The sequence below is a fragment of the Triticum aestivum genome, chromosome 4D (assembly GCF_018294505.1).
Source record: "Triticum aestivum cultivar Chinese Spring chromosome 4D, IWGSC CS RefSeq v2.1, whole genome shotgun sequence".
NCBI classification, from domain to species: domain Eukaryota; kingdom Viridiplantae; phylum Streptophyta; class Magnoliopsida; order Poales; family Poaceae; genus Triticum; species Triticum aestivum.
Genome location: NC_057805.1, coordinates 212793676 through 212937854, shown reverse-complemented (window position 1 = coordinate 212937854; position 144179 = coordinate 212793676).

Sequence of the window (144179 nt, the reverse complement as noted above, 5' to 3'; positions counted from 1 at the left end):
GACATATCCAACATTTGCTTCTCCTCTTCTCTACTTACTCTGCCTAGCATCAAAAGCTCTGGCCGCAGCAACCATGTCCGCTGGCTGCTCGTCCACCTGCTCTTCAGCAGGCAACAACCAAATATGCGCCAAGTCGCCACCCATACCATCGCATGTGGGTCTCACCACACCCCCGCCAGCACGCGCACCGCAGCCGGTTGCTCATCGCAACCCGCTGCCATTGGTGTGGTGCCACTGATGCAAATCACGCAGAGTCATCCGTCGCGTCTCAACCACAATCCTCAACCCTGGCCGAGTCTTCTACAAATGCCCGAATCATGGGGTAATAATATGTTTAAGTGTTGTTCTGCTGCTTCCAGTTGCTGATTTTTTTAATAGTTTGGTTGATGATCTTCCAATTTGATTCGTGCAGAAAAGGGAAGATTCGTGTGATTTGTATTTCTGGGAAGTTGCTGATGTGGGGCGGGGTGCAACTACGCTGATTATTTGGTTAGCCGAGGAATCCCAATACCAGCAGGTTGGGGTGTTGGACAAGTAACTGAAGGAATGTCAGAAGAGGAAGATGCAGAGCAGAATGTTAAAGATGCAGTTCCTCTGATCATGGCCAAGCAACAGCTGCTGAACGGCCTTGTGCAATGAGGAGATGAAAGAGCTTGTGAAGATAATGGGCAAAATCGATGTGCTCTGTAGGATGATTGTCTCTTTATTTGCAGTGTATGTAGCACTCGTGATGTATTCAGTGCCTATGACATGAGCACTTTGCTGAAACTAGTAATGAATGAAACCTATGTAGCAGGTTGGGCGTAGTGTTGTGAACATCTAATGATTTCTATTAAGGGAAATCAGGGGGTATCCCCTTTTGCTCATAAATAAATAAATAGCAGAGGCCCTTTTGGTAATAAATAAATAAATTAGCAGAGGACCTGTCGGGTCAGCTTTGTTCTCATTTGAAGACGTCGAGCAAATTGCAGTCCAACAGCAAACTATGTCTTCAGATTCAAGTTTCACAGCCAAATATGAGTACAACTAAACAACAATGTCATCATGTTTTAGTCGTCATACAATCACCAAACACAAATCAGCATACATAACAAGTGATGTACTCACAGGAAAATACTAAACAACATGTTCATCAGGTTTCAGTTGTCATAGCAAACACAATTTCACATAGTAGATAAAAAAATATCTTCTGACAGGCAAATACGACAAAAGCAATGTAATCATCATCCGCCGCAGCAGCGTCAACATCTTCGCCATGTGTATCAGTCTGAATCGTAATTCCCCATGGTGTCCTCTTCTTCTTCGTCCTCAACGTCCTTCAACGTTGGCTTCTTCTTGATCAACTCTTGTATGTCCACAGCACGACAGGCAATCTTTTCGCCAGCGTCATTGACGTGATGGTTCTCAAAGATATTAGGAACATCTGTGTTATCTTGTACATCAGGAGCAGTGTAAGCATCATCTTGTTGTGCAACTTCATTAAACGAATTCCTCTGCTCAAACCTTTGCACTACTCTCCAGTCATCGCTACGTGCAAATGTGTCTTCCAAGAAAAATAGCTGTGTTGCTTGATTTGCCAAAATAAAGGGCTCGTTGGTCTGGTACGCCGCCTTGACATTGATGGATTTGAAATAATCATCAGCTCTGGGTTTTGCGATCCTGGAAAACAGGTTATACCAACGACAGCACAATAGAACCACACACCGATGATCCTCGAAACTGGAGATATACTGCAACTGAACAATGTCTGTTATGTTAGCATACATTTTAGTTGTCTCTTTGTCATACGTATCCGTGGTCATGATGGCACTATTTTGTGTCTTCCTGCCTTCGTCTCGTGCAAGGGTGTTGTAGCGCACATCTCCAACAACGCAAGATTCATAATGTCTTACCCGAGTATCAGGACCTATTGCTAGTGAGTAAAGGGCATCATCAACTGCCTGCCCATCCTCCCGCATCTTCTTAACCTATGGTTAGAAAATAGACAAGCTGATCATCTTATGTAGTCAATATATTAAAAAACTGACAGTGCAATTCAAAAGCTTACATGGCTCTTGAACCATTTCGCAAATCCTGCCATAACCAGTTTGTCAATGTTTCTTGGATTTTGCGGCAGTAACTCCTTTTTGTAGATGCTGCACAACATAGTGATCGCGTCAAACATCTAAATATATAAGAATGTGATGCAAGTTTAGTAGATTACGATGTATAAGCTGCAGTACTTAGCACTTACTTGATATAAGGTAGTATCTTAGGACAGTTATTCAACACATACCAAACCATTTTGTCCAAATCTTTAGGTTTGTCCTCTTGTCGACTCTTCCCTGTAACTCGAACAAAATAATCGAAAACATTGAGCCCAGGATTGTCTTCATCCACGTCTTTGCTAAGCTAATCAGCTATTTCAATGTATTTTGAGCAGAATGCCAATGCTTCTGTAGCAATGTAGGCCTCTGCAATGGAACCCTCGGGTCTAGCTCTATTCCTAACATAGCCCTTGAAAGTGCCTAGCCGCCTTTCAATAGGGTACATCCAGCCATACTGTAGTAGACCTCTAAGTAGTGCCTCATCAGGTAGATGAACAGCCAAATGCACCATCACATCAAAGAAGGCTGGAGGATATCTTCTCAAGGTCGCATAGGATAGTTGGTATCTTGTCTCCAAGATGCTCCAAAGCATCTATCCTGATATTTCTACTTTAGAGTTCCCTGAAGAATTGTCCCAACTCTGCAACTGCTCTGTATAAGTTAGGGCAGCCCAATCCTCTAAGGATAACAGGTAAAACCCTTTGAAGTAGGACATGGCAGTCATGAGTTTTCAACCCTTGTACCTTGTCTCCATCTGCACTGACTCTCCTTTCAGGGTTGGAAGCAAATCCATGTGGGAATCTCACACGTGACAGGACCTTGCAGAATTCTTTTCTTTTTACCTTGTCCAAGACGTACACAGCTAGTGCCATATCCCGTGGTTTACCTTCATCTTGCACTTGCCAATCCTTTCTGATACCCAGGTGTGTCAAATCAATCCTAGATTTTAAGGTATCTTTCCTCTTGCCTTCAATATTAAGAAGTGTGCCGATAATGCTGTCACATATATTTTTCTTGATGTGCATCACATCAAGATTATGTCGCAAATCCAAATCTTTCCAATACTCCAAGTCCCACAAAGTGGACCTGCGGGTAAACAATAATCTCTCTTCTACCCTGCCACGCTTCCTTTTCCCGCTACCATTATCAGGATGGTTTTCTGGTGTAATATGCCTGGCCTTCTCTAATTCCACTTGCAACTCATCGGCGGTGAGCCTCTTTGGCGCATCACGGTTTTCATGCTTTGCATTGAACACATGTCTTCGGTATTTTCTAGGATGCGACTTGTCCTTGGCAAGGAAACGGCGGTGTCCAATGTAACAGATCTTGCTAAGTATTGCGTATGACAGCGGATTCCTATCACAGCGAACACATGCATTGTAACCATGTGTCATTTGCCCTGACATAGTGCCCAAAGCCGGATAATCATGGATGCACCAAATTATAACAGCACGCAGAAAGAAATCAGCTGGTGGGCTGCTATATAGGTCTTGAGTGAGAACACCCCTCCATAGCTATTGAAGTTCCTCCACAAGAGGCTCCATGAACAAATCAAAATCCTTCCCAGGACTTTTTGGACCTGGGATGAGCAAGGCCATCATGTAGTTTGATTCTTTGGTGTAGACATTTGGAGGCATGTTGTATGCGATAACAAGCACTGGCCACATGCTATATGTGGCGCTCTGGTGGCCAAATGGGTTAAATCCATCTGAAGCTAAGCCAAGTCTAATGTTTCTCAGGTCAGCAGCAAACATTTCGTGCTTCTGATTAAAGCTTTTCCACTCACTACCATGAGATGGATGGCTCATTACATTCTGATCTCTGAAATCCTGGTTCCTAGAATGCCACAGTACATCCTCTCTTGTTTCAGCATCATGAAACAACCTCTGCAATCTTGGTGTAATTGGAAAATGTCTCAGAACATTATGAGGAATCCTCTTCACAGCATCACCATCTTTCCATCTTGATGATTTGCATTTCGGGCATTCACTTAAGTTGGCATAATCCTTCCGGAACAAAACACAATTATTCTTACAAACATGGATCATATCATATCCAATTCCAACTGCACGAAGGAAATTCTTCATTTTACTGTAGGTGTGTGGCAGCTCAGACGCATCTGGAAAAGCTTTGCGGAAAGCAGCCAACATCGCATCGAATGATTTGTAGGTCATCTGCTCAGATGTCTTAACCTGAAGAAAGGTGACCATAGCTGAGAATACTGATAGCTTATTTCTTGGGGTGACAGCCACGTTGCATTGTTCCAACATGCGGGCCCACCGTTTTTCTTCTGCAGGTGAAAGTTCACGGAATGCACGAGCATTTCGTAGCATTGTTCAATGTTGGTCAAACTCACTGGCTCCGCCACCACCTCCTCCTCCTCCTCTTCCACCTGAGCATCAGGCAGATCAAGATGGTGATCTGCTGCTTCCACGTAGTCAATAACATTAACGTTCACAGCTTCACCATGATGAACCCACCTAGTATATGTGACCGACATCCCATACAAGTGTAGATGATTTTGCACAGTTGACTGGGGTCTTGTAACTGAATTCATACAACTGCTACACGGGCAGAGCACATCTGAGTTCGGACCACCGTACTCAGCTCTGATAAAGTTCATGAAGTTTTCAACCCCCTCGACATATGCAGCGGAGAATCTTCGAGCAGAAGTTATGTAACGCCCACGATGCGGCTATATCTCCCACGTGTCGGGGCACGACTTAGAGGCATAACCGCATAGTGGTTTTGTCGCAAGAAGGGTCATCTTCACACAATCCCATGTAATGAACAAGAATGGGATAAAGAGTTGGCTTACAATCGCCACTTCACACAATACATAAATATCATTCATACATCATCCAAAATACAATCATATAGACCGAGTACGGTCAAAATCCAGATGAAAATAAGACAACCCCAAATGCTAGATCCCCGATCGTCCCAACTGGGCTCCACTACTGATCATCAGGAAAAGACACATAATAACGACCACGTTCCTCGTCGAACTCCCACTTGAGATCGACGCCATCGTCTGCACTGGCATCGTCGGCACCTGCAACTGTTGTTGGAAGTATCTGTGAGTCACGGGGACTCAGCAATCTCACACCCGCGAGATCAAGACTATTTAAGCTTATAGGACAAGAGGTGCAAAGAGGTGGAGCTGCAGCGGCAAAACATATATGGTGGCTAACTTGCGCAAATGAGAGCGAGAAGAGAAGCAAAGGAACGGACGTCATCTAGCAATGACCAAGAAGAGGTCCTGAACACCTACTTACGTCAAACATAACACAGACCGTGTTCACTTCCCGGATTCCGCCGAGAAGAGACCATCACGGCTACACACGCACTTGGTGTATTTTAATTGGGTCAAGTGACAAGTTATCTAAAACCGGACATTAACAAATTCCCATCTGCCTCATAACCGCGGGCACGGCTTTCGAAAGATATTACCCTGCAGGGGTGTCCCAACTTAGCCCATCATAAGTTCTCACGGTCAACGAAGGATAAACCTTCTCCCGGAAAGACCCGATCAGTCTCGGAATCCCGGTTTACAAGACATCTCGACAATGGTAAAACAAGACCAGCAAAGCCGCCCGAATGTGCCGAAAAATCCCGATAGGAGCTGCACATATCTCGTTCTCAGGGCACACCGGATGAGACATCCTACGAGTAAAACCAGACCTCGAGTTTCCAGGAGGGGGCCCCGCAGTCTGCTCAGTTCGGACCAACACTCGAAGGAGCACTGGCCCGGGGGGTTAAAATAAGATGACCCTCGGGCTCGCGAAAACCCGGGGGAAAAGGCTTAGGCGGCAAATAGTAAAACCAAAGTTGGGCCATGCTGGAGGAGTTTTATTCAAGGCGAACTGTCAAGGGGGTCCCATAAATCACCCGACCGTGTAAGGAACGCGAACTCAAGGAACATAATCCCGGTATAACAGTACTAGGGCGGCAAGAGTGGAACAAATCACCAGGCATAAGGCCGAGCCTTCCACCCTTTACCAAAATATATAGATGCATTAATAAAATAAGAGATATTGTGATATCCCATCATATCCATGTTCCGACATGGAACAAACTTCAACTTCACCTGCAACTAGCAACGCTATAAGAGGGGCTGAGCAAAAGCGGTAACATAGCAAACAACGGTTTGCTAGGAAAGGATGGTTAGGGCTGACATGGCTGAAATAGGAGGCATGATATAGCAAGTGATAGGTAGCGGAGCATGGCAATAGAGCGAAACAACTAGCATAGCAAAGATAGAAGTGATTTCGAGGGGTGGTCATCTTGCGTGCAAGGTTCTCAGAGTTGTCGAAAGCTTGATCCTCGTAAGCATACTCGACAGGTTCCTCGTTCACGAACTCGTCTCCCGGCTCTACCCAAGACAAGAACACAAACAAACGGAAACACAATCAACAACGAGGAATGCGCAAGCAACATGATGCAAAACATGTATGATATGCAAGATATGATATGCGATGCCTATGCGTGCTCCGGAAGGAAAATGATGAACATGGCAGTAACTTGGCAAACCAAGCATGCCACTGGAAATATGAGATGATTTCGGTCGAAATCGATATAAAGATCACCGGAATCGGATGCACGGTTTGCAAATGGCAAGCAAAACAAGAATGACACTAATCTGCGATAAACAGCAAGATAGCACTTAAAATACAACAAGTAACAATACTACAGCATCCCAACATAGCAACAAAGCACATGGCAGTAATCTACAGGAGATGCTTGACAAAATATGAACACTGAGCTACTGCTAGTTCACAACATATCAAGCTCAAACAAGCATGGCAAAAGTGCAAAAGATTACAGGTTCACAGACTTGGTGAAAAACTGGGCATGGCAGAAATCATCATCAGGTAGCAATGTTTAGAGCATGATATCAACATGCTACAGGAACTTAACATAGCAAGACAAGGCATGGTAGTGTTATACTAAGTGCACATGACAAAATTCCCTTACTGACCATAAGCCAAAAAGGACCAGAAGAAATGATGGCAAGCATGTAAACATAGCAAGTTTCGTTATCAGGTTTCAGACTTAGCAGAAAACAGAGCATGGCAGAAATATTAATATGTAGGCCTCTTTGTGAGCTTGATGCACTCACTACAGAGCAACGCATGAACAACCAAGCATACCTACAGCAATATGGCATGTTTATGAAGCTATCCATGGCAAGAACAAATGCATAGCATGTGTGGATCAACTACAATAAGCTTGGCAAAAATGCATATCATGTTAAGAATCTGCCAGAAATATTTTATAGCAAAAGTAGAGCAAGATTGAGTCATGCTATGGTGCTCTAAAATTGCAAACAATTGCAGGAATGGATCAATTACAACTATAGCTACAAAACATCCTTACTGAACATCTCCAAAATATGCATGGATCTCTCTCTAGCATCAAGTTTACATGGCAACAAAATTAAAGCAGACAATGACTTGGAGAATTCACCAAGTCCCTGAAATCAGAAATATTACGGGGCCTACTTTGCATGCTTGTGCTAGTCACCACAAAGACCACAAAAATACATGGACTATATCACTGGAAAGATGGCATGGCATACTTCAAAACACATGTAGAGCTCATGCTCAAAAGATGCACAGATTAAATGATACAAAAATGACAAATCTCCAAGTTCTGATAAGAACCAGAGATTAACAGCAACTAGCCCTCTTCCAACTAAGATTTGGGCATCAAGATGACCTCTAATGAAAATGGTGCAATTGAACAAAATGAAGAGCATCACGAGACGAACAATTTGACATATTATATGCGCGAATCGGAGCTACATGCACAAAGTTATGGCATCTCGAATAGGAGCACTTAATGTAAAATAAAATGACTTGGAGCCTTCTACATGATGGTGCTGTACGATTGAGCCCGTGTGGGCCCCACCACGAAAACTTCGGACGAAATATCTATCATATGTTTGTTCCGGCTTATTCTGCAAGCCAATACTTGGTTTTATTTTGTATTGTGGTATTCGAGTTCCCTTCGAATTCATATGTTCATTCCATATCTTTTTCAAGTGGCTTCTCAACTTATGGAAGTGTGATGATTTACTACGGAAGTCATTCGTTCATCTTCGTTCGAATGTTTATTGTGAAGACTATATGTTGCAATTTCTGTCCGTTGATTCTACTTATCTTTTGTCTATCAAGAGGCTAACGGATGTCACCCTCTTCAGGATGGCTCCGCCAACGCGTCAGAATCCGGATCGCAACGAAGGGAGTCAAGCGAACCCTCCGCCACCACCTCCACCTCCGGAGGCATGGCAAGCAATCATGGCAGCCACCAACGCCAATGCTCAGATGATTCTGCAACTCTTGCAAGAACGTACTCAAGGGCAAGGCAATCAAGGCAATCAAGGTCAAGGCAACAATCAGTTTCACTTTGCCACTCTCAACCAGTTTCTCGCAAATCAGCCCAAGTCTTTCAGCTACTGTGCCGAGGCCACGGATGCCGATGATTGGCTCGTGGACATCAACAAGCATTTTGAATGTAGCAATGTCAGGCCTGAGGACTTTGTCAAGTTCGCTTCTTTCCAGCTCAAGGACCAAGCTGCTGATTGGTTTCAGCAATACAAAGATTCCAGAGGAGGTCGTGCCTGTCGAGTACGCTTACGAGGATCAAGCTTTCGACAACTCTGAGAACCTAGCAGGCAAGATGACCACCCCTCGAAATCACTTCTATCTTTGCTATGCTAGTTGTTTCGCTCTATTGCCATGCTCCGCTACCTATCACTTGCTATATCATGCCTCCTATTTCAGCCATGTCAGCCCTAACCATCCTTTCCTAGCAAAACCGTTGTTTGGCTATGTTACCGCTTTTGCTCAGCCCCTCTTATAGCGTTGCTAGTTGCAGGTGAAGTTGAAGTTTGTTCCATGTCGGAACATGGATATGATGGGATTCACAATATCTCTTATTTTATTAATGCATCTATATATTTTGGTAAAGGGTGGAAGGCTCGGCCTTATGCCTGGTGATTTGTTCCACTCTTGCCGCCCTAGTACTGTTATACCGGGATTATGTTCCTTGAGTTCGCGTTCCTTACACGGTCGGGTGATTTATGGGACCCCCTTGACAGTTCGCCTTGAATAAAACTCCTCCAGCATGGCCCAACTTTGGTTTTACTATTTGCCGCCTAAGCCTTTTCCCCCGGGTTTTCGCGAGCCCGAGGGTCATCTTATTTTAACCCCCCGGGCCAGTGCTCCTTCGAGTGTTGGTCCGAACTGAGCAGACTGCGGGGCCCCCTCCTAGAAACTCGAGGTCTGGTTTTACTCGTAGGATGTCTCATCCGGTGTGCCCTGAGAACGAGATATGTGCAGCTCCTATCGGGATTTGTCGGCACATTCGGGCGGCTTTGCTGGTCTTGTTTTACCATTGTCGAGATGTCTTGTAAACCGGGATTCCGAGACTAATCGGGTCTTTCTGGGAGAAGGTTTATCCTTCGTTGACCGTGAGAGCTTATGATGGGCTAAGTTGGGACACCCCTGCAGGGTAATATCTTTCGAAGCCGTGCCCGCGGTTATGAGGCAGATGGGAATTTGTTAATGTCCGGTTTTAGATAACTTGTCACTTGACCCAATTAAAATACACCAAGTGCGTGTGTAGCCGTGATGGTCTCTTCTCGGCGGAATCCGGGAAGTGAACACGGTCTGTGTTATGTTTGACGTAAGTAGGTGTTCAGGACCTCTTCTTGGTCATTGCTAGATGATGTCCGTTCCTTTGCTTCTCTTCTCGCTCTCATTTGCGCAAGTTAGCCACCATATATGTTTGGCCGCTGCAGCTCCACCTCTTTGCACCTCTTGTCCTATAAGCTTAAATAGTCTTGATCTCGCGGGTGTGAGATTGCTGAGTCCCCGTGACTCACAGATACTTCCAACAACAGTTGCAGGTGCCGACGATGCCAGTGCAGACGATGGCGTCGATCTCAAGTGGGAGTTCGACGAGGAACGTGGTCGTTATTATGTGTCTTTTCCTGATGATCAGTAGTGGAGCCCAGTTGGGACGATCGGGGATCTAGCATTTGGGGTTGTCTTATTTTCATCTGGATTTTGACCGTACTCGGTCTATATGATTGTATTTTGGATGATGTATGAATGATATTTATGTATTGTGTGAAGTGGCGATTGTAAGCCAACTCTTTATCCCATTCTTGTTCATTACATTGGATTGTGTGAAGATGACCCTTCTTGCGACAAAACCACTATGCGGTTATGCCTCTAAGTCGTGCCCCGACACGTGGGAGATATAGCCGCATCGTGGGCGTTACAAGTTATCCAAGTCATGTCCATCTGTTAGACATACAAATTAGTTCTTCTACTAGATATTACAGGAAAAACATATATGCTTTTTTATGAAGTCCAGAAGAAAATACCCAAGTCGATGTCTAAAGCTATGGCAAGATATTTGGACGAGCAGATCTAAGTAATGAAATAAATGTAAAGCTAATTCAACAAACAGATTTGAGTGCTAAATTGTGGCAGGCTGTTTCAGCAGTCAATGAGGCCAAGCACACAGCCATCGAACTATCGAAGGCCATCGCAGCAACAAAGATCGAGTATAAAATGGTGTAGAGCTATTTCACCTAACAGATTGGCTACTAGACCATGGCAATCTACGTTACAATAAATATATGGCAGGATATTTTAGCAACTAATCGGCCTTGGCATGCCATCTCAGCTAAGCAGATTAAGTGCATAACAGGGCAAGGAAGCTTCTTAAGCAGAGCATATTGTCTGTAAACTACTTCAGCAAACAATGAGATTAACAGCGTCTATCAGCTAACATTCAGCGGTACACCGACATGCACGGGGCCTCAGTCTATAATGCGCGTACCGTGGGAGAAGCTGACCGTCGTGCGTCTCCACACGAACGTCGCCAGCGATGGCGGCGCTGACAGCCGTGCGCCTCCACAAGAACGTCACCAGTGGTGGCGGCGCGGCTAGAGGACGGCAGTCTACGATAGCGTATAGTGGGAACGAGAGGATCGCCGTGCGTCCCCTCGACGAACTGCGGCGCCACCGTATCGGCATGGCGGGGAGGGTGGCTTTGGCGGAGCGAATGGAGTGGAGGGGGACGGGGGGGAGGTGGGTTTGGGGAATATTATTGGCTAGTTGGCCGAAGGGCGGTTGAATCTAGGATTTGGGCGGAATTTTTGGGTGGGGGGAGGATTTTCGCGCGGTGGGCGGGGGGAATTTGGCGCATGGTCGGTTTCTCCAAGTGCAGTCCCACGTGTCAGTGAAGAGGCAAGCCGAAGCGCGTTCCGTTTGCGTGAGCCGTGTGCAGGACCGAATGTGTGTGGGGTGCAATGCGACCGCGACAGGGGTGCTGTGAGTACCGCCTTTTTTCCTTTTAAACTAGGTGATTCGCCCCCTAAAATAAACTTGTTGCTTCGCGCGATCCATCGATACTACTACTAGTAATCCAGTAATCCCGACTAAAACGGCGCGGCCGGATCTTTTCCCGCGCGATATGCTGGGAGGTTGGCTTAGTTGGGTTTTTTAGGATGAGTAATGCTACACCTACATAGTCCAGTTATGTAATTAACATAATGTGAAACGTGTGAGCTGTTGATTATAGATTGGGGGGAGGGAGGGGCCCACCACCATGAAAATCAGGGGAGGAGAGAGAGAGGCAATTTACGTTAACCCTTTTGTAGGTTCCCGTAGATGTAGAAAAATGTGAACTACGTGAATGTGCATTTGTAGATAAGGTCTTCCCTCGTTCATCCTTTTCTCCCACAAGATCTTGATCTTCCGTGCAATGCACGGGCATCTTGCTAGTACTCATACAATATGCTATATTATTGTGAAAGTTCATATACACCGGCCGAGATTAATGCAAACACGGAAGATTTTCATTACATTTCGAACTTTTATAGGACAGAAAAATAAAAGAAACCCGACCCTAAACCTATTCTACGGCGGCGACCGACGTCCTCCATCTGCGATCTCCATGTACGGGGGCGGGGTTCAAGACCCGTGAAGTGAAGGTGCGGTCTTCGGCGAGGAAAAGTAGAACACGGGAGACGGACCGGCCAGTTGGCACACCATGCCCTGCCGCCTCCCATGCCCTACACATCCTCGGAGGAGTCCCCGACCTCGGCGGTGCCGGACGTTGGACGGGGGCAAGTAGGATGCGTGGCTAACAGTGCTCCCGTCATCGGCCGCCAGCGTGGCCACCGCTTGTCCGGCGACTTGAGCGAGGGCGGCGACCTCGAGCTCCATCCCCGAAGACAAGCTCCCCCGCAGAGCGTTCGCGCTTGCGGTCATGGCGGATGTGGTGCCAGGTAGGAGGACGATGTGCTATGGTGTGGAGGTTAGCTGGGCGTTGCCGCTTTAAGTAGCGCATTCCGGTGAGGCCAAGCGTCCTGGTGCGTCATTAAGTCGTCGGAGTTGGTTCCTCGGGCACCGAGCCTCTTAACGACGGCATATAGACGGACGGCATGAATGCGGGCAGCTGGCACTGGCTGGGAACGCACCGCACGACGGTGCGAGGGACGAGTGTTTCTGGTGTGCCAGGGTAGTCAGCTATGGTCGTGGCAACGTTGGAGATGCCCTTTGCTCACATGCGATCGACGCATGTCATTGAAAAAGCAAGACAACCCGGCATGGTCTCAGGTCCTGAGGATGCAGTTGGCCGCGCTACACCACTCCACAGACGCGTCCCGGCGCCCTGTGCATCCTCGACGAGCCGGGTGTTGGGGTGTGTTTGGATTGTGGCCAAAGTGCACCTTACCAAAATTTTGGTCATGACCCAAAGATTGGTCTTTGTTTGGATGGTTGCCATTTTTTTGAGGTTTTGGTCATGACCCAAAAATGGATGGTTGCCTTTTTTTGGCATGCCAATGAACTCTAGCCAACTCTAGTTCATTTTCTTGCCGATGTCGGCCAAATCATGGGCAACCAAAACCTCAACCAAAATTTTGGCTACCCAATGCTTTGATGGGGCAACCTTGGGCACAAACCAAACATACTAGCTGTTGGTCGTGCCACAGCACTAACGCCACCCTCGGCACACTGAAACCGACCGTGTCTAGCGACGATGAGCATGTCGCTCACCGCGGTCTCCATGTCCAGAGGCGGTGCTGGAGCTGCGCCACATTGTTGGCCCCCACGACCCACATGAACGGTTGCTGGTGGCGAGGAGGTCGTGGGCCAGCTCCTCCATTGGACTAGTTTGCGCTATTCCCGATAGGTGTGCCCCACATGTCGGTATCCCTATTTTCCAGGCCATATTCGAGCGTCAGTGCTCCGCGTTGCGCATTAGGCCTTTCACTATGTAGGCCAAGCAAGACAACTTATTGTTTATTTGAGCCGGTCAAGTATAATCATGTGGCGTTTACTTATTTCTCATTCATCTCCAACCCTCTTCTCTATCGATCATGTCGCCCTCCGGTCGAGTCCATCCTCCCGCATGGCTCATTTGAACATTCTGTCGAGTATCATTCGCATGTGGGCCTAGACCATGCTTGTATTTCCAATGTTTATTTGTAATTTGTCTGACATGCATACAAACAAACGGTTCGTTTGAAGTTTCACTTTGCCTCCACTACGTGTCGCTTCGCGTCTTAGTTTTGGCATCCCATTCGGTTCATGCATGCCCCGACACATGTTGACGAGATCGATTGATGTTCAGAGATCAATTGCGTGTTGTGCAAGGAGATAAAGGTTTGGTCTGTTTTTATGATAGAAATGACCCGCGGGGGGGGGTCTGTGTGGATCAGTGGGAGTATATTGTATGTTCATAAGCGAAACGAACGTATTGTACCCACCCTAGTCCTCTTTCAATAGATCTCCGGACCCCGATATGAAATTGAGAGAGAACGAGTGGGGGCATGTGTGATACCTAAGGCGGATTCAAAATTTTGAACCGGTGATCATATCATCCGAAAATCATATATAAAGGGTATTCAATGTTCGTTTCATTTTTGAACGTACAATATACTCCCTCCTATCCTTTCTAGTTTACATATAAGTTTTATGTGTAGTCAAAGTAACTCTACTTTGATAAAAAAAGTATCAACATTCAACAACGCCCAATCAATATTGTTAGATTCGTACGTACTCCTAGATTTGTACTCGAGATGGTTTCCAATTTGTTTTCAACCACGTGAATGTGCTTGTTCTCGCGCATGCTCTTCCTACTAGGATTTCGCCACGTATAGCCAGTCCAATAGTAACTTTTTTTAAGCTCCCTGTCCAATAGTACTAGTGGAGTACTGACAACATCTGTACTAGAGTATGCAGTGCTCATAGTTGTACTCCCTCCTTCCATTTATATAGGGCCTATGTGGAGGAGAGAGATGTGAAAAGTAAGGGGAGTGAGCTCTCATGCAAGAGCCTAGCTATATACGCATTCCTAGTTAAATACGTACAATAAATATGAAGAAAGAGATGGAGAGGAGATGGAAAAAAGTACTAATACAATAGCCAACCTTATATTTTTTTGCGGGAAATAGCCAACCTTATAGCCCACACTACTGTATGAGTGCATATAATAGATGATGGCTATAGATGACATGGCAGTTCCTTATAGCCATCGACTGGCTATATTATTAACCATGCTCTAATGCGTTTTTCAAAACCGCATTTGACTATTGACAAGATTAATAGTACATGAGATGTATAATGTGAAAATTATATCATTGGAAGCTCCTTTCACATACGTATCCCTACCTTACCCTCCCTTTCGGTCACTTACTAGCGGACCCCATGCTTGCTAGGCCCCGCATGTCAGTTACTCAATGGGTTCGGCCACGTCAGGGGATCCTCATCCGTAGTATACTCCCTCTGTTTTTATTTACTCCGCATAAAATGACGCGGGTGGGGGTGGGGGAAGGACGTCGATTTGCTCTCAACTGCGGTCCCACAAGCGAGCGAAAACGCAATACGAAGCGCGTTCCATTCGGTGAGCAACATGGAGGGTCCAGCGTGCCGGGCTGCGACATGAAGGCGACAAGAGCGATGCACAGTCAAAACCAATTGACCGGTCGTCACCGGAACCACTATTCACACCAGAACCTTCGCTCCTCGGCCTACGCCAGCCACTGCCCTAAAACAACACCTAATCTCCAGCCCCTTCCCCCACCTTTCGATCCCCTAGCCCGCATCAAGCGTCCCCTAGTTCATCGAAAAGCCATGGTGCACCGCAAGATCACGTACTACAAGATGCTGACGCCGGAGCGCCGGGCAGAAATCGCGGCGGCGGTCGGCGCCAGGGACCTCCGTTCCCAAGCTCACTTTGCGGCGGGCCAATCGCCGAGTTCTCTGGAGCCAAGCTACGAGGAAGAGGAAGCCGATCCAATGTTCATGGCGGAGGTCGCGGCGCAGAAGGCCCCCGGTGGGTATGAGACGATGGACATCGACTTCGTGCCGGCGTCCGAGTCCCCCATGGTGCAGGCGGACCAGCGGTTCAACCTGGCGATACTAAAGGAGGACTGGGAGGCAGAGGCTCAACTCAACACGGAGCGCGTGCATGCCGCTGCCATCGAGGCTCTCCTGCAGGCGGAACCGGATGTCGTGGATGTGAACCGGGCGGCGGAGGCTCAACTTGATACGGAGCGCGCGGATGCCGCTGCCATCGAGGCCCTCCTGCAGGCGGAACCGGACGTCCTGGACTTGAACCAGGCGGCAGCGGCTCAACTCGACGCGGAGCGCGCGGATGCCACTCTCATCGAGGTCCTCCTGCAGGCGGAACCAGACGTCCTGGACTTGAACCAGACGGCGGAGGCTCGACTCGACGCAGAGCGCGCGGATGCCGCTGCCATCGAGGCCCTCCCGCAGGCGGAACCGGACGTCCTCTACTTGAACCGGGCGGTGGTCTCGTCCGTGTAGAGCGCCCGCACGCTCCGCGTGAACGAGTAGCTGGAGGCCGAGGACAACGACGGTGCGGAGACACACGTCGGCAGCTACGGCTGGTTCACGCCGGCAGCCAAAGACGACGAGGCCGTCTCGTTCCGCGAGCAGTGATAGTTTTTCTTTATGTTGTTGTTTTTATGGATCTTTTGCTGTGTAAAAACATATATTGTTATGCAAGTCGCCTGACTTGGGTCAGTCTACCATTTCAGGCGGTTGGATGAATATCCTACGTCTCCTAACCCTTCTTCCTCACCTCTTCTTCTTCCCCCACAGACCACCACACGGGCCGTACGGATACTCCCCAACATGCGGTTGGATAAACATAATCTATAAACGAAAATTATCTGCCAGCGGTAGGATGGCTGAGTTTGGTTTGTTCACATGTGACAGCACGTGTCAGTGAGGGTGCATTCCCTTGGTTGGGTTTGCGGCGTGCAGGAGCGACTGTGCATGTGAGGGTGTGGTGCGACCGCGGCGTGCAGGAGCGACCGTGTGAGGGTGCGGTGCGACCGTGACAGCCGTGCGCAAGTGTACCTCCTTTTCCTTTTGAAAACTTTAGGCAAGCTTGGCAAAAATGTGTGCCGAAGTATGGCAATGCAAGGCCTAGGCCCAAACAGGATAAGTACGTAGTACTACGTACTAGGAGTACTAGTGTTAAAAAAGAAAGGCGGGGTTTTCCTTCACGGGATTAATTGATACAAATCCTCGTTTCACGTGTCAATTAAGCGTATTTTTTTCTCCAAAGCCCAAAGAGCTAACCATCTCACTCCTCATCGCTTGATTAATACAGCGCCATGCAAACCAACCTTCTCACTTCCGCATGCATGCAGGGGATATTAATGTCCTTGGTTGCTAGTACGAGGCAAACCCCATCAATTTTGCCTCGATTAGTGTTAGTGGCCTTTTGCAAATTGTAATTTTGATATACTGGCCTTGTGTACAAAAAAGTGGAGGTAGTAACTATATTTGACTTCCTTCCCCATTGCGGTGACGTCGACGATATCTCGAACGTTGTGGTTTGGCGAAGTGCGTTCGACGGAGAACACCATTGAGGGAGACCACGGTAAGTCGTTCGCAAGTGCCGCCTTATTTGCATCCAGGAAGTCCGTTGAACCAAAGGACGCGTATATGTACTAGTACTACTCGTACACAATAGCGTCGTCCGTCCAGCTTAGTGCGGTGAGATAGTTTCCCGAAGAAGACGATGGAGAAGCGGAGTCAGCGAAGAGTGAAATGATGGTTGCTTCGTCCGTGCTTTGTGATTTGATGCCTCACTGCTTTGTGATTTGTGATAGAAGGGACAGGGGAGTAGACTCTGTCCTCTATACTGTACATGTGTCCAAGCACGGGAGAAAGAGGAGAGACGTTGCATTTTTCTATTCCTTCAATCAATCAATCAGGGAGCTTCGGTTCCATCCTTTTGGCTTTGGCAACACCGTCCACAATGGTTCCCACGATGCCAAAAGCTATTTTCACATTTGGCTACACATTGTGGATGCCCTTAACCGTACCACTTGGTTTTGCTCCTGTGTGCTATCTATACAAATCTCAATTATATTGATCTAAAAAATTATAGAATCAAGATTAGTAAAAAGGAGGTGATTTTGCCGCGCGGATGGCGGGGGAGGTTTCTTATTTTTAGAGGACGTTGTCCTGGCGGTTTGCTAACATGCGGTCCCACATGTCAGTGCTTTACCAAGCAGATCCGCTTCCCACATGAGGCAGAACAACGGGAGAAGCAACACGTGGTTAACTTGAAGAAGATGAGGGAGAAGCGGATTTAGCAACGAGTGAAATGATGGTTGCTTCGTCCCTCCAACTTCTTTTTTTAGCATTATTACTTCGTCCCTCCAACTTAACTGCGGGAAAGGTGCAGCTTTGTGATTTGACGCCTCATTGCTCATTACTACGCGGGCGCCATGACTGGGTGCTTCACCCCGGCTGCTCTGCACTGTATTCCGGTATGGCACGTGGACCCGGTAGCTTGATGCCCCACATGTCGGCGAAAGGGACTAGAAGATTTATGAAAGCGAGCGCTCCACTCTTATGACGGAGGAGTACACGACACGACGGCCCAGTGAACTGTCACTTGTACTGTATATAGTACTATAGTTTTGCTGTTTCGCACGATCCATCGATACAACCCCGATTAAACAGGAAAGGGCAGGATTTTTTCCGCGCGGTATATGATACTGGCCATACATTTCAAAGGCAATTTTAATGTATGCAAACTGAATAATTAAGTAACAATATGATATCTAGTAAAACTAAAAACACATATGGTTTATTGTGTTAGAGTGTAGTAGTAGTGCTGTATTGCATAGTTGTTAGATGTAACATGCGAGAACGTGTAGAGATGTAGTTTTGGAGGGCCTACAGAGAGAAAAGCGTAATACGTTCACCGAACATCAGAATAAGCTGATTACGGTCACTATATACGTTTTGCGGTGATTATACGGTCACTTGCTCACGGTTCAACATCGGATTGCACTCTGTTGACCGGCCAAATAGTCTGCGTGGCACCATGTTGACTAGTTAAATTGACGATGTTCCTTGTGGGTCCCACCTGTCAGTTCTCATAGGGAAAAGGTCAGATAAACACAAATTTACGCAGGCGCGACAAGACTCCAACCCGTGCGCGGGAATCACCTGGTTGTGTATGTGTCTGTCAGGGCCTGATGTGTGCGCACGCATCTGTAGGTTGAGCACTTGAGCGTGAGAGTGTGTGTTGGTCGTGTGGTGTACTGGTGTGTGCATGCATGCGTGCGTGTGTACGTGTGAGTGTTGCGTGCGTGCGTGGCTGCGTGTGTACGTGTGAGTGTTGCGTGCGTGCGTGGGTGCATGTGTTCGTGTGAGTGTTGCGTGCATGCAGTTCGTGTGCATGCGTGCGTGTGTGTATAATCACCACACCAGCTCCTGTGTGTTAAAACAGACGGCTCAGCATACCAATACAAGGCCACCTTGTCCGCTGTGCCCGCGGTCATGACTTCGAACCACCGTCCAATATTTTTTTGTCATTTTTTTCATTCTTACTAGCAAGATGCCCGTGCGTTGCACGTAACATCAAGATGCATTTGTATGACTAGTTTATCTTGTGAGAGAAAAGGATGAACGAGGGAAGGCCTTATTTGCAAATGTGGAGAGGTGTGTGGGTACATCTTAGGCAAAATTGTCATAGTTTCTTTCCTATCCGTCAGATATAAATCGGACGACCTATATTGCAGGATGGCAGGCACACCAGCATCACCAACTCTGTTTTTTATAAGAGTGTATTTTATCCCTACTCTTATAAAAAGCATAGTCGGTGATGATCGTGTGCCTGCCATCCTGCAATATAGGCCGTCCGATCTATATCTGACGGATAGGAAGGAAACTATGGCAATTTTGCAAAAAGATACCCACACCCCTCTCCACACTTGCAAATCAGGCCTTCCCTTGTTCATCCTTTTCTCCCACAAGATAAACTACTCATACAAATGCATCTTGATGTTCCGTGCAACGCATGGGCATCTTGCTAGTATTTTATAAGAGTGTAGATGTAGAGTATATACAAGCCGACAGGTGGGCCCGATGGTAGTGAGATAATGTGATGCAACACTAGAGGTGCCACGTGGAGCGTTTAACTGGTCAACTAGTCGTGTCTTGAGCAAATACAGAGTTGTACGGTGAGCCCGTGACTGTATAATAACCACAAAACATAAATGGTGACCGTAATGAGTGGATTCTGAAGTCCAATGTACGTATCGTGCTTTCGCTTCAAATACAATGATCTTCATTGTATATATCGTGAGAGAAAGATGAAAGATGCGTGAATGTGCTGGGGGCTTACTTTTAGAGGAACTGGAGATAGTTTGTGTGCGTACCTGAAAGGGGCATAGAGGGGGGGTATGCGATGGAGAGAGAGATGCTCTTCATTTCTCTTTATTATGACTACCTTTATATATAGTATAAAAATATACAAATTCACAGTCCGGAATAAATATCATTGTGGGCACCATGCAATGCAAGCGTTCATACTCCTCCATATAACTTTGTAATGTTGTATATATGTAGAAATTCTAAAATATTTTTTTGGACACACTTTATTCAAAAGGAATGTTGTATGCGAAATAAACGTGAAGAGAGGGCTTTTTAGATCAATGGGGTACATGATGTAACATGTGTGAATGTGTAGTTGATGCATTTGGCAGGGCCTAGAGAGGTATGTGTGTGTATTACATATTCGAGAGAGGCATGGATAGAGGGGCCGACAGGGGGGGCATGGGAGAGATAGCACGAGAAATGAGAGTGGTCTAGAGAGAGAGACGAATATGACTTCGTGGCGAGAGATTCCCTTGAGTGTGTGTATGCAAGGGGGGAGTCGATAGAGGCACTAGGAGAATATTTTTTTTTTGTGTGGTGTCTGTATTGGTATGTGTGGGTGTGAGAAGATAACGAGACATGGGGGCAGAGGGTGTGTCACCGCGTGAGGTCAGGTGGGTCGAGGTGAGGCCCTTTGTTCGGTTCCGTCCCGCACCACATTGGTCAGCCCGTGACGCATTTAGGGAGACCCATGGATGACTAGTCGTACAAGACAAAGATAGCATAATTGTGAAGGACTCTATGTCCACTGACAAAGCCGGCTAGGATTTGTAACCCTGGGTTCTCGGACTAAGTTAACCCCTTTATCTCTGATATTACTATTCATCCAACCTAACTTTAAGGGGCATCCTACAGAATGCTCTGCTAGAATCATACTCGTCGATTAGGAAAAGAGGTGTGAGACAATGCGTGAGAGACATGCCTAAAGATAATGTGCGTATAGGAGACATGTAGGCAGGTCTATGTATATAGAAAGGGTCGATGGGGATTGTGCGTGTGTATGCTTGCGAGAGGAAGAGTGCTTGTGATAAAGGTTAGTCAAAACAGTCGTAAATGGTTACGAGAGGGAGGGAGGGTTTATCGAGAGCATGCGTGCGAGAAAGACACCTCGGGAGAGAGTGTGTGAGCATGTGTGAGAGACCACCGATGGAGAGTGAAACTACACGTACAAGACTGTTGTACACATTGATTAAAGATATAAATTGTATCCAAATATTAGGATGGGATCATGATATTTGCAATTCGCGTAAGGAACGGTCATTGATCCATCAGACATCTAGATTCTATCGAATTTGAGCATGTCTATGTTATTATTCGACACAATTGATCCACATAGTTAGTATTTTGAACTCCAGACAATGCATCGCTTTAGCAATCGAATATAAACGTGAGTATAGTTCATGTTGTGTGTGTAAAGCACATTATACATACGAAAGATACACAATGAACATTATAAATAGCTACCTATGAACTAGCATACATTTGCATTCAACTTAAGGTGGTTTTAAAAAATCGAATTCAACATGAAGTCCGTTCAATTATTTGAATTTGATATCATGGCGTTTTTAAATCATACCTAAATTATGGGGGCACCAATCTTTGCTCTGATTTTGTACATAATAGCATATGTAGTCGTGTACAAAATATATTCTAATTTAGCTCCTCCATTAAAAAATAATCGTAGTTATAGGATTTTCAAGTGTCAAAATTTCAAAAAGAAGCGGATAATTTAATGAGGTTTTCAAACATACAAGGTCAAATTTAACATTGTATATTTAGGTCAATCCTCAAAGTTCAAGAGTACTCTAAACGTGAATGCTTGTGTTTCAAAATTTCGAACGAAGCGCCAAAAGAGCCTCTACTCGCCCGAAACCATGTGAGACCAATGTTTGGTAGTACAAGGAAATTACTTTTCTAATAACCCCGACCCGTGAAACCTACCGGCCCGACATCCAAAGGTCTAAATCGGGGTAGGTTTGTAGCTTCATCTAGATGCCACGCAACCGCCCCCGAAAAACATTCATACACAATGGCCGCCTAAGCACACATGCGCGCGGCCAAAATCGCTCCCACCCACTATTTGGGACACCTAGGATTACCATCCTACCCCCGACCCGCAGTAGGTCCGAAATTTAACAGGGGCAGAGTTTGTACTTTCCCCAAATTTCAAACAAGCGCGTCCCATCTTCTGTTCAAAAAAGCCAAAAACAAGCGCGTCCCAGACCGAAACATGGTTCTCCCCCCCCTCCCGCCCACCCATCTGATTCCCCATTCGTACTTCGTGGGCGCAAAAACTACCACTCCACCAGCCGCGAAACCCCGGCGTCCTCCGTCCGGCACCCCATTCCACCCATCAACCGCCGCCCTCCTCCATCACGCCGGAGCCGATACCCCGACGTCGTCATCCACCATAACCTCAACCGCAACGCTCTCCACGGCTAGTAGTTGAAGCCGAGGCCGAGCCATCCGTACCCGAGCTAGTTCAACCACGCCGCCCTACGCCTCACCGTTGCCGCTCCAACTTCGCCACCCTCCACCGTACCGGAGCTATTCCTGCTACGCCGTCCTTCGCCACCTCGGATCTGCTTCCCCTCCGCCGACATACGTCCACGGCAACACAGTCAACAATTTGGCCATGGGTTCGTCCAAGCCTGCACCCTCCAGAACATCGGTTTCCCCGGCAAAAAGAAGAAGATCGGCGCGACATGTGGAGGCGACCACACCGGCAACCGAAAATGGTACTCCTCTTCCCTTATTCGTGCAAATCTTACATGTCTGCTTGCACGGTATTCATCCCACAGAAGACACTAGTTGACCACTTCTTCTTGATACTAGATGTTCCTAGTAACTCGCGATGCACAAGGTTTCTACTCATATACTATTTCACCTTAGCTAGAGGTCCGTCGCCCCCCTGAATTTCAATTCCTGGTCAGTTGATTCCCAATTAACGGAACCATTCCCCAGCGTAACAAGCGCTAGTCCGCCTATTACGCCGGGGAAGCAGCGCCTCGGTGTTTATCTTAGGGGCGTGTGGGGCCTAGAGCTACTAGCGCCCAATCTGGAGGTCGGCTGGGATTAAAGGGATGGCCTGGGGGCACTGCCAAGCATGACGGTGGTGTGAGGTCGAGGGGAGGGTGGGGCGGCAGAGGCAGGGGTCTGGGCCGGTGGTCACTGGCGGTTCGAGAAAGATTGTCAACAGTGACCGGAGGGAGGTAGATGAAGGCCATCTTCCCGTTCCTTATAGATCGGACAGTTCATTAAAAAAATTAACTGACCTATTTATTTTTAGTCGACTGTTATCTTGATATGACCACACGTGGTGGTGTGCTGGAGGAGTACCTGCATTTCCTGTGCTCATATATTACAAAATCATACGGAGTAGAATCTAATTTTGTTTGCCATGCAATGTTGTAGAGCTATCATATGTCTCCTGTCATTTATTTTTCAGCCACCTGCTATCTGCTACTTTTACAGTGCACTAGTTCTGCACAGACTTCACACATACTCTCACTATTGTGTTTTTATGCAAGGGTATTTCAGACTCTACTGCTATGAGAGAAGCAAAAAAGAAAAGAGAGAAGTCGCTCCAGCGTCGTACGCGGATAGGCCAGACAGGTTTCAGCCTTATAATAGGTGCAGTGTTAGCAGATCGAGACGGTAAACGTAGCTCTGGAGTTGATGGCCTCGCTCGCAATGAACCACCTTCCCAGGTGCTTGCTTTAACTTCGCGGTGTCATATGTGGTTGCATGTTCCATATGGTGTCTAGCTTGTATTCGAAAGGCCGAAGTCGGTCTTTATTAAGATAAGGAAAGATATTTTTTACATGAACCACCATCCCGTGAGCACCATAAGACAAATAGCTAGTCAGGGCACTGGCCGAGCCAGTGAAAAGCCCAGCAAAGAGAGGCATCACTTGGAAGCCAACTAAAAAGCCGCGATGGTGGCGCAGCAGCCCGCCTCCCACCAGGCTCTCATGTCCTAGATGATCATGCTCACCACTCCAGCCGGATGTCTAGCTTGCTTCCAATTTGGTTAAATTGCATCTGCTTAGCTTACACATTATACCTTTGAATATGACATGCCTTTCTGTTTTTGGTACATACTAGTACATCTGTGTATTAACCATGTTCTTACATCAAACTAATGTTCTTGTGTATCCCTCATTAATCACTTACGATGAGGTAGTCAGGCAAGTGGATTACTCCTCATTTAAAGAATGCAGCCTCAGCCTCCCGACGTAGATCTGTAGTTGATTACCGCATTTCCCCTACACTAGCATCGCAGGTGCTTGCTCTAACTTGGCAGCGTGATATGTGGTTGCATGTTGCATATGGTGTCTAGATTGTAATTCTTCCAATCTGGTTAAACTACATGTGCTATTCTGCTTAGCTTATACATTATACCTGTTAATGTGACATGCCTTCCTGTATTTAGTACATAGTACATCTGTCTATTAAGCATGTCCTCACATAAAACTATTTTTTTTGTATCCCGCATAAATCAATATGACGAGACACCTTCAGTATATGCAGTGTGATATTAGTTGCATCTTTGATATGATTTATAGCATGCGCTGCTTCTAATTTGTTGAAATGCCATTTATGATGGGACACTTTTAACTTGGCACAGTCATATTGGTTGCATCTTTCACGTGGTGTCTAGCTTGCATTGCTTCTTATTTGGTGAAATGGTTCCTGCTTAGTTTACGCAAACAGTTGTCAATATGCCATGTTGTCCTGTTTTTTGTATTATTCCATCCTGGAATCATGTGTTTGCCTTACATCAAAGTAGTGATCGTCAGTATCATGCACGAATGAGTTCTGAAGAGTGAATTTTATTGCTTTTTCTTGTCGGTTTTACTTGACAATTCAAAATCAATAAAGCGGAAGGAAGTTAGCAAGGCAGCGGATGAAGGTGCTCCTTCCAAATGGAGGGCCTCTACAGATTCTACTCCTCCATCCCCCAAGATGATTTCCAAGACAACACATGCATAGACACTCAACGTAGCTGTGTTGGTGATGAGCACGTCTCCCCTAGTGCACCATCACAGGTGCTCCCTTTAACTTGGCACTGTTATATGTGGTTGCATGTTATGTATGATGTCTAGCTTGTATTGCTTCTAATTTTGTTGAATTTCATCTGCTTACTTTACACATTATACTTGTAACTAAGACACGTGTTCCTGTTTCTAGAACATACAATATCTGTCTATCACACCATGTTCTTACATCAAAGTACATTTGTTCTGAAGAACTAAATTGTTATTCATTTTTCTTGTCGGCTTGACTTAACTTGGCACAGAGAAAGAGGAAGCAAGACAGAATGACAGGGAAAGGGAAGCGGAACAATCCTGCAGATTCTGCTAGTACTGATGGTGCAATAGAAGGTCAAAGTCCAGAGGAAAATTGTACCGATAGGGTATCCCATGCTACACGAGCTGCAAAACAAGCCAAACAGAAACAAATAGCTGCCACCAAACAAGCAGAGACAACCCTAGTTGTTGCAACACCTTCCACAGTACCACCAGCTGCACGATTTACTCGTTCGTCAACTCAGCTAGCAGCACGTTCCCAAGCTCCCTTGCCACCTGACACTACTTCCGAAGCACTCTTGACACAAGATGAGTTGGCAAGATCAGATGAACATTGTGAGCTTCAACAGCAAGAAGGTAGTTGCTTGAGTCAAGTTACAGTTGCATGCTGCTTTATATGTAGTCTCACAGTTTGATGTACAGTAACACTTCCTATGTTTGTTGTTGGACTAGCACCTAGGCGCAAGAGGAAACAAACATCAGGGATAATGCTCGATAGGTTAACTAAATCTAGAGGAGGGAGAATGGAGATCCATTTTGAGGCAGGTTTAAAAAGGCCACGTGATGCTACAGAGTCAGCCAAGTTAGTATTAGAGGCAGCGGTTGCTGTTAGGTGTCATGTACGTATCCTCCCAACATGGATTCAGTACAGGAATGACAAAGACGAAACCCAGTTCAACACCTTCCTCGACCATTTATCTGTAAGTATGGTTATGTATGGAAACTAGTAATATCGTCTTGCTCTGTCCAATACTTTATAGGTTGCTGATAATGAGACTCCCATAATTTTCAACAGATGAGGTTCAAGTTGGATAGCCAAGATGATGCAACCAGACAAGCTTGCACCCATGTTTTCAAGTCTGCTCTGTGACAGTATTGGTATAACTTGAGGAAAACTCACTTTGAAGGCAATGCTAATAGTGAACTTGCCCAAACATCTCCAGTGGAAAATATATCTGATGAAGATTGGAGAGGCCTCGTTAAACACTGGTCTGATCCGAAGTATCAGGTACATTATATATATGTGGTCAGATCACATGTTGAAGTCCTATTTACGCATGTGCCACACAAATCTATCTTCTTGTAGGTGAACTGTTCAAAGAACAAGGCCAACCGTACGAAAGTGAAATTCCAACAGACGACATGATCTCGTAGCTATATTGCACACTGCGAGGCTCTTGTAATTAGTTGTTGTTTCACTCTTTTCGCTGTACCATATTATCAGATCTATATTGACTTGTTCCAAATGCAGAGGAAAGCCCGCAAGGACCAAAAAGTACCTGAACCAAATGCTGTGGAAATCTTCAAGGACTGTCACACTAGCAAGAAGAAGGGCATGACTACACCAGTCAAAGTCACTGTTGTAAGTCCTTAATCCTCATGCCTTTTAACTACTACTTACTATGACTTGTGCCTTGAACTGCATGGTTTGCAGCCAATGTCTATTACTCTTTTCAATTTTATACACAATTGTCTTAGCATATCATTACACCTTACAAGGTTTAAAAGAGAGGAGTGATGTTCCTTTGATCTTGACTTGTAATCTAGTTCCGTGCTGGACTTGCCCACACAACATTACAATTGCCTGTTTGTCTGTTCTCAGTTGTTTTGTGATATGAATGATGTCATACTATGCTTACTGTATTATAACTTCGTCTCTTTATCCTTAGCCCTCAATACAATGTGAAGAAATAGACAATACATTAGCGATGGTACATGGTCATATGTTTGGAACCTGGTTTTATTATGTACTTTGCAATAAAATACAACTATTATTTTACATGGGTTCACCAGAATAAGTTCTGTATATAGACCAAAGCTATTTTGTTTGGTTTTGCTGCCTCCTTAATATCTTCTGTTTTGGTACTACTAATGTAAAACCACAACTTTTCAGCGTGCTATGGAAAAAATGGTGGAACGGCCACCTTCTGAAGGTGGCGAGGCAACTATAACCGCAATGTCAGCTCTTGCTGCAGTGGGTCAGTACCTGTCCACTAACAGTGCCAAAAGCACGTTCCTGCGTAATACTGGGTTGGTTATTAAGGCAATCTCGTCCAAACTACCTCATGATCAAGATATGCAAGCTCAAAACAATGTTGTATCTGCGCTCCAGACACAAGTCCATTCCCTAACAGAGACCCTTTGTGAAACAAGGAGAGACATTGTTCGATGTTGTCAAGATATGCATGGTTTTGAAACCAGACTATCAGACATTTGCTATGTTGTTCAGGAGTCTAGGAGAACTGAAGGCCAAGGTTATGGTGCTCCATCGGACAATACAGCATGAAAACGTAACAGTCATGTCAAATGAACTGAGCTTCTGAACTTCTGGTGGTGCATTTATCGGCTAGACTGTTAACTTTTATGCCAACCTTCCTTTTGTTTTATAGTTGTAATTTGTTTTGGTGCGATACAAAATTTGTTCTTAATGTGCAGCCACCGGCTTAAGAAAACAGCAAGCCATTTTTGTATAGTGTAGGGTGTTCCCTATATTTGCACTGGTGGCGAAATTTGATGCCCACCGGCTGTAGTTTACATGGGCGTCCTATGGGCCGTAGAAACAATGGGCCTTCTAAGGGCCGTAGAAACAATGGGCCTTCTACGTGGCATAGAAACAATGGGCCTTATACGGGCCGTAGACACAATGGGCCTTCTATGGGTCGTATCATCAATGGGCCTTCTACGGGCTTATGATCGGTTGGCCAAACATGGGCCAATAACGGACCACATTATGGCCGTAAATGGGCTAGAGTTGAAATCGCCCGTTCATGGGACGACCATAACGGGCCGTTGTTAATCGGCCGTATTTTGATGACACTATCAAAACAGCCCAACGTATTAACGGGCCACAAACGGGCCGACTGTAATGACGGGCTGAATTTAGCCCACAAGCAAAAAATGACAGTAACGGGCCGTAAGTAAACGAATGTGGAAATGAGCCCAAGAATAAATGGGCCCCGAGAAGGCCGAAAGATAACATGGGCTGGAAACGGCCCAACTGAATAATGGGCCGTTAATGGGTATAAAGTGATACACTGTTCATTACGAGCCAGTTTCACCACGGGCCGTTAATGGGTATAAAGTGATACACTGTTCATTACGGGCCAGTTTTACCACGGGCCGTTAATGGGCCGAGAGTAATAAGGGCCTCATACGGGCCAAAAGACGTCATGGGCCATACATGGGCCGGAAGTTAAAACGGGCTGGAATTATATTGGACGGCCCAGATGACGCTACTGGGCCTAATTCGGTTAGGCCGTAAACGGGCCCTGGGTTAGCGGGCTGTAAATGGGCTGCGAACATGCCATTAACAGGCTTGCCGTGGGCCGGCCCGCCACCTTTTGACCAAGTCAAACGGGCCGGCCTTTTCTCAAGAATGGGCCTCTGTTGGGCCGTGCCACGTGTCGACGTGTCATAGGCGCTTTGTGTCCAATGAGTGGATGACATCTGTCCCAACGGTGAGCTGACATGTGTTTCCTCCAGCCAATGGTGATTTTACACGTGGAAAATCCCCATTGGTCGGGGCTGTTAACGGGTTATCGGATCCAAAACCGGACCCGATAGCTTAACAGCGTTCCGTTACGGTGGATGCCACGTCTCGGTCACCCTTGACAAAAGCACTTCTGTGATGCGCGATTTATCGTCATGGAAGTGGACACTTCCGTGATGATAATTTTGGTAATGTCATGGAACACTTCTACGACAGCACATGTATGACTATCTTGATTCTGTCATAAAATTGTCATGGATGTACATGCATGACAAAAAATGTGGCCTACTGTGACAAACATGTATCGTCACGGAAGTGTATTTATTTTGTAGTGAGCTCACGATGGCTTACTGAACTTATCATTGTGTTTCATTATGTTCAACGCCCTATTTAAAGTGGTGTCCCAAGGGGAGCTCTGAGACGACCCCGCGCTACTGCTTTCAGTTTCCTGCGGAAGGAACGTGAACCATTTAGAAATTTGGCTTCATTAATTAGAATGCAACCATATGGAGCAAAATTACGCGGGGGTGTATTCCTTACTAGAACAAGCTCAAGCGCCTTGGTCTTCGGATCCGTTGTAAGCTCCTTTGTTACCGGGTCCACCTTGTACCGGGCCCTGACATAGTTCCTGGTCTGCTTGTCACGGTATTTATCGAAGAGGGGCGGTAGGCCTTGCTCGGCAAGCTCCGCGTCCTCCTTGTCCCATATAGGTTCCGCCACTCTCTAACTGCCGGGACAAAGTTTGTGGACCCCTAAGTTCAAGTCCCACATATCTTTCCCCCACTGACTTGATTCCGCGGATGCGTTGCTCTCGCACTTTATCTTGAACTCCAGGTAGTCAGCTTCGCTGATCGAAGGATTTGTCTCCTTGATCTTCTCATAATTATCACCTCTTAGAATCCTTCTCTTCACCGCGGCTCTCCAAGTAGCCAGGGCCGTGCTCATCTTCGTGAGGGCGGCACTGTTCACTTTATTCCCTGAGAGGCATGTGTTTGCGAAGTCACCGGGGAACTTGTATCGTTCGTGCAGCTTCGTGAAGAGGAGGTTGCGCAAATTCCCTCGGTCACGATGCCTTAGGTTCTCGGTGTTGATCGAGACGGTGTTTCGGAGAATGCACCCGAGTTGTCCCGCGTACCCACTGACTAATTCTTTGGGCGCCGTTGGATGCCCACTAGAGGACACTTCAGTAAATTCCTCCTTGACGGTGCCGAGCACGTTCGGGCGGCGGTCCTTCCGTTGCCTCTTCGGTTCGCTGCCATCTGTGCGTGCGCTGCCATCATCAGTGGTGGCATCCCCGGCGGCACCATCAGTGGTGCCATCCGTGACGCCACTAGGGGTTGTGTAGTCGGGATCGGTGTCTTCCGCGGCGTCCTCATAGCGGTGAGGTTCTTCCTCCATCTCCTGGGACAGCTCCCAGAATTGCTTGCCCGAACCGCCGGCCTCATCGTTGTCGGCCATGTTCGCTCTAAATAAGAAAAAAGGCTACTAGAGTTATTGGATGAGATCAGGGTAGTATCTATTCTTCTATCCTATATATTTTCACATTATAGGTTATAAACACCCCTTTACCCAAAAGATTGTTCCAAGTGCATTATTGCTATCCTACTAAGTGCACTATTGCAGGTTATATATTTTCTATCCTACTAAGTGCACTATTGCTAAAGCTGGAGGGTCACACATTCATACTAGCTTTAGCAAGTAGCAGTGGAATAATGCAACAGTGTTGCTGTGTTCTTAAGCTGAATGTGTGTGAGGGCACTACAGTAGTCTCCTTAGGTCTTTCACTGGAATATACTGTATCGATCACTCTAACCTGAAAGCTGAGTAGGTGAGTGGGGTTCATGCTAGGTTCCATAAAGTTCCTGCTTTTATTTGACAACTAATTTGGGGTTCGTACTTTTTCTCGCTTAAACCTCCATGAAAACAATGTGCTTGCCATAGATTGTGGTATTTCACTAATGGAAGGTGCCATGCTTGCATTTGCATACATGTGTGGTGTACACCTTTGTGGTAGTCGGGCGTTTAAAATAGATTGCACATTGAAAGAAGCCTTTGAAATGGTTGGGTGATCATTAGGCACCCCACTAGTACCTTTAGTTCAACATTTCTTTCTTATTTTACTTGAACAACCTCAAGTGCCAAAAGCAAAGGGAAATGCTAGCTGCTTGCTTAGCTGTAAGTTGTGGAAATCATGCATGCCTAGTGTTGAAGTTCAGCCAAGTACTTGCATTTGGTTGAGGATTGCAAGCCTCGGTTACTTATTTTCTTTAATTTATAACAACTGTCAAAGTTTACAGGTGATTACACATAACAGACAAAGCTGTGATCCTTTACTCCTATTTGACTACAAACAAGCACCAAACTGCCATCATCAGAAAAAAACATGGTGATGTAGTAATAACAAATAGACCATATGCGCAAATATAAGCAATGCTGAACAATGCTCCCAGGTAAAAGCCATTCATGCTGATTATTTTTTGTTTCGGTTGAGAATCTGGCACCTTCCAGGTCAAGAAAATTGGGCATGACCTTTGCTAATTTTCTTGACCTAGGAGTGCCCCATTCTCAACCGAAACAGAAATTAATCAACATTTCAGGAGAAAGGGATCATTTGACATGAGAAGCTGCCAGATTTCAATGAAGCAGAAGCTGCCAGAATTAGTATATGTTGATCAATAAGAGAGTTACAACTATATACAAATGAAGGACTACATCCTTTATAAGATAACAAAGAAACAGTAGCGCTTATACATACGAACAAATAGAACCAGCAGCCAACTAATAAAGAAACTAGCATGTGCTATATAACAGGAACAATAACATCTATAAGACCAAGATAATTGCAATGCTAGACCAACAGTAGCATTGAATGTGACAGTACAAGACAAGGCAAAGTGGAATGTGACAGCAGGTAGCTATGAATGGATAATGGGGGTTAGAAGAAGCTCTCTCTCTCCCTCCCCTCCATGTTCCTGATTAAACAAGAATGGCAGCTGTAGAAAGTGTATAAAAGCAGCTGCTAATGAGTACCCATCATCCTTGCCTGACACTACTTCCCGACAGAAGAGAAACACAATGATGTGCAGCAAAGTGCACATGTATGGGCCTTTCCAGACAAACGAACCAAGCAAAGAACCTGCAAAAAAGGAGGTGGCAGCACAGCAGAACCTCATCACTGATTTTGGGTAAAAAGGAGGTGGCAGCACAGCATAGCAGAAACTGAATAAGATTCGTCTCATGAATTTTTCTCCCGCGGGAACCAACCAGGGAGCAGGGGAAACAAAAATCCTTCCTTTTCAACCAGGGGGAGGGGATGGGGATGAAATCCTACCTACGGCAGTCTCTAATCGGCCCGAACAAGAAAGATGTGAGATTGGGTTCCATGAAATCCCTATCCTAAACTGATAACATTACAAGTCGAGAAGGAAGAGGGGAGAGGAGGCAGAGCTCATCGGGGAGGCGCAAGGAGGCCCTGCGAGAGCTTAGTAGCAGCAGAGGCGGCCGGAGTTGAGGAAGACGGCGGCGACCTAAGGAAGAAGACGAGGTGGATCCGGTGCTATGCGGCTCCTCGGGTTCGCGCTCCTGCAAGGACGAGGGAGGGGCGTGAGTAGCGGGCGAGAGGGAGGGAGAGCGCGGCGGGGGAGAGGAGGAGAGGGGAGGACGATCGGCTCGCGTGCGCACCTCGCAATGCCGGCGGCGGTGGAGCGGGCACGGACGGACGACGGCGTGCTCTCGCGAGGGTCGTCGAGTTAGGTGGGGCGCGCGCACCTCGCAATGCCGGCGGCGGTGGAGCGGGTGCGGGCGGACGGCGGCGTGCTCCTGCGGGCGTCGTCGGGTTAGGTGGGGCGTGCGTCGACGTAGGGCGCGTGGATCTGGCGAGGGAGGGAGAGAGGCCAGAGGGAGAGGGGAGCAAGTGGGAGTGGGGGGAAGGTTAGCAATGGCGCACCTTTTAGGGGTGCGCCAAAAAAGTTGGTATAGCAATGGCGCACCTTCTAGGGGTGCGCCATAAACACCGTGATAGCAATGGCACACCTTCTCCTGGTGCGCCATTACTAACTTTTTTTTGGATTTTTAGCTGCATGTAATAATTTTTTAGAAAATGACCATAAATTTTAAAATGTTACAATATAAGTAGTTATTACTAATTTTCAAATACTTGCGTTGCAAAACATTTGTGAATTGGTAAAACATTTGTGAATATGAAAAAATATCATCAAATTTGAAAAAATATTCCTGAATTCAAAAAGTGCCCAAGAAATTTAAAAATATTCATGAGCTCAAAAAATATTAACAAATTCAATACTTTTTGTGAGTTAGAAAAATGTTTGCATTTTCAAAAAATGTTTGCAAATTTAGGTAGGAAAAGGAACACTGAAAAATAAAATACCAGAATAAACATAAATAAATATGGTATATCAATGGCGCACCTTCTAGGGGTGCGCCATAAACACCGTGATAGCAATGGCGCACCTTTTCCTGGTGCGCCATTACTAACTTTTTTTATTTTACCAGAATAAACATAAATAAAACAATTAAAATACCAGAAGAAAACACAAAGAAGCACAAGGTGCCTGTAAATGATGATTTGCAACAAAACAAGAGGGAGAAGAACAAAAATTCCAAATCCAAGAAGAAAGTGGTCGATACTTCAACTTGGTGATGGAGAAGTTACAAAAGGAAGGTAAGTACAGACAACATTAATCCCCACTGTTTTGAACAAAAGAGGTTACTAGATAGAGGACTAGAACAGAAGAAATTCCATTTCCATATGTCGAACTACAATCGAGAAATGAAGACTACAATTTAAATACAATCGATCTTAGCTATCTTTTCACAATCTTCTTGCCCTTCTTTTTCGCAAATGGAGTTCTTCTCTTGAACGGACGTCCTTTAGGTAGGGTGGTCCTGCTTCTTCTTGTGGTGTATGGTACTTCATCGTCGTCGTCATCTTCCATCTTCGGGTCGCCGTACTTGTCGAAGTCTTGCTCATTGGCGACTCCATCCATTCCGATGATCTTCCTTTTGCCTCTCCTCACGACAACACGACTGGGCTTTGACGGGTCGGTAATGAAGAAGCATTGGTCCACTTGGGAAGCCAATACCCATGGCTCATTTTTCACGGTGACGTTTGCGCCCCCGGTCATAGATTTGGCTTCGGGTATAACCATGGTGGTGAAATACCGGTCTTCTTTTAGGATGCTCTTGGCCCATCTGACACGGAACATCGGGACCTTCTCTCCAGCGTAGCTCAGCTCCCAGATCTCCTTGATCCTTCTGTAGTATCTATTCTTGTCGTTACCGGTGTAGGATTCCATCGTTACCCCGGAGTTCTGATAATCATCGCTCTTCATGTCCTTTTCCTCGGTGTAGAATGTGTAGCCGTTGATATCGTACGCCTCATAGGTCATCAGGTTGTGCTCGACGCCCTGTGACAAGGCGAATATGAGTTTTTCTTCCGCGGAAGAATCCTCATGGAAAGGGTACGATAGAAGCTTCTCCTTGAACCAACGCGTGAAACATGAGTTGTGCTCTTTGAGTATATCTCTGTCCGTCCTCTGTTGGCCTCGGTCATTGTACGTCTTCTCAATAAAGGTTCTGTGCTCTACCAACCAAGGATCAACCACGTCTATGTGTTGTAGCGCGACTAGGTTTGCTCTTTCAAAGTCGGCGAGTCGACCCTTGAAGTCGACATGCATTTCGCGGCGACCCTCACGGTGACCCCATCCAGCGAGCCTGCCGAGGTGCCTGTTGACGGGCAGACCAACGGGGTTCTCGATGCCTAGATAATTCATGCAATAGGAGATGCACACTTCGGTCAGAAAGCCCTTGGCTATGCTTCCATATGGACGTGCCATGTTGCGAACGTATCCTTTGATGACACCATTCATCCTTTCGAACAGCATCATGCTGTGCAGGAACGTCGGCCCGAGTTGGATGATATCCTCCACGATATGGACCAGCAGATGCACCATAACGTCGAAGAATGCGGGCGGGAAGTACATCTCAAGCTCGCATAGTATTACCACGATCTCTTCCTGTAGCCTTCTGAGTTGCCTCACGCCAACCGACTTCCGAGAGATGATGTCGAAAAAGTTGCATAGGCCAAATAGCGTTTCACGGACGTGCGCGTCCATGATCCCACGGATTGTAACTGGAAGTATCTGCGTCATCAGCACGTGACAGTCATGAGACTTCATCCCGCTGAACTTCTGCTTCGCTGAGTCTAGGTATCTGCTTATCTTCCCCGCGTAACCGTAAGGAAGTTTTACTCCTATGAGGCAGGTGAAAAACTGCTCGATCTCCTCCTGACTTAGAGTGAAGCACGCGGGAGGGCTGTCATTTCCGGTCTTCTTGGCCTTTTTGCCTTTGCAACGACTTTCCGTGTCCTTCGCCTCATCATCGTCATCATCACCATTAGCGTGAAGCTCCTCCCTGATGCCCATTGATTTCAAGTCTTCCCTTGCTTTCGGCCCATCTTTGGTCCTCTCTGGCATGTTGAGCAGGGTACCCAGCAGACTCTCGCACACGTTCTTCGTGATATGCATGACATCAAGGCTGTGAGGCACACGGAGGATCTTCCAGTACGGCAAGTCCCAGAAAACAGACCTCGTTTTCCATACCTTCAGCAGCGGCTCTGGCGCCTTTCGCTTCTTTCCCGGCGGTGGGCACTCTTTCCATTTTTTCAACAGCTCGTCTATTTCCTCGCCGCTCCTCGTACGCGGGCGTCTTCGGGGTTCGGTTTCACCATCGAACGGATCCTTGCGTTTTCTCCATGAGTCATCATCGCGAAGCCACCTTCGATGTACCTCTATCTAGCTGGCGATATGTTGTGTCATCCATGCACCTGAAGCATGCACAAAATCCGTGGACCACCTGCCCCGCGACATATCCGTAACCGAGATAGTCGTGCACCGTCGTGAGCAGTGCGGCTCTCATAGGGAAATATTCTTTCTCCGCGGCGTCCTACGTATTGGCTGGCGTTTTCCACAGCGTGTCTAGATCCTCTTTCAGCAGCCCCAGATACAGATTGATGTCATTCTCTGGTTGTTTCGGCCCTTCAATTATCATAGTCATGTGAATGTACTTCCTCTTCATGCACAACCAGGGGGAAGGTTGTACATCCACACAAACACAGGCCAGGTGCTATCTGTGCTTCTCTGGCTGCCAAACGGATTGACTCCATCGGTGCTCGCGCCTAGCACGATGTTCCTTGGATCGTCCCCAAATTCTGGGTGTTCGAAGTTCAACGCTTGCCACTGGCTCGCATCCTTAGGGTGACTCAGCATCTTGTCTTTTTTATTTATCTCCGGATCATTTCCGTCATCTTCTCGCTTCTTCTCCTCCCTATCCGCGTGCCAACGCAGGAGCTTTGCTAGCTTAGGGTCCGCGAAATACCGCTGTAGACGAGGAGTGATCGGAAAGTACCACACCACTTTTCGAGGAGCTTTCTTCCTCTTCTTGTATCGAGTGACGCCGCACACCGGACATATGGTAGACTCCGCGTGCTCGTCCCGATAAATGATGCAATCGTTCATGCACACATGGTATTTCACGTGCGGTAAATCCAGAGGACACACGATTTTCTTCGCCTCCTCGAAACTGGTCGGGCACTTGTTCCCCTTGGGAAGACGTTCGTGCCAGAATGACATGTTCTCGTCGAACCATGCGTCGGTCATTTTGTGTTTTACCTTCATCTCCAGAGCCATGAGCGTTATTTTCAGGCGGGTATCTTCGGGCCTGCATCCTTTAGACAATGGAGTAACCGCGTCTATCTCCAGTTGATCCAGCTTGGCTTTCTCTCGGTCGGCGGCTCTTGCGTTACCCGTCTGCTTGAGAAGCAGCTCTTGAATATGAGGGTCCTGCACCCATCCCAACGATGGTGCATTGTCGTCTGCTCTGGCATCTTCATCTTCATGATCATACCCTTCGTCCTGATCTTCCTCATCATCATGTCCTGCATCTTCTACATGATGACAGTGTCCTGCATCTACTTCGTGATCATGTCCTAGAGATTCTTCGTCTTCTCGCCCGCCCTTGTCGCGGTTGTCTTGCTGCCCTTCTGTTGGGGATATTACTACTAGGTGTAAACTAGCCAAGGAAGCTGGGTTATCCCCATAATGGGTTGTTTATACTTAAAGCCCATGAAGACAAGGAATAAAGCGGTTCACTACAGAGACTTGAAGGCCCAAGGCCAAAGGTAGATTAAGGCCTGTAGCTATAAACCGCCATGTAATACATGACTTGTATTGTAAGGTATGACAATGTAGAGACCGAGCCGGTATGTGTATAAACCGGCATCGGGACTCTGTAAGCCGGCGGGCGTCGACCTGTGTATATAAAGGCACGACCTGGCGGTGGTTCAAGAACAACAAACAACAACTCGAGACTCAGGCAAAGCGTATTCGCTCCCTGGTCATCGAAACCCCATCAATTCCATCAGAACTAGACGTAGGCTTTTACCTTCATCGTAAGGGGCCGAACTAGTATAAAACTCTCTTGCGTCCCTTATCCGCTTTAACCCCTTTAAGCTAACCCATAGCGATGGCTCCATGACTAAGTCCTTTCTCTAGGACATCTGCCGTGACAAAACCATGACAGTTGGCGCCCACCGTGGGGCTATCGCACGATGGTTTCAAGTTCTTGGAGGGCAGCTTCGAAGGACTCAAGGGTTACGCTGTGGGCCGAATGACCAAGAGTCGTCAAGCTCTACATCGACGATGCAGGCTGGGGCCCCGAGGCCGGCTCAATCGAGTACGGGTACCGGGTCCCCTTTGGTGGCATACACGTTTTCATTGGCAAGATCGGTGAACCGGGCCCTGAGCCGGACATCTACGCCGAGCTCGTCGAAATGGCTCAGCGTGCGAGATCTGCCCGGGTCAAGCCTGTCATGAAGCGTGCCTTCGTGGGAGTTATCCATGGAGGTAAATCTGAGGATAGATCGGAATCTGGTGGTGAGACCGTCGTTTATTCCGGCGACGAGTCATTGACTGGAGAGACCGAGTCGTTATATCAGTTACAAGATGGCCGGATTGGGGGCTGTTCCGAGGGCGACAGTATTCCGGACACCTTCCATCTGCCAAACCGGGTGGCGATCTTCATGGTCGGCACGCAACCAGCGCTCCACTCTTCAAACGCAGCAGCGATGATTTCCGGGTCAGCAGCGGCGGCAACAGCTGGGGCAGGAGGCCCTGTGCGACCGCCAGCTCAGGTTCTATATGATTTGTTTGATGTATTGGCAACGCTGATGGCGGAGGTTAACCCGGCGGATCAGGGTGCACACAATGCGGAAGTTGCGAAAGTGAAAGATCAGATCACCCAGGCAAAAGCCGACTTAGCAGCTGAGGATACCAGGATAGCCGCAGAGCGAGCCTCTTTGGATGCACAAGCTTACCGGATTATGCTGGATCAGAGTGCGTCGAACAAAGTCCTGAAGAGGAGGCACCGATCTCGCCTGCCACCGGTTTACGACGCTAGAAATCTCTTTAACACCCAAGGGGCAGGAACCAGTAATTCGCCGGTGGTAAACCGGGCAGAGGCACCCGGAGCAGGGGCGCCAGTTTAGCCACGTTTGGTGGATCCACCTCGTCAGAACAACGTTGTGGTACCTCATGTCCCCACACCACCGGGTCATTATTCTAACCCAATGGACAACATTGTCGCGGTCGCTTCACGGTTGGTAGCCATCCCGATCGAAGGCGATTCTCCAGCAGCGGTCGAGACATGTCGGGTTAAGGAGCTTCTTCAGACAGCCCTGATTCAACAGGAGGCTTATTCGTATAGTCGCGATTGGATTCATTCCACTCCCCGTCCAAGCCGGAGTTACAGCAGGCGTATGGATGAACCGGCAGTGTCAAGCAATGCGCGGAACCATGATCCGCCCCGTGGCCATAACCCGGCGGGTGATGCCGGTGATGCTCAGGATGTGGTGAACCGGGCTCGGGCACGCAGAGAGGCCGAATTAGCAATGCAGCACGAGGCCCATCAACTCACTCCGGTTCGTCCAACCACATCGGTGGAACCAGGAGTTACCTCTAGTTCCTTGGGAGTCCCATGTCTTGTCCCGGCGTTGCGCAATGTGCGCCTGCCCAAAGATTTCAAGGGCCCGCGCAAGGTGCCGAATTACATCGCTGATTTATCCCCTAAAACATGGGTTGAAAGCTATGAGATGGCCATGGAGATGCTAGACGTGGATGATGCGGCATGTGCGAAGTACTTCACCATGATGTTAGAAGGAACGGCCCGCACTTGGCTAAAGAGTTTACCGGCTAATTCTATCAGGTCATGGGCCGAGTTGAGAGCCTGGTTTGTTCAGAATTTCAAGGATACGTGCAAGCAGCCCATGTCAATTGTGGACTTAGCTGCCTGTGTCCAGGAGGAAGGAGAGTCAACAACCCATTGGGTGCGCCGGGTTTCGGAGATTTTGCATTCATCAGACCGCATCAACGCTGACACCGCAGTTTTAACATTGGAAGGCAATTGCCGATTTCAGCCCTTGAAGTTGAAGTTGGGACGGCTCAAACGTCATTGTAATGACATGGGAACCCTTATGGCTGCGCTGGTGAAGTATGCCGACTCTGATAGTAGCAAGGATCCCGAGTCTGATGATGACAAGACAGGGAAGGGAAAGAAGAGCGGCAACACCACAACCCGGCAGGTCATGGAAACAGCGGCAAGTGTAAAGCGGTCCACGGTTTAGATTTTGTGGCTAACACTAATACGCACGACAAGGGCCAGCGGCGTAAGGGTAAACCGCCCCGGCGGAATGGAATGCTGAGTCCTAATCCGGACCGATTGTCATATCTATTGAACCAGCCCTGTCCAAAGCATGGGACGAAGGAGGAACCATCTACACACCTCTGGAAAGATTGTTATATCATGCAATAGTTCAAAAATTCTGACTCTTTTCGGTATGATCATGGATCAGGAGGCGGTTCAGGCGGAGGAAATTCCGGTTCAGGATTCCATGGCAATCAGGGTGGACGTAACAATCAAAGTAATCAGGGTAATCAGAGTGGCTATAATCATCAGGGCAGTCAGCAGCAGCAGCAGTCGGGTTACCAGAGCAACTCGAAGCAGTTGAATAGCGTACAGTATCATGTCTTCACCACTAGCTTGGACAAGCGCGATCAGAAGCTTCATAAAAGGATGGTGAATGCCATTGAACCGGCGGTGCCCTGTTATTTGCGCTGGTCCGAGCAGCCCATTGTGTGGAGTAGAGACGATCATCCACCCCGGGTTGACAATCCGGGTCATCTGGCTCTGGTGGTGGCACCTCAGGTGGGAGGTTATAAGTTCACTAAGGTACTCATGGATGGAGGGAGTAGTATCAACATCCTTTATTATGAAACTTTCCGTCGCATGGGGCTAACAGATAAAAATCTTAAACCATCCGATACGGTGTTCCATGGTGTGGTGCCTGGTAAGTCGGCATATCCTGTTGGTAAGATAGCCCTGGAGGTGGCTTTTGGAGATGAGCATGACTCGAGATCAGAAACCTTGACCTTTGAAGTGGTGAAAATCAGAAGCCCGTATCATGCCCTATTTGGACGGCCAGCTTATGCCAAGTTTATGGCACGGCCTTGTTATGTCTATCTACAGCTCAAGATGCCGGGTCACAAGGGAACTATAACCGTGCATGGAAGCCGCAAGATTGCTCTGGAGTGTGAGGAAGGTGATGTAGCTTATGCTGAGTCGGTTTGTGCAACAGAGGAGTTGAAGTTTTACAAAGACAATGTTGATCCGGCAGATATGACTTTGTTGAAGAAACCGACTACGGAGCATGATCCAGCCCTGAAGTTTAAATCGGCCGATGAGACTAAACTTGTTGACTTCGTGCCGGGCGATTCGTCCAAGCAGTTTAGCATCAGCGCTAACTTGGATCCGAAATAGGAAAGCGCGCTCATCGAGTTCATCCATGAGAATCGGGACATCTTTGCGTGGAAGCCTTCTGACATGCCTGGTGTACCGAGAGAACTCGCTGAGCACACCCTCAATGTTGATCCTAAGTATAAACCGGTCAAGCAGTTTCTCCGCCGGTTCAATGAAGAAAGACGCAAAGCTATTGGAGAAGAAGTAGCCAGGCTCTTGGCGGTTGGATTTATCGTTGAAGTATTCCATCCTGAGTGGTTGGCTAATCCGGTGCTGGTCCTCAAGAAGAATGGCACTTGGCGTATGTGTGTGGATTACACAGATCTCAACAAAGCTTGCCCGGCAGATCCTTTTGCCCTCCCCCGTATTGATCAGATTATTTATGCTACGGCGGGTCGTGAGCGGTTAAGTTTTTTGGACGCATATTCTGGTTATCATCAGATCAAGATGGCAGTTAAGGACCAGGAGAAGACGGCCTTCATAACTCCCTTTGGAGCCTTCTGCTATGTGTCCATGCCCTTTGGGCTCAAGAGTGCACAGGCAACTTATCAACGGTGTGTGCAGAATTGTCTTCATAAACAGATCGACCGCAATGTTCATGCCTATGTGGATGATATTGTGGTAAAATCAAGGAAAAAGGAGACATTGGTCGACGACTTGAAGGAAACCTTTGATAACCTGCGGATTTATAAAATGATGCTTAATCCGGCCAAGTGCGTCTTTGGTGTACCTGCAAGTAAGCTCTTGGGTTTTTTGGTGTCTAACAGGGGCATTGAAGCTAATCCGGAAGAGATCAAGGCCATCACCTCCTTGGCTAAACCGAAGTGTATCAATGATGTTCAACGACTGGCAGGCCGGATTGCCGCATTGAGCCGGTTTGTCAGTCGCCTTGGCGAGAAGGCCATCCCTTTGTATCAGATGCTGAAGAAAATGGATAACTTCGTCTGGAGTACGCCGCTAATGAAGCATTTGAGGACTTAAAGCGGCAGCTGGCTAATCCACTGATTCTTGCTGCTCCAGTGGACAAAGAACCATTGTTGCTATATGTGGCAGCTAATGCTCGGGCTGTTAGTGTGGCTATTGTGGTGGAGCGCAAGGAGGCAGGAAAGGAATATCCGGGGGCCGGTTTACTATATCAGTGAGGTACTTATTGAGTCCAAGCAGAGGTACCCACATTGGCAAAAATTGGTGTATGGGGTTTTCATGGCAAGCCGGAAGCTTAAGCCGTATTTCCAAGGTCATCCCATCACGGTGGTCAGTTCTGCTCCTTTGGGGGATATAATCCAGAACAGGGAAGCAACTGGTCGGATTTCTAAGTGGGCTATCGAGCTCGGGCCTCACGGGTTGAAATACATACCCCGAACGGCAATCAAATCTCAGGCACTTGTGGATTTCATCAATGATTGGACAGAATTACAAGCGCCGGAAGAGAAGCCAGATCACACTTATTGGACTATTCATTTTGATGGGTCCAGGCAATTGGAGGGCTCGGGGGCTGGAGTCGTATTAACTTCCCCACGAGGTGATAAGTTTTGTTATGTTCTCCGTTTGATGTTCCCTTGCACTAATAATGCAGCTGAATATGAGGCCTTACTCCATGGTCTATGGATGGCTAAGGAGATGAATCTCAGCCGAGTTAAATGTTTCGGTGACTCGGATTTGGTGGCTCAACAAGTGTCTGGCACTTGGGATTCCAAGGACCCACTGATGGCAGCATATCGTCATGAGGTGGATATTGTTGCAGGTCATTTCAGAGGTTATCAGGTGGATCATGTGGACCGGCGGAAGAATGAAGCGGCAGACGCTTTAAGCCGCCTGGGTTCCCAACGTAAACCGGTTCCACCTAATGTTTTCCTGGACGTTTTGCATAATCCGTCCGTCAAGCTCCATGGCGAAGAGGATTTGGATGTTCCTGATCCGGAGGCTCAATTGGTGGCAGCCCTACGTATTATCCCGGATTGGATGGTTCCGTATCTGGCGTATATAAACCGGGGCGAGTTACCAGAGGATGAAACTTTGGCCAGACAGATAACCCGGCGGTCCAAGTCCATGACTATTATCAATGGAGAGTTACATCATTGCAGTGTGACAGGGGTGTTTCAACACTGTGTATCTCCTGAGGAAGGCCGTGAAATTTTGCGTGAGATCCACGAAGGAGATTGTGGGCACCACGCCGATTCAAAATCTTTGGTGGCCAAGGCGTTTCGTCACGGTTTTTATTGGTTGACAGCTCATGCTGATGCCGAGGACTTGGTTAAAAGATGTGATGGCTGTCAAAAATTCTCACGGCGTGTTCATGTACCAGCTCAAGAATTGAGGATGATTCCAATCACCTGGCCGTTTGCAACTTGGGGGCTGGATATGGTTGGGCCTTTCAAGAGGTCCAAGGACAAGAAGACCCATCTTTTGGTGGCAGTTGATAAGTTCACAAAATGGGTGGAGGCAGAGCCAGTTGGTAAGTGTGATGCAGCCATGGCAGTTCAATTCATCAAAAAGGTGATATTCCGGTTTGGCTTTCCACACAGCATTATAACAGACAATGGTACCAATCTGTCAAAGGGTGCCATGAAGGAGTTCTGTCGACGAGAGCACATCCAGCTTGACGTGTCATCAGTGGCTTACCCCCAGTCCAATGGTCAAGCGGAGAGGGCCAATCAAGAGATCTTGAGAGGCATCAAACCCCGGCTTATGGTTCCTTTGCAACGGACGCCGGGTTGTTGGGTTGAGGAGTTACCTTCAGTATTATGGAGCATTAATACCACACCCAACAGATCAACAGGCTACACACCGTTCTTCATGGTTTATGGAGCGGAAGCAGTACTTCCTAGTGACATCCGTCATGACTTGCCTCGTGTAGCGGCATATGTTGAAGCGGATAACGAGAAGGCACGGCAGGAAGCTCTTGACCTGTTAGATGAGGAGCGTGACATGGCGGCGGCCCGTTCGGCGATTTATCAGCAAGATCTGCGTCGTTATCATAGCCGCCGGGTTAGAACCAGAACCTTTCAAGAAGGAGATTTGGTGCTTCGACTCATCCAGGATCAGACGGACATGCACAAGCTATCCCCCCCTTGGGAAGGGCCTTTTGTGGTCAGCAAGGATTTGCACAATGGGTCGTACTATCTAATCGATGTTCGAGAGCGCAAAGACTCACGTAAATCGGAGGAGGAGACCAACCGGCCGTGGAATATTGCTCATCTTTGGCCCTACTATACTTGAGCTACAGGCTCTGCTTATGTACATATTATGACATTGTATATATTATGATCAATATAATACACCGGAACCTCGGCTAAAGCGTGGTATCTGTTGTTTTCTTACATCACGTGTGGTTACATGGAGCTTACAAAGCGGCGTCCGGTTTACCCCTTGATTTAGCTTCTTAAAGCTTGATATCAGATCATTTGGGGGCTTGGTCGTATCCGAACCATAGCCACGCCTCTTGATCGACGCAATGCCACAACATCACTTGGGAGCATGGTCGAACCCGAACCATGACTACGCCTCTTGATCGGCGTAAAGCCACAAAATCACTTGGGGGCTTGGTCGTATCTGAACCATAGCCACGCCTCTTGATCGGCGTAATGCCACAGCATCACTTGGGAGCATGGTCGAACCAGAACCATGACTACGCCTCTTGATCGGCGTAAAGCCACAGAATCACTTGGGGGCTTGGTCGAACCCGAACCATAGCAATGCCTTTTGATCGGCGTAATGCCACAGCATCATTTGGGGGCTTGGTCGAACCCGAACCATAGCAACACCTCTTGATCAAATTTGGGGCCTGGCAGCCCGTGAAAAGCCTCGATTATAACGGTTTTATTTGCCTTTTGCTAAGTTTATTTTTTCTTGCTAAGATTTGTGATGTTTTCAAACCAGTGTTTATGAACCCGGTTGGGCTGTCAACTACAAGTTGTCAGTACATGACCAGGTTATAATCCGGAGACTATCAGCCCGATCTGGTTTTGACTCATAGTCACCAGTATGGAATAATCCGGAGTTTTTTTTTGTAAACCGGCATTATATAGCAGGAGATATTTTTACTCTGGATTAAGGTTATTACCTTCATTACAAGGTTGGTCAGCCAACACTCTGCCTAAAGGTCGCAGGTATCATATATTTACATACTTGATTATCTTTTGCAACCTTGGCTCTATATCGGGCATTATGACCCGTCCGGCGGTAAACCGCCAGGACAGTTTTCACCTTATTTTATGCAGAAACAGGGCTGTGTAAAACCGATAAAAATCATAAGCAAATATAGCATGACGGATTAACAATATTGTGTGCAACAAGTATGCATGATGGCATATCAGATCAGCTGTTCAAGCAAGCCTATTACAAGGCATTTCGACTGCCCAAAAGAATGATTGTTTTTCACAAGGATGACAATAGGCACAAGTTGAACCGGCTTCCGAATTATGATTCTTCCTCAGGTTGATGTGAAGGTTGCGGATCTTCCTGCGCCGGTACATCCTCCTTCTCTCCACCCAGTGGCTGGAAGTCAGTAGTTGTCCAATCAATTCCTGTTAAGGCTTGAAAGACAGCTTCGTCGTGTATAAGATCAGACGGTTCAACATCAGGAGCGTAAGTGTGCTTATGGATCGGCGGGATCAGATTTTCCACGTCATAAGTTGGAGCACTTATTCGCTTGCCGCTAGCGTCATATACATTCTGGTAAATTGACAAGTTAGTATCTTCAGCCAACTTACTTGCCAGTGGTCGCATCTCTCTTGTGATAGCCCGGAGATCGTCATCGTTAAATTCTGAGCCGTCCTCTTTTTGCCTTGGGTAACCATTTCCAACATCTTCCGGATCAAGGTCAGATATCCAGGCCTTGGCGCGCGTCAGTGCAGTAAGGGCACCGGACCTAGCAGCGGATTTCTTCAATTCCACAATCCGGGTAGGCATCATAGACAATTTTTCCAGTGTTTCCTTGATTAGCGACGGGGGCGGATGGTTATTGGAAGCTGTGCAGATGGCTCGTTGTGTGCCGGTATAAAGCTGCTCTACCAAAGTATAGACGGCCTTTACTTTTTTGCGCATATCTGCGCCAAGATGAGTAACACGGCTACCTGCAAAAGGATCAAATTATTATTAAAACGGAAGTTTTTATAATTGGTGTTGTTACATATTGGTGAAGAGGTTGTTACCAAAGATGGCAGAGGTCATGGCATCAGTCTGCCGCTTCAGGCTGCTCAGCTCTTCCGTGGCCGGTTTAAGGGCATTTTCCGCATCTTCTGCCCGCTTTAACAAGGTGGCTTTTTCAGTTTCCCAATCTGCCCGTTCGCCGTTGAAGAATTCCTTCAGCTGCTCCATGGTTGTTAAAGCGGTGGTCAGCTCGCTCTTAACTTTGCAAGATTCGTCTTGCTGAGACTTGATGTTTCCTTGGAGATCAGTGATTTGGGAGTCTTTTTTGGACAACTCAGCCTGCAAAATACAGATAATAAGTTAGCATTACAACATTGAAGTCCCAACCACATAACAAGTTATCTACTTGACACTTGGGGCTAATGCGGATTGCTTCTTATCAGCTATTAATTTAAAGTCTCAAGCACATAACAAGTTATCTACTTGACACTTGGGGGCTAATGCGTATTCGTTCAGATTCAGATGGATTGTCATCATTATAAGTGGCAAGATTAATAGGATGTACCGGTTCATTCTAAAAAGATATAAGCCGGTTCATGGGGGCTACACCAGCAAAATGCAAATATCGATTCAAGACCCGGTTCAAACCAATGTTACGAACCGGCCCTTGGGGGCTACTGGAGTTGATACGTTAGACCAGTTCTAACAAAAGGACTATTGGAATATATGCAAAGGGAAAGTGACATTTACCTCATACCGCTCCTTCATCAGGCCTACTAAACCGGCTTCAAAGTCGCGGCTGGTATACAGGCGGTTTAAAAAACCAGAATGAAGGTCTTGAGCGCTGAGGTTGGTATAGTTGGATAACTCGGATTTCCATTTCCCTTTATCCATGGCAGAAATTTCTTCTTTGGCGCTATGCTTTGATAAAGCGACAGGACGACCAGGGGAGCTGAAACCAAGGCCAGTTACGACAACATCGTCATCCGTAGTCTTGGCAGGGCTTGGCGGTTTATCAGATGCTTTAGCCGGACTCGGTGGATCAATAGTTGGACTTGGTAGATCAGCTGACTGGCTTGTTGGATTACTTTCTACCGGTTCAGCAAGTGTGTCGGTTGCTTGAGGTTCCGGATTATCAATAACAGTGTTAGCCTCCGGGTCAATAGCCTCTGGGGTTTTCTCCGGCTCAGTAGCCGGTTCATGGTCAGTTGGCCTATTCAATCTAGCCTTTTTTGCTTGGTCTGGCTTTAGCATTGAAAAAGAGCAGACACGAAGATCACTATGACAATATAATACAGGACCAAAAAGTTAAAAGTATGTTATGCTTACCCAGGGATGGTTTTCAGAGGAGGAAGTTGTGTCGCTGACGACTCGCCGGAAGATGAATGGGAAGTTCCCTGATAATGTGAGTCAGACGGATTAAGAGGATATCGGATGTAACCCACCTTATGGTAAAGGGTGTCAGGAGTATAAGCAACCTGTTGGCGGCGTTTGCGAACCGGCGAATTTGGTAAACCAGAGGAGGTCACCACTTGGCCGCTATGCCGAGTTGTGCGGCGAGCTTCATGCTACTGCGTCTTTAAAAGAAAGTGCGGGTCCAAATAAGAAAGAGGGCATGGAAATTTTACTTTCCGAATAGCTCGACGGAATCTTGGTACTAGCACAGGATCAGAATCAGAAGAAAGAATAGTTACCTCATCAGCATGGCTGGCTTCTGCTTCATCCTGATAATGATCATTGTCAATAAGGTGTATAAAAAATGAACCGAGAGAGTCAAGTTCTACCTCTGAATCCGAATACTCCAGATCATCATCAATAATGGGCTCGGACGGTTCAACATTCCTTCTTTTCGCAGGCTTTTTTGAAGCCTTGGTCTTAAGCCGAGGATTCTTTACCGGTTTATCTTGCGATTTTTTCTTCCAGAATGGATCATCAGCCTGCATAGACAAATAGTAAGTCATCAAAGGAGAAATTTAACAAAGGATGGATAAAGGCAGAAATACGGTAGATTATACCTTTGGCGGTTTATTGGCCGCATAGAAAGGACTGAGCCCGGTTTTGCTGCATACATCTATTGGCTCATTAAGCATCTTTTTAACAGCTTCGGTGACTTCTTCATCAGTCAGATGGATGTCAATATGGCATTGCGGGTCTTTTAGATCCCCTGTGTATTCACACATTAAACCGGGCCGCCGGCTTAAAGGTAAAACACTCCATGAAACCCAACATCGGACAAAATCCACGCCTGTCAGCCCATTCGCAACAAAGGCTCTGAGCTTTGCCAGTTGAGGGGCATATTTTGCTCGCTCTTGGGCGGTCAACCGTTGAGGAAAAGGATGAGTTTGGGTAAGCCGGTGTGGACGGTAACCCGGCAAAGGATTTTCATTGGCTGGGGTTGTGTTGCGGCAGTAGAACCAAGTCTGATTCTAGTCCTTAGGATGACTATGAAGCTTGGCATGAGGGAAATCAACATCTCTCCTCTTCTGAATTGAAACCCCGCCTAGTTCAGTATTGGGGCCATCCGTAAACTCAGTATGGTGGTTTAGATAAAAGAAATCCCGGAACAGGTCAACAGTACGTTCCTCTTGCAGGTACACTTCACAGAATACTTGCCAGTCACAAATATTGGATATGGAGTTTGGACCGATATCTTGGGGATGGATTTGAAAGTCGGTGAGCACGTCACGGAAAAATTTTGATCCGGGAGGAGTGAAGCCTCGGCTCAGGTGATCAGCAAATACAATAACTTCTCCGTCTTGAGGTTCGGGAGGAAATTCTGGACCAGGGACTCGCCAATGGATAGTGTCCTTATTTGCTAAAGCGCCCGTTGCAACACAACCAGCCAGCTGCGCTTCCGTAACCCGGGAAGGAACCCAATTACAGGAACAGAATTGTTTGGCCATTTCTGGTGACAAGCTGGAAAAAAGCACGATATCCGGTTTAAAGTTCATGGTTACAACTTACAAACCGGTGCAATATGGAAGACGATGATATTTCAAGCATTTGGGTGTGCTAAACCGGATATTCAGCATTTAAAGCAGGTTGGCGGTTTAATAGAGGGCTAATGGTATATGATGAGTTATCAAAGTTTAAAGGATAAACCGCCCACAATGGTATAGAGGCTACAGATTTACAAAAATTTCTAAGTATGGCGCAAATAGATTTCACAGATCGGTGGTATAAATTTGGATCTGCCACAGTTCTAAAAAGAGGAAATAAATTTAACCTAAAATGGTGGCAGTGGAAGAACACGTTTGTTTGATTGGATCTCAGGCAGTAAAAGGTGTTTTTTGAGGTTGGGAAAGGACGTTGGACTATCATCGCCTACTTCTACTATCAGTTGCAAATCAAGTTATGAGATCTAAGAACAGAAAGAAGACGAACAGGGAAGAACACCGATGAACGGCGGAACCCTAATGCAGATCTGAGGTGGAAAAGGAAATGAACTCACCGGTGCTGCGGAACAGCGGAGGAGCGCCGCGTTGCTCTGGTTCGATCAAGTTGATGCAGCGGCCTTGGTTGATGCAGATACGAAGGTCGACGGCGGCGGCAGAGCTCGGGTTCTGAGACGTCGCGAGGAAGAAGAAGGAGACGAAGAGAAGGGTGAAAAAGGAAAGGACCCTCGACCGTATTTATAAAGACGAAAGGACAAGGGTCAAGCGCAAGAATCGGGGAGCCTAACAAATGGATATGTGACAGATTTGTCGCCTCGATTGTCGGAGGCTCATTAATGAAGGTGAGGAATATACCATTTAAAATAACATGTGACGTCATGGCGGTTTATTATGATTCTGGATGATGACATCATGGCGGTTTACAAGATTTATGCGAAGATATGGAAGAAGAAATTTTCTCAAGGTTTTGGAGATTGACATGAACCAGTTCAAATCAATCTGGGGCCTAATGTTGGGGATATTACTACTAGGTGTAAACCGGCCAAGGAAGCCAGGTTATCCCCATAATGGATTGTTTATACTTAAAGCCCATGAAGACAAGGAATAAAGCGGTTCACTACAGAAACTCGAAGGCCCAAGGCCCAAAGGTAGATTAAGGCATGTAGCTATAAACCGCCATGTAATACATGACTTGTATTGTAAGGTATGACAAAGTAGAGACCGAGCCGGTATGTGTATAAACCGGCATCGAGACTCTGTAAGCCGGCGGGCGTCGACCTGTGTATATAAAGGCACGACCCGGCAGCGGTTCAAGAACAACAAACAACAACTCGAGACTCAGGCAAAGCGTATTCGCTCCCTGGTCATCAAAACCCCATCAATTCCATCACAACTAGACGTAGGCTTTTACCTTCATCGTAAGGGGCCGAACTAGTATAAAACTCTCTTGTGTCGCTTGTCCGCTTTAACCCCTTTAAGCTAACACGTAGCGATGGCTCCACGACTAAGTCCTTTCTCTAGGACATCTGCCGTGACAAAACCACGACACCATCCTTATTTCTTGCCCGGCCCCCATGGACGACTTCATAATCATCTTCATCACCTTGCCACCGATAGCCATCCATGAAACCACGCAAGAGCAGGTGGTCTCGCACCTGTCCGGAATCCAGGTCCATAAGGCTCTTTAGCTTGCATCTTCGACACGGACATCTTATCTCTGTCTCGTTCTTTTGAAGCATCTCGGCCTTCGCGGAGCTCAAAAACCTATTCACGATGCCTTCGGTCATCGTGCGGACCATGGTTTGCTGCGGGGTAGAGCAAAACGATATTTTAGAACCAAAAAAAATTTGGCATGACTTTGCCTAAAAATAGGACCAAAAAGAATGCATAGTGCCAAATTCTCGCCGAAACGGAAATGAATCAACATTCCGGCAAAATATTGGCAACTATCACATTTCAAATACCGGTACCTGCAAACACAAACATATGCAACACCACAAACATACGTAGATGTAGGCCATAAAAAGTGTGTACGTTGTTGGAGGGAGAAAAAAGTAGATCTAGAACATAAAGAAAGCTTTCCCCTTACTTACCTATCAAAAAAAAGAAATTTAACCACTTAATTTGGGTGAATCTATGGTGCAAATGAGGTGAGGAGGAGGAGGCAGCCGAGGCCAAGCTTGGTAGAGGTGGAGAGAATGAAGTGGGGAAAGTGAGTGTGGTAGGTGGCTGTCAAAAATATCTAGCTGCTCCCAGGTTACCAATGGCGCACCTCCTAAGAATACGCCATTGGTAACCAGGGTTACTAATGGCGCACCTGGTGTGTGGTGCGCCATTACTAGTTTTGAAAAAAAATGTTAGTAGTGGCGCACCAGGGGATAGTGCGCCACTGCTAACAATTTTTTTTATTTTTTTTCAAACTAGTAATGGCGCACCACACACCAGGTGCGCCATTAGTGATATGGCCAATAATGGCTTACCTATATCTGGTGCGCCACTGTGGCGCACCACATACATGGTGCGCCATAAATGTCCATATTAGCTATAGCCGTTTTTCTAGTAGTGACCATTGGGGGCGCCCGGAAACCAAGACGACGCCAAGGGGCAAAGGGGTCGCCAGCGGCGCCCTCGGCGACCACGGGTCCTCTGCCGGGGGAAGGCTCACCAGCGCCTCCCCGTTAGAGGGCCTACCTCCGGGGGCGCCCTGCTCCGTGCGGCGCGGGGAGGGGCCTTGCTCCCGGCCCCTCCCCTACAGCCCCCAGTGTGCTCCTCCTGGCGGGAGGGAGCCGTCGAGCTGGAGCCGCCATCCGCCGTTGTAACTTGATCCTCCTGCGACCCATGGTTAGCGTAAGCTAGCTCCTAAGAGGTTAGCGGTACCCTGTAGTTGTTGTCGCCGGTGCAGTCGGTGAGGCTCCTGGAAGGACTCAGCTTCTAGCGCCTCCTCCTCCCAGCCTGGCTCGAGGAACGAGCCAGGGTCGGCTTCCATCGTGTACTCCTGGTCCACCATACGGGGCAAGTAGGCCTCCGAGGCCGTCGCCTCGAAGACCTCGCCGAAGTGCCCCACGCTCCACGTTGCCCGGCCCAGCGGACCGCCCTGAGGATGGTAGGGCGGCATCCCACCGGGGCCGTAGGTGGCCATGCTCGTGCCCGCGCCCATCGGAGGTGGCGCGGGTGCGATTGGGCGTCCGGTGCTGCTGGTCGCGCCGGTGTCGATGAAGCCTCTTGGTGCGCCCTGGGTCACGCGGGCGTGGCGAGGCCCGCCATGCGATCTGGCCGCGGCCTGAGGCGTAAGTAGGAGCAGAAGGGCGGTGCTCCCGAGGCCGCGGCATCCAGGAGCTCGGCGACGCGCTCCAGCAACACATCCAGACCGCTCTCCATTAACCGGCAACGCAGCAGCTCACGATCCACCGTGAGCGCGGCCCTGATGTTTGCTTGTTCCCATCGGGTGTGCGGCGCCGTGGCCGCAGCGTGGCTTGAGGCCCTTGCGGATGCCCGCGCTTGGCGTGGAGTAAGGGAGGACGGCGTGTGACCGCACCGCCCGCGCCCCACAGCGTTTAGTGGTACGCGTGCTGGTTGGGGCGCATGGTCGATGTCTTCTTGGGCAGACGGCGCCGCTCGGGCTGGCCAAGCTGCCCAGCGGTCGGCGTTGGCCCTCGGGTCGCCGGACATCGAAACCGCGGAGTGTTGGCGGATCAACTGGCGGAAGGAAAGCTCCGGCGCACCCCTACCTTGCGCGCCAAATGTCGGATTTCAGGTTCCAACAAAACTCTTGAGGTTCGAACACTGGGGTGCGCATGAAGATCTCTCCCTACCTAATCACGCCCTCAGCCTCACAGCGATCTCAAGGCCTAGGTCAACGAACCCGCAACACAAGAGACACGAGATTTATACTTGTTCGGGCCACCGTTGTGGTGTAATACCCTACTCCAGTGTGGTGTGGTGGGTTGCCTCGTGGGCTGAGGATGAATAGTTACCAGGGAAGAACAGCCTCCTGAGGAGAGGTGTTCTTCTGCTTGGTGAGTGTGATGATGGTCTAAATCAGTTCGTCCCCTCCTACTGTGGTGGCTAGTCCTATTTATAGAGGCCCTGGTCCTCTCCCCAAATATTGAGCGGGAAGGGAGCCAACAACGGCCAAATTCGAAGGGAGACAACTAGTACAGGTTATCCTGACTTCTTCGCCTGTCAAAGGCTCTGGGGGTGACGCCGTCTTGGGCTCCACGGTGACCTTCGTCCTGCCGTCCTGCTGGTCTTGGTCTCGTTGCACGGATATAGAAACCTTTGCCTAATGCCTCGGGACTCCTTGCCTGTGCTTGCCCCTTTAGCACCAAAGAGGAAACGAGGACACTGCGCGCTGGCGCCCGCCTGGCTCCAGTCGTCAGGGCTTGCCTCACAGGAACCTCGCGAGGTGTCCCTTGCCTTGATCTCTCCGCCCCTCGCGAGCCAGCCCTGTGAGGCCGCTCCCGGGGAGGTCTTTTGTCGTCTGCCTCGCAAGGCTTGGCCCCTCGCGAGGGTCTTGAGTGTTTCCTGGTGAAGATGGGCCATACAGGGCTACTGGTGGAGCCACGCCGTGGGCCGCAGGCAGGCAAGTTTGGGGACCTCCGTTCCCAGGACGCCGACACACACCACTCGCCTCCCCTCACTCCCAGGACCCCAGCCCACTTCTTCCCAGAGCCGGAGCTGCTCTCCTCGCCTCCCTTTGCCACCATGGCCGCCGCCCCCTCCAGCCTAAATTCGGCCGAAGCCGAGCCCTCCTCCACCTCTAGCCACCACCATTGCCTTCCCCACACTCCGTCGACTCTCCCCGTGCCCTTGCCCCCTCGCCGAAGCCCCTTTGGTCGCCATCCCCAAGACCGGCTGCCGCCTCCCCTGCTTTCTGTTGCCGCGCGATGCCGCAGCCCTGGCCTTCCCCGGCGTCCGCATATGGCCGGGATGGATGCGGTGCTCGGCGCTGAGGCCGCCGGTGCCAGCGCTGAGGCCGGAGATGACCCGAGTCGCCCGGGCCATCGCTGGAGCGCTCTACCTCGCCTCGTTCTGTTCTCGATCGGTAGGAAGGAGGAGCCAGGCGAGAGGAGAGAGAGAGGATAAGGCGGGCTCCACTCGTCAGCTGCACAGCACCACGGGACCCCACTGCCACGCTGGATAAGTGGAAACATACTTCCCGAAAGTACGTTCTCGTCTTTAGAAGGCGTGTTCCTCTTCTGCTCCAGCCATAAGTGCACTTTCCTAGTTTGAAAACGTATTCTCTCCTTAGGCGTTTCCTGTTTTCTCATTTGGGCCTGTTTGTAGAAATCTTTTTACAGATTGGTCCGTGGACTTCGTCGGGCTATAACTTTTTGCTCGAGACTCCATTTGAGGTGAATCCAAAGCCCACGTCTTCGTTTCGTCGAGCCCGTTCTTTTGGTTTCATTTTCACTATGGTTTGACACTGTGAAAATGACCATTTTGTCGTTGCACTATATCAGCCCACTCCGAGAGAGAATGTTTTCCGGCGATTCTTCCCACGAGCTTCTCGTACTTTCTCCCGGTGATTTCTTCCACCCCAGGCAAGCCACAACCACCATTTGCATGATAGCCATGCAGTAGCATTGGTTTTCAACTTGAATCTTTAATAACTGTCTGTTTGTTTTGCTACTGTTGTCAGTATTTCGGTTATGCTTATGGATCGGTGATTACCGTCATGCTATGTTTTCTTGCACTCTGTTATCTTGTTCTATCTACCAGTATTACTTTCATATTGGTCATTCTTGTTAGCAGTACATGTTGGGTTAGTCATGTTCTTCGGTGCATGACTAACCGCGGTTACCAAGTATCGTTAATATGTATTGTTCCTTGTGGTTAGTTGGTTAAGTGTTTACTCGGTAATGTTATTGATGTGTTCTTGCATGATACTTATTGTTGATGATATTGGTCATGTTATGCTATGAGTAGTGTTGTACTGGTAATATTCATGCTCATCATTATGCCATGTTCAGTTGGATATGATTCATTGTTGATATGGTGGATAGTTATGTTGTACCCTCATGCTTATGTTGAGATCATGCTCATGCATTGTAATTGCATCATGTTATTTTCTCATAGCTCGGCATATTTGCATTCAAGTTTAACCTGATTAAATTGAACTTGAAGAACTGTTGGCTGAGTCATGGTGCCACCATATTGAGCTGACCAGTGCAATCACATTTACCTTTTATGGGGAGGTCCTAACTGGGTCTATTGTCATGCCTCTCGCCGGTGCCTCCAACGAGGGAAGGTTATGCGTGGGCGCTACCTTGGCCAGGTAGGACGTCATAAGCCTTGTGTGCCCGTAGTTGTTGTAGCCGGCTTGTCCCCATTTGGGACCGTTTTTGTTTTGCCACGACGGTGGCCATTGGTGCCTTTGGTAGGCACGGGGCCACCCAGGAATTATCCCAGAGGGGAGTTTGTCAGAGTGGCCGATAGGGTGTCATGGCAGTAGGACGGTTTTGTCGGAACGCCGTTGGTCCACCCGAATGGGAGTGCAAGGCCATGGGTTCCGTGGTGTGGGTACAGTGCGCTACCCCTGCAGAGTGTATACTAAATCTATCGGTAGCCGCGCGCACGGATAAGGGCCCAGTTCGTAGTTGGTCACACTATGGGTCAACAGTAATAATAATAATAATAATGTGCTTAATAACAACCCTGGTTCGATGATGAGATAAGTTGGTTATGTGATCCGTGAATGATCATCGTTTGGTTACGAGGTAACCCGTTGAGCCAAGAGTGGTTCGGTTTGTGATCCGTGAATGATCACCGTGGTATCGAGGATACCGAGCTTTTGGATATTCGTGATGTTGTGCAAGAATCTTGGGTAAAGATCAAGCTCCTTGTGCATTTAATGATTACTACGGTATTGTTTATACCAAGCTTGATTTGATCCTGAGATGATCGTGTGATGTCCGAGGTTGGTAAGTGATGCATGTGATGGTTACGAGGTAACCGAGCAGAATAAGTGGTGCATATAGTGTCATCATGTTGCATGCTAGTATTGTCAGATTTATATGTTCATGCCATGCTCATATTGTTCTAGCTGTATCATGTTCATTTTGTTCATGCCATGTTATTCTGATGATCTCATGATAATTCCTGCTTAACCTGTAATTGCCATGTTGTTGTTTGTCTTGAATGCTTCTGGTTATTGTGAGCTTGCAAGTACATTCAATGTACTGACCTGGCGTGTCATGCCAATTTGCAGGTCCTTCCGTATTTGATTGCTTGTTTGTCATGGTTTCCTTTCGTGCGAGCTAGGATAAGCGCTCCAGCCAGAGTCCCTGCGGAGTTGACTTCATCATTGTCGTCGCTGTTCCACTGCTAGAGTTATTCCGCTGCTTCGAGTTGTTCTGCTGCTTGCATGGAGCAACTGCGGCAGGCATAGTGTCGCCATGCCGATGTAACCCTTGTACCCAAATAGATGGTAATAAAGAGCTGATTTGTTCTATGCTAAGCAGTGTTGTATTCCAGAAGACTTCTCCTCGATCTCTGGGCTGGAATACGGGGCGTTCCGGTTTCTCTGAGCTGGGGTTCCACATATGGAGTGCGAAGACAAAGTTGTTTCATAGTTTCCTTTTCTTCTTTGTTGACTCATAGGAACCACCGTACTGTTAAGTGGGGTCCATGTGAACAATGTCAGAGTGATTGATGTGATGCTCAACCAAATCCTATGTCTTCGAGCGAAGACAATGAGAGCAAATCTTATCCAGAGCTGGATGAGTCAGCTTTACTTATAGCCCATGTCAAGCTGCCAGTTGGACACATGTCAGTTCCTTAGTGACCCAGGGTCATTTCAGAAAAATCAGGTCGGGTTGCCTCCTGGCTATAAATAGCCCACCCCCAACACCATAAATTGGCGGCTGCTCAGAGTTAGTGCACGGTTTTTGTCGTTTGAGAGCAACCCACCTCCTAAGAATTTGAGAGAGAGATCCTTGCGAGGACAAAGCCCAAAACACCCAGAGCCAAAGAGTGTTAGGCATCACTGATGTCTTTCTGTCCGCGTGATCTGAAGACTTGTTACACTTGAGGATTGTGAATCCTCCTGCCGGTTAGGCATCGCGTTCTGACCATCCAAGTGCCATTATGGATTGCTAGTGAACGAAGTCTGTGAAGGTTTGGAAGTCTACCTTGAAGACTTACCTGAGTGATTGGGCGAGGACTGTGTGTTCTTAGCTCAAGGGGAATAAGGTGAAGACGCGGTCTTCTGAGTTAAATCTTAGCCTCCCTAACCAGACGTACAGTTGTCACAACAACTGGAACTGGCCTACCAAATCCTTGTCCTCACCGAGCAACTGGCTCTATCCTTCCCATCTCTTTACTTTATAGTTTGTCTTCATGAAGTCATTGCCTACTTGCATGATCTGATTGTCTTCATTGTGTGAAGACTATTGATGTCTGGCTTCAGACTATCTTCCACCCTGATCCATACTACCTAGCTGCTGATAGTCTTCGTGCATTCACTTCATTGCTTACTTGAATATGGCTTGCCTAGTGTAGTCTACCTTCCGCTACATATCAATAGGTTCATTTCTACTGTTTGTCTTCAAAGCCCCCGTGTTTTGAAGACTTCCATAAAAATCGCCTATTCACCCCCCTCTAGTCGATAACCAGCACTTTCACAAGCAAACAAAGAACAAGCAAGAAACTGACATTGTAATCTGGATATTGCGAATATAAGAGGAAAGCTCTATTGATCAAGGTGTGGTTTTGTGATGTCTTTGTCTGGTCGTTTGAACACAAACGAAGTACACGAAGTTGCAGCTATGGAAAACTTTTAATCTAAACAAAACCCAAAGTCTAAACAACGCCCAAAGGGCTGTATATATGGAGGAGTTGGGGGAATTTCGTGGCCCCTTGTAGGAGGGACCCGAAACCGACCCTAACTTTGTTTCCCCACACATACAGACTTTAAAAACAGCCTATACTTAAGTATTTCGAAATTACATGGGCTGGCCCAAACATAAGGTGGCACAACACCTAAAATAAGCTATGGACGAAAGTTATGAAGGGGCATCTTGTACATTTCGTCCATGTTCTTGTAGGTCATCACAGAGGCTTCAAAGTACTCAAAGCACTAGGAATGCCATTTTGGATCCCTTCGCGCACCCCTTCATCTCCATGCTTGATCCTGCTCGAGTGTTCATCCCTCTTGTCCATGCTAGGCCCTTCATTAGTAATCAACACAAATGTATCCAATTTAGGCAGCATCATATTCTCATGCACATTAGAATTGTCACCAAAAAACCAAAGTACCTTGTAATTCAATAGGCGTGTGCGAGCTCTAGTAATTGTCTAGTGTGTATAGCAGCAACGGCTCTGGGTGTAACAATGGTATTGATGTCCTCATCATCCTCCCCTTCTTGAAAATAAAGTCGTCCTCGATGGAAGCTCATCTTCCTCACCCAAATAAGGCTTCAAATCTGCAATGTTAAAAGTGGGACTAACCCCAAAATCTGCAGTCAGCTCAAGTTTATATGCATTATCGTTTATTTTCTCTAACACCTTAAAAGGACCATCAGCATGTGGCTTAGCTTTGATTTGCGCAAATCAGGAAATCTATCCTTACGCAAATGTAACCAAACAAGATCTCCTGGTGCAAACACAACACGTTTTCTACCCTTATCTCCAACAAGTTTATATTTAGCATTCATACGCTCAATGTTGTCCTTATAGTTAACTCATGCATTTTTAAGATCAATTCAGTACGTTGTTTAGCATCAAAATTAACCTTCTCCGTAGATGGAAGAGGCAACAGGTAAATAGGTGCACGAGGTAGGAAACTATACACAATTTCAAAAGGGCACATCTTAGTAGTCGAAGGCAGCGAATGATTATAAGCAAATTCAATATGAGCCAAGCATTCTTCCCATATTTTCTTGTTATTCTTCAAAACAACCCTAAGCATAGTAGACAATGTCTTATTAACTACTTCAGTTTGTCCATCAGTTTGGGGTGACAAGTAGTACTAAAAAGCAGTCTAGTCCCCAACTTTGCCCATAAACATCTCCAAAAGTGGCTAAGGAATTTAGTATCACGATCTAAAACAATAGTATGCGGCACACCATGCATGTGAATAATTTCACGAAAGAACAAATCAGCAACATTAGCAGCATCATCGCTTTTATGACATGGTATGAAGTGTGCCATTTTCAAAAATCTATCCACGACAACAAATATGCTATCCCTCCCCTTCTTTGTTCGAGGTAATCCTAAAACAAAATCCATAGATATATCTTCCCAAGGAACACTAGGTACAGGAAAAGGCATATATAAATCATGAGGATTGAGTCGTGAATTAGCTTTTTGACATGTAGTGTAGCGAGCAACAAAACGCTCAACATCCCGTCTCATCTTTGGCCAAAAGAAATGTGTAGCAAATATATCCTCCGTCTTCTTCACGCCAAAGTGTGCGATTAATCCTCCTCCATGCGCCAACTACAATAACAAAAGACGAAGGGAGCTAGCTGGAATGCATAACTTGTTAGCACGAAACCCAAATCCATCATTAACGACGAAATTGTTCCATGTTCTCCCTTCTTTACAATTTTGCAATACATCTTTAAACTCAGCATCATGCACATATTGATCTTTGATGGTCTCCAAACCAAATATTTTAAAGTCAAGTTGTGAAATCATAGTATAACAACGAGACAATGCATCAGCAATAACATTTTCGTTACCCTTCTTGTGTTTAATGACATAAGGGAAAGTCTCAATGAATTCAACCCATTTAGCATGTCTACGGCTCGATTTTTCTTGACTTCTAATGTGTTTCAAAGATTCATGATCAGAATGTATAACAAATTCTTTGGGCCATAAATAATGTTGCCATATTTCTAAGGTCCGAACAAGAGCATATAATTCCTTATCATAAGTAGAATAGTTCAGACTAGGCCCACTCAATTTTTTAGAAAAGTATGGAACAGGTTTGCCATCTTGTAATAACACACCTCCTAATCCAATTCCACTAGCATCACATTCAAGCTCAAAAGTCTTATTAGAATGAGGAAGTTGGAGTAAAGGAGCATGTGTCAACTTATCTTTCAATACCGTGAAGGCTTCTTCCTGTGCGGTAGCCCAAACAAAAGGCACATCCTTCTTTGTAAGCTCATTAAGAGGTGCAACAATGGTGCTAAAATCTCTCACAAAACACCTATACAATCCTGTGAGTCCAAGAAAACTCCTCACTTGTGTGACCGTTTTGGGCTGCGGCCAACTCTCAATAGCTTAAATCTTGGCTTTATCTACTTTAATTCCCTATGAAGTAACAACATAGCCAGGAAAAGATACTTTGTCGGTGCAAAAGGTGCACTTCCCAAGGTTACCAAACAAACTCACGTAGAGCAATAAAATAGCACGTAAATTTTCCAAATGTTCTTCCAAAGATTTGCTAGAAATCAGTATGTCATCAAAATAGACTACCACAAATCGTCCAATGAAAGCACGCAAAACTTTGTTCATTAATCTCATGAAAGTACTAGGTGCATTAGTTAACCCAAAAGGCAAGACTAACCACTCATATAAACCAAACTTAGTTTTAATTGTTGTTTTCCATTCATCTCCCAATTTCATACGAATTTGATGGTATCCACTACGCAAATCAACTTTGGAGAATATTGCAGAGCCACTCAATTAATCAAGCATATCATCTACCCTATGAATAGGATGAGGATGATGAATAGTAATATTATTAATGCCTCTACAATCAACACACATATGTGACGTACCATCCTTTTTTGGCACTAGTATAATAGGAACATCACAAAGACTAAGAGATTCACATCTATAACCTTTTTCGAGCAGCTCCTGTACTTGATGCATAATCTCCTTCGTTTCCTCTTGATTGGTACGGTATGGCGCACGGTTTGGCAGCGAAGCACCAGGAATTAAGTCAATATGATGCTCAATCCCGCGAATAGGTGGTAATCCCGGTGGCACGTCTTGTGGAAATACGTCAACGAACTCCTGCAAAATGTTATTGACCACAGGAGGCAAAGAGGAAGGCATGTCCTCGAATAAAAATAATGCCTCTTTGCACACAAAAGCATAGCAAACAGATTTGCTGAAATCTAGATCATCAATATCAGATTTAGTGGCAAGTAAACATGCACTTTTCATTTCAATTACAGAAGCAACACTCGATGGTTTATTATTATGCTTCATTTGTTGCTCAAATTCTTTTGCCACAATCTGATTTTCACTCTTATTTTTCTCCTTTTTTGCTTTATGAGCTCTATTAGTATCATCTTTCAAAATGGAATCAGGAGTCATAGGAAGCAAAGTAGTATGTATATCCTTATGAACAAGAGTATACTGATTGTTTCTACCATGGTGTACTAAATTTTTATCAAATTGCCATGGTCTACCAAGTGATAAGAAACATGCTTGCATGGGTACCACATCATAATCAACATAATCAGCATATGTAGAGATACTAACATGCACACGAACAGTACGTGTTACCTTAACCTTGCCGCTATTGTTGAACCATTGGATGTAGTAAGGATGTGGATGTGGTCTTGTGGTGAGAGATAGCTTCTCCACCATCTCCATGCTAGCCAAGTTGTTGTAGCTCCCTCCATCTATGATGACGTTAACAGAATGTTCCTTCACAACTCCCTTTGTATGGAACAAATTATGCCTCTGATTTTTCTCAGCTTGTGTGACCTGCACACTCAAAACACATTGAGCACCTAAACTTTCATACCTGCCATGTATTGCGTCTCATGATCAGAATCATCTCCACCGTGTTCTTCACTTGTAATAGGAGCCAAAGTCTCCTCATCATAGTCACTAGCGGACTCATACCCACCATCCTCAGTAGCAATCATAACACGTGGAGATTGGCATTCTCTCACATAATGACCTCTACCCTTACAACGACGACAAATAATATCATGCGTGCGCCATGTTGATGCCATGGATGAAGAAGTGCTCTTTGCAGGCCCGGTAGGTGTGCTCTTGGCAGATAGTGGTGATAGTGCCTGCTTTCTTGTATCACGGCTAGAGGTGGCAGCTGATGGAGGTGCCGGTGTAGAAGAACGTGTGGAAGTAGAAGATGCACGCGGTGTCCATAATGAAGGTTGACCTGTAGAAAAATTGGTCCGTGCCAATGCCTGTCGATCCTGCAATTCATGTTCAGCTTTGCAAGCAAGATGGAATAAACGAGTGATATTGTTATACTCCTTATACTCTAAAATGGTCTGAATCTCTCTATTTAATCCACCGATAAAACATGCAAGCATAGCTTCTTTATCCTCAACAATACCACATCTAATCATGCCAGTTTGTAATTCCTGATAATACTCCTCTACAGATTTTTTTTCCTTGTCTCAAGCACTGCAGTTTTTGAAGTAATTCACGTTGATAATATGGTGGAACCCAACGAGTACGCATAGCAGTTTTCAAAGCAGCCCAAGTAGTCGGGATATTATCATGATATAATCTACAATGATCAGACCACCAAACAGAAGCAAAACTAGTGAATTCACAAACGGCAGCAGCAACACGGCTATCCTCAGGATATTGTAAGCATGTGAAACGTTGTTCAGTTTCTAATTCCCAAGTAAGATATACATGAGGAATGTATCTACCCTCAAACGATGGAATATTCAATCTTAGTTTAGGAATATGGTCATAATCTCATACCCGAGGTGGTGCTGCAGCCCTATCGTTGCGATTATATGCATGATGTCGACCTCGTGCTGGTGGTTGCACGTAGTTCTGATTTTGATCAACCTCATCCTCGTAATAGTCCTCCACCTCTGCAGTAGTAGCAGGAGCTACAGAAGCATCAACAGCAGTAGCAGTGGCACCAGAAGTTTGTCCTGGCTCAAGAGGAACACGGTGCGCTTGCCCTGATGGATCACGGCGTGGAGGTGGTTGTTGATGTTGTTTCAATGGTGTAGCAGATGCGGGTGGTGACTATGGCGGACGTGCGAGTACTTCATCGAACTTGGCGTCCAACTTTGTGTCAATTGTCTTCTCAATGTCATCAATCCTCTCTAGTGCCTTTCCAAAGCTGGCCATCACGTCTTCCACCTGTTGACTCAACATTTGCTGAAATTTATCATGAAGCTCCTTCTTCGTCATGTTCTCCCAGTCAATCTCGTTGGCTTGTGATCCTTCCATGGTTAGCAGCAATAGGAACACACAATAATATGATCCTACATTTTACTAAGAAGTGGTGGTGGTGGGGTGCCACAAATCCGTCAAGCAAATCTCAAATTCTTACCAATTCTTACCAAGCAGCAGGTGGTGATCGGCAACCGTTGTAGTCAAAACTCTCAAAGCTTGGATAGAGCGACTACCAGGGAAGTCAAACATGCAACATAGATATATGTGGCACTAGGAAGGCTTATAATATGGTAGCAGAAATGGTCAGCAATAATCAATTCAGAGATGCAAAGTTGAATAAACGCTCAATGATGGTACTGTGTTGGTCCTAGGCTAGACCGTGCTAGAGACGCGAGCCTAGAACACTAACAAAATCACGGAGCTGCATCTAAACAAGGGAGGAGCACACTCTGAATCTCTTTTGTTTTCCTTTTTTTACTTTTTTTTTACCTTTTTCCTCTTTTTTTTGCTCAGCAACAAACTTTTTCCGAGAAAGTCTACAAATGGCCTAAAAACTGCCTAGTCAGAATTTTCCAAAGTGGAACTATTTTTCTTGTATGGGTAGCACGGAATTTGGGGAATGCGACTTGTTCACGACTCGTAGTATCGCATGATCTGGAACTCGAAAAATAAGGGAACAAATACTAGACTTAGACTAGGACTGGTGGAACTTGGACTAGTGATGGTATATGACAGTGGTATATGTGGACTCCGATTGGTGGTGGAATATGTCGATGGTATATGTGGACTCGGTTTGCTAGTTATATATGGCAGCGGCGATTGATATGGTGGGGGTGGTGGTATATGGCAACAACGATGTATATGGTGGGGTGGTTGTATATGGCAATGATGAAGATGGTGCGGCAGTGACGTGACAACCTGTGACCAGAACTCGAAACTTAAAAGGAACTAGACGCTAAGACCAGCAACTCGACACGACGATACAATCGAAAATTCAACAAAGCAGAACTCTATAAAGATTATGCAAAGGCTCAGATTGGTTCAAATATGATGAACTAACCCTATTTTTTCTGGCTTCTTCATGGACTATAGGTATGAAGAACATACTCGATCTAAACTACGAAAAACTGTAAAATCTCACCGAGCAACTTGGAAATATGATACCAATTGATAGAGGCAAAGGTGTCCCGATGTTTCGATGATATAGCTATCATTTTCTTTTGGAGTCGACCTTGACGATCCGACTACGAACGTGTGAGACGTCGCGCCTTAGCAATCGCTAAACCAACTCCCTAGGGGTTATTGACCACGCCGGAGCACGATCAACCTGACCACAAGGGTCTATTTCCTGCGAGCAAACAAAAAATAAGCAAGAAACTGAGATTGGAATCTAGATATTGAGAATATAAGAGGAAAGCTTTATTGATCAAGGTGGGGTTCTGTGACATCTTGGTCTAGTCGTTGAACACAAATGAAGTACGCGAAGTTGCAGCTATGACAAACTTTTAATCTAAACAAAACCCGAAGTCTAATGACGCCCTAAGGGCTGTACATATGGAGGAGTAGGGGGAATTTCGTGGCCCCTTGCAGGAGGGGTCCGAAACCAACCTAACTTTGTTTCCCCATACATACAGACTCAAAAAATAGCCTATACTTAGTATTTCGAACTTACATGGGCCTGGCCTAAAATAAGCTATGGACTAAAGTTATGAAGGGGCTGTAAGAGGGAAAGCACCGGGCGGCTCAATGCCTGCCTCGGCTCTCCTCCTCATGTATTTATATCACCAGATGTTTACAGAGTTTGATTACAACACATGTACGTAATTATACATGGAAGCTATCGATGTGGTGATAGCTTTGCATGTACTCCAGGATGGGGTGCCGCCGGTGTGCTGGACTCTAACACGCCCCCGCAGCCTGAACCGGGAGAGGACTTGACCTGAAGACTGGATTGGAACTCTTGAAAGAGAGCAGTAGGTAAGCCCTTTGTGAAGATGTCTGCGAACTGAGAGGAGGAGGGCACATGTAATACGCGAACGTCGCCAAGTGCGACCTTCTCCAGAACAAAGTGAATATGAAGTTCGATATGTTTGGTTCGTCGATGCTGAACAGGGTTAGCGCACAAGTAAACAGCAATGACGTTGTCACAATAGACAATGGTGGCACTCAATATTGGCCGTCGAAGCTACTGTAAAAAGCTCTCGTACCCAACATGACTCGGAGACGGCTGCTGCAACTGCCCTATATTCTGCCTCCGCACTGGAGTGGGAGACAGTCGTCTGTCGCTGTGTTGACCATGAGATAAGATTGTCCCCAAGAGACATGCAGAATCCGGAAGTATAGAGTTGTGTATCCGGGCATCCAGCCCAATCGGCATCCGAGTAGGCAATAAGAGAGTGAGAAGAAGTGCGATGTAAAGAAAGACCATGATTGAGGGTGCCTTGGAGATAGCTAAGAATGCGTTTGATGAGAGAAAGATGTGTGTCACGTGGATCGTGCATATGGAGACATGCTTGTTAGACCGCATAAGCAATGTCTGGGCGAGTTAGGGTAGCATATTGGAGAGCACCAGCTAAGCTACGATACTGAGAATGATCAGCAATGGAGGACCCGGAGGTGGAAGAGAGCTTTGCTTTGGTGTCAATGGGGGTGCTGACCGGATGACAGTCGCGCATGCCAGCACAATACAAGATGTCAAGAATATATTGACGTTGAGAGAGATGAATGCTAGTAGATGTACATTTAATAGATATGCCAAGGAAGTGATGTAGGGGACTGAGATCCTGCATAGCAAATTCGCGTGTCATCGCTTTGGTGATAGTAGCTAGAGTAGATGGGCTGGAGGCTATAAGAATGATGTCATCGACATAAAGAAGAAGGTATGCTACACTGGTGCCTTGGTGAAAGGTAAACAGAGAGGCGTCAGATTTGGATTCGATGAACCCAATATTACGAGAAAATGTGGCAAAAGGCTGAAACCATGCGCGAGGAGCTTGTTTGAGTCCATATAGAGATTTAAGAAGGCGAGAAACATGAGTGGGCCGACGAGGATCAACGAAGCCGGAGGGTTGTTGACTATAGATAACTTCATCGATATGGCCATGAAGAAAGGCATTTTTGACATCTAGCTAGTGAATGGGCCAGGATTGAGAGATGTCAAGGGAGAGGACAATGCGAACAGTGGCGGGTTTAACAATTGGACTGAAGGTTTCATCAAAATCCATGCCTGGTTGTTGAGATAAACCTCGAACTACCCAACGAGCTTTGTGACGAGCGACAACCATCAACATTATATTTATGGCGAAAATTCCACTTTCCGCTCACAATATTTGCACCGGGAGGAGCAGGGACAAGTGTCCATGTGTGGTTGAGGAGGAGAGCGTCAAACTCTTCTTGCATTGCTTGACGCCAATTAGTATCACGCAATGCCATGAGATAGTTATGTGGGATAGGGGAAGAGGCAATGGTGGAAAGATTAAGCCGGTCGATGGGTGGAGGAAGCCGACCGGTTGTAGATCATGTGCGGTGGATGATCAGAGTGGGTTGTGCTACGGTCGTTTGTGGTATGGCTACCGGAGAGGGCACATGAGCTGGCCTAGGTGGTTATTTGTCGGGAGAAGAAGAATCCAAAGGAGGGGTGGGAAGCTAGCTAGCAGCCGGCGATGCAGAAGATTGGTTGGATTGGGGAGGCATGGATGGGGGGCTGTCTGGTGCATGTGTAGCGGGCGCATGCATAATGGGCGCCAGCACAAGTTCGGGTGGATCGAAAATTTCAGTGCACCGTGGTGGGGAAGGAGATGGCGGTGGTGCATACGGAAAGGACGACTCATCAAAAACAACATGGCAAGATATAATGATTCGTCTAGTTGTTAGATCAAGACAAATAGACATTTGGTAGAGCGAGGAGATAGTTTATTGGGAGAGGTAGAGGTAGTGTTAGCGTAACAAAGACAACCAAAGACACGAAGAGATTCGTATGGAGGTGAGGAGTCAAGAAGAGATTCATGTGGTGTGAGAAACTTGGTGGAAGAGGTTGGTCGGATGTTTATGAGGAAGGTGGCAGTGTGAAGTGCTTCAACACAAAAATGTGGAGGGAGAGAGGCTTGAAATAAGAGAGTGCGAATGACATTCTTGGTGGTTCGAATAGCTCGCTCGGCCTTGCCGTTTTGTTGCGAAGTATATGGTAAAGAGAAGCGAAGAAGAATGCCGTTGGTGGCACAGAATGTATCTATTTTGGTGTTGTCAAATTCCCGACCGTTATCACATTGAAAGGCTAAAATAGATAGATCAAATTGTGTGCGAGCGTAGGCATGAAAAGCTAGAAGAGTAGCATACACGTCTGATTTCTTGCGTAACGGGAATGTCCAAAAATAATGTGTGAAATCATCAACTATAATGAGATAATAGGCAAAGCCAGATGTACTATGAATTGGAGAAGTCCAAAGATCACAGTGAAATAAAGCAAAAGGTTTGCTAGTGGAGGTAACAGAAGAATAAAATGGTAATCTAACATGTCGCCCAAGTTGACAAGCATGACAGAGGGGTGACACGACGTTATTGTATGAGATATTTTGAGAAATCTGAAGACGCTTCATAGTGTGGTGATCGGGATGCCCAAGGCGCCGATGCCAAAGATCAGGGGTGGTGGTGATGACGTGTGCTTCGGGCGGTGTGGGCGAGAGACGGTGTAGAGTGGGCCGGGGCTATTGCATCGAAGAATCTCGATCTTGGTGGGAAGTGCCTTCACAGAAAAACCGCAAGGGTCAAATTCTATCGAAACCAGATTATCAGTTGTAAGTTTGCGAACAGAAAGAAGATTCTTTATGATGTGTGGAACGACAAGAACATTGTTAAGATACAAAGGTTTGGAAAGAGAGGGTAGAGTGTGCGTGCCAATGTGCGAGATTGGAAGAGATGTGTTGGGAGGAGGAAAGAATACCATGATCGGATGCCATGTGAGAGGATGCTCCTGAATCCATATACGACTCTTGATTTCCTAGACGCTGCATATACTAAAGAGCGTTGAGGAGAGCTGGATCAAGCTGATGTTGTTGTGGACCTCCTGGATAACCGGCAGATGGGGGCGGCATCATGGCGCTGTTGTTGCTGTTCTGGGGGCCGTAGGCGGTGTACGCCTGAAAAGAAGCAGGGCCAGGGCGAGGGCCCAATACACCGGTGTTGGGAGCACGCCAGCGGGGCTGCCATGGCACCATGGGAGCCTGCTGTTGATGTTGAGCACGAGTCGGGAGGCCGGTCCAAGGATTGAACATCCACGGGTTGTCGCGGCCATCGCCACGCCCGCGACGTCCGCTAGTGCCACCGCCACGGCCAGGGTTAGAGTAGGGTGCGATGGGGTGGTTAGAGGTATTGTGGGACTCGTTGCCATTATAGCCGATGCCGCGTACAGGAGAAGGAGCACGCTCGCCGCCGGTGTGAGGAAGGATGTTGTTGCCGCTGGCCCATAGCACCGTAGCGGCCTCGTTTTTGGCGTATGTCTTCTTCTGGGTCTCCTCGAGGACAAGCGTCGAATGTGTCTGTAGGAACAAAGGAAACGACACCTAGAACGGGAGAAAAGACCGAAGATGGTTGAATTGCTCGTTGAGGCCGCGAAGCACTGTAAGGACGAGAGTTTCGTCGGAGATGTTCTGGCCGACATCGCTGAGAGCATCAGCAAGGGACTTGAGCTTGGCGCAGTAGTCGTGGATGGACTTGTCTCCTTGCGGTGTGTTGTGAAACTCGGCATCATGTGCTAACGCATGGCTTTTCTTGTTGTCATGGAAGAGAATGGCGATGGAGTCCCAGACTTGTCGCGTCGTGGAGCCGAGAGCCATGATGATGCCAAAAAGCTCGATGGAGATCGAGCCTAGATCCAGGAGAGCACCGTGAAGTCATCACGCCCCAAGTCAGAGGTAGGCGAAGTGTCCCAGGGGGTGGCGGCGGCATCGCCGATGACGTGATTGGAGAGGCCGTAGCGTCCGAGGGAAACGAGAAACAGTTCACGCCACTTGACGTAGTTGGAGTCTTGGAGATCGAGAGTGATGGGAACATAGGTCTTGATGGAGGCAGCATAGGAGGAGGGTGCAGGAGACGAGACGAGGACAATTTTTCCCTTGTCCTCAGCAAGGCGTTGAAGTTCTTCCTCGCGAGCCTGCAGGATGGACTCACGGTTCTTGAGCTCCTCTTCGAGCTTCTTCAGATCATCGGCGTTCATGGTGACAAGTAGGCTGGGGGCTGAGGGAAGCAGCGGTGGTGAGCAGGATTAGGGTTTGGGATCGGGTTCTTGGCTGGAACGGACCGACCAGCTTGATACCATGTAAGAGGGAAAACACCGGGTGGCTCAGTGCCTGCCTCGGCTAGCCTCCTCGTGTATTTGTATCACCAGATGTTTACAGAGTTTGATTACAACACAAGTAAGTAATTATCCATGGAAGCTACCGATGTGGTGATAGCTTTGCGTGTACTCTAGGATAGGGTGCCGCCGGTGTGCTGGACTCTAACAGGGGCATCTTGTATATTTCGTCCATGTCCTTGTAGGTCATCACAGAAGCTTCAAAGTGCTAAAATATGCACTAGAAACGCCATTCTGGATCCCTTCGCGCATGCCTTCATCTCCATGCTTGATCCTACTCCAGTGTTCATTCCTCTTGTCCATGCTAGGCCCTTCATTAGTAATCAACACAAATGTATCCAATTTAGGCAGCATCATATTCTCATGAACACTAGAATTGTCACCATGAAACGAAAGTACCTGGTAATTCAATAGGCATGCACGAGCTCTAGTAATTGGTCCAGTATGTATAGTAGCCGGGGTTGTGGGTGTAACAATGGTATTGATGTGCTCATCAGATTCCGATAATTGCTATGAAGTGCTAAAATAAGAATTTAACACAATGTTTGGTGTGAGTTCCTTGAATGATAAGAATGATTGCAATGATATTAGTATGAATTCTTGGAATATCCATGATGCTAATCGATGTACGGTGGAACCCTAGGGGCCGATGTTTCACGAATTGGAGGGGGATTCCTTTAAGAACACGATGAACACCGGGAAGAACAGGGAGAAATCACAATAGGAACAATCAAGAACAAGTCAAATCACACATCCACTAGACTAACAAACACACAAGATCACAAGGTACATGAACAACAAAGGGAAAGGTACAAGGTAGAGTTCATCCCAAATCCAAAGGAGATGGGGTATTGAATCCCTCGGGATCTTCTCACATGCTCACATGGAGGTCTTGAACTCCTTGGGAGTGGTGTCTCTCTCTCTCTCTCAAAGGATGTATAGATAGGATCAAAGCTCAACTAAGATGAGCTATCATAATGCTAACCCTAGAAAGAGGGGGGAGATGGTCTATTTATAGTCTTAGCCACAAAGTGGGAGGGGGAAAGGGATACATGGGCCTCTGGCCCGACTCTGCATGCAGGTAGGCGCCGGATGTCTGGGCTGGGGGCTCGATGTTCGGTCGTTCGCAGGACGCCGAATGTCCGAGGCACGGGCCGGATGTCCGGCCTGGCGTTGGCCTTCGCTGTTGTACCTGTGGTGCTGGATTTTCTGGGGAAGACCGGATGTCCGGGCTTGCGCCGGATGTCCGGCCCCTGATGCTTTTGGTCGTCTGTTGGTTCAGCTCATGGGCGGCTGCACATGCGTCAGATGTCCGGCCACTGTCCCGGATGTCCGACCATTGTAGTTTCAGCAACTCCGTCTTCTTCCGTCATCGCTTCCATGCTTCCCTCACAGATGGTGTAGTTGTACACTTGTGCTCGCACTCCTCCTCGTCACCCGTGGTATTCCGACAATACCTATCTGTGCACACAAGTGCAGTGTCATGTAGTATACCATCCTCGAAGGAGTCAAGTGAACACATGCAACACAGATGATTCGCCTTCGTGTATGTGAAGTAGATGTCGCACATGTCACTTGCCTAACAGACTCTTGACATGGTGATGTCCGTAGGATGCGCCGCATCACTAATGATATGCAAGGCCATAAGCTTGACTATGCTATGTTTGATGAAGATGATCTTTTTAGTCACCTTACTTTTTATGAGAAAAATTACTATGATGAAAGCATGCCTCATATTTATAATTATTACAATGATGAAAGTGGGTTTGAAAGAGTGTCAACTCTAGGTAGCAATGATCCCACTATTTGGAGGGTGTTGAATCTTATTACAATGATAAAAGTGGATTTAGAGAGGTCATTACTTTATTTAGTGTTGAATCCACTACTTTGGAAGATGTGTCAATTGATTATTATGAGAACAAAGTTGTATCTATGATGATTATTATGATGACACTTATGATATAAGGAATAATGATAACCATGAAACGTGTCATCATGATTTTAATAATCAAATTGATTATGTTAGTCAAGTTGCATATGATACTTATTTTGTTGAATTTGCCTCCATTATTATTGATGAGAATAAATTTGCTTATGTGGAGAGCAATAAAATTTCTATGCATGTGGATCATGAAAATTATGCTTTATGTGATAGTTATACTGTTGAATTCGTTCATGATGTCACTAAATTTTATTATGACAGAGGAAGATATGCTTATATATATTTCAACAACAACAAGTTTCCTCTATTTGATCGTTTAGATCACAAAAACCTATATTCACCATCCATATTACACATCTATCATCGCCTGGTCACCGAACTAGTGCACCTGTACAACTGATAATTGTATTGGGTGTGTTGGAGACACAACAGACTACTTGTATTTGGTTGCAGGATTCTTTGAGAGAGAACCATCTTCATCCGACACCTCCCACGAATTGATAAACCTTAGGTCATCCACTTGAGGGAAATTTGCTAACGTCCTAGAAAACTCTGTGCTTGGAGGCCCAACAAAGTCTACATGAATAAACCCACGGGTCGATTACTGGTGATCGATTATCGTCCCCAAAAATGATCTTAGGTGACAGTATGTGCTGTAACCGAAAATGGTCGTCAGTGGAAAATTTGGGTTCATCACCAAAGAGATCTTGTGTGGAAAAAAGTGGTACCATCAAGAATTTATTTTTTGTGATGGTGCTTCAATGACGGTGGGGGTGACGGCTGGAAAACATCACCAGGGCAATTTTGGTGACGAAAGATGGTTTTATGTCACACAAGTGAAACGCCACAAATAGCCAACGTTTTGTAGTGACAAGAGTACGAAAAAAATCTTAGACTCCATTCACCTGCTCAAGCAAATGGCTTATGTATTGCCAAAGAAAGACATGGGAAACAATAATCATCGTTTGCCATTTGTAAATACAAGGCAAATACAAACGCAATACAGATGCAATCACTTACAGACAATTCACAAAAAACATCCTTCAAATAGCTCGCTTAAGTTCTCTCTTGCATTAGTTTATTTGCCCCTTTGCGGATCATTCATAAAATATGTTGTTAATAAGTTGATTCACTTCTTAGCTCTAGTTGGGCTTTGTGGAGGGTCTTCCCATTTTGGATTCCTTCAACTACATTCTGGTGATTGTGGGTGGCTTCACTGAGTACGACAATTTCATTCCTCCCTGAAGCAGGCATTCAGTGTTGCTTTTGTGGCATGCAAAGTGCTTGACCAGGTTGTGTAGCCGCAACACACCCAATTCAATTACGACTGTTTGTGATAAGATTTTCACTAGTAAGTTCTGTGATGAGGACATCAATACCATTCTTACACCCACAACCCCTTCTGCTATACATACTGGACGAGTTACTAGAGCTCGCGCACGCTAATTAAATTACCAGGTACTTACGTTTCTTGGTAATGATTCTAATGTTCATGAGAATATGATGCTGCCTAAATTGGATACATTTGCCTTGCTTACAAATGAAGGGCCTAGCTTGGACAAGAAGGATGAACATTGGAGCAAGATCAACCATGGAGATGATGGCATGAGCAACGGAAGCAAGAGCGGAGTTACAAGTGATGATTTCAGGACTTTGAAGCCACCATAATGAGTGCATGAAGCCTTGGACGAAATATACAAGATGCCACTTCATAAATTTCGTCCAGAGGCTATTATAGGTGCCGCGTCACCTTATTATTGGGTCAGGCCCATGTAATTTAGAAATAGTTGAGTATAGGCTATTTTTCGAGTCTGTATGTGTGGGGAAACAAGAGACAGGGTTGGTTTCGGACCCCTCCTCGAAGGGCCACGAAATTGCCCCCATCTTCCTCCATATATACAGCCCTTAGGGCACCGTTTAGACTTTTGGATTTGTCTAGTTAAAAGTTAGCCATTGCAACTTCGTGTACTTCGTTTGTGTCCAACGGCCAGACCAAGACCGCTTTCGGATCTCCACTTTCATCAATACTTCATATATATTCGCAATATTCAGATTGCTTTATCATATTCTTGCTTGTTCTTTGATTGCATGGAGGAATATACCTTCGTGGTCAGGCTGATCGTGCTTCCGGCATCATGAGTAACCTAAGGAGATTGGTTTAGCGATTGCTAAGGCGCAACGTCGGGCACGTTTGTAGTCGGATCATCAAAGTCGACTCTACCAAACCGATAGTTATCATCTCATCGAAAGATCAGGACCCTCGCCTCTATCAAGTGGTATCAAATTTCCAGGTTGCTCGGTGAGATTTTACAGTTTTTTGTAGTTTACATCGAGTATGTTCTTCATACTTGTAGTCCACAAAAAAACCAAAAAAAAAATTAGGGTTAGTTCATCATATTCGAAATAGTCTGAGACTTTGCATAGTCTTTTCAGTATTTTGCTTTGTTGAATTTGCGTTTGCATCATCTAGTCTTTTAGAGTTTCGAGTTCTGGTCATAAGTTGTCACACCGCCGCCGCACCATCATCATCGCTACTGCCATCTACCACCACAACTTATCCGCCACCGCTCTGAATACATATACCACCACCGATATGTATCCATATACCACCACTGCTACCATATACCACCACTACTACCATATACCACCACCATATATCCACCACCAATCCCACTTCTTTTCATATTAAGTTTGTTTTCGAGATCCATCTATTTTCGATTCGTGTTTCCTTGCCTGAGTCGGTTTTGAAAAAAAAATCTGTAGAACCCCGAGCAGTTTTTAGGCCAAAATTTCAGCAGGCGAACATATTTTTTTTCTCTGTCCTGTTTTAGGCTTTTCTGAGTCTTTTCAGACACGTGTCATCATACTGATTCTTATCGCACTTTTTGGTGGTCGCTGCCCGGATTTCCAAAAAAATAGTCAATAATTTCGTGTCTATGCTGTTATTTTGACTTGTGAAGAGTTTTGAGACACTCACCGTTATAGTGATTTTCGGCAAAAAAGAGCGCACAAAAATTCAGAGCGTGTGTTTCCTTTGTTTCCGTGCAGCGCCGTGATTTTGTTAGTGTTCTAGGCTCGCGTCTCTAGCATGGTCTAGCCTAGGACCAGCACAGTACCGTCGTTGAGCGTTTATTCAACTTTGCATCTCTGAATTGATTATTGCTGACATTTTTGCTACCATATCATAAGCCTTCCCAATTCCACATACATCTACATCATGCATTTGGCACCACCTAGCAATCGCTCTATCCAAGCTTTGAGAGTTTTCACTACAACGGTTGCTGATCACCGCCTGTTGTTGCGTAAGAACTGGTTGCTTGACGGTTTTGTGACACCGCACCATCACCATTTTCTAGTAGTCTGTAGGATCATATTCTTGTGTGTTTTCTATTGCTGCTAACCATGGCAGGACCAAGCCGATGAGATTGACTGGGAGAACATGACGAAGAAGGAGCTTCATGATAAATTTCAGCAAATGTTGGGTCTACAGGTGGAACACGTGATGGCCAGCTTTGGAAAGGCACTAGAGAGGATTGATGACATTGAGAAGACAATTGACACCAAGTTGGATGCAAAGTTTGATGAAGTACTCACACGTCTACCACAGCCACCACCCGCATCTAGTACACCATTCCAACAACATGAACAACCACCAACACACCGTGAGCCAGCAGGGCGAGCGCGGCGTGTTGCACTTGAGCCAGGACAAACTTCTGGTGCCACTGCTACTGCTATTGATGCTTTAGTAGCTCCTGCTGCTACTGTAGTGGTGGAGGACTATTACGAGAATGAGGTTGATCAAAATCAGAACTATGTGCAACCACCAGCACCACCAGCACCAGGTCGACCTCATGTATATAATCGCAACGGTAGGGCTGCGGCAGCACCTCAGGTATGAGATTATGACCATATTCTTAAATTAAAATTGAATATTCCACCGTTTGAGGGTAGAATTCCTGATGTATATCTTACTTGGGAGTTAGAAACTGAACAACGACCCACATGCTTGCAATATCCTGAGGATAGGCGTGGTGCTGCTGTTGTTTGTGAATTCACTAGTTTTACTTCTGTTTGGTGGTCTGAACATTGTAGATTATATCATGCTAATATCCCTACTACTTGGAATGCTTTGAAAACTGCTATGCGTACTCGTTGGGTTCCACCATACTATCAACGTGAATTACTTCGAAAACTGCATCGTTTGAGACAAGCAAAAAATTATGTAGAGGAGTATTTGCAGGAATTACAAACTGGCAAGATTAGATGTGATATTGTTGAGGATAATGAAGCCACGCTTGCATGTTTTATCGGTGGTTTAAATAGACATATTCAGACCATTTTCGAGTATAAGGAGTATAACAATATCACTCGTTTATTCAATTTTGCTTGCAAAGCGGAACGTGAAGTGCAAGATCGACAGGCATTGGCGCGGCTAATTTTTCTGCAGGTCGACCTTCATCATGGACACCGCGTGCATCTTCTACTTTCACACCTTCTTCTACACTGGCACCTCCATCAGCTACCATTTCCAGCCGTGATACAAGAAAGCAGGCAATAACCCCACTATCTAACAAGAGCACTCCTATCGGGCCTACATAAAGCTCTTCTTCATCCATGGCATCAATAGGGCACACACATGATATTATTTGTCATCATTGTAAGGGTAGAGGTCATTTTGCGAGAGAATGCAAATCTCCACGTGTTATGATTGCTACTGAGGATGGTGGGTATGAGTCCGCTAGTGACTATGATGAGGAGACTTTGGCTCTTATTACAAGTGAAGAACACGGTGGAGATGATTCTGATCATGAGACATAATACATGGTTGTTGAAGATGCTGAGAAGTATGAAAGTTTAGTTACTCAATGTGTTTTGAGTGTGCATGTCACACAAGCTGAGAAAAATCAGAGGCATAATTTATTCCATACAAAGGGAGTTGTGAAGGAACGTTCTGTTCACGTCAATATAGATGGAGGGAGCTGCAACAACTTGGCTAGCATGGAGATGGTGGAGAAGCTATCTCTCACCACAAGACCACGTCCACATCCTTACTATATCCAATGGTCCAACAACAACGGCAAGGTTAAGGTAACATGTACTGTTCATGTGCATTTTAGTATATCTACATATTCTGATTATGTTGATTCTGATGTGGTACCCATGCAAACATGTTCCTTATTACTTGGTAGACCATGGCAATTTGATAAAAATTCTATACACCATGGTAGAAACAATCAGTATACCCTTGTTCATAAGGATAAACATATTACTTTGCTTCCTATGTTTCCTGATTCCATTTTGAAAGATTATATTAATAGAGCTAATAAAGCAAAACAGGCGAAAAATAAGAGTAAAAATCAGATTGTGGCAAAAGAACTTGAGCAACAAATAAAGCCTAATAATAAACCATCTAGTGTTTCTTCTGACATTAAATTGAAAAGTGCATGTTTACTTGCCACCAAATCTGATATTGACGATCTAGATGTCAGCAAATCTGTTTGCTATGCTTTTGTGTGCAAAGAGGCATTATTTTCATTCGACGAAGTGCCTTCCCCTTTGCCTCCTTATATCATTAACATTTTGCAGGAGTTTGCTGACGTCTTTCCACAAGATTTGGCACCGGGATTGCCATCTATTTGAGGGATTGAGCATCAGATTGACTTAATTCCCGGTGCATCACTACCCAACCATGCACCATACTGTACCAATCCAGAGGAGACGAAGGAGATTAAGTGTGAAGTCTAGGAGCTGCTCGACAAAGGTTATATACGCATATCTCTTAGTCCTTGTGTTGTTCCTATCATACTAGTGCCAAAAAAGTATGGTACGTCGCGTATGTGTGTTGATTGTAGAGGCATTAATAATATTACTATTTGTTATCGTCATCCTATTCCTAGGCTAGATGATATGCTACATGAATTGAGTGGCTCTATAATATTCTCCAAAGTTGATTTACGTAGTGGATACCATCAAATTCGTATGAAATTGGGAGGTCAGTGGAAAACAACATTTAAAAGTAAGTTTGGATTATATGAGTGGTCAGTCATGCCTTTTGGGTTAACTAATGCACCTAGTACTTTCATGAGATTAATGAACGAAGTTTTATGTGCTTTCATTGGACAATTTGTGGTAGTTTACTTTGAGGATATATTGATTTATAGCAGATCTTTGGAGAAACATTTGGTACATTTACGTGTTGTTTTTATTGCTCTACGTGATGCACGTTTGTTTGGTAACCTTGGGAAGTGCACCTCTTGCATCGACCGAGTATCTTTTCTTGGCGATGTTGTTACTCCACAGGGAATTGAAGTTGATAAAGCCAAGATTGAAGCTATTGAGAGTTGGCCGCAGCCCAAAACGGTCACACAAGTGAGGAGTTTCCTTGGCCTCGCTGGTTTCTATAGGCATTTTGTGAGAGATTTTAGCACCATTGCTACACCCTCAATGAGCATACAAAGATGGATGTGCCTTTTGTTTGGGGTACCGCGCTAGAAGAAGCCTTCACGGTATTGAAAGATAAGTTGACACATGCTCCTCTACTCCAACTTCCTTATTTTAATAAGACTTTTTAGCTTGAATGTGATGCTAGTGGAATTGGATTAGGAGGTGTGTTATTACAAGATGGTAAACCTGTTGCATACTTTTCTGAAAAATTGAGTGGGCCTAGTCTGAATTACTCGACTTATGATAAGGAATTATATGCTCTTGTTCGGACTTTGGAAACATGGCAACATTATTTATGGCCCAAAGAATTAGTTATTCATTCTGATCATGAATCTTTGAAACATATTAAAAGTCAAGCAAGACTGAACCGTAGACATGCTAAATGGGTTGAATTCATTGAGACTTTCCCTTATGTCATTAAACACAAGAAGGGTAAAGAAAATGTTATATGCCTTTGCCTGTACCTAGTGTTCCATGGGAGTACATACCTATGGACTTTGTTTTGGGTCTACCTCTAACAAAGAAGGGGAAGGATAGCATATTTGTTATAGTGGATAGGTTCTCGAAAATGGCACACTTCATATTATGTCATAAAAGCAGTGATGTTGCTAATGTTGCTGATTTGTTCTTTCATGAAATTATTCGCTTGCATGGTGTGCCAAATACCATTGTTTCAGATCGTGATACTAAATTTCTTAGCCACTTTTGGAGATATTTTTGGGCTAAGTTGGGGACTAAACTGCTTTTTAGTACTACTTGTTGATACGTCTCCAATGTATCTATAATTTTTTTATTGTTCCATGCTATTATATTATCCATCTAGGATGTTTTATATGCATTTATTTGCTATTTTATATGATTTTTGGGACTAACCTATTAACCTAGAGCCCAGTGCCAGTTTCTGTTTTTTCCTTGTTTTTGAGTTTTACAGAAAAGGAATACCAAACGGAGTCCAATTGACCTGCCAATTTTGTGGATTTTTTATGGACCAAAAGAAGACCCCGGAGTAAAAGAGTTTGGCCAGAAGAGTCCCGATCCGTCCACGAGGGTGGAGGGCGCGTCCTACCCCCTTGGGCGTGGGCCCCTATCTCGTGGATGACTCGGAGACCCCCCTGACGTGAGACCGATGCCAAAAATTCCTATAAATACAGAAACCTCCAAGACATAAACTAGATCGGGAGTTCCGCCGCCGCAAGCCTCTGTAGCCACCAAAAACCAATCGGGACCCTGTTCCGGCACCCTGCCGGAGGGGGGTCCCTCACCGGTGGCCATCTTCATCATCGCGGCGCTCTCCATGACGAGGAGGGAGTAGTTCACCCTCGGGGCTGAGGGTATGTACCAGTAGCTATGTGTTTGATCTCTCTCTCTCTCGTGTTCTTGATTTGGCACAATCTTGATGTATCGCGAGCTTTGCTATTATAGTTGGATCTTATGATGTTTCTCCCCCTCTATCTCTTGTAACGGATTGAGTTTTCCCTTTGAAGTTATCTTATCGGATTGAGTCTTTAAGGATTTGAGAACACTTGATGTATGTCTTGTGTGGGATACCGTGGTGACAATGGGGTATTCTATTGATCCACTTGATGTATGTTTTGGTGATCAACTTGCGGGTTCCGTGACCTTGGGAATCTATGCATAGGGGTTGGCACATGTTTTCGTCTTGACTCTCTAGTAGAAACTTTGGGGCACTCTTTGAAGTTCTTTGGGTTGGTTGAATAGATGAATCTGAGATTGTGTGATGCATATCATATAATCATACCCGTGGATACTTGAGGTGACATTGGAGTATCTAGGTGACATTAGGGTTTTGGTTGATTTGTGTCTTAAGGTGTTATTCTAGTACGAACTCTATGATAGATCGAACGGAAAGAATAGCTTCGTGTTATTTTACTATGGACTCTTGAACAGATCGATCAGAAAGAATAACTTTGAGGTGGTTTCGTACCCTACCATAATCTTTCGTTTGTTCTCCGCTATTAGCGACTTTGGAGTGACTCTTTGTTGCATGTTGAGGGATAGTTATATGATCCAATTATGTTATTATTGTTGAGAGAACTTGCACTAGTGAAAGTATGAACCTTAGGCCTTGTTTCAACGCATTGCAATACCGCTTGTGCTCACTTTTATCGTTAGTTACCTTGCTGTTTTTATATTTTCATATTACAAAAACCTATATCTACCATCCATATTGCACTTGTATCACCATCCCTTCGCCGAACTAGTGCACCTATACAGTTTACCATTGTATTGGGTGTGTTGGGGGACACAAGAGACTCTTTGTTATTTGGTTCCAGGGTTGTTTGACAGAGACCATCTTCATCCTACGCCTCCCATGGATTGATAAACCTTAGGTCATCCACTTGAGGGAAATTTGCTACTGTCCTACAAACCTCTGCACTTGGAGGCCCAACAACGTCTACAAGAAGAAGGTTGTGTAGTAGACATCACTTGTCACCCCCAAACCGATGGACAAACTTAAGTAGTCAATAGAACATTGTCTAATGTGCTTAGGGCTGTTTTGAAGAATAATAAGAAAATGTGGGAAGAATGCTTGCCTCATATTGAATATGCTTATAATCGTTCGCTGCATTCTACTACTAAGATGTGCCCTTCTGAAATTGTATATGGTTTCCTACCTCATTCACCTATTGATTTGTTGCCTCTTCCATATTCGGAGAAGGTTAATTTTGATACTAAACAATGTGTTGAATTGATTTTAAAAATGCATGAGTTAACTATGGAGAACATTGAGCATATGAATGCTAAATATAAAATTGCTGGAGATAAGGGTAGAAAACATGTTGTGTTTGCACCTGGAGATCTTGTTTGGTTACATTTGCGTAAGGATGATTCCCTGATTTGCGCAAATCAGAGCTAATGCCACGTGTTGATGGTCCTTTTAAGGTTTTGGAGAAAATAAATGATAATGCATATAAACTTGATGTGCCTGCAAATTTTGGGGTTAGTCCCACTTTTAACATTGTAGAATTGAAGCCTTATTTGGGTGAGGAAGATGAGCTTCCGCCGAGGACGACTTCATTTCAAGAAGGGGAAGATGATGAGGACATCAATACCATTGTTACAACCACAGCCCCTGCTGCTATACATACTGGACCAATTACTATAGCTTGTGCACGCCAATTAAATTACCAGGTACTTTCGTTTCTTGGTAATGATTCTAATGTTCATGAGGATACGATGCTGCCTAAATTGGATACATTTGTCTTGCTTACAAATGAAGGGCCTGGGTTGGAGAAGAAGGATGAACATTGGAGCAAGATCAAGCATGGAGATGATGACATGCGCAAGGGGAACAAGAACGGAGTTACAAGTGATGATTTCAGGACTTTGAAGGCACCATAATGAGTACATGAAGCCTTGGACGAAATATACAAGATGCCACTTCATAAATTTCGTGTAGAGGCTATTGTAGGTGCCGCATCACCTTATTATTGGGCCAGGCCCATGTAATTTTGAAATACTTGAGTATAGGCTATTTTTAGAGTCCGTATATGTGGGGAAAGAAGAGATAGGGTTGGTTTCGGACCCCTCCACCAAGGGCCACAAAATCCTCCCCCCCCCCCTCTTCCTCCATATATACAGCCCTTAGGGCACCGTTTAGACTTTGGGGTTTGTTTAGTTAAAAGTTAGCTATTGCAACTTCGTGTACTTCGTTTGTGTCCAATGACCAGACCAAGACCGCTTTCGGATCCCCACTTTTATCAATACTTCATATATATTCACAATATTTAGATTGCTTTATCATAATCTAGCTTGTTCCTCGATTACATGCATGAATAGACCTTCGTGGTCAGGCTGATCGTGTTCCGGCATTGTCAGTAACCTCCGGAGATTGGTTTAGCGATTGCTAAGGCGCAATGTCGGGCATGTTTGTAGTCGGATCGTCAAAGTCGACTCTACCAAATCAGTAGTTACCATCTCATCGAAAGATCGGGACCCTCGCCTCTATCATTCTGGAGGACCATTGTACTGCCTCGCACATCACTTTCAGCTAAACCACGGTGTATCATCCGCAATCAGACTATCGTAGTATAACATGGCCACCTATGGGGCCATCGGACCCTTGTAGTTCGGCAAGGGGGAAGAGCGCGTCCCGTGAAGAGCGGAGACCGTAGAGCAGCACGATAGTGATGACACGGATAGTTTTTACCCAGGTCCAGGCCGACGCGAGGCATAAAACCCTACTCCTGCTTTGGTGGATTGATGAAAGGACCATGGTGGAGACGCGGCGCTCTAGCTCGGCAAGGTCGCCTCGGGATGAGAGCAGCTACGCGCGTGTGAGTGTACAAGGGTCTGAATCCTTTCTAAGGTTGCCACGGCCCTCCTTTTATAGGTCAAGGGGTTACTGCAACGGCAATTCAGTCATTACATACTGATTAAATAGCAAACAGTGCTATCATACCTAACTCTGCACACAGGACAAGGTGCATTAAATGCATTGCTTAGTGTCACATCGTAGGTTTAGCCCGGCAAGCCTTGTCGTGCTGTCCAGCCACCTTCTCGCCTGTCTGCATGAGATGTGTTCTGGATGGGTGTCATTTAGGGGTGTTCTTCCTCAGAAATGGCTGCCACGTGCCAAATGACAGCCACTTAATCACCTGGGGGCTAGACACCGCACTGATATGTGATTGGCGTTGCTATGAGGTGGATGTTGGAAATATGCCCTAGAGGCAATAATAAAATGGTTATTATTGTATTTCCTTGTTCATGATAATTGTCTATTGTTCATGCTATAATTGTATTAACTGGAAACTGTAATACATGTGTGAATACATAGACCACAACATGTCCCTAAGCCTCTAGTTCACTAGCTCGTTGATCAATAGATGGTTATGGTTTCCTGACCATGGACATTGGATGTCATTGATAATGGGATCACATCATTAGGAGAATGATGTGATGGACAAGACCCAATACTAAGCATAGCACAAGATCGTGTAGTTCGTTTGCTAAGAGCTTTTCTACTGTCAAGTATCGTTTCCTTAGACCATGAGATTGTGCAACTCCCGGATACTGTAGGAATGCTTTGGGTGTACCAAACGTCACAACGTAACTGGGTGGATATAAAGGTGCACTACAGGTATCTCCGAAAGTGTCTGTTGGGTTGGCACGAATTGAGACTGGGATTTGTCACTCCGTATGACGGAGAGGTATCTCTGGGCCCACTCGGTAATGCATCATCATAATGAGCTCAATGTGACTAATGAGTTAGCCATGGGATCATGCGTTACGGAACGAGTAAAGAGACTTGCCGGTAACGAGATTGAACGAGGTATTGGGATACCGACGATCGAATCTCGGGCAAGTAACATACCGATAGACAAAGGGAATTGTATACGGGATTGATTGAATCCCCGACATCGTGGTTCATCCGATGAGATCATCGTGGAACATGTGGGAGCCAATATGGGTATCCAGATCCCGCTATTGGTTATTGGCCGGAGAGGTGTCTCGGTCATGTCTGCATGGTTCCCGAACCCGTAGGGTCTACACACTTATGGTTCGCTGACGCTAGAGTTGTTATGGGAAATAGTATGTGGTTACCGAAGGTTGTTCGGAGTCCCGGATGAGATCTCGGACGTGACGAGGAACTCCGTAGTGGTCCGGAGGTGAAGATCGATATATTGGACGAAGGGTATTGGAGTCCGGAATTGTCCTGGGAGTACCGGGTGACGACCAGCGTGACCGAAAGGTGTTTCGGAGGCCCCGCAAGCGTTGGGGGGCCTTATGGGCCAAGGGGAGGGGGCACACCAGCCCACTAAGGGGCTGTGCTCCCCTCCCAACCCCTCTCACGTAACGTGGAGACGTGGGGCGCCTCCCCTAGGGCAGCCACCCTTCCCGTCTTGGGGGGCAAGTTTCCCAGGGGTGGGGGCGCCCAAACCCATCTAGGGTTTCCCCCTGTGGCCGCCGCCCCTCCCCTAGGGAACCCTAGGGCGCCTCCTCCACCCCCTTCCCCTATATATAGTGAGGGAGAGAGAGGGCAGCCGCACCCCTTGCCTGGCGCAGCCCTCTCCTCCTCCAACTCCTCCTCCTCCTCCGTAGTGCTTAGCGAAGCTCTGCCGGAGAACCATGAGCTCCATCTCCACCATGCCGTCGTGCTGCTGGAGTTCTCCCTCAACTTATCCTCTCCCCTTGCTGGATCAAGAAGGAGGAGACGTCCCCGGGCTGTACGTGTGTTGAACGCGGAGGCGCCGTCCGTTCGGCGCTAGATCGGATCTTCCGCGATTTGAATCGCCGCGAGTACGACTCCATCAACCGCGTTCTCGTAACGCTTCTGCTTAGCGATCTTCAAGGGTATGAAGATGCACTCCCTCTCTCTCATTGCTAGCATCTCCTAGATTGATCTTGGTGACACGTAGGAAAATTTTGAATTATTGCTACGTTCCCCAACAGTGGCATCATGAGCTAGGTCTATGCGTAGATTCTATGCACGAGTAGAACACAAAGTAGTTGTGGGCGATGATTTGTTCAATTTGCTTACCGTTACTAGTCTTATCTTGATTCGGCGGCATTGTGGGATGAAGCGGCCCGGACCGACCTTACACGTACACTTACGTGAGACAGGTTCCACCGACTGACATGCACTTGATGCATAAGGTGGCTGGCGGGTGTCTGTCTCTCCCACTTTAGTCGGATCAGATTTGATGAAGAGGGTCCTTATGAAGGGTAAATAGCAATTGGCATATCACCATTGTGGCTTTTGTGTAGGTAAGAAACGTTCTTGCTAGAAACCCATAGCAGCCACGTAAAACATGCAACAACAATTAGAGGACGTCTAACTTGTTTTTGCAGGGTATGCTATGTGATGTGATATGGCCAAAAGGATGTGATGCATTATATATATATGTGATGTATGAGATTGATCATGTTCTTGTATAGGAATCACGACTTGCATGTCGATGAGTATGACAACCGGCAGGAGCCATAGGAGTTGTCTTAATTTATTGTATTTCCTGCGTGTCAATGAAAAACGCCATGTAATTACTTTACTTTATTGCTAACCGTTAGCCATAGTAGTAGAACTAATAGTTGGCGAGACAACTTCATGAAGACACGATGATGGAGATCATGGTGTCATGCCGGTGACGAAGGTGATCATGCCGCGCCTCGAAAATGGAGATGAAAGGCGCAAGATGATATTGGCCATATCATGTCACTTTATGATTTGCATGTGATGTTTGTCATGTTTACATCTTATTTGCTTAGAACGATGGTAGCATAAATAAGATGATCCCTCACTAAAATTTCAAGAGATGTGTTCCCCCTAACTGTGCACCGTTGCGAAGGTTCGTTGTTTCGAAGCACCACGTGATGATCGGGTGTGATAGATTCTAATGTTCGCATACAACGGGTGTAAGCCAGATTTACACATGCGAAAGACTTAGGTTGACTGCACGAGCCTAGCATGTACAGACATGGCCTCGGAACACAAGAGACCGAAAGGTCGAACATGAGTCGTGTAGTAGATACGATCAACATGGAGATGGTCACCGTTGATGACTAGTCCGTCTCACGTGATGATCCGACACGGTCTAGTCGATTCGGATCATGTATCACTTAGATGACTAGAGGGATGTCTATCTAAGTGGGAGTTCATTAAATAATTAGATGAACTTAATTATCATGAACATAGTCAAAAGGTCTTTGCAAATTATGTCATAGCTTATGCTTTGGTTCTACTGTTTAAGATATGTTCCTAGAGAAAATTTAGTTCAAAGTTGATAGTAGAAATTATGCGGACTGGGTCCGTAAACTGAGGATTATCCTCATTGCTGCGCAGAAGGCTTATGTCCTTAATGCACCGCTTGGTGTGCTAAACCTCGAGCGTCGTCTGTGGATGTTGCGAACATCTGACATACACGTTTTGATGACTACGTGATAGTTCAGTGCGTAATGCTAACGGTTTAGAATTGAGGCGCCAAAGACGTTTTTGAAACGTCGCAGAACATATGAGATGTTCCAAAGACTGAAATTGGGATTTCAGACTAGTGCCCACGTCAAGAGGTATGAGACCTCTGACAAGTTTCTTAAGCCTGCAAACTAAGGGAGAAAAGCTCAATCGTTGAGCATGTGCTCAGATTGTCTCAGTACTACAATCGCTTGAATCGAGTGGGAGTTAATCTTCCAGATGAGATAGTGATGGTTCTCCATAGTCACTGCCACCAAGCTATTAGAGCTTCATGATGAACTATAACATATCAGGGATAGATATGATGATCCTTGAGCTATTCGCGATGTTTGACACCGCGAAAGTAGAAATCAAGTAGGAGCATCAATTGTTGATGGTTAGTAAAACCACTAGTTTCAAGAAGGGTAAGGGCAAGAAAGGATACTTCATGAAACGGCAAATCAGTTGTTGCTCTGCTGAAGAAGCCCAAGGTTGAACCCAAACCCGAGACTAAGTGCTTCTGTAATAAGGGGAACGGTCACTGAAGCAGAACTACCCTAGATACTTGGTAGATGAGAAGGCAGGCAAGGTCGACAGAAGTATATTGGATATACATTATATTAATGTGTACTTTACTAGTACTCCTAGTAGCACCAGGGTATTAGATACCGGTTCGGTTGCTAAGTGTTAGTAACTCGAAATAAAAGGCTACGGAATAAACGGAGACTAGCTAAAGGTGAGATGACGATATGTGTTGGAAGTGTTTCCAAGGCTGATGTAATCAAACATCGTACGCTCCCTCTACCATCGGGATTGGTATTAAACCTAAATAATCGTTATTTGGTATTTGCGTTGAGCATAGACATGATTGGATTATGTTTATCGCAATACGGTTATTCATTTAAGGAGAATAATGGTTACTCTGTTTATTTGAATAATACCTTCAATGGTCTTGCACCTAAAATGAATGGTTTATTGAATCTCGATCGTAGTGATACACATGTTCATGCCAAAAGATATAAAATAGTAATTATAGTACCACATACTTGTGGCACTGCCATTTGAGTCATATTGGTATAAAACGCATGAAGAAGCTCCATGTTGATGGATCTTTGGACTCACTCGTTTTTGAAAAGATTGAGACATGCGAACCATGTCTATTGGTAGATATGCATGAAGAAACTCCATACAGATGGATTGTTTGGACTCACTTAATTTTGAATCACTTGAGACATGCAAATCATACCACATGGGCAAGATGACTGAAAGGCCTCGTTTTCAGTAAGATGGAACAAGAAAGCAACTTGTTGGAAGTAATACATTTTGATGTGTGCAGTCCAATGAGTGCTGAGGCACGCAGTGGATATCGTTATGTTCTTACTTCACAGATGATTTGAGTAGATGCTGAGTATATTTACTTGATGAAACACAAGTCTGAATTATTGAAAGGTTTAAGTAATTTCAGAGTGAAGTTGAAGATCGTCGTGACAAGAGGATAAAATGTCTATGATATGATCATAGAGATGAATATCTGAGTTACGAATTTGGCACACAATTAAGACATTGTGGAAATTGTTTCACAACTAATACCGCCTGGAACACCATAGTGTGATGGTGTGTCCGAACATCATAACTGCACCCTATTGGATATGGTGCATACCATGATGTCTCTTATTGAATTACCACTATCGTTTATGGGTTAGGCATTAGAGACAACCGCATTCACTTTAAATAGGGCACCACGCAATTCCGTTGAGACGACACTGTATGAACTATGGTTTAGAGAAACCTAAGCTATCGTTTCTTAAAAGTTTGGGGCTGCGACGCTTATGTAAAAAAGTTTCAGGCTGATAAGCTCGAACCCAAAGCGGATAAATGCATCTTCATAGAATACCCAAAACAGTTGGGTATACCTCCTATTTCAGATCCGGAAGCAAAAGTGATTGTTTCTAGAAACGAGCCCTTTCTCGAGGAAAAGTTTCTCTCGAAAGAATTGAGTGGGAGGATGGTGGAGACTTGATGAGGTTATTGAACCGTCACTTCAACTAGTGTGTGTAGCACGGCACAGGAAGTTGTTCCTGTGGCACCTACACCAATTCAAGTGGAAGCTTATGATAGTGATCATGAAACTTCGGATCAAGTCACTACCAAACCTCGTAGGTCGACAAGGATGCGTACTACTTCAGAGTGGTATGTAATCATGTCTTGGAAGTCATGTTGCTAGACAAGAATGAACCTATAAGCTATGGAGAGGCGATGGTGGGCCCGGATTCCGATGAATGGCTCGAGGCCATAAAATCCAAGAGAGGATCCATGTATAAAAACAAAGTATAGACTTTGGAAGAACTACTTGATGGTCATAAGGCTGTTGGGTGCAGATGGATTTTAAAAGGAAGACGGACAATGATGGTAAGTGTCACCATAAGAAAGCTCGACTTGTCGTTAAGATGTTTTCCGACAAGTTCAAGGAGTTGACTACAATGAGACTTTCTCACTCGTAGCGATGCTAAGAGTCTGTTGGAATTATATTAGCAGTTACTGCATTATTTATGAAATCTTGCAGATAGGATGTCAAAACATTGTTTCCTCGACGATTTTCTTGAGGAAAGGTTGCATGTGATACAACCCGAAGGTTTTGTCAATCCTGAAAGATGCTAACAAGTACGCAAAGCTCCAGCAATCCTTCTAAGGACTGGAGTAAGCATCTAGGAGTTGGAATGTACGCTTTGATGAGATGATCAAAGATTTTGGGTTTATACAAAGTTTATGAGAAACTTGTATTTCCAAAGAAGTGAGTGGGAGCACTATAGAATTTTTTATGAGTATATGTTGTTAACATATTGTTGATCAGAAATGATGTAGAATTTCTGGAAAGCATACAGGGTTATTTGAAAAGTGTTTTTCAATGGAAAACCTGGATTAAGCTACTTGAACATTGAGCATCAAGATCTATAAGGATAGATCAAAAACGCTTAATAGTACTTTCAAATGAATACATACCGTGACAAGATTTTGAAGGAGTTCAAAATAGATTAGCAAAGAAGGAGTTCTTGGCTGTGTTACAAGGTGTGAGTATTGAGTAAGACTCAAAACATGACCACGGCAGAAGAGAGAGAAAGGACGAAGGTTGTCCCCTATGCTTTAGACGTAGGCTCTACAGTATGCTATGCTATGTACCGCACCTGAAGTGTGCCTTGCCATGAGTCAGTCAAGGGGTACAAGAGTGATCCAAGAATGGATCACATGACAGCGGTCGAACTTATCCTTAGTATCTAGTGGACTAAGGAATTTTCTCTATTATGGAGGTGGAAAAAGAGTTCGTCGTAAAGGGTTACGTCGATGCAAACTTTGACACTAATCCAGATGACTCTGAGTAGTAAACCGGATTCGTATAGTAGAGCAGTTATTTGGAATAGCTCCTAGTAGCGCGTGGTAGCTGCATCTACTAGATGACATAGAGATTTGTAAAGCACACACAGATCTGGAAGGTTTAAACCCGTTGACTAAAAACCTCTCTCACAAGCGAGATATGAACAAACCCCATGGGTGTTGGATTCATTACAATCACATAGTGATGTGAACTAGATTATTGACTCTAGTGCAAGTGGGAGACTGTTGGAAATATGCCCTAGAGGCAATAATAAAATGGTTATTATTGTATTTCCTTGTTCATGATAATTGTCTATTGTTCATGCTATAATTGTATTAAATGGAAACCATAATACATGTGTGAATACATAGACCGTGTCCCTAGTAAGCCTCTAGTTGACTAGTTCGTTGATCAATAGATGGTTATGGTTTCCTGACCGTGGACATTGGATGTCATTGATAACGGGATCACATCATTAGGAGAATGATGTGATGGACAAGACCCAATCCTAAGCATAGCACAAGATCGTGTAGTTCGTTTGCTAAGAGCTTTTCTAATGTCAAGTATCGTTTCCTTAGACCATGAGATTGTGCAACTCCCGGATACTGTAGGAATGCTTTGGGTGTACCAAACGTCACAACGTAACTGGGTGGCTATAAAGGTGCACTACAGGTATCTCCGAAAGTGTCTGTTGGGTTGGCACGAATCGAGACTGGGATTTGTCACTCCTGACGGAGAGGTATCTCTGGGCCCACTCGGTAATGCATCATCATAATGAGCTCAATGTGACTAATGAGTTAGCCACGGGATCATGCGTTACGTAACGAGTAAAGAGAATTGCCGGTAACAAGATTGAACGAGGTATTGGGATACAGATGATCGAATCTCGGGCAAGTAACATACCGATAGACAAAGGGAATTGTATACGGGATTGATTGAATCCCCGACATCGTGGTTCATCCGATGAGATCATCGTGGAACATGTGGGAGCCAATATGGGTATCCAGATCCCGCTATTGTTTATTGGCCGGAGAGGTGTCTCGGTCATGTCTGCATGGTTCCCGAACCTGTAGGGTCTACACACTTAAGGTTCGGTGACGCTAGAGTTCTTATGGGAAATAGTATGTGGTTACCGAAGGTTGTTCGGAGTCCCGGATGAGATCCCGGACGTGACGAGGAACTCCGGAGTGGTCCGGAGGTGAAGATCGATATATTGGATGAAGGGTATTGGAGTCCGGAATTGTTCTGGGAGTAGCGGGTGACGACCAGCGTGACCGAAAGGTGTTTCGGAGGCCCCGGCAAGCGTTGGGGGGCCTTATGGGCCAAGGGGAGGGGGCACACTAGCCCACTAAGGGGCTGTGCTCCCCTCCCAACCCCTCTCACATAACGTGGAGAAGTGGGGGCGCCTCCCCTAGGGCAGCCTCCCCTCCAGGCTTGGGGGGGGGGGCAAGTTTCCCAAGGGTGGGGGCGCCCAAACCCATCTAGGGTTTCCCCTGTGGCCGCCGCCCCTCCCGTAGGGAACCCTAGGGAGCATCCTCTACCCCCTTCCCCCTATATATAGTGAGGGAGAGAGAGGGCAGCCGCACCCCTTGCCTGGCGCAGCCCTCTCCTCCTCCAACTCCTCCTCCTCCTCCGTAGTGCTTAGCGAAGCTCTGCCGGAGAACCACGAGCTCCATCGCCACCACGCCGTCGTGCTGCTGGAGTTCTCCCTCAACTTCTCCTCTCCCCTTGCTGGATCAAGAAGGAGGAGACGTCCCCAGGCTGTACGTGTGTTGAATGCGGAGGCGCCGTCCGTTCGGCGATAGATCAGATCTTCCGCGATTTGAATCCCCGCGAGTACGACTCCATCAACCGCGTTCTTGTAACGCTTCCGCTTAGCGATCTTCAAGGGTGTGAAGATGCACTCCCTCTCTCTCGTTTCTAGCATCTCCTAGATTGATCTTCGTGACACGTAGGAAAATTTTGAATTATTGCTACCTTCCCCAACAGTGGAGTGGTTGAGCCTTGGCAGGGCAAACCGCCCTTGGCTCCCCCGGCAAGCTTGCCGGGGGAGTCTCGAAACTTGTCTTCTGGTTGACCTCGACCTCGACAGGCTTGCCTGCCCGACAAGGGAGGTTTTTCCTTAATGACATCTTACTCACTTGGTTGGTCTTGGTCTTCTTAATCCGCCCTTTGGTTTCTGAAAGAGCTATCTCTTCTACTTGGCCTTGTCTTGGATGTTGCAACCTTGCCCTTGAGCCTGTGTACAGTTCGAGCGTCACACGCCGGGAGTTGTTGCACCGACAGGAGCCCCGGACCTGGCCCGAACGTGCTGCCGAGCATCGTCAGGGTAGGCCCTGTCTAGTACACTGATGAGGACATGACTTCCTTGGATATGACCAAAAATATTGCATACATGTATATTTATGAGGTGATTTCTAATGCAAACTATGCAATAATTTAGTTATGTCATCCAGGACAAAAAAACTTCACAGACTTTTGTGCAATGTCTAATTGTAGGTGTATGGGACATTTGTACAATCCACATATGAAGATAAGGGAAAAAGAGAAGTTTAGGTGCTGTTCAAAAAGTCCTCTTACGTCACTTTTTTGCCGAGAGAAGATAAGAGTCCAAGTCTCTCACGTTCTGGATTCAGATTCGGACTGCAGAGACATACCTGATGCAAAACGCCAAAAACTCTTTCACACGGACTTCGAATTGGGTGATTCTTTTTTGTTGGAAAGTAGATTTCGTGCTCTTTCGAACCCAATTGGATTCACCTTCAAATGCAACCAGAGCGTTGAGTTATCGACAAAATAATCTGATGCTGCAGTAGAATCCGAGTCAAGCTAGAAGTCCAAAGGTATTGCAACACCTTCACTTCGGCCCATGAGCCTTGTACGACCTAGGGTTAGTTTTAGGCTGCCTTGGGACGTCCTCCCACCTCCTTGGCCGCCACCCCTTGCTCCTATATAAGTAGATCCATCTAGTAGCTTTTTCCTTGGGATTTGTTTAGTTAAAAGTTAGCCATTGCAACTTCGTGTACTTCGTTTGTGTCCAACGACCAGACCAAGACCGCTTTTGGATCCCCACATTTATCAATACTTCATCTATATTCATAATATTCAGATTGCTTTTATCATATTCTTGATTGTTCTTCGATTGCGTGCAGGAATAGACCTTCGTGGTCAGGCTGATCGTGCTTCCAGCATCGTCAGTAACTTCAAGAGATTGGTTTAGCGATTGCTAAGGCGCAACGTCATCCACGTTTGTAGTCGGATCGTAAAAGTCGACTCCACAAAATCGATAGCTATCATCTCATCGAAAGATTGGGACACCCCGCTTCTATCATACACAGGCGAGGAGTTTATGGTAGCTCACCCTTTGAGATCTTCTTTGCTTCTTCATTAAGCTGTACTTGAGTCAGTTTCCGGTTTTTCCACGCATTGTGCAAGACGTTATGGGGGAGTTTGCGAGGCACGATCCATGGGATACCCACGTCCCATATTCACGGGGCGGTAACTGCCATTCCACTAGCTTCTCCGCTTCTAGCGTTTCTGCCACGTGTGCTGCATGCGTTGCGCAGGGCTAGTGGCAGATGCGGAGGGCGCGGAAATGTGTGCCATGGCAGAAAACTAGATGCCATGGATTGGCGCAGGAGGTCGGCGTTGATTCCACGAGCCGTTGATGGCCCGGGGGGAGCCGGACTGGGGAGCGAGGCGGTTGCTTCCCCTGAGTGAGGAGCCAGCGCCCAGCCTCGTTTCCTTTTAAAAAGGGACGCGGGCGGGGCGCAGGCTCACACCCATCTCCTCCTTCTTTCTTCTTGGTGTCGTTTCTTCATCATGGTGAGGGGAAGAGGATGCAGTGGTACTCCAGTAGCGGCGACGAGGGCTTCTGCTCGACAACGCCTCCCTCCTCCCACAGGAGATGTGGAAGCAGAGCCCGCCATGAGGGGAGGTGGGAGAGGACGGGGGCGTGGTCGTCGTGGCTCTAGGGGTAGAGGAGGATGGGGTGGTGTGCTTATCGCGCCTCCTCTGACCGTCCAGGGTCCCAACGAAGGCCTTGTCAGGGACCAGCCGCTGGAGTTCATTGTCAAGCTGTGAGAGTCTTCACGCAGCCGTCTTCGGCTCCCCATTCCATTCGCGAGAGTGATGGAGGTTGAGCAGCCGTCGGGGCTGAGGCTGCACATGAGGGGCTGCTGGAATGGAAGCATGCGGGCGGACGTGGAGTTCCCCGCAACTCATGTCATGCTCCTCCGGTGCGGTTGGAAGAATTTTGCTCATGCCCATAGCTTGGCAGTCAGGAACGTCCTCCATTTTAAGTTAATGGATGCCACCCTGCTCTCCGTCAAAGTCTTCGCACACTCGGGTGCTCGCTTAGGGTGTTGCGTGGAGAGCTCAACCGACGACGAAAGCTCCTCCTCAAGCGATAGCGACAAGGAGGACAGTGACGGCGATGACGACGACATCGATGGGAAGGACGACAGTGTCGATGGGGAGGACGATGGCTCCGGCTCCGGTTGAACATAAGTCGCACTATCACCGTCAGGCGGTGGCACCACCATCTGCACCTGCATCTCCTCTCCGGCAAGGCGATTTGCCGGGGAGTTGGATATGGAGGTTTGGATGGTGTCTCCGGCTCCTCCAGCAGCCTTCCAGCTGAACAACCGCAGGCTTCCTCGTGGGCTTCTGCTTTGTTTGCCCTGCCGCATCGTGCTAGCCCTGGTGGCGTTGACCAGGGGGTCATCTCCACTACTCTCTTCACTATCACCTTGGTCCCCCCCCCCCGATCTCATCAGGCTCCTCGCCATGGGGTCTGACGGGGTCAGGCCGGGCTTCTGCCCAGGCGCTCTTTTTGCCCTCTTCACCTCCCACCGTAGTTCCTAGGAGGAGAGGGACAAGAAAGGGATTACGGGGCACTTATCTTTTTTCAGTCTAAAATGTGTAGGCATTTGCCAAACTTTAGTCTAAATTATGTAATCCTCTTTATCCATGTTAGTGTTCTGTAAGATCTATACTTGCTTATCCGCATATTATAAAAAAAACAAGCTTTGTCTGGTACTTGTGCATGTATCATGCCCATGCAGAGGTGAGATGCTTCTATACGCTTAAGTAAACAAGTTTCCTCCAGCAAGCTATCCTGCCGGTGCCTTTCGTTTGTTTCCGTGGGGCTTGGCCCGCCGGGCACAAAACTATGGAAAGTAATCAGCTCCTCGTCGAACCTCCTCCATCAAAGGCCACTACAACCACCTTGACCGAAGCAACGTTCGGGACATAGGATGGGAGCACCAATGCTTCGAAGGCGACGAGGTTTTCATATGCACAAGTATTCATTTTACAGAACACATATGGATAAGAAGGAACTTATCTATTTGGCTTGCGGGGGACCACTATGTAGGCTTGTCTCCATTCCTTCTCTTCGGGACCCAGTCCGCGGCAAGAACCCTGCAGCTCAGTGTAGATGAAAATAGAGCTACATATGATCTTATCTACATGCCCATGCTATGCTAATGATATGCTTATGCATGCATGCAAGTTGCTCAGGGTCTGCACCTGGCTTTGTACAAAGGGTTACATGCAACTTCGGCAAGGCTTGTACAAAAGGTGGCTGCCGGGCATGGCCCGACAGCCGCGCCTTATGGGTAGAACTTACGGAGATGCTCAATGTTTCATGAGTTTTGCAACTGAGTGCCATCTCTGGTCTCCAGATGGGCTATGCCAAGTCTGGTGACTCGTACTACCCGGTAAGGGCCTTCCCACTTCGGCGTTAACTTGTTTGTACACTTGGCGGACTGAACGCGCCTAAGGACAAGGTCGCCTTCCTCAAGGCTCCAGGCATGAACCCTGCGGTATGATAGCGACGCAGGGCGGGCTGGTAGCATGCAACATGTGTAGCAGCCCGGAGCCGCTTATCCTCAAGTAGCACAGCTTCGTCACGCTGCTGTTGTTCTTGCGCTACTTCATCATAGGCAAGTATTCGAGGTGACCCGCATATGAGTTTCATGGGGATCACTCCTTCTGCCCCATAGACTAGGGAGAAGGGATTCTAGCCGGTAGCTCGATTTGGTGCCGTACGAAGGGACCAAAGAACCACCGGCAGCTCATCGATCCATCACCTGCCCCACTTCTGCAGCCTATCAAATGTTCTTGTCTTGAGTCCTTGTAGCACTACAGCATTCGCCCTTTCAGCTTGTCTGTTGCTTCTGGGATGGACAACTGAGGCGAACGAGACCTTGCTTCCGAGGGCATGAATGTATTGCATGAAGGCGAGGCTTGTGAATTGGGTGCCATTGTTAGTGATGACTCCGAAACGTCACACCAATCCTTTCAAGAATTTGATAGCTGACTGTGCAGTCACCTTCCTCATGGGCTCCACTTCCGGCCACTTTGTAAACTTGTCGATAGCAACGTACAAGAATTCAAAACCCCTGGTAGCACGGGGGAATGGGCCCAAGATGTCGAGCCCCAGACCAAAAATGACCATGACAAAGGGATCGTCTCGAGAGCTTGAGTAGGCTGATGGATATTCTTGGAGTGGAACTTGCAGGCTTCACATCTGGTGACTAGCTCAATTGCATCTTGAAGGGCCGTGGGCCAATAGAAACCTTGCCAGAAAGCTTTTCCAACCAGGGACCTTGATCAAATATGGGAGCCACACATACCCTTATGTATCTCTGCCAATGGTTCCTTTCCTTCTTCCCGACAAACGCACTTCAATTTCACACCATTGGGCCTCCTTCTGTATAGCGTATTGTCGACGAACTGATACATACCGGCCCTCCGGACTACTCTTTCAGCTTCTTCTTGCTCTTGGGGAAGTTCCCCTGTTTTGAGGTAATGGACTATGTGTCGCGCCCAAGTTGGAGCCTGAGGCTTGACAACAAGGATCAGCGGCACCTCTTTGTTCAAGGGAGCACATGCCTCAACCGCAAAGACTAGTAGTTTGGCGGGAGGGTGCTGCTTACTGGGTGAAGTGGAGTTGTTCCCGCCAAGCTCTCTACTGGGGGCTTCAGGAGCTCTGCCGAGAGAGGCTTGCCGGAGTCCAGTTTCCTCCTCTTTCTGGCCATCGTTGCCGGGAATACGGAGGGTTGAGTCAGATGGAGAATAAAAGTCCCTGGTTCCATAGGGAGTTTTTGCGCAGCACTTTGAGAGATGATCAACAATGTTGTTTTCCGCATGTGGTACGTGCTCTGTTTGCGATCCATCAAAGCGCTCCTCCAACTTCCTCACTTCCTCCACATATGCCTCCATCAATGGGCTTTGATAATCCTTGTTCACTTGCCTCACCACAAGTTGTGAGTCTCCGTGAATGATCAACTTCTTGATTTGATGAGAACATCCATACCATTGTTACACCCACAACCCCTGCTGCTATACATCCTTGCTGCAATACATACTGGACCAATCACTAGAGCTCGCGCACGCCAATTGAATTACCAGGTACTTTCATTTCTTGGTAACGATTCTAATGTTCAAGAGAATATGATGCTGCCTAAATTGGATACATTTGTTTTGCTTACAAATGAAGGGCCTAGCTCGGACAAGAAAGATGAACCTTGGAGCAAGTTCAAGCATGGAGATGATGGCATGCGCAAGGGGAACAAGAACGGAGTTACAAGTGAGGATTCCAGGACATTGAAGCCACCATAATGAGTGCATGAAGCCTTGGACGAAATATACAAGATGCCACTTCATAAATTTCATCGAGAGGCTATTCTAGGTACTGCGTCACCTTATTATTGGGCCAGGCCCATGTAATTTCGAAATACTTGATTATAGGTTGTTTTTAGAGCCCGTATGTGTGGGGAAACAATAGTTAGGGTTGGTTTCGGACCCCTGCTCCAAGGGCCACGAAATTCCCCCCTCATCCTCCATATATACAGCCCATAGGGCATCGTTTAGACTTTGGGTTTTGTTTAGATGAAAAGTTTCCCATAGATGCAACTTCGCATATTTCGTTTGTGTTCAACAACCAGACCAAGGCGTCACAGAACCCCACCTTGATCAATAAAGCTTTCATCTTATATTCGCAATATCCAGATTGCAATTTTAGTTTGTTGCTTGTTCTTCGTTTGCCTACAGGAAATAGACCTTCATGGTCAGGTTGATCATACTCCGGCGTGGTGAATAACCTCTCGGAGTTGGTTTAGCGCTTGCTAAAGCGCGACGTCCTTGCACGTTCGTAGTCGGATCGTCAAAGTCTACTCCTCCGAAACGATAATCACCATCTCATCGAAACACGGGACACCTTTGCCTCTATCAAGTGGTATCAGATTTCCAGGTTGCTCGGTGAGATTTTATATTTTTTTGTAGTTTAGATCAAGTCTGTTCTTCATACCTACAGTCCACGAAAAAGCCACAAAAAAATATTATGGTTAGTTCATCATATCCGAACCAATCTAAGCCTTTGCATAATCTTTTTAGGGTTTTGCTTTGTTGAATTTGTGGTTGCATCATCGTGTCTAGTTGCTGGTCTTAGCGTCTAGTCCTTTAGAGTTTCGAGTTCTATTACAATTTGTCACGCCGCCGCCGAACCCTCTTCATCGTTGCTGCCATATACCACCACCACTGCCATATCCTACCACCGCTGCCATATACCATCACCACTACCATATCCTACCACCGCTACCATATACCACCATTGTTGCCATATCAAACCAACACTGCCATATCCTACCACCATATATCCACCACCAATCCGAGTTCTTTTCATATTAGGTTTGTTTTCGAGATCCATCTATTTTCTGATTCATGTTTCCTTGCCTGAGTAGGTTTCGGAAAAAAAATGTCTAGAGACCCCCTGGTAGTTTTTAGGCCAAAATTTCAGCGATCTAAAATATTTTTTCTATCCTATTTTTAAGTCCCAGGGAGCGCTTTGAGACACTCACCATCATAGTGATTTTTTGTCGCACTTTTTCGTCGTCGGTGCCCTGATTTCCGAAAAAATTAGTCAAAAAAAATTCATGCCTATCGTGTCAATTTGACTTGGCAACAATTTTGAGACACTCGCCATTATAGTGATTTTTTGCAAAAAAGAGGAGCGCAAAAAAAGGAGCGCAAAAAAAAGAGCGAAAAAAATTCCCAGAGTGTGCTTTCCCCTTGTTTACGTGCTGCGCCATGATTTTGTTAGTGTTCCAGCCTCGCGTCTCTAGTACGGTCTAGCCTAGGACCAGCATAGTACCGTCGTTGAGCGTTTATTCAACTTTGCATCTCTGAATTGATTATTGCTGACCCTTTTTGCTACCATATTATAAGCCTTCCAAGCTCCACATACATCTACGTCGTGCGTGGGACTATCCCTGGTAATCGCTCTATCCAAGCTTTGAGAGTTTTGGCTACAGCCGTTGCCGATCACCACCTGCTGCTGGATAAGAACTGGTAAGAATTTGAGATTTGCTTGACGGATTTGTGACACGCCGCTACTTTCTAGTAGTTTGTAGGATCATATTCCTGTGTGTTTCTATTGCTGCTAACCATGGAAGGACCACAAGCCGACGAGATTTACTGGGATAACATGACGAAGAAAGAGCTTCATGATAAATTTCAGCAAATGTTGAGTCAGCAGGTGGAACATGTCATGGCCAGCTATGGAAAGGCATTGGAGAGGATTGGTGACATTAAGAAGACAATTGACGCCAAGTTGGACGCCAATTTGGACGCCAAGTTCGATGATGTACTCGCACGTCTTCCACAACCACCACCTGCATCTGCTACACCATTACAACAACAACAATAACCACCACCTCGACGTCGCGAAATAGCCCTCCGCCAAGCGGGCCGTGTTCCTCTTGAGCCAGGACAAAATTCTGGTGCCGCTGCTACTACTGTTGATGCTTCTGTAGCTCCTGCTACTACTGCAGGGTTGGAGGACTATTACGAGGATGAGATCGATCAAAATCAGAACTACGTGCAACTACCAGCACCACCACCACCAGGTCGACCTCATGCATATAATTGCAATGGTAGGGCTACAGCACCACCTCAGGTACGAGATTATGACCATATTCCTAAACTAAAATTGAATATCCCACCGTTTGAGGGTAGATACAATCCTGATGTATATCTTACTTGGGAGTTAGAAACTGAACAACGTTTCACATGCTTACAGTATCATGAGGATAGACATGTTGCTGCTGCTGTTTGTGAATTCACTAGGTTTGCTTCTGTTTGATGGTCTAAACATTGTAGATTATATCATGATCATATCCCTACTACTTGGGCTGCTTTGAAGACTGCTATGCGTACTCGTTGGGTTCCACCATATTATCAACGTGAATTACTTCAAAAACTGCAGCGTTTGAGACAAGGAAAAATTATGTATATATACGAGTACACTACAAGGATTCCGGTCTATTGCAACAAACATTATTGCTACAACTATCTTTTGTTGCAATAAAGTGCTATATTACCACAAAATTCCAGTTCGTGGTAATAGGATCTACATATCGCCACAACTTCGTTTCATCGCGCTAAGTACTCATTTTGTTGCAATAGAAGCCATGTATTGCCACAAGCGGCATCGGCGTTGTAATATGGCAGCGATATTGCGACAGTTCCGTCCCATTGTGTGAATGGGTCATCTTGTTCCAATAAAGGCTAGGTATTGCAACAAAGTACATCTTTGTGGTAATATTTAGACATATATTGCAATAATCCTGACATGTGGCGCTAGTCATAGATACTGTTGCAAAAAACATGGCTTCATATTGCAACAAAGCATGTACTGGTTGTAATAGGGTGACTTTTTGCCTCACCTTCATTGCGTTGCAATAACTATTACATATTTCTGGCGCTGAAGATGTGTTACGTGCATGCTTCTAGTAACACATAATTGTATGTTGCTTTATAGTTTTACAAATTCAAGGGAGGAAGCGAAGAATATGATTAACTACATTAATAAATCATAATTATCAAAGCACATAAGACTCGCTTTTCTATATTAAATTAGTTATTTATATTTTGATGTATTCATCAACTAGGACCCGAACAAGACCAGCATGACACATAATTCAAATGGCAAATATTTTGATGTATTCATCAACTAGGGCCCGAAGAGGACCAACATGACACATGATTCAAATGGCAAAAAAACATGTTGGCATAGGATTCGAAATAGGGACAAATGGATCCACAGCACACGAGCCTAACCATCACACCAAGCAGCCATGAGCTATTTAAGCCCACGTTATTACATTATTTAGAATTTGGTTGGGCAGTTGGGCCTGGAAGCCATCTCCATTTTTTCTAATCCACCAATGGGCCAGTCGCCCAAAGCTAAGCGGGCCAACTAGACTCTCTTTTTTTGAGAAAAAGCGAACCAACTAGACAGGGCTGTAAGAGAGCGGCACAAGAGGCTTGGCCCAGTCATCCGCTTTAAGCGTCGAATACAGGCCATTAGGTACAGGAGCGAACCAAAAAATAGTGCGTTCGCTGTGAATCGAACCGTGTTCATTTTGTTTAAGTAGGGAGCAAACCAACTAATGGGATGAGATTACCAGATGTGCTAGAATAGTTTTAGGTATTCTTTATAAAATGAAAAAGAATGCGTTGTTTTCCATTTTGCTTTCCTTTTTCCTTTCTCTCTTTTTTCCTTCAATGCGCGAACCTTTTTGGAAGATGACGAAGTTTCTGCAAAATTGATGAACTTTTTTTCCAATTAGATGAACTTTTTCGAATTCGACGAACTTTTTTCAAAATCGATGAAATTTTTTTCAAAATTGATGAACTCATTTTCAAATTAGATGAACTTTTTTCAAATTGTACAAACTTTTTTTCTAAAATTGTTGAATTTTTTTCAAATTTGATGAACTTTTTCAAAATCGATGAACTTTTTTCAAACTCGATGAACTTTTTTCAAATACGATGATTTTTTTCAAATTTGATAAACTTTTTAGATTTTTGGGAAATTTCCTTTGAAAAGCCGTGAATTGTCTTACAAAATGGATGAACTTCAAAGAAAATGTGGATCGTTTTCCAAATTTATGTTTTCTTTAAAAAAATGTACTGCCACGAAAACAATTCATATAGTCTGTTTTCGGAATAAACACACCAAAGTCGACGAGGTGCATTGGTACTGTGCGCAAGTTCCTCGCGTTGGCATGTGTGTTCGATTAATAGTTCCGTCATATTTTTTCTGAGGATTTGTTTTTTCTTTAGCATAGACACGAGCAACGTTGGGCCGGCCCACTATAGCGCACCATCGGGCGACCTCTCCCCTAAGGGCGCTGAGGGCGCCGAAGAGGAGCTCTCCTCTCGAACCGGCACCAACCACCATTTAATGGAAGCTGCTGGCCAATACAGCTAATGGATGCTGATGACTAAATGGCAACGTGAATATTTGAACTAACTTCAGTTGCTGATTTGATAGAAAATTCAAAGTCCCAAATCAGCTTTTAGAAAACACAAACAAATTTCAGAATTTTCATTTTGTTGAACATTTTTGAAAAACACAAACAAAATTTGTAATGTGATTGTTTAAAAAATCGAAAAAATTTGAAATCTCAAAATTTTAATAAAGACATGAACAAAAATTTGAATTCAAAACATTTTTGGTGATTTTTCGAGGAAATTTAAAATATTTGGAATTTTTAAGTAAGAACAATATAGAAATTCCTGAAGATTTTATAAAACTTAAATAAAATTTGTAATTCTAGATCATTTAGAAAAGGAATATTGTTTAAAATTCTAAGCATTTCACATATGAACATTTTTGAAATTATGAATTTATGAATAAAAGAAATAAAAAAGGAAAAAGGAAAAAATGATAAGGAGAAAACATAAAATAATTAAAAAAGAAAACCCAAAAACCGAGAAAACATATAAAAGAAACGTAAAACCAGTTCAGGAACCTTACTTTATAGAAGGTCCCTAAAACAGGTAAAACTGGCAGGAAACTTCTAGAAGATTACCAAAACCAGAAAAAATAATGCTTTATGTATAGCCAAATATGGGTTGGCCCAGTTCGCACAATGTGTGTACCTTTCCTTGTAATTTGACGCAGTTAGCGTTGTATAGAAATTCTGTAAGAGAGAGCATATGGAACAACTTGTTGGCTTCATAAGAGATTCATCCCAAATAAGTGAAGAAAGTTGTAAATATATTTTATTTTCTAGAAAATAAAAGAGAATAAATAGAGTATTATGTTGAAAATCCAAGAAAATTCCTCGATGCATATGTAGTATCTAAATGCAAAAGATTAAGATAAAAGTATAAAATAAAAAAGTAAGTGCCATGGTCACCATCACCATAGCTTTCTATGAATGATTTTAATAATTTCCCATCACATTTTCGCACGACCTTTCAATGATACATAGCCAAACACAGTTTATTACCCTCAGTAAAATAGAAAATTGTTTAGTACCTTTTGTAATGACAAATATTAAACTAAAAATGCCACTTGTTATGACATAATTTTGTTCTCCTACTTTTTGAGCAACCAAAAGGGACTCAAGTGGGTGATAACTCTTTTGTGCTTGAGAAGTTAGTTTGAATAGCTAGTGATATTTGTTTGATTTCATCAGGTGAAAATGTTTAGTGCCTGACTTGAACCACTAGGGAGAACACGATAAATAACCCTATAATTTTGCGAAAATGAACAGATATGGTATAAAAGTTCACTGAAAGTACAAAGCATCTTAAACATAATAAAAATTACATCGAGATTTCGAGACCATCGAATAACCACTACTGCCGCTAGGACGAGATGCCGACGCTCCACTGTTGCCGCTCTTGTAATGGAGCCGGCTTGACCTTGTCGATGTCAACCGAGAAATCTTCGTGCACGTGTTCCTAAGGGCCAACGTCCTGGAGCCGTAGTCGTAGCAGTTTTACTCTTGCATAGATCTGGGTAACGGGTGACACCAAATCTTGCCACTATACGAGAAACCCTAACCTCATCACCCCAAGGAGACGGCAAAAATCTACGCCGGAGCTCCTCGACTACGTCTAAACGGCCGGACTTGAGGTGGATCATAGCCCAGAAGACAGGCCCGAAAAAGAGACGCCACCATCCGCCCGAGCGTCGCTCCTGCGAGGACTAAAAAACCCTAACCTAAACAACTAACCAGAGCGGATGCACCAGAGTTCCGCTCTGTGCCACCGGCTGCCGGAGCGATAAGCAGAGGGAATGCGAATCCACGGGCTCGACGGTTAAGTCTCGAGGGAGAAGTTTGCCCAAGCAACCTAGGGTTACGAGAGGAAACAAGATAAAGGTGTGGCTAATATTTATAATAAATATAGCTCTATTCTATAGCCTCATAAGGCCCAAGTAGAGAAACCCACCCATTGTATACACCAAAATCATATAGTGGGGATGAACTATTTAGGATACTAGATTATGTTGCGATTACGTGTGTATCGTTGTTTCTACCACAATAACAATTTATATCTCAAATAAAATTTAAAAATAAATAAGATAAATACATTTTAGACATATGTACAAGCTTAGGTCATATACACAAGATGGTTGGGAAAATCAATTATTTGTGAGCGCAAAAATTCTGACTCTAATTTTTCTATGGTTTACAAGGTTCATTTAAGTGTTTTTGTTTTTTTATTACTGTAATTATACTTTTTTTACTGTAAGTCTATGTAATAATGTTATAAAACTGGGAATTCTAATAAAATTTTGCATAGACTATGTCACGTGGGGCCAAAATTAAGCAGGTCCTATCAGCCGCCAATGAAGGACAAAATATCAATGTGAAAAGATTAGCGAGGGCGGAGCGCGCGGGGAGGAAAAATTCTCAGTGCCTTACGCGGGGTGTCAAATTTCGATCGATTTAACCCTGCATCGAACACAAAGACCTAACCACGTCCCTTCTCCCACTCCGTGCGCCGCCCCCATCCGATCGTGGCCGCCCGCATCCCTCCTACTCCTCCTCGAGCCTCCTGCATCGCATACTCATAGCAGCGCCGTCCAGATCCGTCAAAGACGGTGAGTCGCCCTTCTCTCATAGCAGGGGCGCCAATCTCTTCGTCCTCGTCCTCATCCACAATAGACGCTGCATGGATCTCCACAGACGGCGCACTGGTGACGCGGGTCTGGACGAGGCCGGCATCAGTGGCCTTTATCGAGACCAAGAACTCATGGAGCTTCAGATCTCCATCAGACCTATCTGTAAGGGAATACGGTTAGTCCAAAGTCATTTTTTGGGCTTTTCCATCCGCTGTTGACATAGCTGTAGACTTTTGATCTCTGTTTAACTCCGATGTTAGTGGTGCCGGGATTGTCCTTGGTGGGGTGGCGACAATGCGTTCAGGTCCACTCACGCCTGGCTGTTGCTGCACGTTCAAGCATGAGCAGTCCCGTCGTTGGCATCACAGGACGAGTGGCAGCCTAGAAGCAGTTTCTATCATAGACGACGGGCTCAGATTCTTGTGCATAAAAAACATTATGCACGCCATGGATGCATGTGAATATATTTATAGTCTATACCGTCGTGTGTTGGATGTGGTACTTTTTACATGTTGGAGTAGTACTAATAAGTCTCTAATTAATCCAGGAATTCAGCGTGCGTGCGTAGTGTGTTGTATCTAGCAAGAACCGATCAGTCTGATGGTTAGCTTTCTAACTATTGTGTACGTTGATTCATTGTTAATCAATTAATACAGATGGAGTTTGCTTTGTGCAGGATCATGTCAAAGAGGAATTGCCATCCTTTGTCGTCATCATGGTCGCCCCATGCCGAAAAGTACTCGCGTATGAATGGGGCCAAGTCGGCGAATTGTCATCAGCGAGCTAGAACGTTCTCATATATTTCTACAAATGTATATATATCTTCCATGCGACAAGTATCTTCTATTCTCATGATGCTGATTAAGTGTTGTAGGAGATAGTTGCGCAAAAGATGTAAATTTGACATTTAAGGTAGTGATATGTTTTTGTATAGTTTTCAATGCCAGATTGTTTTAGTTTCTACGACAAGATGGAAATTTGTAAGATGAGATATTAAGGCATGTCTTGGTGTCAATATATACTAGAAGAAACAGCCTTCAGATTTTCAATAATAATGTAGAAATTAAGGTGTATTGATCTTTCGCTAACATAATTATGAATATATGAGGTAATTACATGTCACAAATATTCTCTAGTAAAGCCTACACTTTTAATGTTATAGTTGCTGCTCATGTATTAATAATATGGTTAATTGTAATTGGGCTTATGAGCAGAACAAACTAGATGATCTATAACTCTTTGAAGTGCGACTATTTCCAATTGTGCCACTCCATTTAATAAAAAAATTAGGTAAACTAACATCTCATGTTATGTGTATTACATGCCAGTTCTATAAAAACTTTGGCCATTTGTCCTAAAAATAATCATATGTTTCTTTCCTAACAAGCTTGCTATCATTGGATCTCTAGAAAGTTGAGATCAAACATGGTTGTATTAATATATTGTCTTTTATAAGTTAGAAAGATAATGGTTGCCTTGCATGTAAGTATGCATCATTGCATTTTTTGTGGTTTCATACTAATCTTATACATCCACATTCAGGTTCACTCACATATATTTTCTCAAAAGATAAGGGATATAAAATATAGAATCTTCCAACTTTCGGAGACAATGTGTCTTTGAAGGGGAAAGTCTAAATGTTGGACAAAGCATATTGGACTACAAAGTTATCCAAGCAGCAAGAGGAAGTAGCAAGTATGTCAACCCGTCTACTCTGTATTGATTTTTTTATTCAGATTACACAAATCCATGCATTTTTTATATAGTTCGAATTCTTAGTTTCAGTCCTTCTAACATTGCATCTATCAGATGTGAGTCTAATTGTTGAGTATCACGGGAGACGAAACAGAACCAATGTATGGAATAGTTATTAAAATCAAGATGCCATCTATCTATCATATTATCACTTTACATGCTACTGTTGTTGTATCATTACATTGATTGGTGCAACAGAAAAAGTGTTTCTTGAATAATCCTACTTACATTGCTCCACTCTTGGACAAGATGAAGAAGGGAAAATAAGAGTATCATTTTGTTATGAAGGATTGGGAGCAGCTAAAGCTTCTTCCACTATGGGATCTAAGACAACCAATGAACAAGATAATTTTCTCATGTTGTCCTTCCCTATATCTAAGCTCACTTTACATGACTCGTTAACTAGAATTTTTTTATTTCTTGATTGCAGGATCCAAAAAACTAGTTGGACTGGACTCTACATCATGGACAGTTTAGTCTTCGTAGTTAATTAGGATGGCTAAATTACATTTGAGTTTCATTTGATGGATATTTGCTATGAGAATTATGAATTTTATGAATCTACATATCATACATATGGTTTTGAATATTGTCACAATAGTTTCTCGCTACAAAGATTTTACCTGTTGTGATACCTATTTATCACCACCAAGACAAGTCTGTTGCAATTTTTTGTTACGACGACTGGAATATTTGTTGCCATAAGTTAATGCCACAAGTGCAATGGGTCGTGGCAATGCCTAATGCCACGAAAACAAGGATTGTTGCCATAGTTTATTGCCACAAGTGTAGTGGGTCGTGGCAACATGCCTAATGCCACGAAAACAAGGATTGTTGCCATAGTGTATTGCCACAAGTGTAGTGGGTTGTGGCAACATGCCTAATGCCATGAAAACAAGGATTGTTGCCATAGTTTATTGCCACAATTGACTATCGCCACGGAAAAGTAATGCGCCATGAAACGGCCATCGTTGGCATAGGTTGTTGCCACAAATGTCTATCGCTACGAGATATCAGTCGCCACGATTCGTTACATGTTGCATTAAGTCTATCTCCACAAATCAAATTGTGGCATCAGGTGAGTGTTGCCACAGGAAAACATGTGGAAACTTTCTACATGGATGTTGCAATAGCACACATTATTGCCACAATTGCTTTTTTGTGGTAATAACCTATTACCATGCGTCTAGTCGCAACGGCTCCCAACAAATGTCGTTTCGTGGCAATAGGTACTTATTGCCACGAAACAACATGTATTGCAACAAACGATTTTGTTGCAATAGACCCAGATCCTTGTAGTGAGTATTATCAGGAATTGCAAACTGGCATGATTAGATGTGGTATTGTTGAGGATAATGAAGCTATGCTTGCACATTTTATCGGTGGATTAAATAGAGAGATTCAGACCATTTTAGAGTATAAGGAGTATAACAATATCACTCGTTTATTCCATCTTGCTTGCAAAGCTGAATGTGAAGTGCAGGATCGACAGGCATTGGCGCAGACTAATTTTTCTGCAGGTCGACCTTCATCATGGACACAGCGTGCATCCTCTACTTCCACATGTTCTGCTGCACCGGCACCTCCACCAACTGCCAACTCCAACCATGATACAAGAAAGCAGGCACAACCACCACTATCTGCCAAGAGCACACCTTTTGGGCCTGCACAGAGCTCTTCTTCATCCATGGCATCAACAGGGCAAACGCATGATATTATTTGTCATCGTTGCAAGGGTGGAGGTCATTATGCGGGAGAATGCCCATCTAAGCGTGTGATGATTGCTACTGAGGATGGTGGGTATGAGTCCACTACTGACTATGATGAGGAGACTTTGGCTCTTATTACAAGTGAAGAACACGGTGGAGATGATTCTGAACAAGAGACGCAATACATGGCTGCTGAAGACGCTGACAGGTATGAGAGTTTAGTTGCTCAACATGTTTTGAGTGTGTAGGTAACACAAGCTGAGCAAAATCAGAGGCATAATTTGTTCCATACAAAGGGAGTTGTGAAGGAGGGAGTTGCAACAACTTGGCTAGCATGGAGATGGTGGAGAAGTTGTCTCTCACCACAAGACCCCATCCGCATCCTTACTACATCAAATGGTTCAACAACATCGGCAAGGTTAAGGTAACACGTATTGTTCGTGTGCATTTTAGTATTGCTACATATGCTAATTATGTTGATTGTGATGTGGTATGTAACACCCCGAGAATCATGCCACAGTAATCCCCTTTAAATGACGCCTTGTCATCATTGTTACTGTTGCTAATCTCACTTTGATTCTATTCCAGTCCAAATCTCAGTTTCAAATTAAAGTCAAAATTCTAAATTGCTCAAACATGAAAACTAAAATGTTCATCATGTGGCAAATATCCTTTTGACAATATTGGTGATGAACCAACATTTTTGCAAAGTGTTTAAATGCCCTAAACTAATTAAAACAATGGTTAAAACGTTGTTTAGATGCCTTTTTGTTTTATAAAAATGCTAAGCTAATTTATTTAACTACCAAATTAATTGTGGCTGTAGTCTAAATTATAATAATAATTTAGGTTCAAGCTTTGTATTTTATAAAACTGTTTTGCCTTTTCAAATTAAAAGAAAACAAAGAAGTTTCAAAAAAAGAAAGAAAAGGGCCACTGTTAGCTGGGCCTTAGTGCATAGTGTGTACCCAACCCAACAGAGCCGTCGACGCCTCCCTCCTCCCCGCGTCACCTCGCGCGCCCGCGCCCGAAGCTGTTCACCGTCGCCACCGCACCCGCTAGCCGCCCCGCGTCGCTACAGGCCGTTGGGGTGGATAAGATCTCCACCGTGGCCTCCCCTCTCGTCATCCTCATCCATTCGCCCCCGCGCGCCTCTCCCTCTCTTGTTCCCCACCTTACCCGAGACGCTCGCCGCCGTCGCCGCTCGATTCCATGGCCACCGTGCCTCCCGCGCCTCGATCTGGAGCTCACTGTCTTCCTCGTCATCGTCTACGTCGCCTACGCCATCGGGATCGAGCCGAGCGCCTCTACTCCGATCGGAACGAGCTCGTCTTCAACCTTCGGATCGCCGGCGTTCGTCGCCGATTCCGGCTACCTCGCGCCCTCCCCGAGCTCACTGCCACTCCCTATGGCTCCGCTGTGAGCTCCCGCTTCTCCTCCCCCTCTCCATTAGCTCGCCCACATTTTGTAGCCGCCGATGCCACCGACGATCGAACACTCCGCCGCTCGCGCTTGTCGCCGGCGTAGCCACGGTGACCTTTGGGTCCCGTGCGTGCCACCTTCGCGCTCGTCGCGTCACGTAGAGGCCGCCTGGCCTTTTATTTGCTCGCTAGCGCACCCGCATCGCCAATCGTCATCGCTCCCGAGCGCCGCCATCTGCCGATGAGCTCGCCGTCGTCGCTATGGTGCTCCTCCGGCCACACCTCCGCCGCAGATCGCCTCTCCTTCGCACGCGTTTTCCACCGCGCCCACGCGCGACCCTCCCCGTGCCCCGTAGCGCGATCCCGACAAGGTCCCGAATGCCGCCTCCGCCCGTGCTCGCCACCGCCATCTGTTCCGTCCTCCCCTGCTCGCGCAACGACCGCCGCCCGACGCGCCCTGCCGCGGGCATTCGAACGCACCTGGCTGGATGTCAAACGGAGCCCTGTGCTCGTTTTCCGGCCTTCTCAGGCCAAGGGCCGCCGCGGGAGAGGCTCGCCGGAGCTCTCTCCAGCGCCGACGCCGATGTGGCTCAGTGGGCCCCGCCCCTGGGTCGCTGACCAGTGGGCCCTGATGGCCCAGTTGACTGGGCTGCTCAGTGAGACTGACGTGTGGGCCCCACTTGTTTAAAACGTTTTAAAAATAAATAAATCTACTAACTAAAATCTATTAATTAATTAGTAATTAGTTAGTCACTGACAACTAGGGCCCACCCTCTAATTAGCCTGTTAGTTTGGAATAAATTACTGTTAGACTAACAGAGGCTGACATGTGGGTCCCACTGGACCCACAGGTTAGGTTTGACCCTGGTCAGCGAGTCTGTTCACGGCTGATGTCATCCCCATGCAATGCTGACGTCATAATTCCGTTTCTGTTAATTTAAATAATTTCTGGAAATGCTAAAATCTTTAGAAATTCATAGAAAATAAACCGTAGCTCGGATGAAAATGTTTTCTATATGAAAGTTGCTCAGAAAAATCCAATGAATCCGAATACGCGGTCCGTTCATCTGTCACATGCCCCTAGCATGTTGAACATGGAACTTTCCCCCTCTTTTCCTCTCTCCGGAATCCGCCTAACGCCGGGAATTCATCCTCAGATGTTTATCCCCTCCGTCTGCAATGTATAGTACTACGTTAGGTCGACCCTAGTTCAGCTTATCGTCATGTCTTGCTTTGTGATGCTATGTTTGCTTTATATTTACTGTTTCTTCCCCCTCTTCTCTTCGGTAGACCCCGAGACCGATGCCGCCCCTGTGATCGACTATGTCGACGACGACCCCTCCTTGCCAGAGGAACCAGGCAAGCCCCCCCTTTGATCATCCCGATATCGCCCATTCCATTCTCTCATGCTTGCATTAGATTTTGCTACTGTTATTGTTTGCTCCTATTCTGATGCATAGCCTGCTTTTGTAACCTGCTCATTGTTACCTACCTGCTTATCCTAAACTGGTTAGTATAGGTTGGTTAGTGACCCATCAGTGACCCCCACCTTGTCCTTGTTGCCCCTGCTTCATCATCGAAGACCCGATCAACGGGATCGAAGACCAGGCCCCGACACCGCACATCACTTTCCCCTTAGTTGCTCGACACTAGTGGGTTACTATCGAATGCCGAGGGTGAGACCTCTTCAGCACTTCTGATGTTAACGCTGTAGTGTAGCTATTCGGTCGTGGTCATCGAGGGTGATTTCCTCCTTAACCACTTCCGATACGACTCTGTCATGCAACCCCTCAAGTGTGAACCTCGGGGGTGGTTCCTCTTACGTTCACCTTGATGATTACATCGAGTGGAATTCACCGGGGTGATTCCTCGGGTTTTCCCCTTGATGTTTGGACACACAGTTACTATGGTTACTATGACTTTACACTGAACCATGTTACTAAAGACGGGTCGGCCCTGAGGGGTACCCGCGCGAGCTTAATTGCGAGTGATGTGGAGACGGGTTGACCTGGAGGGTGCCCGCGAGATAATTATGAGGCGTGGCCAGGCATTCTTAGTCCTTGCCGCAAGTCCTCGAGACGGGGCAACGGGGTCACATCTTTCGTGAGTCTCTGCTTGTTACCGCGCGTTCCTAATCCACTACGATTTGGATATTTGATCCAAGGGGCCTCTGGCCTGATAGCACTAACCATCACGTGGACATAGTATGGGCGTTCTGCGTCGTATGCATCAGCTGAAGCTTAATAGACGTCAGCGACTGAGCGGCGCGCGCCGGGTTGGACTGCGTAAGCACCTGCCTTGTTGAAGGAGGTAGCTAGGTCTGCTCACCGGCCACCCTCACAACGTGCAGGAGTTCCCGGGGAGATGGCCCATGACCCCTGGGGGCATATGTTTAGTCCGGCGTGCTGGCCTCTCTATTAAGCCTAGGTCGGGTTGCAGCATATTGTTTGGCCGAGGCCGGGCATGACCCAGGAATGTGTGTCCGGCCGGAGTTAATCGAGCGTGGTGGGTAAGTTGGTGCACCCCTGCAGGGAAGAAAACATCTATCGATAGCCTGTCCTATGGTAACGGACACTTGGAGTTGTATCCCGATCGATACAACTAGAACTGAATACTTGTGATGAGGAATGGATTGTGATGATAACTGGATAGTATGGCTCTGGGATTGCTTTCTCACAGGGAGTCGAGAAAGGATCTCTGGCCGAGGTTGACAACACTACTACTACTTTACTTTATGCTACTCTACTCCCTCCTATTGCTGCAAGATGGTGGTTTCCAGAAGATGCTAGTCTAGGACTAGGCCTTCTCTCTATTCTGGCATTTCTGCAGCCGTCCACATATACAACCTTCCTTTGATAATGTTGCATATGTAGTGTAGATCCTTGCTTGCGAGTACTTTGGATGAGTACTCACGGTTGCTTTGCTCCCCCTTTTCCCCCTTTCTTCTCCTTTCCGGTTGAAGCAACCAGATGTCGGAGCCCAGGAGCCAGATGCCACCGTCGATGCCTACTACTACGTGAAGACCGCCGACGACCAGGAGTAGTTAGGAGGCTCCCAGGCAGGAGGCCTTGCCTTTTCGATCATAGATGCTTTTGTGCTAGCCTTCTTAAGGCAAACTTGTCTAACTTATGTCTGTACTCAGATATTGTTACTTCCGCTGACTCTTGTGTATTCGAGCTTATGTATTCGAGCCCTCGAGGCCCCTGGCTTGTAATATAAAGCTTGTATTATTTTAATTTGTGTCTAGAGTTGTGTTGTGATATCTTCCCGTGAGTCCTTGATCTTGATCGTACACATTTGCGTGTATGATTAGTGTACGATTGAATCGAGGGCGTCACAAGTTGGTATCAGAGCCGACTGCCTGTAGGTAGCCCCCTTTCCAACTCCTTGGCCGAAGTTGAGTCTAGTCGTCCAAAACTGTTTTACTAACTTTGCTGTGGGGCTTACGGGCCCACGTCGCCATCGGGTGGTATTAGGATCTTTTATTCCTCCTCTATACTCTTGACTCTGATCTCTCGTCTATTCGGGTTAAACATTTTACTAACTCTGACATTAGGTTCTCGTACCCACTTCCTCCCGGAGATCCCTGACATTACTAATGATCGCTTGCTTCACCAGAAGATTCTGCGGATACTCCTCGATGTTTTCCGGGACCCTGTGCCCACTGCTTTGCAGTTCCTTACCACCGATAAGTCCCCATGGATAACATCCTTGCCGATTGTACCTTCATCCCCAGTTGCTCTTGTTGTTACAAGTTACTCCTAACACTCTCCGTTGTTTCGAGAATCCATTGTGCCTGCTACGTTGCAGCTCCTTTTCCGCCTGAATACGTGTACGAATAATTCCTCACAATTATCGGGGATACGTTCATCCCCAATTTCTTAGGTATTTCACCAAAGTCTTCGAAATACCATTCGATCTTCCGAAAATCCTCAGCAGCCTATTGTTGTTGAAATTTTTGTTTGCTTGCATTATGGTTAATTCCATATTTCTAGTAATCTTCGTTGACATCCTCTGTCACTATCGTTTCGAGTCCCTTGATCCAATATGTCGCGAATGCTCGTAATCCTCAATCAGATCCTAGCATTCATCCTTCCGGCTCAGACGTCACTCCAAACATGAGCTTGTTCTTGTCAAATCAAACCTTGATTGACTGTCGATCTGTATCGATTCAACTCAATTATCTTTTGATCAGAGCCTCTGCTTTAGATCTTCTAATTTGAAAATCGTAATTTCCTTTGTATTCAAGCTTTGAAGTTATCTAGTTATATCTAACCCAATGCCTTTGCATTCTTTCTTCTTCTGGGTGAGTATCGATACTCAAATCAGATCTTTTATGGACCGCCATATCCTTGGTTGGATTATTATCCGACAATGTCCTTCATATTCATTAAACTTGTGAGTTTTGCCCTGACATATAATGCCTTTGGCAAACTCTATCATCTGATTTTGTCAACCATGCTCTGCTTTCGAGCTGGTATATTTTAATCCTGAAATTAGTGGTATATGTTCCTAAGATACTCCTACGGGTTGAACCTATGCCTTCCCTAATCCGTGTGAACTCGAAAGAGATGTGAGTCATACTCTTCTGGTGCTTCACCAGATAAATCTTTCGCACTACAAATTCTTCGAAAACGAGAAGTGAATGAAAGGTTATGCATTGAAGAAGTGGGAGTCGACCTTGAACCTTTGTGTTCATGCCCATGGAACCGATGTAGAACTTATCATGGAAGCTGCTCATAAAAATAATTACCCCTTGTTATAAGTTCATCTTGTATCGGTAGTTTGATCATTCATAATCGTGGTTCCGACCATAGTTTCTCCTTAATTCCATTTCCCGGACAAGTTAAAATACTTGTCTGCAAGTCATTTCACCTGTCCAACCTCCAATTGATCTACCTTCAAGTATTGCCACATGTTATCTCGAGGATATTGTGTCATTGCACTACCTCTTGTAAATTCTTAATTGGAGTGATACTCCGTCACATCATTCCTAGCCTGATCGGCTATATCATTATCGTGCTAATTTAACTGTGCTACCTGGTCCTTATTCCCGGAGCACAACTTTTCGACGATGAGCGAAGCTTACGTCGGTCTTCCTCATTTTATCAATTCACCTCGAACAACAAGCTTGATTTTGAGCTTGTGTCGTATCCGTGGTTCCAATAACCTTTCGCTTTATCATTCCATTGACTTGATGTCGTCGACGATTGATTACATCTTCATGAAATCTCTCGACAAATGTGCCGTGATCATCATCAACATTCTGAGCTCTTCCAGGATATCGATTGAATTCATGATGAGAAATACCATCCTTGCCCCTCGATGATTTGTGTTATCATCGACAACATTCTTGCCTTCCCCAACTCGAATTTGTTCATATAAATTTTGGAAATACATCCTTTTTGACATGTCGATGGATTTTTGCTGAAACCATCGGCCACCTCCTCATCTTCCCTGATAAAATTGCTTGAGGTGTTCAAGTAATTCCCGATCGATCCTTTGTGTTCCCAAGGTCCGGCCTTTACCTGATGACCATGTCAATGCTATCCAAAAGTATGGTTGTGTTACTCCGAACATCTTTAAGAACATTGGAGGCGCAATGCTAAATGTTTCTTGATCAATTATCCAAACACCGTTGTATGGGTAAACATCATGATTCTCCTTACCCCATTAATTAAATGGATAAGTACTTGATGTCCTGTCATGTATATCATGCTTTGTTTGTTCTTGTGAAGCATATACTCCAATACTTTTGTATAAACACATTTTCTTTTCCATTGGTTTGCTTAACCTTTCTTGTGATCTATATATGTTATAAGCAGAAATAATTCCCTGCTTATGGAAACACCTCGGTTTAGAACTCTGTCAGTGTGACCCTGTTACTATTGCTGACGACATCCTGGTAACCCCCGATGGACGAGAACTTTGCCTATTGGTCCGCCTCATTCAACGAGCAGGAAAATGGTTCTCTTCGTCCCTCGCCCTTGGTACCAACATTGTTGCCAACATAACTGACAGGCTATCCTCTGCCATGCCTTGCTACCATGACCGTGCAATATGTCGGCGTCCTTCCTACTTTTGAACCACATGGTGGGCCCATAACCCACAGTTCCACAGGATCGAAACCTGACTCCTGTACATCCTTGATTCCGAAGTATCCTTTTTCACTTGCCTTCGTATGTAATTCATGAGCCACCTCCTAGTGATCTATTCCAGTATCAGAGGCAATAATTTTTGTTGTTGTTGCTCTGAACCCCTTTCACCTTTTGATTAGGCACCGAATGATTGCCTGCCCATTAAAACTTCTCATGGTACCTTCAATTCTTTGCTCTCGATGTTTTATTAAGTTTCAACTCGAGAGATACTTCTGCCTCATTCCCTGAATTGTTCACTAGATAATTAACCATATAAGGGCCAGTTCTCCCGAAGTTACTCTTTACTTCCCCACTTAAATCTCGGGACGAGATTTCTTGTAGTGGAGGAGATTTGTAACACCCCGAGAATCATGCCACAGTAATCCCCTTTAAATGACGCCTTGTCATCATTGTTACTGTTGCTAATCTCACTTTGATTCTATTCCAGTTCAAATCTCAGTTTCAAATTAAAGTCAAAATTCTAAATTGCTCAAACATGAAAACTAAAATGTTCATCATGTGGCAAATATCCTTTTGACAATATTGGTGGTGAACCAACATTTTTGCGAAGTGTTTAAATGCCCTAAAGTAATTAAAACAATGGTTAAAACATTGTTTAAATGCCTTTTTGTTTTATAAAAATGCTAAGCTAATTTATTTAACTACCAAATTAATTGTGGCAGTAGTCTAAATTATAATAATAATTTAGGTTCAAGCTTTGTATTTTATAAAATTGTTTTGCCTTCTCAAATTAAAAGAAAACAAAGAAGTTTCAAAAAAAGAAAGAAAAGGGCCACTGTTAGCTGGGCCTTAGTGCATAGTGTGTACCCAGCCCAAAAGAGCCGTCGACGCCTCCCTCCTTCCCGCGTCACCTCGCGCGCCCGCGCCCGAAGCTGTTCACCGTCGCCACCACACCCGCTAGCCGCCCCGCGTCGCTACAGGCCGTCGGGGTGGATAAGATCTCCACCGTGGCCTCCCCTCTCGTCATCCTCATCCATTCGCCCCCGCGCGCCTCTCCCTCTCTCGTTCCCCACCTTACCTGAAATGCTCGCCGCCGTCGCCGCTCGATTCCATGGCAACGTGCCTCCCGCGCCTCGATCTGGAGCTCACCGTCTTCCTCGTCATCGTCTACGTCGCCTACGCCATCGGGATCGAGCCGAGCGCCTCTACTCCGATCGGAACGAGCTCGTCTTCAACCTTCAGATCGCGACGTTCGTCGCCGATTCCGGCTACCTCGCGCCCTCCCCGAGCTCACTGCCAGTCCCTACGGCTCCGCTATGAGCTCCCGCTTCTCCTCCCCTCTCCGTTAGCTCGCCCATGTTTCGTAGCCGCCGATGCCACCGACGACCGAACACTCTGCCGCTCGCGCTTGTTGCCGGCGTAGCCATGGTGACCTTTGGGTCCCGTGCGTGCCACCTTCGCGCTCGTCGCGTCATGTAGAGGCCGCCTGGCCTTTTATTTGCTCGCTAGCGCGCCCGCATCGCCAATCGTCATCGCTCCCGAGCACCGCCGTCTGCCGATGAGCTCGCCGTCGTCGCTATGGTGCTCCTCCGGCCACACCTCCGCCGCAGATCGCCTCTCCTTCGCACGCGCTTTCCAACACGCCCACGCGCGACCCTCCCCGTGCCCCGTAGCGCGATCCCGACGAGGTCCCGAACGCCGCCTCCGCCCGTGCTCGCCACCGCCGTCGGTTCCGTCCTCCCCTGCTCGCGCAACGACCGCCGCCCGACGCGCGCTGCCGCGGGCGTTCGAACGCACCTGGCTGGATGTCAAACGGAGCCCTATGCTCATTTTCCGGCCGCCTCCGGTGAAGGGCCGCTGCGGGAGAGGCTCGCCGGAGCTCTCTCCGGCGCCGACGCCTACGTGGCTCAGTGGGCCCCGCCCCTGGGTCGCTGACCAGTGGGCCCTGATGGCCCAGTTGACTGGGTTGACCCAGTCAACATCTGACCGGGCTGCCCAGTGAGACTGACGTGTGGGCCCCATTTGTTTAAAACATTTTAAAAATAAATAAATCTACTAACTAAAATCTATTAATTAATTAGTAATTAGTTAGTCACTGACAACCGGGGCCCACCCCTCTAACTAGCCTGTTAGTTTAGAATAAATTACTGTTAGACTAACAGAGGCTGACATGTGGGTCCCACTGGACCCACAGGTCAGGTTTGACCCTGGTCAGCGAGTCTGTTGACTGCTGACGTAATCCCCATGCAATGCTGACATCATAATTCCGTTTCTGTTAATTTAAATAATTTCTGGAAATGCTAAAATCTTTAGAAATTCATAGAAAATAAACCGTAGCTCGGATGAAAATGTTTTCTATATGAAAGTTGCTCAGAAAAATCCAATGAATCCAAATACGCGGTCCGTTCATCTGTCACATGCCCCTAGAATGTTGAACATGGAACTTTCCCCCTCTTTTCCTCTCTCCGGAATCCGCATAACGCCGGGAATTCATCCTCGGATGTTTATCCCCTCCGTCTACAACGTATAGTACTACGTTAGGTCGACCCTAGTTCTGCTTATCGTCATGTCTTGCTTTGTGATGCTATGTTTGTTTTTATATTTACTGTTTCTTCCCCCTCTTCTCTTCGGTAGACCCCGAGACCGATGCCGCCCCTGTGATCGACTACGTCGACGACGACCCCTCCTTGCCAGAGGAACCAGGCAAGCCCCCCTTTGATCATCCTGATATCGCCCATTCCATTCTCTCATGCTTGCATTAGATTTTGCTACTGTTATTGTTTGCTCCTATTCTGATGCATAGCCTGCTTTTGTAACCTGCTCATTGTTACCTACCTCCTTATCCTAAACTTCTTAGTATAGGTTGGTTAGTGATCCATCAGTGACCCCCACCTTGTCCTTGTTGCCCCTGCTTCATCATCGAAGACCCGATCAACGGGATCGAAGACCAGGCCCCGACACCGCACATCACTTTCCCCTTAGTTGCTCGACACTACTGGGTTACTATCGAGTGCCGAGGGTGAGACCTCTTCAGCACTTCTGATGTTAACGCTGTAGTGTAGCTATTCGGTCGTGGCCATCGAGGGTGATTTCCACCTTAATCACTTCCGACACGACTCTGTCGTGCAACCCCTCAAGTGTGAACCTCGGGGGTGGTTCCTCTTACGTTCACCTTGATGATTACATCGAGTGGAATTCACCGGGGTGATTCCTCGGGTTTTCCCCTTGATGTTTGGACACACAGTTACTATGGTTACTATGGCTTTACACTAAACCATGTTACTAAAGACGGGTCGGCCCTGAGGGGTACCCGCGCGAGCTTAGTTGCGAGTGATGTGGAGACGGGTTGACCTGGAGGGTGCCCGCGAGATAATTACGAGGCGTGGCCGGGTATTCCTAGCCCTTGCCTCAAGTCCTTGAGACGGGGCAACGGGTCACATCTTTCGTGAGTCTCTGCTTGTTACCGCACGTTCCTAATCCACTACGATTTGGATATTTGATCCGAGGGGCCTCTGGCGATAGCACTAACCATCACGTGGGCATAGTATGGGCATTCTGCGTCGTATGCATCAACTGAAGCTTAATAGACGTCAGCAACTGAGCGGCGCGCGCCGGGTTGGACTGCGTAAGCACCTGCCTTGTTGAAGGAGGTAGCTAGGTCTGCTCACCGGCCGCCCTCGCAACGTGCAGGAGTTCCCGGGGAGATGGCCCATGACCCCTGGGGGCATAGGTTTAGTCCGGCGTGCTGGCCTCTCTATTAAGCCTAGGTCGGGTTGCGGCGTATTGTTTGGCCGAGGCCGGGCATGACCAAGGAAAGTGTGTCCGGCCGGAGTTAATCGAGCGTGGTGGGTAAGTTGGTGCACCCCTGCAGGGAAGAAAACATCTATCGATAGCCTATCCTACGGTAACGGACACTTGGAGTTGTATCCCGATCGATACAACTAGAACTGAATACTTGTGATGATAACTGGATTAAATAAAGAGATTCAGACCATTCTAGAGTATAAGGAGTTTAATAATATCACTCGTTTATTTGATCTTGCTTGCAAAGCTGAACATGAAGTGCATGATCAACAGGGATTGGCGTGAACTAATTTTTTTGCAGGTCGATCTTCATCATGGACACCACGTACATCCTCTACTCCGACACATCCTACTACAGCACCACTGACTTCAGTCGCCAATTCCAACCGAGATACAAGAAAACAGGCACCACCACCACCATCTGCCAGGAGTACACCTTTCGGTCCCGCACATAGATCTTCTTCATCCATGGCATCAACAGGGCAAACACATATATTATTTGTCATCATTGCAAGGGTGGAGGTCATTATGCGAGAGAATGTCCATCTAAGCATGTGATGATTGCTACTGAGGATGGTGGGTATGAGTCCGCTAGTGACTCTGATGAGGAAACTTTGGCTCTTATTACAAATGAAGAACACGGTGGAGATGATTCTGATCATGACACACAATACATGGCTGCTGAAGATGCTCACATGTATGAAAGTTTAGTTGCTCAACATTTTTTGAGTGTGCAGGTCACACAAGCTGAGCAAAATCAGAGGCATAATTTGTTCCATACAAAGGGAGTTGTGAAGGAACATTCTGTCCATGTCATCATAGATGGAGGGAGCTGCAACAACTTGGCTAGCATGGATATGGTGGAGAAGCTCTCTCTAACCACAAGACCACATCCGCATCCTTACTACATCCAATGGTTCAACAATAGCGACAAGGTTAAGGTAACACGTAATGTTCATGTGCATTTTAGTATCGCTACATATGCTGATTTTGTTGATTGTGATGTGGTACCAATGCAAGCATGTTCCTTATTACTTGGTAGGCCATGGCAATTCGATAAAAAATCTGTACACCATGGTAGAAACAATCACTATACTCTGGTTCATAAGGATAAACATATTACTTTGCTTCCGATGGCTCCTAATTCCATTTGGGAAGATGATATTAATAAGGCTAGTAAAGCAAAACAGGAGCAAAATAAGAGTGAAAACTAGATAGTGGCAAAAGAATTTGAGCAACAAATGAAACCTAATAATAAACCATCTAGTGTTGCTTCTGAAATTAAATTGAAAAGTACATGTTTACTTGCCACCAAATCTGATGTTGATGATTCAGATTGCAACAAATTGGTTTGCTATGCTTTTGTGTGCAAAGAGGCATTATTTTCATTTGAGGATGTGCCTTCCTCTTTTCCTCCTGCTGTCACTAACATTTTGCAGGAGTTTGCTAACGTCTTTCCACAAGACGTGCCACCGGGATTACCACCTATTCGATGGACTGAGCATCAGATTGACTTATTTCCCGGTGCATCACTACCCAACCGTGCACCATACCATACCAATCCAGAGGAGACGAAGGAGATTATGCATCAAGTACAGGAGCTGCTCGAGAAAGGTTATATACGCAAATCTCTTAGTCCTTGTGTTGTTCCTATTATACTAGTGCCAAGAAAGGATGGTACGTCGCGTATGTGTGTTGATTGTAGAGGCATTAATAACATTACTATTCGTTATCGTCATCCTATTCCTAGGCTAGATGATATGCTACATGAATTGAGTGGCTCTACAATATTCTCCAAAGTTGATTTGCGTAGTGGTTACCATCAAATTCGTACGAAATTGGAAGATGAATAGAAAAAACATTTAAAACTAAGTTTGGATAATATGAGTGGTTAGTCATGCCTTTTGGGTTAACTAATGCACCTAGTACTTCCATGAGATTAATTAACGGAGTTTTACGTGCTTTCATTGGACGATTTGTGGTAGTCTATTTTGATGATATACTGATTTATAGCAGATCTTTGGAGGAACATTTCGAACATTTACGTGCTATTTTTATTGCTCTATGTGATGCACATTCGTTTGGTAACCTTGGGAAGTGCACCTTTTGCACCGACCGAGTATCATTTCTTGGCTATGTTGTTACTCCACAGGGAATTGAAGTTGATAAAGCCAAGATTGAAGCTAATGAAAGTTGGCCACAGCCCAAAACAGTCACACAAGTGAGGAGTTTTCTTGGCCTCGCTGTATTCTATAGGCGTTTTCTGAGAGATTTCAGCACCATTGTTGCACCTCTCAATGAGCTTAGAAAGAAGGAAGTGCCTTTTGCTTGGGGTACGGCACATGAAGAAGCCTTCATGGTATTGAAAGATAAGTTGATACATGCTCCCTTACTCCAACTTCCTGATTTTAATAAGATTTTTGAGCTTGAATGTGATGCTAGTGAAATTGGATTAGGAGGTGTGTTATTACAAGATGGAAAACCTGTTGCATACTTTTTTGAAAAAATTGAGTGGGCCTAGTCTGAACTATTCTACTTATGATAAAGAATTATATGCTCTTGAACGGAATTTAGAAACATGGCAACATTATTTGTGGCCTAAAGAATTTGTTATACATTCTGATCATGAATCTTTGAAACATATTAAAAGTCAAGCCAAACTGAATCATAAACATGCTAAATGGGTTGAATTCATAGAGACTTTTCCTTATGTTATTAAACACAAGAAGGGTAAAGAAAATGTTATTGCTGATGCATTGTCTGGTCGCTATACTATGCTTTCACAACTCGACTTTAAAATATTTGGTTTGGAGACCATCAAAGATCAATATGTGCATGATGCTGATTTTAGAGATGTAATGCAGAATTTTAAAGAAGGAAGAACATGGAACAAGTTCGTCGTTATTGATGGATTTGTGTTCCGTGCTAACAGGCTATGCATTCCAGCTAGCTCCATTCGTCTTTTGTTGTAGCAGGAGGCGCATGGAGGAGGATTAATGGGTCATTCTTTGTGAAGAAAACAGAGGATATACTTGCTACACATTTCTTTTGGCCAAAGATGAGACAGGATGTTGAGCGTTTTGTTGCTCGCTGCACTACATGTCAAAAATCTAAGTCACGGCTCAATCCTCATGGTTCATATATGCCTTTGCCTGTACCTAGTGTTCCTTGGGAGAATATATCTATGGATTTTGTTTTAGGATTACCTCGAACAAAGAAGAGGAGGGATAGCATATTTGTTGTCGTGCATAGATTTTCGAAAATGGCACACTTCATACCATGTCATAAAAGCAATGATGCTGCTAATGTTGCTGATTTATTCTTTTGTGAAATTATTCGCTTGCATGGTGTGCCAAATACTATTGTTTCATATCATGATACTAAATTTCTTAGCCACTTTTGGAGATGTTTATGGGCTAAGGGACTAAACTGCTTTTTAGTACTACATGTCACCTCCAAACTGATGGACAAACTGAAGTAGTCAATACGACATTGTCTACTATGCTTAGGGCTATTTTGAAGAATAACAAGAAAATGTGGGAAGAATGGTTGCCTCATATTGAATTTGCTTATAATCATTTGCTGCATTCTACTACTAAGATGTGCCTTTTGAAATTGTGTATGGTTTCCTACCTCGTGCACCTATTGATTTGTTGCCTCTTCCATCTTTGGAGAAGGTAAATTTTGATGCTAAACAATGTGCTGAATTGATCTTAAAAATGCATGAGTTAACTAAGGAAAACATCGAGCGTATGAATGCTAAATATAAACTTGCAAGAGGTAAAGGTTGAAAACATGTCTTGTTTGCACCTGGAGATCTTGTTCGGTTACATTTGCGTAAGGATAGATTTCCTAATTTGTGCAAATCAAAGCTAATGCCACGTGCTGATGGTCCTTTTAAGGTTTTAGAGAAAATAAATGATAATGCATATAAACTTGAGCTACCTGCAGATTTTGGGGTTAGTCCCACTGTTAATATTGCAGTTTTGAAGCCTTATTTGGGTGAGGAAGATGAGCTTCTGTCGAGGATGACTTCATTTCACGAAGGGGAGGATGATGAGGACATCCATACCTCCTGTTGCTATACATACTAGACCAATCACTAGAGCTCGCGCACGCCAATTGAATTACCAGGTACTTTCGTTTCTTAGTAACGATTCTAATGTTCATGAGAATATGATGCTGCCTAAATTGGATACATTTATTTTGCTTACAAATGAAGGGCCTACCTTGGAAAAGAAAGATGAACCTTGGAGCAAGTTCAAGCATGGAGTTTAGACTTTGGGTTTTGTTTAGATTAAAAGTTTGCCATAGCTGCAACTTTGCGTACTTCATTTGTGTTCAATGACCAGACCTAGGCGTCACAGAACCCCACCTTGATCAATAAAGCTTTCATCTTATATTCACAATATCCAAATTGCAATCTTAGTTTCTTGCTTGTTCTTCGTTTGCCTGCAGGAAATAGACCTTCGTGGTCAGGTTGATCATGCTCCGGCGTGGTCAATAACCTCTCAGAGTTGGTTTAGCGATTGCTAAGGCGCGACATCCTTGCACGTTCGTAGTCGGATCGTTAAAGTCTACTCCTCCGAAACCATAATCACCATCTCATCGAAAGTTGGGACACCTTTGCCTCTATCATAATTCCCAACTCTGTTGTGATCTAGAGCCCGGGAAGGAGTCCTTCATATTCTGCGGTGTTGTTGGTGGCCTTCTCTCGAGGAAAATGCATCTCAACCACGTACTTGAGCTGCTCTCCAGTGGGTGCGATAAGAAGCACGCCGGCCCCTGCTCCTTGGAGGGAGAATGCACCATCAAAGTACACGATCCACTCTTGGGGAACTTCCTTGCTGGGGATAACTATCTCCAGCGCTTCTTCGTTAGGGGTAGGCGTCCACTTTGCAATAAACTTCGCCAGTGCTCTGCTCTAAATAGTTGACGTGCTCTCAAACTTTAAGCCAAAGCTGGATAACTCCAAAGCCAATTCCACTATTCTGCTAGTGGCCTCAGGGTTCCTTAGTATACGTTGCAAGGGGGAGCGGGTGACAACCGGGATCTCGTGGGCTTGGAAGTAGTGGCGCAGTTTCCTTGAGGCCATGATGAGGCCAAAGATCAACTTTTGCGCACCAGAATACCTTGATCTAGCTCCCTGCAGCAGGGAGCTGACGAAGTACACTGGCCGTTGCACCACCTTCTTCCATGCCATGACCTTGGAACTGTTTCCGTTGCACTGCTCCTCCTTGTTCTGATCTACACCTGGCTTTGCCGGGACGAGTTCACTTTCCTCTCTGGAGGGGACGGTAGTCGCGGATCCTCCTTCATCTACCTCCCGCTGCGCCACCAGCGCTACACTAACCACTTGATTGGTTGCCGCTAGGCATAGCAACAACGGTTCTTGTTGTTTAGGAGCGACTAAGGTGGGAACAGAGGAAAGATAGGTCTTCAAATCTTGCATTGCAGCATCCTGCTCCGGGGTCCACTCCACGGGCCCTGCTTTCTTCAAGATTTTAAAGAATGGCATGGCGCGTTTGGCAGACTTGGAGATGAACCTGCTTAGCGCGGCAACACATCCAGTCAAACGCCTCACATCTTTAACTTTCTTGGGTGCTTGAATCTGCTCAATCGCCTTGATCTTGTCGGGGTTGGCCTCTATCCCCTGGTGGGACACAAAGAAGCCAAGTAGCTTGCCGGAAGGAATGCCAAACACACATTTCTCTGGGTTCAGCTTGAAGTTGATCTTGCGCAGATTTGCAAAGGTCTCTTCATAGTCCTGAATGAGAGTTGATTTGTCCTTGATTTTGTCCACTATGTCGTCCATGTAGGCTTCAATATTCATGTGCAGTTGTGCTTCAAAACCAATTTGCACTGCTCTTGCGAAAGTGGATCCAGCACTCTTTAACCCAAAGGGCATCCGTACAAAACAGTAAGTGCCGCATGGGGTTATGAAAGCGGTCTTTTCTTCATCTTCCTTGGACATGAAAATCTGGTGGTACCCTCGAGCTGTGGCTGCAGCACGCTGAGTGCGCTGCCCTGATGACGAGGGCGGAGGTCGAGTTCGTCTCCTCGGGCAAGATCTTCATGACCCGCGGATGGGGTGAGGTCGCCCGAGTTTGCCGTGCGGAGGGCGCCCTCGCCATCAACTTCGAATACGACGGCGCCTCCATGATGTTCTTCAAGGTCTTCGACGAGGAAGGCCGCCGCCTGGGGTGCTACCCTGGAGGGGGTCATCGGGGCGGCAGGAGCCGGGCCTGCCGCTGGCCTCGCCAGCAGTTCCTCCGGCAGCAGCGACGGCGCTTGGGAATCTAGTGACTCTCCTGAGCTCTACGAGACTTCGGAGACGAGCGATGAAAGCTACGTGCCCCCGAGCTCTCGCCGTGCCCGGAGCGCAGCAGCGGCGTCCGCCCGCCGCCGTCGTTGATCTGGATAGGGCCCACTATTGATGATGGCATCGGCAACGGCGACGCTTGTAGATAGGGATCCTAGACACCTTCTTCTTTTGTTCCCTGCGAGGAATCGAGATGAACACCATGGGGGTGTGTAAAGGATCTGTAGTGCCTTTTGTTAATATTGTCCTTATTATGAAGATTTACAACTGCAGGTCCTACTTCCGCTCAGTCCCCCCTTTCCATCCTCGCGGTAGCTTGGTGCTCTACGCCGACAGGTCCCAGTCCCTAGGCAGGCTGCAGCCGTCGCTGGTATGCCAGGTCGCGATGCCGTGGTCAAGGCCAGGAGGTGAGCGGCCTGAGGTCCAGTAAGAGCTCCTGAGGCGCGATGCTCAGGAGGTCCCTTTTAGCGTGCAAGCAGCTACCTGAAGGTAGGAAAGGAAGGCGGCGTCGCCATATCAAGGCTGCAAGGAATGGGAATCCTACGTCGCAGCGCTTGGCCGACCCGAGTGCGAAACTTATCTTAGCAGTCCAGAGTTGATTCCTTGTGCAGCGCCAGATCCGTGCGTCAACGGCCATAGTGTAGCCGGGTTAGGCCCGTGCGAGCTTCCCTCTCTTTTTCACGCTCTTCCGTGTGCTCTACGTCCTCGGGTCCCGACCCTCAAGCAAGCTTAGCCGCCGCTGGTATGCCAGGTCGCGATGTTGTGGTCAAGGCCAGGGGGTGATGGCTGGAGAGCCAGTAAGAGCTCCAGAGTCGCGATGCTCAAGAGCCCCCCCTTTAATGCGCAAGCGAATTGCATGGGAAAAGAAGGAGCCCGCGGTACCGCCCGCTGTCATCCTCGGGAGGTTCCTGCAGGTTAGTGCGAGGAGGGATACAGATTGCAGCTGCGCTTGCCGGTCTGCCACTGGTCGTTCCGCAAGAAGATGAGGGCACTGAGGGCCTGGTGAGGTGACGTGCGCGGGGCGTGCCACAAGCCAGAGCTCAACCGCTCAGATTTGTCAGCGTTGCAAGGACGGACCCGAGCACAAGCGTCGTGCCAGCATGAGTAGCCCCTCTTGCGGGATGAGCAAGGGGCCGGTCAGCAATGCGGGCGGCCGCGATGGGTGACAATCAAGCAGGTGATAACCATAGAATAACTCAAGCGAAGAGACAAGCTAGCTTAGACAGATGCGAGAATGATACATGCCACCGGGATGGACCCGAGTGGCCTGGGGATGATGCAGCCCAAGGGGCGACCCCAGCTGAGTAAGCTAAAGATGCAAAAGGATACACGTCGCGGGGACAGGCCCGTGCGACATGGGAATGATGTAGCCCGAGGGGCGCTCCCAGCTGAGTAAAACGGAAAATGTCACCTGGTTTCGTTGTCGAAGGAGTGTTGAGGTAGTTGAAGGTGCGCACTGAAGAGGCCGCTCCTCATGAGCCACCAGGGCACTGAGCCTCAGGAGGCTTTGGGGGCTCGGGTGGTTCCTTGTGGACTGTCTCCATCTCCACCCGGACTGCGTGATGTCTGGCCTCCTAAGCTGCCAGGATGCTCCGCAGATGATGCTGGTAGGTGACAGCCGTGTTTGGCAGGCCAAACGGCATGTGATCATAGCTGTGAGGTGGGCCCTCGCACCGGCCAACGCGTGAAGGCTAGAAGCGCTCCTGAGATGCAGCCCTGTTGAGCCCTGGAATGTCGACGCAGACGCGTAGCCCGCCGTCCTCGCCAGGATGGGGAGCTGCGCTGGGTGGTGGGCGGCGGTCGCCGCGTATGGTCCTTGCTTCCTGAAGCTCCTGGATTGCCTAGGTGATGAACTCCTGAGCACTAGGCACTCCTCGCCTTGTGCCCTCTTAAGGGAAACGTGTAGCAAAACACGCCTCCACATGGTGCCCGAGCGCCTCCCTCGTGATGTTGGCAAGGTCTGAGGCCCTCCAGAAGAGAGCTCCCGAGCCTTGCCCGAGGAGGGCGCGGGGCGCGCCTTCCTATGGGAGGGAGGAGGGCGCTGGGCGCGCCTTCCTATGGGAGGGAGGGAGGCGCCCCAGCTATGGGTGCAGATCCTGAGGTGGTGCCACTAGAGACACCGCTCTCCTGAGGCCCTGGATGGAGTAGCTGCTTCTTCTTCTTGGGGATGGCCTTAGGAGGGTACAGTGTGCCCTCGTTGTCGGGGTCCTTGATTGTTGCGGCTTGGAAGACGTGCTCAAGGGAGCACACCGCATCTCTTTCTTCATAGGGGACCGTGATGACTCCGCCGCTTCCTGGCATTTTGAGGACGTTGTAACCGTGGTGGGTCACCGCCATGAACTTGGCCAATGCTGGATACCCAAGGATGGCGTTGTACGGCAGACGGATGTGGGCGATGTCGAAGTTGATGAGCCCGGTATGGTAGTTGTCGCGAGTGTCGAAGTTCACAGGAAGGCGGATCTGGCCTAGGGGGCTGGTGGAGCCGCTGCCTACTCCGGAGAAGTGCTTGGTGGGGCGGAGCCGTTCACGCGGCACGTGAAGCAAGCCGAAAGCTTCCACGGAGAGCACGTTAAGGCCGGCCCTGCCGTCGATGAGGGTCTTGGTGACGGCTACATTGCAGATGGTGGACGTGCAAAGCATTGGGAGCACACCCGAGCTGGCAGTGGTGACGGGGTGATCCCTTGAGTCGAAGGTGAGGTCGGCCTTCGGCGCCACCCATCCTGGAGGAGCTCCTTGCTGCACGGAGGTGGCGCCGATCTGGCGGAAGAACTGCTTGGTGTGGCGGGTTGGACCGAGGGGCCGCGCGTCTTGGTGCCAGGGCGCCGTCTTGGTGCGGAGGCGCTCCATGAGCTACATCACCCGCAGCTGGAGGAGGGCGAGGCAGCGAGAGGGACGGTGTGGGGGAGCCCCCCGCGGTGCTGACGAGCTCGATGATGCGGTCCAGCTAGTCCTCGTAGAGGTCGTCGACTGGGCAGTAGCGCACGAGCTCGCGTGCCATGAGCAGCGCGGCCTGCGTATCCGTGGGCGCGCGACGAGCGTGGGACGATGAGCCGGCCGGAGTCAGCGACGGGGTGGCGGTGCGGCCATCCCGCCGCATAGAGGGGTGCAGCGAAGATGCTTGCTGCTCGTTTCCCGCCAGGCCGGTGGCGGCGTTGGCAGCGGGCGACGGAGAACGACGGGGAGGCCCGCCGACAGGGGCTGTCTGAGCGACACGGGTCGCCAGGGTGGCCCGGCGCTCGGCGCGGGCTCGACGCGCGTCAGCCATGGACGTGGGGGAGCGCGGATCAACGGAAGGGAAGCTTTAGGGCACCCCTACCTGGCGCGCCAAATGTCGGATCACGGGTTCCGGCAAAACCCTTGAGGTTCGAACTCTGGGGTGCGCACGAAGATCTCTCTCCCCCTAGCTAGTCCTATTTATGGGGACCCAGGTCCTCTTCCCAAATATTAGGCAGGAAGGGATCCTACAACGGCCAATTTGAAGGGAGACAGCTAGTACAAGCTATCCTGACAAAAGGTGTCTTCGCCTGTCAAAGGCTCTGGTGGTGACGCCGTCGTGGGCTCCGCGACGACCTCCGTCCTACCATCCTACTAGTCTTGGTTTCGTTGCACCGATATGCAAACCTTTTCCAAATGCCTCGGGACTCCTCGCCTGCACCTGCTCCTCTAGCACCAAAGAGGAAACCAGTACTCTCCGCCCGCTGGCGGCCGCCTGGCCTTGGTCCTCATGGCTCACGTCACGGGAACCTCACGAGGTGCCCCTTGCCTTGGTCTCTCCGCTCCTCGCAAGCCAGCCTAGTGAAGCTACCCCTGAGGAGGTCTTGTGTCATCCGCCTCGCGAGTCTTGGCCCCTCACGAGGGTCTTGAGTGTTTGCTGGTGAAGATGGTCCGTACCAGGCTGCTAGTGGAGCCACGCCGTGGGCCGCACGTAGGCAAGTCTGGGGACCCCTATTCCTAGAACGCCTACAACAACAGCCCTGGCATCATGATCAACCACAACAATAGTAGCCTGAGCAGCAAGATGGATGGGGTCCCTGGGATGCACTAGTGGAGGAACCTACTGTTGAGCAGCCACAGGTCCAGCAAGATCAAGTTTCTATGATTTTAAATCCTTAGATGGGCTCCAATGATTCTTCTCAGCAAAACAATCAGTTTGTGGTTGATGGGCCTCCAATGGACCATGCTCATGTGATAGAGCCAGTGTAGGAGGGAGTTGGGGCTGTTGGCCCAGTTATTCAAATTCTTGAGGAGGAAGCAGTAGCAGGGGATGACCCAGTAGGCCCATTACATCCACACAATGTGCCTGTTGTGGAAAACTTTGTTGCCAATGCTGCTGATGGCCATATGGAGGAAAACTAGCTTTTGGAGAACCCTGTTTTGCCTGAGCAGAATAACAATCTTGCCATTATCCCCTACCAGCCGCCTCTACAACCACTTTTTTATGTTGGAGCTGCCAGGATTATGTATGGCCCTATATTACCACCTGCAATGATTTGGCAGAGAACTTTTGAGTCTTTGATGCTTTCTTTTATGACTTCATCTTTGCCCAAAGAGCTACCAATCATGGTGAATAGTTTTTTTTCTGAAGAGGTCTTGGCTGCAAGCTTTTCCTGAAGAACTGACCATCACTTGGCCACCTGCTCTATTGCAATGTCAGCATCAGTCCTTGCCCCAGCTGCCCTCTCCTTCTAGGCCAGTGGCACGCAAGTTGACTTTTGGAGATGATCCTAGCAACTTTCCCACGTCAGCTATGTGTGTTGATGATATGCAAGCTACACTTCCTTTTGCAAGTGTTTCTGCTATTGCAAAGAAGAGAGGCAGAAAGCCTAAATCTCTTGTAGCTCCAAAGTCTGATTTCTCTGACAGAAGAATTACCCGGAGTGCTAGAAAACTATAGGGTTATAAGCCCGCTTCTGTAATTCCAGTTAAGCCACGGCCGCCAAGACAGCCACGAGCAAAGAAGCCCAAGCTTCAGGAGGTCAATGATCATCAGCCAGGCCCCAAGGCGTCAGATGATGGCCTTGCCCTGACTCCCATCCAAGTTATGCAGAACCTTGGTGCATCTTTTGGCATCCCACCTGAGAAGCTTATGGCTGAGCCAAAGAAGACTCAAAATAATGATGTGCCTAATGATGAGTAAACTTTGTTGCCATAATTCAGGGAGGCAGGCCCTTTGTCCTGCCATTTATTTTCTTTTGGGTTTGCTATCTGTTCTACTAGACTTGTTTGACTGCTCAGTGGGCTTTGAGGATCATCTGAACTATCTTTTGCACTGTTATGGTTATGCTATGTGCCAGTATTATTATGTGATACTGTGTTTGTCCTCTTACCTTGTAGTGTTTTATAATGAGTGCACATGTTAATAAGGATTGGAAAGTGCTCTGTTGGAATGTCAGAGGGCTAAATTCTGAAATTAGGCAGAGGGTTGTGAGAGCCAAAATTGAGGAAAGCCAATGTTCTGTTGTTTGCTTACAGGAAACAAAGTGTGATTTTTTTATCAAAGATCTATCAGGATATTTTGCCCTAAAGATTTGATAATTTTGCATATTCTCCTTCCGTGGGTGCTTCTGGAGGAATTATTGTCTTATGGTGTTCCTCTGCTTTAACTGGTACTCTGGTTGAACTGCAAAGTTTTTGCATCCTCATAAACTTCACCTCAACCCGAAATAACCAAACTTGGACTTTGTTAATGTTTATGGGCCTTGTCAGGGAGAGCTTAGGGATTCTTTTGTTCACTGGTTCTGTCATATTCAAATTCCTCAGGATGATCTCTGGTTATTCCTAGGAGATTTTAACTTTATCAGATCTATGGATAATAGAAATATGCCAGGAGGTGACATTAATGATATGTTCATCTTTAATGAAACTATTGGCCACTTGGGTCTACTTTCAACTTCCTTTAAAATGAAGGTCCTACACTTGGTCAAATATGCAGGAAACACCACTTCTGGAACAGCTTGATTGGTTTTTTACAACACCAACATGGACTGGGGGTACCCTAATACAATTGTGTATCCTTTAGCTAAGACTAGCTCTGATCATGTGCCATGTGTGGTCTCTATCTCCACTTCCATACCCAAAGCAAAGATTTTTGGTTTTCAAAATTACTGGATGGTCATGCCTGGGTTCATGGAGTGTGTTCAACTTTCTCGGTCTTCCCACACAAGAAAGACTAATTCTGCAGCCATCCTCACTGAAAAATTTAAAAGGCTAAGGCCTGATCTTAGGAAATGGCAGACGGGTCTATCTAGGTTGAAGTTGTTGATGAATGCTTGTAATGCAGTCATTCTTGCCTTTGATAATTTGGAAGACGAGAGGCCCCTATCTAGGCCAGAATTCAACATCAGAAAGATAGTCAAATTGCATCTTTAAGAGCTTCTTCATCTTCAGTACATTTATTGGAAACAAAGATGCACCATCAGATGGATAAAAGTAGGGGAAGAAAATTCCAAGTTCTTTTAAGCCATGGCAACTGAGAGATTTAGAAGGAATACTATATCTAGTTTAATTAATGTTGATGGTTTGTCCTTGTCCTCCCACAATGATATGGCTGGACTCCTTTGGTCTTCTTATAAAGATAGAATGGGAGTTTCATGTGGGATTGACATGTTATTTGATCTAGATAATCTGATCCAACCTGTCCATGGCCTTGAGAGTTTGTCAGAGCCTTTCTCAGATGAGGAGATAATTGAGGTATTGAAGCATCTACCTCTTGACAAAGCACCAGGACCAGATGGGTTTACTGGTTTGTTTGTTAAAAAGTGTTGGCACATAATTAAGGAAGATTTCCTCAAGTTAATTACTGATTTCTATGAAGGAAGAATTTCTCTGCAGAGTATAAATGGGTCCTAGTGACCCTCATTCAAAAAATCCTGTCTCCTGAAGGGCCAAATGATTGTAGGCCAATCTCCCTCATAAATACCTGCATCAAATTCCTTACTAAACTCCTGGCAAATAGATTGTAGAAAGTTATCCTCACTTGCATCCATAAAAATCAGTATAATTTTCTAAAATCAAGGTCTATCCAGGATTGCATTGCAGGGAGTTTGGAATACATTCAGCAGTGTCATCAGTCTAAGAGTTCTCATCCTTAAGCTTGATTTTGCTAAAGCTTTTGACACTATTGAGCATGATCTGATTTTTCTTATGTTGAAGTATAAGGGCTTTGATGCAAAATGGATTGGTTGGATTAAAGAGCTCCTTTCTTCTGGATTTCTTCCATCCTCCTCAATGGTGTACCTGGAAAATAGTTTAACTGCAAAAGAGGTGTAAGGCAAGGTGACCCTCTGTCACCTCTTCTCTTTGTTATTGCTGCTGATCTCATGCAATCTGTGGTTAACCAAATGCTCCAGCAAGGTTTAGTTTCACTCCCAATACCTTCTAATGATCCAGATTTGCCAATAGTCCAATATGCAGATGATACTTTGTTGATTGTTCAAGCTGATGAGGCCCAACTGCTAGCTCTCAAGAATATGTTGATTGCCTTCTCTAAATCAACTGGTTTAAAAGTCAACTTCCATAAGTCTTGCATTTTGCCCATCAATGTTACACAGGAGGATTAGCTACAATTTTTGGCTGCCAGGTTGGATCCCTTCCTTTCACCTATCTGGGTTTGCCTGTGGGTACCACAAAACCTAGAGTACAAGACCTGGTGCCTGTTGTTGACAGAGTTGAAAGGAGGCTCTCTGCTAGTTCCTCCTTGCTTTCTCAAGGTGCCAGACTGCCGCTCTTGTAGTCAGTCCTCTCCTCTATGCCCATTTATTTCCTTTGCAGTCTGAGTTTACCAGCTACTATTATTAAGCAACTAGAAAGAATAATGAGGCAAAGCTTATGGAGAGGAAATTCTGATAACCCAAAGTAGTCTTTAGTAGCTTGGCCAATGGTTTGTAGGCCTAAAAATAAAGGGGACATGGGGATCATTAATCTTGCAGTTCAAAATAAGGCCTTGCTCACTAAGCATTTACATAAGTTTTAGAACAGAGCAGATATACCTTGGGTCTCCTTGATTTGGGACACTTACAACAATGGAGTGGTTCCCCATGCAACTGTCCAGTGTGGCTCTTCATGGTGGAAAGACATCATGAAGCTAATGAGATTTATAGATCAAACTCTATTATCACAATCAATGATGGAAACAGCTCTTTGTTTTGGCACGATGCTTGGAGCTTGGGTGGAAGCCATCTGCCCATTAAGGAGAGACTTCCCAGACTCTTTTCCTTTACACTGGATGACAAGATATCTGTCAGGGACTTTATTGAAGATTTTGATATTGACACTTATTTTCAATTGCCCCTATCCCATGAAGCAATGGATGAGCTGGTATCCCTTAACTCTGCCTTAGCTGGATTACAAAGATGTCCCCAGGAACCTGATTCCTGGTCTTGGATACCTGGTAAAGGATCTTACTCTGCTAAGAGTTACTATACTCTGGCCCATGCACATCTGCCAGATGATGATCCTTGCAAATGGATTTGGAAAAGCAGGTGGATAATGAAAATCAAGGTTTTTGCATGGTTAATGTTGAATGATAGGATAAACACCAGAGACATGCTCCTAAGAAGGCACTGGAGATCTGAGGAGGATGACAATTTATGCCCTATGTGTGTGGCTCAATTGCATGAAGACAGAGATCATCTGTTCTTCAAGTGCACTTTCAGCAACAGAGTTTGGAATTATCTGCAGATTACATGGTATGCAGGGCTATCTTCTAGAGAATGTACTCTGGCTGCAAAGAGGAGTTTTCAGCACCCCTTCTTCTTTGAGGTAGTTTACATTGCTGCTTGGAGCATCTGGACCACGAGGAATGACAGAATCTTCAGACATGTCAGGCAAACCTTTGCGGGCTGGAAGGCCAAATTAATTCATGACACCACCCTGCACTCCCATAGGATGAAGGCTTCGATCAAGCCTCTGCTTCTCTAGTGGATTAATGCAGTGGCATGAGCTATGTTGCAAGGCCTTTTAGTGTACATTTGTATATATGTTGTTGCACTTTCATAGGTAGGTTTACTAAAATCCTAGATAGATTCTATTCAGTTTTTTCTTTTCTTGTAAGACTTGGGGCTTTATTCTAATAAAAGGCTGTGGGGCTTTTGCCTCACAGTGTTCAGTCGAAAAAAAATTAATCAGTGCACGCAGCAACTTCCTTGCTGGGAGCCTCGTTCTTGGCCTTCTTGTTGATATTAGGAGTGCTCGATCCTTCAACAGCCAGCACTGCTTTCTCCTTGCGCTTCCTATTGCATTTCTTGTTCTTCTTCTTCTAATTGCTAGCATCATCGTCATCCTCTGAATCAATGTCAACGTCATCTTCTTCTCAGGGGAGTCGCCTCCCCTCCTCTGTTCGGGCACACTTATCCGCCAAAGTGTATAGCTCATTCACAGTCTTGGGAAACCGAACGTTCATCTTGGAACGTATCCTACGGTTGCGTACGTTGGACTGCAACACAGCTATAACAGCTCCAGGGGTGGATGTCTGGAATGTTCCTGTGCACCCGGCTGAACCTGTGCATGTACTTCCGCAAACTCTCCCCTTCCTTTTGTGGAAGGAGCTGCAAATCACTGGGCCACCCTGGTTCTTGATGGCCGCCCAAGAAGGCGCCAACGAACTCATGGCACAGGTCAGCCCAGGTCGAGATGGAGTTCTTCGGCAGGTGCATTAGCCACAACCTCACGTTTGGCTTGAGTGCCAAAGGGAAGTAGTTGGCGAATACCTACTCATCTCTTCCTCCGGCGGCTTGAACATCATGGTGTAGATGCTCAAGAACTCTGCCGGGTTCAGTCTTCCATCGTACTTCTCTGGTATCTCTGGCTTGAATGTACGGGAAGATGGTCAACGGACTTGCGGTACCTTGCGAGTGAAGGCGGGTCACCCAACCTCGAAAGGTAGGTATCCATCTCCACCGGGCACGAGCTCGTAAAGGTCGAGGCCGTTGCGCCTATCAGACTGGCGGCGGGTTTTGCGGTGTCGTTCTATGGTAACGCACACGTCTTCCCTCCGCCTGCCTTCTAGGACTCGTCGATGGTCTCAATGGGATCGAGGATTAGACGAAGCCATCAACACATCGTCGGGTTCTTGGTCGCATGGCCCTGTCTGCAGCCCCTACGCTTGCTGCCGTGGAGGGGACTGCACCGTAGGGGGGCCCCTTCGGTACGGCCAGTGGATGGGGCTATTGTCGTTGCCTATGGAGGCTGTGGCAGGCTTGCCCGCTGTGATCCTCCCGCTTCAGTGAAACCAATCAGGCTATGAATGGTGGCTCTCCACTCATCCATCTGACCGGCTGCTGGTGGAAATCTCAATAGGAGTTGGGCCAACGCCATGGCTTCCAAAGCTGTGCTTGGCATACACGACGACGCAGATCGTGACGTCGCCTGGCTTCTGACTGTGCCGGTAGTGACGGTGTCGTGCTCTCAGCGGGTGGCGTGGCAACGAAGTGGATGCGGTTGTGGATTGGCGACCCATTCAGCACATCGTCTCGGCTAGCTTGTCCTGGGGATGGCCTGTGCCCTGTAGCCACACCCGCAGCGAGGGCAACTGGAGGAGCGCCATCGCTACGGCTGCGTCTTTCAGTGGGGTGGAGAGGCGGAGATGGAATATTCTCCTCACCTGCATCTTGTGGAGCATGGCCGTTGGGATGATGTTGGCGATGTCTTCCTCCGATGCCTCCTGCTCCCGTTTCGGCCACAGGGGGAACGGTGACGATGCCACCTGCGCCGGTCACGTCCCCCATGTGTGTCGACGTCCCCGTGCATCCCTGTAGCCCCCATGGCATTAGTGGCCACATGCGAGGGGGGCTTCGAGGTGGACGGGTGAGCCATAGCACCGTATTTTTTCTTGGGCGCCATGGATGATGGAGCCGCCGATGAAGAAAACGATGATGAAGATGGCGCGCTGCTTACACCCTCGGGTTCGTGCAAGCACTTCCCCCTACCTGGCGCGCCAAAGATGTCGTGGTATAACACGGCGACCTATGGGGCCATCGACCCCTTGTGGTTCGGCAAGGGGGAAGAGTGTGTTGCACGAAGAGCGGAGACCGTAAAGCAACACGGCAGTGATGACACGGGAAGTTTGTACCCAGGTTCGGGCCACTGTGACGCGTAAAACACTACTCCTGCTTTGGTGGATCGATGAAAGGACCATGGTGGAGACGCGACGCTCTAGCCCGGCAAGGTCGCCTCGGGACAAGAGCAGCTACACGCGTATGAGTGTACAAGGGTTCGATTCCTTTCTAAGGTTGCCATAGCCGTCCTTTTATAGGTCAAGGGGGTTACCACAATGGAAATTTAGTTATTACATACTGATTTAGCAAACAGTGCTATCATACGTAACTCTGCAGACAGGACAAGATGCATTAAATGCACCGCTTAGTGTCACATCGCAGGTTTAGCCCGGCAAGCCTTGCCGTGCTGTCCAGCCACCTTCTTGCCTATCTGCGTGACACATCTTCTGGACGAGTGTCATTTAGGGGTGTTCTTCCTCAGAATGGTTGCCACATGCCAAATGACAGCCACTTAATCACCTGGGCGCTCGATACCGCACTGATTTGTGACTAGCGTTGCTATGAGGTGGAGCGGTGGAGCCTTGGCGGGGCGACCCACCCTCGACGACCCCAGCAAGCTTGCCGGGGGAGTCTCAAGACTTGTCTTCTGGTTGACATCGACCTCGCTAGGCTCGCCTGCCCGGCAAGGGACGTTTTTCCTTAATGACATCTTACTCACTTGGTTGGTCTTGGTCTTCTTGATGCGCCCTTTGATTTCTCAAAGAGCTATCTCCTCTACTTGGCCTTGTCTTGGATGCTGCAACCTTGCCGTTGAGCCTGTGTACAGTCCGGGCAACACACGCTGGGGTTTCTTGCACCGACACAGATGTGCGAATGTACAGCATGAACCAGAACTTGGAGATGATCTTGCGATGTTAGGTCCATGACAACCCAAAAAATGGGCATCATGGTTGTCGTCGGTTGAGTACTTGTATAACACCTCCCACCAATCCTTGCTCTATTGTTTCCCATTCCAAACTACGTACAGTTGTGTACCCAAGGAGCCTATGGTGCTTATCGCTCCTTCGGCCACGCCAACTAACATCGCTGCTCTTCTAGCTGAACGACACATCTTCCTGCATGTTCTTCGCGAACCCGCAGAGAGCGCATGAGTGCAAGAAACAGTATGTTGATTCCAAGCCCACGGAGCGGGTGTTTCCAGTAGGTTACAAACCTTGGATCCGTCTCCAGCCGTATGTCCAGAGAATAGTGGTAAATCACCCAGTTCCAAAGTTGGCGCCTAAGTTCTACATACCATACAAGGTTTTGATGTAGAGTAGAACCCTGGACGCCTGATCTTTCATGATTGGAGGGGACCCTACGAAGAACACGAAGAGATCACACATGTGCTAACCCTAAAGGTGGATCTTCGAAATAGACAAGAAGCGATCACACATGTGCTAACCCTAAAGGTGGATCTTCGAAATAGACAAGAAGCGATCACACATGTGCTAGATCCTCGAAACACAAAGAGATACACGATCCAAATCCAACAAAGGACGATACATAGGGTAACCAGTTCTTCTCCATGATGAGGTCTTGAATCTACGAGGGGATCTTCCCGTGAGGGGTCTTGAATCCATGGTGGACCTTCTCCGTAGAGGCCGCGGTCTCTCTCGTGGAGTAGATCCGTATGGATGAGAAAAACTCTATCTCAAATGAGCTAATCCTTTGCTAACCCTAAAACGTAGGTGGAGGGGAGGTATATATAGTCTAAGGGGCAAATGGGTACATGGGCCTCGGCCCAGAAGCACTGCACGCAGGCAGGAAGGGCCGGCCGTTGAGCCTGTGTACAGTCCGGGCAACACACGCCGGGGTTTCTTGCACCGACACAGATGTGCGAATTTACAGCATGAACCAGAGCATGGAGATGTTCTTGCGATGTTAGGTCCATGACAACCCAAAAAATGGGCATCATGGTTGTCGTCGGTTGAGTACTTGTATAACACCTCCCACCAATCCTTGCTCTATTGTTTCCGATTCCAAACTACGTACAGTTGTGTACCCAAGGAGCCTATGGTGCTTATCGCTCCTTCGGCCGCGCCAACTAACATCGCTGCTCTTCTAGCTGAACGACACATCTTCCTGCATGTTCTTCGCAAACCCGCAGAGAGCGCATGAGTGCAAGAAACAGTATGTTGATTCCAAGCCCACGGAGCGGGTGTTTCCAGTAGGTTACAAACCTTGGATCCGTCTCCAGCCGTATGTCCAGAGAATAGTGGTAAATCACCCAGTTCCAAAGTTGGCGCCTAAGTTCTACATACCATACAAGGTTTTGATGTAGGGTAGAACCCTGGACGCCCGATCTTTCATGATTGGAGGGGATCCTACGAAGAACACGAAGAGATCACACTTCGAAATAGACAAGAAGCGATCACACATGTGCTATCCCTAAAGGTGGATCTTCGAAATAGACAAGAAGCGATCACACATGTGCTAGATCCTCGAAACACAAAGAGATACATGATCCAAATCCAACAAAGGACGATTCATAGGGTAACGAGTTCTTCTCCGTGATGAGGTCCTGAATCTACGAGGGGGTCTTCCCGTGAGGAGTCTTGAATCCATGGTGGATCTTCTCCGTAGAGGCCGCGGTCTCTCTCGTGGAGTAGATCCGTATGGATGAGAAAAACTCAATCTCAAATGAGCTAATCCTTTGCTAACCCTAAAACGTAGGTGGAGGGGAGGTATATATAGTCTAAGGGGCAAAGGGGTACATGGGCCTCGGCCCAGAAGCATTGCACGCAGGCAGGGAGGGCCGGCCGTTGAGCCTGTGTACAGTCCGGGCAACACACGACGGGGTTTCTTGCACCGACACAGATGTGCGAATGTACAGCCTGAACCAGAGCTTGGAGATGTTCTTGCGATGTTAGGTCCATGACAACCCAAAAAATGGGCATCATGGTTGTCGTCGGTTGAGTACTTGTATAACACCTCCCACCAATCCTTGCTCTATTGTTTCCCATTCCAAACTTTGTACAGTTGTGTACCCAAGGAGCCTATGGTGCTTATCGCTCCTTCGGCCGCGCCAACTAACATCGCTGCTCTTCTAGCTGAACGACACATCTTCCTGCATGTTCTTCGCAAACCCGCAGAGAGCGCATGAGTGCAAGAAACAGTATGTTGATTCCAAGCCCACGGAGCGGGTGTTTCCAGTAGGTTACAAACCTTGGATCCGTCTCCAGCCGTATGTCCAGAGAATAGTGGTAAATCACCCAGTTCCAAAGTTGGTGCCTAAGTTCTACATACCATACAAGGTTTTGATGTAGGGTAGAACCCTGGACGCCCGATCTTTCATGATTGGAGGGGATCCTACGAAGAACACGAAGAGATCACACATGTGCTAACCCTAAAGGTGGATCTTCGAAATAGACAAGAAGCGATCACACATGTGCTATCCCTAAAGGTGGATCTTCGAAATAGAGAAGAAGCGATCACACATGTGCTAGATCCTCGAAACACAAAGAGATACATGATCCAAATCCAACAAAGGACGATACATAGGGTAACCAGTTCTTCTCCGTGATGAGGTCTTGAATCTACGAGGGGATCTTCCCGTGAGGGGTCTTGAATCCATGGTGGATCTTCTCCATAGAGGCCGCGGTCTCTCTCGTGGAGTAGATCCGTATGGATGAGAAAAACTCTATCTCAAATGAGCTAATCCTTTGATAACCCTAAAACGTAGGTGGAGGGGAGGTATATATAGTCTAAGGGGCAAAGGGGTACATGGGCCTCGGCCCAGAAGCACTGCACGCAGGCAGGGAGGGCCGGCCGTTGAGCCTGTGTAGAGTCCGGGCAACACACGCCGGGGTTTCTTGCACCGACATAGATGTGCGAATGTACAGCATGAACCAGAGCTTGGAGATGTTCTTGCGATGTTAGGTCCATGACAACCCAAAAAATGGGCATCATGGTTGTCGTCGGTTGAGTACTTGTATAACACCTCCCACCAATCCTTGCTCTATTGTTTCCCATTCCAAACTACGTACAGTTGTGTACCCAAGGAGCCTATGGTGCTTATCGCTCCTTCGGCCACGCCAACTAACATCGCTGCTCTTCTAGCTGAACGACACATCTTCCTGCATGTTCTTCGCGAACCCGCAGAGAGCGCATGAGTGCAAGAAACAGTATGTTGATTCCAAGCCCACGGAGCGGGTGTTTCCAGTAGGTTACAAACCTTGGATCCGTCTCCAGCCGTATGTCTAGGGAATAGTGGTAAATCACCCAGTTCCAAAGTTGGCGCCTAAGTTCTACATACCATACAAGGTTTTGATGTAGGGTAGAACCCTGGACGCCCGATCTTTCATGATTGGAGGGGATCCTACGAAGAACACGAAGAGATCACACATGTGCTAACCCTAAAGGTGGATCTTCGAAATAGACAAGAAGCGATCACACATGTGCTAACCCTAAAGGTGGATCTTCGAAATAGACAAGAAGCGATCACACATGTGCTAGATCCTCGAAACACAAAGAGATACACGATCCAAATCCAACAAAGGACGATACATAGGGTAACCAGTTCTTCTCCGTGATGAGGTCTTGAATCTATGAGGGGATCTTCCCGTGAGGGGTCTTGAATCCATGGTGGATTTTCTCCGTAGAGGCCGCGGTCTCTCTCGTGGAGTAGATCCGTATGGATGAGAAAAACTCTATCTCAAATGAGCTAATCCTTTGCTAACCCTAAAACGTAGGTGGAGGGGAGGTATATATAGTCTAAGGGGCAAAGGGGTACATGGGCCTCGGCCCAGAAGCACTGCACGCAGGCAGGGAGGGCCGGATGTCCGGGGGTCGGGCCGGACGTCTGGGGCTTCACGGGGAGCCGGATGTCCGGGCTGGCAGGCCGGATGTCCGGCCTGACGGGGCTGGTCACGGTGCTCGCTGGATTGACTTGTCCGGATTTCTAGGGGCGATGCCGGATGTCCAGGTGTTGGCGAGGCATTGGATGTCCGGGGCTGATGCCGGATGTCCGGGGCCTGTAGCACTTCGGCTATAGGGTTGCTGCTGCTGTTGACATCTTCAGGGGCCGGATGTCCAGGCCAGGGCCGGATGTCCGGGTCGTGGGAGTTGTCTCCGTCTTCTTCCGTCGTCGCTTCCATGTTTCCCTCGCGGATGGTGTAGTTGTTCCTTGGCGGTTGCACTCCTCCTCAACATCCGCGATGCTCCGACAATACCTATGCATGCACACGGGAGAAGTGCCAAGTAGTATACCATCCTCGAAGGGGTCAAGTGAGCACGTGTAAAGCAGATGATTCACCTTTGTGTATGAGAAGTAGAGGTCGCATGTGTCACTTGCAAAACGGATTCTTGACATGGTGATGTCCATAGGATGCTCCGCATCATCTCGCCCCCCCGGGAAAGATCCGACCTCGGATCGAAAACCAAGTCACCATGGGATAGAGATGGCTTCGCCGTGTAGAAGTGGATGTTCACCAAGTACTTGTCATCTTGAAGCTCGAAATGGGCACTCTCCAATGTCGCACCGTCTTGTGATTCCTTCGAAAGGATTAAGGACAAGAAACACTTGGAAAAACAAATTTGTTTAGCGTTAGTGCAAAACCAAGCATTCAAGAGGTGAGTCACCAAACAAGTGTCGTCATCATGCAAAGCATATGGTGTGACAAAGGATTGTGACATGGCATGTAAGCATATCAATCGAGCACAAGCAAAGATATCATGCAGACAAGCATGTAAATGTGAGGTAGTGATGCAAATATGTGTAACAAGAGAATAAGCATCTACCTCAAAGTCATAGCAAGCATGGGCAAAGCGCTCAATGAAAGGTCTACGGTAGGCATATGAATCATTCACAACACCAAAGAAAATGAGATGTCTAAACACATGGGTCAAGTGCAAGACAATCCAAGCATAATGTGCATAGGGTGTAGTGAACATAGTGTGGCACTCAACACAACAGAAAGAGCAATTGTTCATCATGTGTGAGGCAATCAAGTCAATCATGTGACAAGCAATGGGACATAGCATATGTGAAGAAGTGATTTTGGTGCAACCAACCATATGATAGTAGCAAGTAGTCCAAGAATTGGATGAAACACACAAGGCATATATATCATGATGCATGGAATGGTGAAAATGACAAGTCGAAGCAAGATCTCTAACATGTGTGCAATCAAGTGGTCCAAGATGAACAATAAGTCTCATGGTGCAAGCAACACAAGTAGTATGATCCATAATATCCATGATCACGAAAGATGTCACCTCGAAGGCGTGTCCTTGTACATTCTTCACAATACCGAAGTGCAAGCAAATGTGGTGTAGAAGCGAGTTGTGGTAGAAAGGATGAGGCTCGCTCTCAAGAGCTCGAATGTTCAACTCACGTGAAGCGGAAGTCGACACAAAGTTACACATGCACATAACAAAACAAAGAATGTATGCGCATGGTAGATAAACACATCATCCATCATGATGGTTCTCTTCTCTTCCACATAACCATTAGAAGCACAAGTGTATGAATAATATGATGCAACAATCGCAATATTCATGGCACTAGGTATATGGTGCAAAGAGGTAAGACAAGCATGCTTCATAAGGAATATCTCAAAATCTCCAAACATATGTGAGAATGCTATGGGGGCAAACTCATTATCAAGACTAAAGGCATTGTTGCACTCAATACATGTCAAATCATCTAGCATGAGGGAGGCAACATATGGAGAGATGTGACAAGAAGCAATAACAATCATGTGCAAACCATGTAGATGGTTGTCATCAACTGCAACAAATAAGGACGTATGAATCAATGGTGATGCAACATAAGCAAGCATATCAATCAAGTCGTGCAAGCTAGTAGTGAGAAGATGCAACACACTAGAGGAAATCATGGCAATCATGTCATGTGAGCAAATAATAGGCATAGGCAATGCACATGACATATCGCAAGCACGAACACAAAACAAGATCATAGTATCATCATAGGAATGGGTCATAGGATTAACATGGCAATAACAAGCAATATCTCCACCAAGCTTGCAAATACACATACAAGTACTAGAATCAATCATCATGTCTAATGCAAAGCATGGGTCAAAAATGCATGTCAAAGGTATAGGAATGAACATATCATGCAAAGTGAACATGGAAAGATGGGCATAGAGTATGTAATGGACAATAACCCAAAGCCAAGTGAGGGCCATGTAGAATAAATGCGTGAAGTCTTTGCGCGAAGAGAGCGGTGGGAAAGACAATCCATGGGATCCCAAGTCATCATTGCTCTCTAGAGCTTGTTATGTCAACTCGTGGGATTGCGAGGTTGACAAGTATTCATGGGTACCTACACAAAAGAGACACAAACCAAAGAAATTGTGCGCGTGGTAAATGTACACATCATCCGTCATGATGTGTATGTGCACGTGTGAGTTAGCACAAGTTAAGCATCGCTCAAAGAAATTTGATGCAAGGTATAAGAACATGTCATCCATCATGAAAGAATAGTTATTGTGTATAACATGATGGGGACACAAATTGAGAATGCAAGTATATGGCACATCAATAACATGTTTATTCATGGGAAGCATATTGTGCACACAAGTATTGGGATCATGCAATGGATGGGATGGATCAAAATCTCCTGAAATGTATGAGAAAACTATGGGGTCTCCTCGTGAGCAATATTGGAAACATCATATGGAGAAAATGGAAAACATCCAAAACAATGCATATCCGAAGCTAGGTGGTCATGGCATGGCATATGAGATGAATGATGCAAAGGGAGAATATCAATATCATCACAAGAAAAACAAATACCAATAACCATGGGCTTGTCATCTATGCCATAAGTTCAAATTGGGTTTATTTTAATGGCATATGCATAGTGACTACGATGAGATTGCAAATATGACATATGGTTGATCTCATGCATAGCATATGACAAGTCAAACGGATTATCAAACATGATGTGACCTAGAGAATTTTCACAAGAAATCCTATGTAACATGGCATCACAACTAGTAGACTCCACATGGCAATCATCAACTCATCATAAATGGGTAAATCATCGCATGGGGAAGTCGCACTAGCATGAAGCATGGTAATAGGTTGATCAACATCATGCAAGCAATCAATGTCGAGAATATCCACTAGTGGGACTAGAGCATCTCCTTCACCTATGTTACCATTCTCATTTCACTCAAGTGGTGTAGGTGGGGTGGTAAAGACCAAATGGTGGTCATCTTCATCATGATGGAACCATGTGGGGGTGCATCATATTCCACCATGGCCATCGTCTTGTCCAAAGGGAGGACAAAGTCATCATGTATCGGCGCGTCATCATATATGGGACCTAGCACCAAATGAGAAGACACAATAGAGGTAGAGGTTAAGTCGTTAGAAATCATAGTGGCCTCACATGACCAATCAACTATCACACTCTCTCTATGTGGTGGTTCACTCACTCCCTCAAAATAGGTGCACTCAACGTCACATATGGTGGAGTCACTCATCTCACTCAAGTGGTGGGGGTTCTGGCTCTCCTCGCATGGGAATTGGGGCAACACATCATAT